Source organism: Balaenoptera musculus, chromosome 3 (genome assembly GCF_009873245.2).
Source record: "Balaenoptera musculus isolate JJ_BM4_2016_0621 chromosome 3, mBalMus1.pri.v3, whole genome shotgun sequence".
Taxonomy (NCBI): Eukaryota; Metazoa; Chordata; class Mammalia; order Artiodactyla; family Balaenopteridae; genus Balaenoptera; species Balaenoptera musculus.
In genome coordinates this window covers 28,915,161-29,059,339 of record NC_045787.1, presented here as the reverse complement: position 1 = coordinate 29,059,339, position 144,179 = coordinate 28,915,161, and the positions used below count along the sequence as shown (strand labels likewise).

The window sequence follows — 144,179 nt, the reverse complement described above, 5'->3', positions numbered from 1 at the left end:
CGGAAATGAGACCTCTGACACTCTTGGCATAGAAACATTAAATTAGGACTCTATCCATGAAGACTTCTCTGAATTTAATTAAGTGACCATCTCCAGGGATTGAGCAGTATGTAGAGTAATAAACCCATCACACAGAACAGCTGAAGATGTGGATTTTAGTGCAAATTTGTTACCATCGTAATAAGATTCTAGTGTTATATGAAAACATTCAGAAATGAATTTTTTTAAATCTTAACATGAAATAAAAGTGCATGTATTTGCATAAATAAAGCTGGACTCTGCATTCTTACCAAATAAATATGGCATAAGGATGACTCAGAGACACCCTGAGTCATGAAAGCTTTGTAAAGCTCCATGTAGAAATGAATATTTTTGAAGAAATATTTGATAGCATTTTTTGTCTTGATATTGTGACTCTGAGCTAGGCAAACAGGAATTAAAATGTGTTTCCTGAGTTCAAGTGAAGGTAGCAAATTAACACGAACATTTTGGGTTTATCTTACTATTGGGGGAGAGGCTGCTGAAGAGAAAGGACTCTTTCTGGTTCGTGATGGGAACCTTCTGGGACAAATTCTACACTGTGTTCTGTGACTACGTTGGAGATATTCAACAAAGCATATCAGCTTCTAAGAAGCTTCTAAGCTTCTAAGCTTATCAGCAAAGCTCTCTGATACTTTGGGGCAGAAAGAGCTTATGGAGGGTAGGGGAGTTATAACGCATCCTACAAATCTTGGAAGTTAACTTCACACTGTTCAGTCCATACAGACCTGCCCACTGCCTTACAGAGAGGAATCTCCATTAATGGTAGGGTAGTGAAGGGGTGTGTGTGTGTGTATGTGTGTGTGTGTCTGTGTCTGTGTGTGTAACTGGCATATTTTCAAGAGACGTCATACAATTCCATTTTACATTTTGTGGATCTGATTACAATAAACAATGGAGGTTTATTTTGTTTTGATGTTGTGCTGTCTTCTTCAAGGGTCCTGCATCCTTTCTGTGACAGGTATATTTATTTAGTGACAGCTTGGAAAATTTTAAAGATTTGCCAGGTTTTTTTTTTTGGAAAGAACTGCCTTAATACCTTCCCTCCCTAAGAGGGAGGGAATTCCTTTATAAGAGAGGAACTTCTGAGCTCATTTTGTAGATGATGAAACCTAATTAACTGAGGCACTAAGTTAGCTCACCCACTAGTGACATCAGTGGCAGAAAGAGCTCAGCTTGGGGGCTCTAGGGTGAGATCTGGATCCAAGTGCTGGCTTTGCCCCTTCCTACCTGTCACCTTGGGCAGGTCTTCCAGGTTTCTGAGCCTCAGTTACCTCGTGTGTGAAATGGGGAAATAATAGATGAGAGAATGTATGTCAGAGCCTAGAACCATATCTCGCACCTAACTGGTGCTCAGTAAATATTAGTGGCCATTTGCATCATTATTATTAATAACAAGCCTGCTCCAAATTCCCATGCTTGGATGGCACCTTGCTGCCGGTGTTGACTGCGCCTGCCTCTGGCCAGGACAGGGATGCTTGGCTGCTGACTTGGGCGACGGGCTTCAAATTCTAACCTCAGTCCTTCCCCTCTTAGTCCATTCTCCTTCGAGCTCCATGCACTTTCCTTTCTCTTTGCCTGCCCTTGGATCAGAGTAACCTGTACTGATGTGCTTGGACTTCAAGGGCAATTGCTGCTTTTTAGACAAGAACCTCATTCGGAGGATTGTATAATCAAGAGCCAGAAAGCAGTACAGGCTGTGGAGCCATATAGACTGGGTCTGAAGCCTAGTTTCACATCCTGCGATCTGAGGATGTCTAGCCCAGGGAGCTAGCATAGCACAGTGATTTCAGGCTTGTGTGCTGGGGTAAAACTGTCTATGTTGAAATCCTTATTCCCTAGATACATTTCTTTAATCTCGCCCAGACTCAGTTCCCTCATCTGTATAATGGGGATACTGATTCCCACCTCACAAGGTTGTTGTGAGGATTGAAATGACAAAAGACATGGAGCAATGTACCTACCATAAATATTAACTGTTACAGTAAGTCCCCTAAAACAAACCTTCAAGTTGTGAACTTTCAAAGATGCCAACGTGGAGCTTACTAATGAAGACCTGATGGAATTGGAGGCCCAGAGAAAGGACGAAGAGAGACAAGAGGGAGAAGTAATTGAAGAACCGAAGAGATTCACGATGCAGGAAATGGCAAGGGGGTTTTCTTTATTTGAGGAGGCGCTGTTAGGTTTTGAGGCCCAGGACCCGAACGTAGAACGGTACACGAAGGTTGCAGCAGCCGTTCAGAAAGCAATCCAGTGCTACCGTGTCATCTATGATGAGAAAAAAAGAGCTACTACCCAGATATCACTGGGTCATTTTTTTCAAGAAGGTAGATAGAATTGAATCCAGCAAGGAACCAGAACGTGTGTCATCAACGTCAGGTGTGAGTGAACTTGCAGCTTGTCCCCCACCCCCGTCTCCTATTGCTGATGATCCTTCAGCTCTACCATCTCCCACCTCCTCTCCCTCCTCCAGTCAGTAACTCTTCTTGCCTGTTTACTCGATAACAGCCCCTGTATGCCAGCTGTTGTACTGTACTACTGTATTTTTCAAGGTACTGTAAGATTAAAAATGTTTTCTTTATTTTTTGTGCTTGTGTTTGTTTCTTTTTTATGTATTATTTGTGTGAAAAGTATTATAAACCTATTACAGTATAGTAGTACTATATAGCTGATCGTATTAGTACCTAGGTACTAATAGGCTAACTTTGGACTTACTTATGAATGCGCTCTCGGAATGGAACTCATTCGTATGTAGGGGACTTACTCTGTTATCATCATAGGAACCCTGGCTCTGCCACATAGTACCTGTTTGTGATCTTGGGCAAGTTACTTAACCTCCCCAAGCCTCGGTTTTCTCATCTGGAGAATGGGGTTAATAATAATCTTTACTTCATAGGATTAGTATGAGGACTAGATAGTATTACGTAAAGTGCTCAGCTCAGAATTAATACGTACCCAATAAATATTTGCTATTATTATTGCTATCACAGTATGACCATGAGTAAGCTATCTAATCACTCAGAGGCTCACCTGTACAATTGGAATAGTTATATCTGTTTCATAAAGATGGGAGGAACAGATGTAATAATGTACCTAAAGGACATGATACATAGTAGATTCTCATGAAGGGAGCTATTTCATCACTTCCCCAAATTAGCCTTCATGCTGGAGAACCTTCACTGGCTGAGGGCCTTCCGTGGCCAGCTTCACGCCTTTCACTCGCTGCCCAAGTTGAACCACATTCCCCACAGAATTGACAGGTTTCCAGAGTGGATTCTCTTCCAGGTATCACCATGCAATCCAATCCCCGCCTGAATGGGGCCTACGTAACTGCTTCGCACACAGACATCCCTCCCAGGGCCCCAGTGGCAGCCTGGCCTGTGAGGCCACTGTATTTGATTTTTGTAGGTCAACAAACAAACATCTGAAATTAAATAAGCCTGTTAGTCATGGCAGGTTCAGGTTGCCGTAATTAGCTTCTGTCTGGCCTGCTGTAGCAGCAGTAGGCCTGTGCTTCTCACTGCCTGTGTAGCAAGAAAACACAGGTCCCAGAGCTCTGCGGGTGCTGCGGCTGAAAGCACTTGATGCTGATGCTTCAGGACAGATGCTGGCAAACGCCTCTTCCTGTGGCGGCAGTGCTGGTGAGTATGGGGCCTTTAATTTTTCAGGCTGTAGAGGGTCACTGAGCGAGCTATTAGGTGTAGCACTGGGAATGCAAAGATGACCTAGACACATTCTCTGATGGCAGGGAACTGTGACGGCGGTAGTGACAAGGATGGACACACAGAGGCCCGGAAGCAAACAAGGATTGCATCTTTCTCACTGGCCCCAGGGCTGAAGCCCCTTCAGGTTCAGGCTGTTCTTTGGGTCTGGCTGGGGAGGTGGGGCTCATCCAGCTGTGCGGAAGGTGTGGTCCTGGGCCAGCTTACCCGTCAGTGTCTAAGTGCTCCCCTTGTGTTCCCTCCCCCTGCACGGGCCTAGCTCCTCTCCCTGCTCAGAAACTCTGAACCAGCTGAACCCCAGGTTGGCCTTTCTTTCTTTCTATTTCCTGGAAATTTAGCACCTTTTAGACTGAATTATAGTCTCTGCATATCATTACCCTGCAATCTGCCAAACTGGTGATGCATTTTATCATAAGGATAGCGATAATATTAATAATGATAAAAACACATTGCTGTGGTAAAGTTCTTTTGATTTTTCAGAGCAAATTGTATTTTTATCTCAGTTTCTCCCCCCGAGAAGTTACTACATATACATAATTCATCACCTCCACCAGGCATTTATTGAGTATCAATCGTTTATCAGCTTTGATGCCAAGAAGCATAGTATACAGTGCCCACCTACCCACCCTCCACCCTCTAAGGGTGGAAAGTAAAAACATGAGCTTTGTAAACTTCCCTACTACTTAGTAGCTCTGTGACCTTTGGCATGTTATATAACCTCAGTTTTCATGCATGTAATATATGAATAATAATAGAACTTCATTCTTAGGATCTTTTTATGCATGAATCCTACATACAATCCTAGTAAATTTCAGTATTAAGTAGGCACCCAAAATGTGCTAAGGATTTTATAAGCATGGTCTCATACACCTTACTACAGCTTGGCAGGCTAATTATTACTGCTCCCATCTTACAGGTGAGGAAACTGAGGCCTAGAGACTTTGTTAACGTCACAAAGTTATTATGTGGAAAAGCTGGGATTCAAACCCACATCTTGTCTAGATACCCATTCTTTGCAATACAGCCTCACTGGAGCTTATTAGACATTAAACTCAAGAAGTGGTACAGGGACTTCCCTGGTGGCGCAGTGGTTAAGACTCCATGCTCCCAATGCAGGGGGCCCGGGTTCGATCCCTGGTCAGGGAACTAGATCCCACATGCATACCGCAACTAAGAGTTCGCATACCGCAACTAAGAGTTCTCATGCCACAACTAAGGAGCCCGCCTGCTGCAACTAAGGAGCCTGTGAGCCACAACTAAGACCCAGCACAACCAAATAAATAAATATTTTAAAAAAAAGTCCTCATAAAAAAAAAGTCATACAAATGCTGAAAACTAGAGGATCACAGAGAAGCAGGCCCAAGATGAGTACCTAGTTATTTTGAACACGTTCTTGGTTCTGTCATATTTTTAATTTTATGCGTGTCTACTTTTAATAAGAAAAAACACCAGTGTACTATTCCTGAATAGTTTGTGTTTATATCAGTGTTTGAATGTAGTTAGACATTTTGCTTTCAGTTAGTGCTAGTGTGAGGTATTTTTGTTCAAAGTTTTGCTCAATTATAAGGGGGCATTTTGTTTAAGTGGGAGTATTTCGGTGATAGCAAGGCCAAATATACTGTATGTGACTTTGTGACTCAATTTGGCATCAGTGCCCTCTGGTGGTAATTCTTGGAAATCATTCGCTTCTTACAGAGGCTAAGAACCAAAGAAAAAAATCTTGGATTTACCAAAGATCTTTCTGACATCTCTTGCTAAAACATTAACCAGTCAACCTTGAAATCCCTATTTTTTTATAAAAATATTTTTGTAAAGGTCCAAAACTGTAAGAAAGAGGTGACTCTTTACACAAACATTGGCTGCATTTGCGTTTAATGGTTTTTGGTGGTAAATATTTAAAAATCAACGATTTTGTGTTATATGAGTTAATGTCAAAGAAAGTGAATACAGCCTAAAGATTTTTACTTACTGCCTTTTCCACAGAGTCATTTTAGAGGATGTTGTATTGGAATAAACTTTTCATTTATTTATGTATTTTTCTCTGTAAAATACACTGAGAAAAAAAAGAAAAGACATCGAAGTCAGATTTCACTTGGGTTTGTTTGGAGTCATTGTTCCAAAGCCCTTGGCTGAAGGGTGGATATTCACTTTCCCTCAGATTCACAGGAATCTAAGGGCAGAGTTGAAAGTAAATTGTGTGTTTTTGAGGAGAGTCTTATTGAAATTTCCATATTTTCTCTCAGGTTCTCAAATGTGGCATCTAATTCTGCCATCCACCGGACATCCTGAATGGTGTTCTTCTAAAAGAGGTTATATGAGCAGGTGCTACGGGCCAGCCATCGTGTCAGGTGTTTAACATCCTGTTTAATCTTCACAACAATCCTTTGAGGTCTGGATATACCCTCGTTTTCTATAAGAAAGACTCTCAGAGAACTGAAGTAACTTGCTACCCAGCTGTTAAGTGGCAGACCTGGGGTTCAACCTTAAGTCTCTGACCTCTCACTTTATGGATTTGCCTTCTTCCTGTGCAGGACTCCAAATGCTGGATGTGTTTACATGCAGCTCAAACCCCAAACTGCAACTGTGTGCTTGGCTGTGTGCTATGTTCCCTCAGGGGAGAGTAGCAGCGAGGCTAATGTGTTTGTGTAAACAGTCTTGGCTGACACGTGGCAGTATCACCTCTACAGAGCCATAGGGAACAGAAAGCTCTGCTTTGCCCGTTACCAATAAGTTAAGAGCAAAACAACCCCAACGACCTGCACTCATGACAGTGAGATTTGCACAAAGCCATACCTGTGCAGCCTGGGACAGCTCCTTTACATGCAGTAGCCGCCTCTAGGCACAAGTTAGAATCTCTGAAATGGACACCGCCCTCAAGCAACACACATCTCACCCAGTCCCTCTCCTGGCCCCTGACTTTGCCATTCATTTGCTCATCATGGGCTAACCCTGTCCCTGAGATGTGATACACTCTGTACTTTCTTAATTAATGACGTTAGCTCCCAATGCCTTTCTGCCTCCCTTACTTGGAAAAAGTACTTTGTAAAAATATTTACAATCCTAATCTTCTCACTCACTGATACACTGTTGGCAGGAGGGTAGATCGACTCTTTGGAGGGCAATTTGGCAGTGGCTATTTTGCAATTTCACTTCCAGGAATAATTTATTCTATATAACTACTCATGCACATGTTCAAAGATACATTTATAGGAATATTCATTGCAGCATTGTTTGTAAAAACAAAAACCAACCAAACAAAAAAAAAAACCCTACAACTAAAACAAAAACAAGAAAGGGGCTGTAGCGGCAGGTGGCTTGAGAGGTGGGGAATTTTGCCGCTTCTGGTTTCCAGTCACCCCAGCTTCTTGAAAAACTGAGTTGAGTCTGGGCGTTGGGCGGGGGTGGGTAGGACCGGAATGGCTTAATGAACAATTGAAGCTGCCACATCACTACCATCAGGACCACTCTTCCTCAAGACAGCCTCATGCCTCACTCTCTCATCTCCTAGTCTGCTCAGAAGTCACCTTCTCAGGGAGGCCTCACCTGACCATCCTGTTTTAAATTGCACTCCAAATTTCCCTTACTTTGCTCTTCCCCGCCCCCCCCCAATAGCAATCACTACAAAATTTACTTAATTTTTTGTGCTTATTTCCTACCTCCCTGCAAAGCCTCCTTCTTGCATCCTAGAATGTAAATTCTATGAGCAAGCACAGTGTTTTTGGCTTTGTCTGTTCACTGAGAAACACCCAGTGCCTAACACAAGGAGTATTCTATAAGGATCGGTTGAATGAATGAACTGTAAGTGGTAAGGGACTTGGGATCCTTTGGTCATGGACTGTTGCCCAGATACGCAGAAACCATTTCTGAAGCATTTCCAAAGATTTACTCTGTTTCTCCTCCTTACACTCCCAAATCCCTATGATTTAGATCTTGGCATTCAGCCCAGGAGATATGATTGCTGAAAAAAGTTGAGTGAAGCAGTAAAGAACATGGGTTTGGAGTCACATAGACCCACGTTGGAATCTAAGCCTTTCCCAATACCAGTTGTGTGACTCTGGGGAAATTATCTTCTCTAACACTGAGAATGACATGTATGTGTGAATGCATGAAGCCTGAGATATCGTTGCCATTAATAAGCGGTAGCTCATACCATCAGTGATGGAGACGGATGAAAGAAATGGAGCAATGAATCTTAAAAAGGTAGTTTCCCTCTTCAAAGTCATTTAAGCTGCCTTCGATAAAAATATCTAGTTAATTTTAAAATATCAAGAGATTTTAGTAGATTCCAGGTTTGTCCTTCAATAAGATAAAAAAAAACTTTTAAGCCCAAATAAGCACAGGGTCTTGGAGTCAGGCAATGTCTTTGAGCCTCGGATCTCCCTCCCAGGAAGGTAGGTAGAAACCACGGGGGCATCTCATGCCTGGGAAGCAGCACGAGGAGCCAAGCAGAGAATTCGCACAGATCTAACATCTGGAGCCAGGTTACCAGCGCTGGTGGTGAAGAGCAAAATGCAAAACCTGTGGGTTCAGCTGAGGCAACCAAGGCAGAAAGAGTCTGAGAAAGCGGGTGACAAGCGAGCCAGAACAAAAGCCCAGGCAGGTGGCTGTGGTAGCTTTTTATGTAGAGCCCATGACCCCAGGCGGAGACAGGAGATGGGAGACGGGAGCTTAGGGCTACCTGCGCCGACCTTCCAGTACTAACCGCACCTCCTCAACAGCCCAGACTGGGGCTCCGGGGTTGCCTCCCCCTCCTCCTGATTCGATGCCTGCTCCATTGCTTGGTTTCTTCCCTATCCTTCTTCCCCCCTCTCCCTTACTGCTTTCTTCTGGGAGCATTTCCTTTAAAAAGCACTTGCACCTGAATCATCAACTCAGGATCTGCTTCTGGGAGAACTCAACCCAAGACAGAAGGCTTTTCGCTCCAGTTTTCAACAACTCAGGAGAGGATTCTGATTGGCCAGCTAAGGTCATATGCCCGCCCCAGGCCTTCGATTGGCAGCTCTGCCTTCACTCCTGCTCCTTCCGCGACAGTCCTGTGATCTGATGTAGAAGGCCCCATAGATCCAGGCCCTTATGTGACAGGCATTGAACCAGGCGCTAAGGCTGCAAACCGTCCCCATTCTCCTAGGTTTACAGGCAAGCGGGAGAGAACCACTAGTCAAAGAGTTTCACAATCACACGTTTACAAGCTGCGGTCAGTGTTAGGAAGGAAAAGCACCGGGGGCAGTAAGTGGGAGGGGGCGCGGTAGAGGAAGTGTCCTGCCCGCGGGCTGCCGGGGGGAGAGTGGGTAGTAAAGAGGTGGAGAGAGTGGAAGCCGTGGCAGGGGAGCAGGTGAGAGGTGATGGTGGCTTGATTAGAGTGGTGGCCCTGGAGTTGGGGCGAAGTGGAAAAAAACTCAGGAACCCTCTAAGGATCTAACCTATCGCCATGGAACATGGATCTCATCCTCACCAAGCCCCTGTCATTGCCCTAAGGTGAATGAAAAAACAGAAGCTACACTGCACTTGGCTAACGTTCAGAAACTTTAGGAGAAGCAAAAGAAAACGGAGTAGTGCCTTCTAGTCTAAAGAGTCATCTTATTTGATTACACCCCGCCTCCCCCGCTCCCTTATTTTCAACAAATGCATTCATCTCCTGTTTGGAACTTTTAATAGAGAAGAATTTTTTGGCTTTTGAAAAATATTGCCTAAATAAATGTCACACCTTGGCATTTCCCCATATTTTCATTATTTGTCTTCCTTTGGGGTGGGAGTGGGGAGGGCCTCTAAAGGATAATCTGATCTGTGAATCTGATCTCTGTTCCTGACTCTGTAGGTGACAGAAGCTGTTTTCACTTGTATTTTTCATGAAATTACTCACATATGAGGAAAAAATAGCTCAGAAATATGAGCCCACAAGGTAGTGTGGAGGGATGGTGACTACTGGTGTTGACACAGTCCCTTGGGGTGATGAAATCACTACCCCACAGCGTATTTGGGGCTGCCAAGCCCTCCTCCACCCACGCAGGCCCAGAGTGAAAGTGTAGGAGTCGCCTGGGGTACGGGAGGGGACGGGGAGTCAGAGGCCCTGCTCCTCTGCTGCCACCCTTGGGGGCAAACCCAGGGATGGGTTTGTCTGGAAATGTAAGCACATTGAACCAGCCTTGTTTCCAAGCAGTAGAAGGAGCTAGAGCATCGGGGGAACTCCTAAGTAACTAGCCCACTGGAGCAGGAAGAGGACTCTGAGGCTTCAAGAATCCAACTGGCTGGTGCACAGTTTTTCTATTTTGCCAGATTATTCTTCCATATAGTGTGTCACTAAGCTTATTAACAGATATTCACAAACGACCTTGCTTAGAATACAGAGGGGTGTCCGTGCTGTCTTGTGTATTGTGTGTGTGTGTTGTCTATTTTAAGTCTTCAGAGCCCATCAGGAACTCAAGCCCCTTGGAAGTTCTCATTTTCTTTCCAGACATGCCTCTATTCCCCAGTACCCAGTTCCTTTCATCTCTACTCTTTTTGTTTTTTGTTTTCTTTTTCGTTTAAAGTCATCTCTCTCCTCTCCCTTGACTCCCATTCCACCTGTATTGTTCTTTTTTCGTCTGTTATGCTGTGTACTTGCCCTTCTTCCTTCTCCTTTCCCATTCTGTGCTCACCTGCTACATCTCATGAACTCAGAGATTATCCTCTAAATACCATGGCCATCACCACCTATTTAGTGGCAAACGTTACTCCCACTCTGGCTTGGAAGATGACATTTTCCAGAGTATTCCCCATAGAGGCTGACAGGTCTGACCCAGATAATGCTACCAGTTAAAAGAACCCTGGCTCAGGACCCATGGGACTCACCAGTCATTATCCTGTATTGGAAAGTAAAACTGATTTGGCAGCTTCATTAGATTACAATCAGCTCAAATCTTCCCTTCTGGCTTCTCAGAGCATAACATCTGTCCCCAGCAGTGGCAGAAGGGAGAAAACCACTTCTCCTCCCCAGCTTTCTGTACTTCTTCTAGGCTCTTGGCTCAAATTAAATATTTATTCTGTTAGAGCAGAGAATGGCTCATTGGCCACCATGTCGATCACCTGAAGTGGGTTTCTAATTTGTTTTGGAAGCTGGTTGAGGGGCTCCAGGAGAGCATCTACCATCTTAAGAGTACAGCTCCAGGGTACAGCTTGTATAGGCCAATGCATGCTGGGTCAAGGAGCTTGGACCACATTCTATAACAATAGTAATAATAGCTGTCACTTACTGGATGCTTATTAAATACCAGACCCTGTTCTATATGAATTCATTTACCCCTCACATTAATCCTATGAAGTACAATATGTGCTATATTATCCCTACTTCAGCAGGAGGACACTGAGACATAGAGAGGCTAAGTAACTTGCCCAAAGTAACAGAGTTAATAAGTGGCAGAATCAGGGTTGGAGCCCAGATAGACCAGCTCCAGAATCCATGCTCTTAATATTTTCCTGTACCACAGTCTGTAGGCAGTAGGAAGATACAGAAGGTTGGTAAGTAAGCATGACAGGAAGATAGTGGTGCTCAGGAAGAGACATTTGGAAGCAGAGACATAGAGTGATGGATGGATGAATGAAGGAATCCAGTAAGAGCCTCTGGTAATAAATCCTGGTATGCAAATTAAAGTCTGAATTAGAGCGGTAGCAGTGAATATGGAAAGCTATAGATGTGAGAGATGGTGTGAAAGACTTAAGACGCAGAGGGAAGAGCATGACCAGAAATGTTCGGCCCTGAGAGAATGGTGAGGCCATGGTCCGAAGTAGAGGTGGCAGGGAGGGCCTTTGACTCATGTGTGGCCCTGAGATATTGGGTTGATAAGGTTGTTTCCAAGATGCAGAGATGAAGCTTCCTCCCACCTCCCCATACTCTATCCCCAAAAGGAGGGATGCTGCTGTGGGTTAGTTACACTCAAGAGGACCAGCTTGCTAGAGGGTGGGGCTCTCGCTGGGAGAAGCAAAGGGATGATAAACAGAACCACCCTGCATCCCTTGTCTTCCCTAGGATGATGGGAAGTCAGGTACCAGGAACCTCTGGGCCTGGGCATGACCCCAACCCCCTTGGATGTCCTTGTGGGTGGGACCAGGGAAAAGAAGCATGAAGGGCTAGTTCAGGGGAAGGTCATGGTAATTATGAGAGTCAAGAACATGGTGAGGGCTAGAGAGAAATGAGCCAAGTAACAGGCTATTCAGCCTGCCCTTGTTCTAGGTCTGGCACTATGGGGCCAAAAAAAAAAAAAACGGTGGTGGGGGTGGTCTTCAAAGCTCAGCTCCACAGGGCAGGGCTAGGAGATTGAGGCAAAGCTCCAGGCTGTATTGAAGACTATGCATTTGCCCTTGAGCTGTGTCCTCGTTGTAATCCAGAGAAGAGTCAGGAGGGAAGAAGGAGGGGAGAAGTGGGATACAGAAATCTGTCAGTAGAATCATCAAAATAAGGGAGAGAAAGCATAGAAACAGGGAAGTGGAGTCAAGGTCAGAATTATGCAGGAGCTGAGGAATGCACCAGATTGGACCTCTCAAATTTTTGATCTTGGGACCCCTTTACACTCTTGAAAATTATTGAGAATATCAAAGAGCTTTTATTTATGCTGCTTATATCCATTGATATTTACCATCTTAAATATTAAATGGAGAAATTTCCAAAGTACTTATTAATTCATTTAAAAATAACGATAAGCTCATTACATGTTAACATAATGTATTTATGAAAAATAACTATATTTTCCAAAAATAAAAAACTTAGCAAGAAGAGTATCATTGTTTTACATTTCTGCAAATCTCCTTAAAGTCTGGCTTATTAGAAGACCACTAGATTCTCATATTCCTTTCTGCATTCAACCTGTTTCTATATCATACCTTATGAAACCTCTGTACACCAATAAGAGAATAGAGAGTTCAAAAGGCAAAAAAAAAAAAAAAAAAGAAGTCCAGAGAAGAAGTCATGATGGGGTGGGATTTAAGGATTCAGAGTCAGCCTTTATCAACCGTGATAATGATGTTTCTTTTGTCTAATCAGACTTAAAGTCCCCTACAGGTTCTTTAATGTCTAACCTGCCTATGTCTTCCCATTTTGATAAGATACTTAGTGGTGATAAATATCCTTGAAATATTTGGTGCAAAGAGCTAAAAGGAGATATAAAATTAAGACACCGCCTCCCACCCTCCAGAGTATCATGGTACCTTATAAAATGATGATATTTGAAGCTCTGATTTAAAAAATCTTAATAAACACATGAACACTGAGGACTATGTGAATGTTAATAATTTAGAAATGTAGATAGAGGTATTGGTATTCCTGAATAACACATGTTCACACTTCATCATTTTAATTAACGAAGTTCTTTTTCTTGTAATTTCAGCAGGAAATATCCCAGGGTAAGAGAACAAGATTTGGATTTATGTGAATAGGATTTATTTCATCACTGACTCCAAATTGTGTTTTCTAGCATGAAAACAGATGGCAGAGACTTTATTTGTGGTCAAAGGCATTATGCGTGAGAGTAAACCTTTCTTCGACAGGCAGATTTGAATAAATTCAGGAAGTGATTTAAGACATGATATGTCTCCTAGAACCTGATCCATGGCAGGTGCTTCTGTTAACAAAACTTATACACTCAAGTCCAGTGAATCAGAGGAGCTAATTTTCATTCTGGCAAATCATAATATTTTTTTTTTTTGGCCATTAACTACATACCTGGAGATTAGGGTTGTCTTGGAAAACTCAGTCTGTGAGTCAGAGTTTGCATGTTTCTTATATCATAGCTGAAGAATGTCTTCTGATCTGGTTCCAAGACCTCATTGTGTTTGAAAGAAATTATTTGGGGAGATAATCAAATCCTGGTTTGTTGTTAACCTCAGTCTATAAATTGTAATTTGATATCTCCAACAATGCAGAGTTTAAATGAGATATTGTCCTGAAAGACTGTTTGAAACCATAAATTACTTTTCAAATGTAAGGTGGTAGTGTTATTATTACAACACATGGCTTTGACATAAAGCCAAATTTCTCCTACATTCCCAATGAAAATTAGGTTATTAGGTTAACTCTTCCCTGCTTCCAAGGTATTCTTGGATAACTATGGTTTTGGAACCAAAATTGGATTCCAATTTCGACCGAGGGCCATACACAGACGTGGGAAATAACTGAAGTACATATGTTGTTAGAGTGACTTGCTTGTCATGGTCTACTCTTGGGTCAATTTCCTCCTCAGCTCATTGGTGTACTTCTTGGATTGTAATTCTTTGCTTTTTCTTCTCTTCTTGGTTTCTTTTCACTACCACCAATACATAGAATGGTGCATAGAATGAAAGAGTTATTAGGTGACACAGTGTCAGAACTGGGCTGAGAGCTCTGAGCTGGAAAAGGCAGAGGTGACGTGCACCAATGAAATTTTTGCTTGGCACTTAGGACTATGCAGGTCTCCACACACAGGGGATCTTAAACTTTAGTGTGACAAGAATCTCCTTGTTAACAGTTACCTTGTAAAAAACAAAAAACTCAAATTCTGATTCATTAAGTCTGGGATGGAGCCCAGGAATCTATATTCTGAACAATTATTCTAGCGAATTCTGATGCTGCTGGTTGAAGGACCACAGTTTGAGAGACATTGCATAGAGAGTCCTAATTCCATGGCACCCAAGTGCTCAAGAAAATCGATTACGGTTATTAAAGTGCCTACTTCTCCTGTGTAGAAATAATGTTGTTGTATCTCATTAATATATCATTAAGTACAAATAAATGAATGTGGCATTGCTGACTCTAGGGGTTTTAGTGCTTCTGATTCCTTCTTCACCAAGGCTGGGAGACGCAAGGCGAGAGCAGATATTCCCAGAGATGTGACAGGGTCACCGTGGCCAAAGAAGCAGTGTGGGGATATAGACCCGAGTTTTCAATACACTGCACTTGAATCACTTTTTCTGGGTTGACTTGGAAATCAATAAGAAACAACCAGAGTCAGCCAATTAGTAAATAAACACAAAGTCAGGAAAAGCACAGAGGAAGACATAAGGCAGTGGGGAGCTAGTTAATCCTGTAGAAACGATATAAAGGGTGACAGCTCAAAAGCCTGTGAGTTATAAAGCTCCAGAAGCTATGTGAGCGCAAGAGAGGCGGGTGGGAGATTTTCAGTCTCAGAATGCTACTGTGTGGCTTTAATAAATGTCTTTATTTAGATCCTTATTATTCTGGGGGCTCATGTGTAGAAGAAGGTACAAGTGGGCACATGTGGATGACACAGACATGTGTTAGGTGGCCCACAGTGGTTTACCTTCAACAGGTGCTTGGAGGAAAATGGAGCTTTGGCTCTGACAGCTTATAGGTAATTTGGCAAATGTTTCTTGTGTACCTACTGTGTGCTCAGCATTGAGCCCCAGGCCATGATAGGCCTGACTCATGTTCTGTGTTCATTACCAGCCAGACAGCTGTCTTACATTTCTAGAGCCAAACTGAGGCTGGTGTTCAATCCCTGGGTGTAGCACACAGACGTGAGCAGCTTTCTAGAATTCTGAGCGTTCACTGTTGCTTAAAGGGCCACCTCCATCCCTCAACCTGAAGAGATTAAAATGCCAACCAGTTGCTGCAGATCACTGATTTCTATTTCCAAACCTGAAAACAAGAATTAATGAAGAGCACTGATACACTTGAGAGAAAGGCACCTAACCCCATGCATAAAATAGTGTGTGGGAGAAAACATCAGGTAAATGGGCAAGCTATGGATTTGGGGGGCCCTGGACTTGAACTCAAATCCTGATTCTGTCACTTCCTGGTCTCTTTGAGCCACAGTTTCCTCATCTCTAAATGAGGGATGAGTCTACCTACCTCATTAGATTTATGTAACGGTAATATACAAATATGTATAGCACATAATAGGAACATAATAGGAACTTCAGAAGTATAAAATCCTGCCCCTGCTCCTTTTCCTCATATTCTGGGCCTTTATGAAATACATCTCAGTTTTAGCAAAACCTCAAATCAAGCAGACCCTGTATTTTGGTTTGAACTGTCCTGACATGAGTGTGCTTAGGGGCGGAGCCCTGTGTCAGAGTTCTTTGCCAACTGAGCATAAAATATTCGAATTCCAGAATCAGAAATCATCTTTCTCAGAGCTTGTCTTAGCCAGGATTCATTCCAGAAAGTAGAGCCAGAGACAAGGGCTTGTATGCAGGTAGTTTGGGAAGTGACCTCAGGGAATGGGACTAGGGGATTGGAAAGAGGGGAAACAGAGAAAGAAGGGGAGACAATTCATAGGAAGTTCACAGTCAAGTTTGGTCCTGGCTGTGGGAAACTGGGGCCTGATCTTTCTGCGACCATCTGAGAGCCATGAGGAATGCATCTCAGAATTGTGCACTCAGGGGACACAAGTGGGACCCACAAGCTCCCATCCCTAACCGGCCAAGGATCGGCCCCAGATGTTAACTCCCTCACACTGCCAGGTTTGCACAAGTGCTGAGTTATTCTTGTAGGTGTCCTAGGCCAGGTGTCTGAGAAGCCCAGGCAAGCACGTAGCAGAAGTCACATGTGCTCAGGAAAATGGGAGTAAAAAGCTCCAGAGTATGTGAAGTGAACACAACCAGGCCCCATGCTGGGATCAAAGGAAATGCCAGTCAACAGGAAAAGGAGCAAGTCCGTTTCTCCCCTCAAACCTCAGATATTTTCACTGTTTATGAACATATCCACTGGAATATTCTTCAATGACCTCCCTGTGGCGTTTGTAGCCTCACTGGTCTCTTGGTTTCCTGAACTCTAATTGCATGGACAGAGTCAGTAACTTAGCACTTGATGATATATTCTCTTCCTTGTCCTCCAATTTCTTTGTCTCTTTGAATTGTGCCCCTCTTCCCCTCAGTCTCCTTGGGAAGCTTGGGATGGAGTCTTCTAATTCTTTTTTATCCAATCAGCACCTAACTGTGCTCATTAAAAACCCGTCGACTTGAACTCACTTGACAGATGATAAATCCTTTCTCTAGAAGCACAGTTATCGTTTCAGGGGCCTGTGGAGTCCATTTCCTAACTATATTGAGACCCTCGCCAATTAATGGGTCTGGAAAGCAACATCTTTAACGAGGGGCAGGGAGCTGGGAGCACGATGCTGGTGCCTTGGGGTGTTGTAAGGTTTTCATGAGCAATTCATTTTGCACTCCTTGTGTTTGGTTTCATTCCAATTGCTTCACAGCCAGTGGCACTCAGAAAGGACATCTATTTTGACTAGACCTCAAGCCTCTCGTTGAAGCTTTCTGTATGTAACAAAACACAAATGCACTGGTTCTTTCTCTGCCTATCCTTTCCCCTCTGCTTCAGCCCTTCCTAACTGTCGATACCCAGTAGATATGAACAGTGGCTGGGACCTGGGGTGGGTCAGCAGGGAACTGGTATTTGCTGGATCCTTTTAGATAGCAAAAAGGGAACATATCCAAGTTACCTTTAATATTATATTTCTTGGGCTTCCCTGGTGGCGCAGTGGTTGAGAGTCTGCCTGCCAATGCAGGGGACACGGGTTCGAGCCCTGGTCTGGGGAGATCCCACATGCCGCCGAGCGGCTGGGCCTGTGAGCCGCAATTGCTGAGCCTGCGCGTCTGGAGCCTGTGCTCCGCAGCAAGAGAGACCGCGATAGTGAGAGGCCCGCGCACCGCGATGAAGAGTGGCCCCCGCTTGCCACAACTAGAGAAAGCCCTCGCACAGAAATGAAGACCTAACACAGCCATAAATAAATAAATAAATTAAAAAAAATTATATTTCTTAGTGTGAACTTGGAGCCACTTGTATGAGAATTAAGGATAGCGGCCATGTTTAGCTGGGCAGGTTGTGCACTGCACAACTCGCAGGAGGCACACACATCATAGTCAGTATGAATGTGTCCCCAGAGGAGTGCAAGGAATAACCCGTGTGGCCACAAATAGCGGCCCTATCTGAGGCCCCACTCCAGTCCTACTGAACCAGAATCTCTGGGGAGAGGGCCCAGATTCTACATTTTAACACATTTCGCTGGTTCTTATTAACACTAAAGTTTGAAAATCACTGCTTAGGAGATAGGTTTTAAGACAACCATACACCAAAAGGAAAAATATGTGGGAAATTATGTCAGCACATATGCCATCCTTGGATCCTCTGCTTCCCAGGCTTAAATGTTCAGCTGGCTTCACGGATAACTTAGTGAGTCATTGCCATTCAGAATATGGTCGCCCCATTAGTGATCTGGTCATCTTTTCAACTGCTTCCAAATAGACCCCTATTGCTTTCTTTCCTGTGTGCTTTTATATCCCTAGTTTCGGAGAGAGAAGTTCTGATCAGGCTGGGTTGTCACCACCCAATATGGAGTACTGCATGTAGGGATCATCTCGTCAGGTTATCTCCTGGGCAGCAGGTCTTACTCATGTTCACCTTACATACACATGTATTGCCTTTGGCCTGGGCACTCATTTTTGACTCAGTAACCATTAGCTATAGTATCTCTCTTTTTTATGGTCGTGCCACGTGGCTTGTGGGATCTTAGTTCCCCGACCAGGGATGAACCCGAGCCCTCGACAGTGAAAGCATGGAATCCTAACCACTGGACCTCCAGGGAATTCCCTAGCTGTGGTACATTCATGCAGAAAGAACTGCTCATGACAACTTTCCTCTGAAGGGGGATGTAGGTATGGCCAGAATCCAGTGCTTCATTGTTTGTTAGGACAGGAAGGGGATACACTTACTTAATACACTATTCAGATGCCATGTCCCATAACGATAAGAGCTAATATGTATTGAGTACCACCTTAGGCCAGACATTTTTCCTAAGCACTTGATTAACATTCATAATTGAACCTTCAAAACCAATTTTTTCTGGTAAATGCTATTATTATCCTTATGGATTAAGAAATTGAAGCATAGAACTTCCTCAGCAGTTTTTATATTGTGGAGCCACAATGGAATTGACACAATTTAGCTCTGAAGTCATTTCTCTTTATGACTATTTGGGGGTCATGACAAAGGATCCTTCTGTGTGTGTGTGTGTGTGTGTGTGTGTGCGCGTGTGTGTGCTTGGGGTGAGACAGTTTTAAGAGAGAATGAATGCAAGGCACAAATTAGGTCAGGAAAGCAAGAATGTGCAGAAACCTCCATTGGTGTGTGTTAGGGGAAGTATTTGAAAGACATGACAGACAGATGTCACAAAGCAACAAGACACAGCTGGGCTTGCCTTGAGAGCCAGAAAGGATTCTAGCACAAGACCCTGAGCAGTTTCTCTTACTCACTTCTTCCCTTTTTAAGAATAAAAAGGAGTAGAAATGGCATCTAAATGTCCATGATTCCTTTTAAAAATAATAACATATTAAATACCTTCCTTTGGAGCCATAAACCTCCATCCTAGCCAATAGTCCCTGGGTCCTGATGCTACTTGATACACAAGATTCGAGAATTTTGGGTTAGACAGGAAAGTTTGGATTTGAGTGTATTTAAGGAGAGAAAGTGGAGGGTGGTTATATGTACATTGCCCAGGAACATGAAGTTTGCAGTAGGAATGTGGAGATGGGAGACTCCTCCACCATGAAGAAGTCTCTTAAGGTCCAAGCCAGAGCAGCTACTAAGCAATAATTTAGTTTCCACTAAAGACTGAGGCAATTATTCCAGTGATTTAGGAGGAAGGGGAGCTATTGAATTACTAGAATAATTACCTCCATTTCCTTTCTTTTTTGTTCACGGAGAGAGATCTGGTCTGCTCGTGTCAATGTGTGCCACCTTGCTGGGTGAGGGCGGCCTCCTAAATCCTTCACTTTTTAGTAAAACACAGTAATCATTGAAATATTTTCTTGGGCCTTTATGGGCCTTGGCGAGGTCTCCTGGGTGCTTCAGAGACAAAACTTTTCCACCTTTCATTAGTTACGTTTCTCTTTCAATCAGTAGCTTAGGAAGTAAGAGGGGATACTTGACTTGAGAAGAAAATGGCTATTTAGTATCTCATATCATTTCCGAGTCAACAGTGGGGTTCTTGTAGGTCGGGAGTGATTTTGCAAAGTTCTGACTGAAGGCAGGGGAAGGATGGGGGTGATCCTTGCTCTCCCAAATTCTGAGCAGGCTGGTGGGCTGTGCGAGGTGTGGGTTCTGGCCAGTACTTGGCACACTGTGTGACATGGGGATTTATACATCCAAATCAGTAGGTCTTGGTGCTGAGAGCAGTATTTGAAGGACGGTCAGTTGTTCCTCTGAGAAACACTCACAAAGATGTTCTCTGTTTCAGGCACAATGATTACTCCAGAGACTTGAGGAGTTTCAAGACAACTGAATGCAAGATAAGAAAGGAGATAGCTTGGGGAAGATAGGCTGCTTATCCCTACTGGGACTCTTCTGGAAGGCACATTATTGACTTCAAGGCAAGAGGCTATGAAAGTGTGCCTTTCCTTAAGACAGTAAGCTCTCTGTTTTCTGAAGCGAATGGAAAAAAAGGGGCGTTTTGGTTCCCTATATCAGTTTCCAGAAATGAGTGTATTGTACAATGTACTTGAATCTACAATGTTACCGAATATAACTTACTGTTACTCAGATGATTCAGAAGACCCTCTGGGATCTTATTAAGACAAACAGCAAATATTTTGTGCTGCAGCTGTATGGACAAGCCATTTCCCAGTGACTTCTAGCAATGAGTCAGAAAAATAAAAATAAATGCCTTTCTCTATTGTCACATACTCTAAGCCAATCATTCAATCAATTGGAATTTATAGTTTACCTCTTAACTGTCAGGGATTATACAGGTATGTGGGGAATATAAAGAAATGTCAGTGGAGGACTCATTGGTTGCAAATAGAGTTATATCTACGTAGGTTCTTTGTCAGAGCTTAAGACTAGAACTCAGTATCGGGGTTTTGTGATGGGTTTGGTAGATCCACCCCCAGTGTCCACCCCACCTGCCTTCTGCCACTTCCTGCACTGTAGTGGCTGGAGAGCCAAACACCCCATTTCCCAGACTCCCCTGACCTCAGGATGTGCTCTGGATGTGATTTAAGTCCAGCCATTACTTTGCACTAGTGTAAGGTTTGGAAGGCAGAAATGAGCAGAGGCCATGCCTTTGCTGCTTCTGCTTTTTCTTTTAAAAGTCTGGTTGTAGAGGCATTTGCATTTCCTGCGGCAGCATTAGCAGAAGTTTGTGGGTGCCAAGAGCCAGGTCTCAGGGACCCCATCCTGCAGGTGAGGATTAAAGCATGTCTGGTTTGGTGGGGAGCCAGCTTCCTGTCCCTGAGGGCCTTCACATTGCGGTGGCTTCCTGGCTTTGGCTGTCATACTGTGTAGAAGGTGGCAGGTTCCTAATCTTGGGATAACCAAGAGCTCCCTTGGTGACCCAGTTTGACTACATGGTCTGGGGGAGTCATTTCTGAAATCTCAACCTCAGTCTGTTTCGCCACCTCTCCCAATGACTCAGTGAGCTTTTTAATGCCCTATGATAAACCTTTCCATGCTTCAGTTTGCTAGGATGGCTTATGTTCTCTGCAATTAAACCCTGCCCATGACTGTGATTGGCAGAGGAGAGTTACAGGCAACAGACTCTAAAGGAATTGGAAATCTGGATTTGTTTTTTCTGACTTGATTAGGTTTGAGAGGAGCAACAATGACATTAGCATTAGAATATGGAATACTGGCAGTGCATGACATGGAGTGGTGAAATCGTTACTTAAAATACGGGTCACCTGGAATGAAGTGTACGGTGCAGGCAAGGCTTTGGTGCACTGGGTGCCTGCTGACCACTATGGTGAGAATGAGGCATACAAGCACTGTGGAGCCGGGTGGCTGTTTTCACTTACCTTAGAGAACTTAAAGAAAAAATGATCTGCTTAGGATTTTAAAGTTACTGTCGTAAGGCATGATCAGAGGACAAGAAGTGCCTATGAATTTCTAGAAGAATCATTTATTTCATGTAGCTGCAGAGCTGATACATTCTAACATCAAATGCCGTCTGATCCTGTGGGTTGATGATTAAAAGATAATCTGAACTCACAGAATCACTAGGTCTCTTATGCAAAAGTTTGAGTATTGATTGGGAGAGAGTGAGACCATATGAACTGGGACCATTTGGGTGGGTTCAGCTGCACCTGAGTACAAAGATCCCCAAAACTCCATTGAACCTCTGTTGCCAGTAGAAGCATCTCCTCTTCCTCTGTTTGATGAGGCTGGTCCAGCCTTTCTTAGAGACTCTGTAATGACCTTGCTGAGGGAGTTCCCTTGCAAGGGGATGCCAGTTTTCCTCTTACCCCAATTCCTATCACTCATTGGTCTAGATCTATTACTAGAGTCAAACGTCATCATGAACTCAGAAGAACAAGTACAATGTCTATCTTAGGAGGCAAAAGTTTACACACCTAGGGAATGGCAAGATTTTCTCACTTATATCAGCAAAAACCTAGGGAATATATGTAGGAATAGATTATGAGAATCTAGGCTAGAAAATAAGAAACATAATTTTAAATCTGGCTTACTTTATTGGTGTGGTTGCATTTTCTGGAGATTCTGGATTGTTCTAGTTGGAGCAGCTGGGAATGGTTGTAACTCTTGGCCTGACTGATTGACTGGAATTGGGACTCAGTGGTGGCCTAGTCGAAGGAAATTGAGGTATCAGAAACCTGTATATAACATAGGGGGAGGAATCCAAACACTTAGGAGAAAGGACTATCGGGGTAGGTATTTCACATATAATCCAGTAACCCAGTAAGAGGGCCAAGGGACTAACTTTTCACCAGAGCATTGAGAAACTATGAGAAGTACATCCTTGAGAAGTGTTGCAGTGAAGTCATCTGTAAGTCAGGAAGGTGAGAGATGCTGCTTTTGAAATGGACATTTTGATTGCAATGGGTCTGCTGAGAACCTGGAGAAGCAGAGAACAAGTAGCGATACTTAAATGTTAGAAGCAAGGTGGAAACATCTTCTGGCAGCACAGCCAGAGCAGCAGTCTGATCCTTGCTGGTAGTTAATTGATCATCTGCCTTCTAGGAATGAAGAGATGGCCGTTCTATCAGAATCCACCTGTTGATATATATAATCAAAAATACTGTGCATCTGGAAAGTCATAGGCCTTCACAATTTCCAGACCAGTTTATAAACCTAAAGCCATTTAATGAAGGGGAAACCAGAACCCTGAGATCCTATCAAGAAAATGTACCATAAATATTTCTCCTATTCTTCCTCAAAGAAACCTGTAACTATTTAATAACTTAACTCTGCACTGGGAAAAGAGAACCACCAAAACTGATGAGGGCTGATTGGATTCTAGCTTTCATTAACATGAATCCCCTAAGACTCCAAATACTACTGTGGTCCTTTAGAGGTGATAAATGAAATTTGGGCCTGAGCTTGTCTCTCAGTGGTCCCACTGAATTTGTGAAGCCCTCTCGTAATTATTTCCCTTACTCTTAAATGTGTAGTTGGAGTATACATTTCAGCAACTGAAGAGTAGCCACGTTGGTTTTGTGGAGTAAAAGCTATTAACTATGAAGTGTCCAGTGGAAGCCGGAGTAACCCCTACCCATCAAAATAGTAAACCAAACCAACCCCCTCCCCCCCAGAAAAACTACTGCAATCTTGAGGAAATCACAGAGATTAGTGTCATCGTAGAAGGCTGAAAATAGTGCAGGGATGATGATTCTTCTCATATCTACGTTTAACTCATAGTAGATGATATACAAGAAAACTATGGGTCTTGGAGAATGACAGTGGATTACCGTAAACTTAATCAGTTGGTGATTCCAATTGTACTTGCTGTTCGACATGTCAAATTAACATAATTTCTAGCACCTGGAAGGGACCTATACATTTAGCAAATAGTATTTTTTCCTTCTAGTTGGTAGAGAACACTAGACTCAGTTATATTTTACCTCACAGAGATAGTAGTATACTTTCCCTGTTTATCTCTGGGCTGGGTCATGTATCAGATGCTCAGACATATTTTAGTTTTCAGGGAAGTTGATCATCACACCATGCTATGGAACATCATACAGGTCCACTATGTTGATGACATCATTCAACTGAGCCTGGTGAAAAAGAAGTAGCATGTGTTCTTGGTAAGATGCATACATGACAGAATATTTAAAAGATCATAAAAATACAAGGGTCTGTCACTTCAGCAAAATTTATGGAAGACCAATAGTCTGGAGCATTTTGAGATATCCCATCCAAAGTGAAAGACTAACTGTTGTACCTTCTGCTAAGAAAGAGGCTCAAGCTTGGAAGCTTTCTTTTGGCTTTTGGAGACAGCACATACCACATCTGCATGTGCTACCTGGACTCATTTACTGAGTAACCTTAAGCTGCCAGCTTTATGGGGGGCCCAGAGCATTAGAAGGAATAGAAGCAGGCTACCACTTGGCCTAATAATCCAGCCAATCTAGTGGTGACTTGTAAAGGAAAAAAATCAGCTTTTTTCTAACTGCTTAGGGAAAAACCCAGTTCTTCCTGACTGTGCGTTTCTTCCCTGAGAGTTTCCTTTTCTTTTACATAGACACTTCAATTCTGACACTTCTCATCGCCAAATGTGTGGAAGTTTCCCCCACAGCAATCAATTCTCTGCAACACCAGCTGTGTATCCTACAATTTAACTCAATTCTTACACTATCTCAGTTCCATAAGACCACCCTTCCCTTCAGATGCCAGTTATCACCTGTGCTTCTGACCAACTGGCTATAGATCAGAGGCTCCAAAAACCTCCCTTGGGTTTGATTAATTTGCTAGAGCATCTCACAGAACTCAGGAAAACACTTAATGACTACTAGTTTATTAAAGGATATGATAAAGGATACAGATGAACACCCAGATGAAGAGATACACAGGAGGAGGTCTGGGAGGGTCCTCAGGAGAAGACCTCGGGGACATAAGCTCTGGCGCTGGAATTGGGGTGCGTCACCCTTCCAGTGCGTGTGTGTGTGTGTGTGTGTGTGTGTGTTCATCAACCTGGGAGCTCTCTGAACCTTGTACTATTGGGATTTTTGGAGGCTTCCTCACATAGGCACAATCAATTGTTAACTCCATTTCCAGCCCCTCTCCCCATTTTGGAGAAGTGTTGGAGTGGGAGAGGTGCTGAAAATTCCAAGCTTCTAATCATGACTTGGTCTTTGTGGTGACTGGCCCCCATCCAAGAGTCATCAGAAGCCCACCCAGAGTTGCCTCATTAGAACAGAAGATACTCCTAGTGCTCTTACCACTTAGGAATTGACAAGGCTTTAGGAGCCCTGTGTCAGGGACTGGCTCAGATATAAATACTGGAACACGAGATGATCCTAGTGTTCTTATCACTTAGGAAGTTACAAGGGTTTTAGGAGCTCTGTGCCAGGAACCCAGGGCAGAGACCAATATATATATTTTCAACTATCTCACGTGACTGGAGTGTCTTTATCAGATGAGGATGGTGCATGGAACCTACAGGAGTATGGAGCCTCTACAGGAGCGATACAGTACACATCCCTAGAGTCTGGAGCAAAGTTATCCTCTATTTGTCAATTGATTACTCTCTCTTTGAGAAATAGGCCTGGTTTGCTTCTCACGGTCAAGTGACCACGTGACCTGAGCTGTCCGTCATGGGCTGGGTGTTATCTGATTAACCAAGCTATAGGAATGGGTCTGCTCATTCTTCATTCTCCAACACTTTATGATTAAGTGGTCTTGAAGGATGAGTACATTGCATGAACAGAGGGGTCACACTGCCAGGGCATCACCCACTGCTGCATTGCCCTCTCCCCCAATCAATACCTGTAGATCCTTGGGATGAGCCCAATGAAGAAGTTACCCTAGAAAGAAAAATAGTCAAGCCTGGTTTATGAATGCATCCATATGATGTGCTTGCATCAGCTGAAAATCAGCTTCTGTAACATTACAGCCCCACTCAGCAGTGACCTTGAAAAACAGTAGGGAAAGAAAATCTCTCTGGGGGAAGAACTTGTCAATGTTGCTTGAAAATAAAGCTGTTCAGATGTCCAGGTCAACACAGATTCATTGGTAATGGCTAATGGGCTCTGGATTAGCTGGATGGCCAGAGATTTGGAAGGAAAAAGATTGGAGGACTGGTATCAGAGGTGTGCAAATGGAACTCTTAGGATGGGTACAAAGTAGGAAGATATTTGTGACTCACATGTTTGTTCAAAATAGGGCATATTTTGAGGAGAAGTTGCTGAAAAATAAATTGGACCTGTTTTGTGTTTTGTGGATGTCTGTAAGCCTCTTTCCTTGGTCTGATGGATTGTTTCCTCATGATTAGATTCAGGTTATGCATTTTCAGCAGGAATACTACGTAACTAATGTTGTATCCTTCTCAGTCAAAATATCAGGAAGCACGTTATATCAATTTCTTCTGTTAAATTGGAACTTGAGATTGCTATTCACCATTTTGGCCACCACGTGCAAATGAACCAACAGGCAAAAGAGGAGTCAGTATTATGTCAAAGGAGTGTTTCAGCCCAGTTATCAAGAGGAAATAGTGTTGCTGCTTTACTATGGGAGCAGGGAGAGGTATTTTTGGAATCTGGAAGATCCTCTGGGACATTTCATAGAAGTGCCATGCCCAGTGGTAAAAGTTAAATTAAATTATATATTCAATATGTATTTTAATTTAATTTATATATTTAACAATAACTTTTAGTGGAAGACTACAGAAATCTAGTATAGTCAGGATCCCTGAGGATTTAGATCCACTAAGAATGAAGATCCGGGTCACTCTACCAGCTAAATAACTTGGCCCAGCTGTTATACTGGCTGAGGACAAAAGTAACTTATAACAGGCTGTGGAGGAAATAAGTTGTAAATACCAACTGTAGACTTCCAGCTACCTCTGGAACTATCATGACCACAAATGATTTCTTCCTTGTTCTGTTATGTGTTTTTATATACATTAACCATTTTCCCTCCTCCCTTTCCATTTTTCTCAAAACTTTATAAATGGTCTACTGATGGTGGTTAATTTTACAAGTTAATTTATATAGCATGGAATATCATGATGGAATTGTTACTGAACTAGAGAAGGAATAAATATCGCCCAAAGATAGATACAGAGACTTATGGAACTTTGGGTGTTCCCTTTTGAGGGGAGGTGAGTACATTTGTTTTTTGTTCTTTTTTGGTACAGGGACAATTATGTTATTGTTTGGAAATTTAAATATGGAGAGAAGGTAAGTATGGATGTTGAATAGCCAGAGGAAGGGTCTATGGCATTTATGGTGGATTGGTGCTCAATAGCCATTCAAGTTTTCTTCTGTGAACTTTCCCAATCTGCAGAACTTAGAAAGTTTAAAAAAAAAAAAAATCTGTTGTTTTTTTTTTTAACCTGGACTCTCTTGCAGCTAAGGTTTTGGAATTTGTTAGGCTGGGCCAATCAAATACACTTGTGCAAGATTTGGAAGGCAGAGTGGAATGGAGGCTGTATTTCTGCTGTACTTGCTGTTTTTTCTAAAAAGTACAGGCATGGAGGGATTTTTTTCCCCCCTGAGGCAGCATTAACATAGATACCAGTGTCTAGGAACTCAGTTGGTTTGAGTACTAAAAGGCAGAGTATGAGGCCTCCCTGCTGGTGCGTATCAGAGCAGGGATGGTGCAACTTCCTGATGTGGCAGGTTCCTCATTGTAGCAGCTTCCTGCCACAATTCTGGAGCCAGCTTCTTCCTGACCACAGAAGAGGCAGAAGCTCCTTTGGTGACCCATTTCTGCACTGAGACTTTCTGTTCTTGAAAGCTTGTCGTGGAAGCTATTTCTTCAGCTTTCCCAATGATTCAGTAAGCCTTTACAGTAAGCTTGTAATAAGTATTTTTCCTGCTTAAACCAGCTACAATGGATTCTGTTTTTTGCAAGTAAACCCTGATCAATATAGGGGCTTAGGAGTCCACTGTCCTGTGCCAATAGTTTACATGAGGAGCAAGCAAGGTTCAGGTGTAGCTTCTCCACTACTGCTTGTTATGCTTCTATTCTGGAGAGAAATCTATCACACCCTCTACGACAGCAATTCTTAAACTCAGCACATTAGAATTATCTGGGGAGTTTGAAAAATTCCTGGTTCATGAACTGTCCCCAGACTAATAAAATCAGAAATCTCTATGTGTGGGACCCAGCATTCAGTGCTTTTTATTTTTAAAAGGTTTAATTTTATTTATTTTTGGCTGCGTTGGGTCTTCGTTGCTGCGCGTGGGCTTTCTCTGGTTGTGGCGAGCAGGGGCTACTCTTCATTGCGGTGCACAGGCTTCTCATTGCGGTGGCTTCTCTTGTTGTGGAGCATGGGCTCTAGGCACACAGGCTTCAGTAGTTGTGTCTTGCGGGCTCTAGAGCACGGGCTCAGTAGTTGTGGTGCACGGGCTTAGTTGCTCCGTGGCATGTGGGATCTTCCCGGACCAGGGCTCGAACCCGTGTCCCCTGCCTTGGCAGGTGGATTCTTATCCACTGTGCCACCAGGGAAGTTCAGCATTCAGTATTTTAAAAGCTTCCCAGGTGATTCCAATGTGTGTCCAAGTTTGGAGAACCACCGCAGTCTGGAAGAGAGGGAGGTGAATTCTCAGGTTATGTATGAGTTGCAGTGGAGGAGAAATAAAACACTAGTAAAGTAGCAAATTTACCATCTCACAGTCACAATACTGAAATAGGTCTCACTGGGCTAAAATCAAGGTGTCTGCAGGGTTTGTTCCTTTCTGAGTACTCTAGGGGAGAATCTGTTTCCTTGCCTTTTCCAGCTTCTAGAGGTTGCCTGCATCCCTTGTTTTTTGGCCCCCTTCCATCTTCAAAGCCAGCAAAGGCTGGCTGAGTCTTTTTCACAATGATGTCTCCCTGGTTTTGAATTTTCTGCCATCCTCTTCTGCTTTTAAGGCCCCTGTGATGACACTGGGCCCACTGAGACAATCCAGGTTAAACTTCCCATCTCAAGGTTAGTTGATTAGCAGCTTAATTCCACCTTCAATCTTAATTCCATCTTGCTATGTAACTTAACATAGTCACAGGATCTGGGGGTTAGGATCTGGATATCTTTGAGGGGGCATTATCCTGCCTTTCCTAAGGAAATAAGGGACAAGATCACTGGGGAAGAGACACCCCAGGGATTCCTTCCCCACACTTTTTGAATCAGAAGAGGCAACTGGAGAGGCCAAGGAATTCAAAAGCTATTATACTATTAATTTCGACATAAGTGGGAGCCTGGTACACTGTATATTCATACTTCTGTAAGAAGCATTGTTAATCAGAATGGACTGCTAAGATGTTAGATTATAATTTGAGATTGTTTAGTCTTGCCACTTTTCTCCTATTTGCAAAATTATATTTCAATGATTTGAAGCTTCTTTGCAATCCCCTGGTTGCCCAGCTATAGATAATGGGAAAATACAAGCAGGTAAGCCTTACAGTTTGCTGACCTCTGGTTAGGAACCAAGAGGCTTACCACAAACAGGTGGTCCTGCTAGCTAATTGTTTTCCCCTCTTTAAGAGCCATTCTACAGTAACCATTCTAAAATAAAAATTATGCTTTTGGCAGATGTCCTTCAAAATTATTGCTTCATATCTGGCAACCGCTGCTGCAGGCGAATTCATCTAGTTCCTCCAGCGGCACGCTGTGCAGCTAATTCATCCAGGCAGGTTCGCTGGGAAGCTGACAGTATTTCTGATACGGTTTTTCTTTTTTTGACCTTGCTGAATGATTGGTCACACTTTTTTAAGCGTAGTCCATGCCAAGAGCATTGGAGCCACGATCCGTAGTATAGAATGCCACAACCTTAGCCTTTACTTGTTGCCGTGCTAGAGTAGACCCTGGTTCTCAGGAAAATTCCTGGCTTGGTCCTTGGTACCCTGCAGATGCTGCCTTAACCACTTGCTCGTCTGATCTCAAAAGCACCTGGATCTACTTTTAACCAGCATCTTGAATTATCTGCACACTGGGTCCTTGACTGAAAACTCATAATCTGTGCTTCCCTGGGGCCACACTAAACAGGAATGGGCGTGGAGTGAGGTTGCAAAAATGCAAACAAAGTTGGGCATCTCTGGCTCACTGGTTGCCCCCCCGTCCAGACTGGCAGGCCCGACAGACTCACCCTTGCCTACAATTCTCTTTGTAATTCCAGCGGCCCCTGCCATTCTCTCCTCTCTGGGCCTAAGGTTGGCCTCATGGGCCCCGGCTCCTAGGTTGCTGCTCTGGCTGCCTGGAAACTTCTCTCTCAAGCTAAATTTGAGGCACAATTATAGGCCCTATATAAGCTGTCATGGGCTTTCCTCAGTCTCGACTTTCTATTTTTATTTATATTGTCTCTGCTGCTGATTCTTTATTCTAACTTTTATTACATCACAATGTTATTGTACGGGTTTTGGTGAAAAGCTCTTCAAATCCTCCACGGACTAATACAGAATACAAATTAGTATACAGAATAGTAACACTGATGTCCCTGTCCCCATCGAGAGACTGGGGATGGTGTCAGCCGTGTATTTGATGTCTCTACATTGAAAGGGCAGAGGGGATGGTGCCAATGCCGCCTATTCCACTATGTGGATCAAGGAGGTCTTGGTTGCCTGGGTCAGAAAAGGGGAGCTTTACCCAATCAGGCACTTTTTCCAGATATTCCAGATAGACAATGATCAATGAAACTATAACCCACCAGAATTTAATCTCGGGACTGAGTAGGTAGGAAAAATGATCACCTGGGTTTTTCATTTTTGTGAAACAAACACACAAACCACCCTCCCCCCTCAACAAAAACAAAAACAAAAACCACCTAAATATAGCTAACTGAATTTTCAATCTTGGGAAAATGTTTTTCATAAATAAAAAGCATAAAAATTTGGCTCAATTGGCAGCATCTAATAATCAAATTTAGGAAAAGGTCATTTTGGATGGTGCATCTAGGGTAGAAGCTATCCTGAGGAAAACTTGGAAAACTTGTCTGTCTGACTCTTGGTCTCTCCTGGTCTCTCCCCTTTCTCTCCCTCCCCACCTCTTACTGCACGTTCCTCCTCACTTCTCCTCCCTTTGCCTGACGCTGGATGGAGTTTCCATGCGGGCCCCACTGTGGTGCTAATAATAGCGATAGCTGCTGTTTATCAAGCCTTTACCACTTGCCAGGCGCTCTGCGAAGCGCCCTAGATACATTACCTCACTCATTCCTCCCGCAGTCCTCCCAGAGGATGGGCATACTTGTGTAATGAGCCCGGACAGACATGGTGCCTAATAGCTCCATTATAGCCTTTGTCAGCACTCCAAATAACAAAGTTATTGGTATTCTTGACTTTTTCATGCTTGGTTTCAAATATATTGGTAAATATCATGCTGGCTACAGAAAGGAACTAGCAGGCGGGCTATAGGAAATTGGGGTTAGGCTTTACATATTTTTTAATCCTTTCTCTGAGCAGTAATTACTGGTGGTAGATGAGAGTACTGGGAGCTGTTGTTTCATATTGAAATTTAACTGCTTCTTTCCCTGCAGTAAAAAAAAAAAAAAAAAAATACTGGTACAGATGATTAAGAGCCTAAGATGTAGGAAAGTGCTAAGTTTTGAACTCAACCCCTCCTGACAGGCTCAGTATTAACCATTATTTTCAATGCCTCATCATATGAGAACAAAAAGTACCAGGTCTCCGTGCTGTATATTTTGCAGGCAAGATGTTCCAGGCTGTCTCTGGAGGGTCTGACCTTTTGGATTGGAGCAAATGAGTCTGGAGAGGATGGTAGGTCAGTAGAGGCTGAGATTTCTGTTTTTGTTTTTTCCTCCTCCTGGACCGTATATCACCTTCCTACCTTCCTCACTGTCCTAGTGATCCCACCAGAGTACAGAGTTTTCCAGAGTTCCTCTGCTTCACAGGTAGAGCCCTACAGATTGCTTTTAAAGTCAGAATCTTTGTGACTTCAGGGACTGGCAAATGTTCCCCAGTCAGGCAGCCCTGTTCTCACACAGGGGCACAGAGCCAACTTGTTGGGGCATGAGGACACCAAGGGAGCATAGTCTTGCATCAGATGCTGAAGATCTTTCATCATATTGCTCTCACAGTGAGGCTAGAAAACCACAGTTGAAAACTGATGCAACGGGATAGAAGGGGCTGGAAGCACGGGGAGTTAAGTTACCCTTGCTAAAGGGAAGACAGAAAGGAAAATTAAAAACAATATCTTGAGGCACTGAATTTAAATGACCAGCTGCATATTACCTGAGACCATTCCACATCTTTTAGGATGACCTAAGGGAATATAATTATGTCACTTAGAGGGAAAGTGATGAGTTATGTTAGAGAGTCATCAGAATGTCAGTTTTATTAACATGAATAAGGTGTAGACAGCAGTTTTGTTCTTGTACTTGTCATTAATTTGTGAGTGAAAACTTCAATTAAAAAAATAAATTACTGTAGTGGGCTGAATAATAGCTCCCAAAGATATCATGTCCTAGTCCCGGGAACATGTAAATGTTTCCCTATTTCGAAAAATTCTTCGCAGGTGTGACTGAGTTAAGAAACTTGAAATGGAGGAATTATCCTGAATTATCCAATGGGCCCTACGTAATCACAGTGTAATCCTTTTAAGAGGGAAATAAAGGGAGACTTGACATATAAGGAAGAAGAGGAGAAGGCAATGTGACCACGGAGGCAGAGATTGGAGGGATGTGGTCACAAGCCAAGGAATGCTGACAGCCACCGGAAGCTAGAAGAGGCAAGGAACAGAATCTCCCCTAGAGCCTCTGCTGACTCCTTGATATTGACTCAGTGATGCTGATTTGGATATCTCACCTCCAGAACTGTGAGAAAATAAATCTCATTGTTATAAGCCCTCAAGCTTGTGGTAATTTCTTACACCTGTCGTAGGAAACTGATACACTTAACTTGAACCTAGGGAGTTAGATTCTTAAGTCATGAACATAGGTCTCTCTACTGAAAAATATGTCTGTACCTGTATGTGCTTGTAGAGAAGGAGACACAAGAAATTGGCAGCAATGTTTGCTTCTTGGAAGGGGAACCAAGAGAGTAAGTGTCTAAAGTAAGAGGCAGACTTACTGTTCATTTTATATACTCTGATTCTATTTGAATTTTTTCAAATGCATATGCTTCTTTTTTAAAAAAATAAACTTTTAATTTTAGGATAGTCTTAGATTTACAGAAAAATTGCCAATATCGTACAGAGAGTTCCCATATACCTAAACCCAGTTTCCCCTATGATTAGCATCTTACATTAGTACGTTTCATTTTTCACAATTTGTCACAGTGAATCCATATTGATACATTATTATTAAGTAAACTCCATACTTTACTCAAATTTCCTTAGTTTTTACCTACTGTCCTTTTTCTGTTCCAAGATGCCACACAGAACACCACATTACATTTAATTGTCATGTCTCCTTGGGCTCATCTTGGCTGAAACAGTTTCTCAGACTTGCTTTTGATGACCTTTCAAGAGTACTGGTCAGTACTGGCTACTAGTCAGTAGAATGTCTCTTAATTGGAATTTGTCTGATGTTTTTGTCATGATTAGACTGGGGCATGTATTTCTTTTCTTTTTCAATTAAAAACTAGTTAATAAAAAAGGAAATATATTATTAGCACACTAAAAATACTTATGTAGATTACTGTGAGGATTAAAATAGTATGTGTGTGCATGTATCTTATGTAGGATAATATATACAAATATATATATTTTGGGTAGGATAATGTTGTAAAGTCAGAAGGATCAAGGTTACACTCTTAGCCCTGCCACTTCCTAGTTCTGTGATCTGGGGCAAATAACCTCTCTGAGCCTCAGTTTTGAAATCTGTAAAATGGTGATAATAATATATGCTTAATAGAGTGGTGATACATATTTAAAAATATGTGTAAAACTCAAATGCAGCTATAGTAAATTTTGTATTGTTCTTAAGTATAATATTGGAAGATAAACTATATGCAAGGAATTGTGACTAATTTGCTTGTAATACAGGGAGTGTATAAATAAAGCAGCCAAGTTATTGCTTTAAGTTAGCTGTATGTAGCTGTATAAACATCTGTGCCTTTCTCTGTTAGCTGTATAAACATCTCTGCCTTTCTAATTGTGATGTTTTATCCATGAAATACTTATTTAGTGTCTACTAGAGGTGAAATTTTGTGCAACACAGAATTATACAAGACACAGTGCTTGCTTACAATCTAACCAGGGCAGGAACAAAATGACCCATGAGTGCAGAAGGAGAAAGGGCACTCCTGTCAACTGGGACAACTTTGTCTTGAAATATAGGTGGCTAGAATTCTATACTGTATCTTCTCTTGATTATCAACATATTGGATGTGCACTGCAGAAAATTTGGAAGAGTATAGAGAAGTAGAAGAAAAATATCCAAACATAATTCTATATTGGCATAGTTCCTTCCAGTATTTTTAACCATGAGTTTTTTAAAAAAATTGCTGAGATAATATCATATATATATATATATATATAATTTAATGTCCAGTTTTTTTCCACCTAATATATGATAAACATTCTTTTGTGACATTCAAACTGCTTCTTAAAGCATCATTTTAAATAGTTGCATACTATTTCTTTCTGCTAATAGGAAGTAGTTTGGCTGCTGTGAAAGAGACATGGAACAATAGTGGCTTAAACAAGGTAGAAATGTGTTTCTCTGTTGTGGCACTCTGAGCTGATGTGAAGCCCTGTGAAGTTGTCAGAGGCTCAGACTCTTTTATTGAATTGCTCTGCTATCCCGAGGTATAGCCCTTGTCTGCATGGTCCAAGATGTCTCACCACCATGTTTATGTGAAAATCAAAAAGGGGAGGAAAAAAGGGGGGGAAGCATGCCTCTAGTCTTTAAGGACACAACCCAGAAAGTATGCCCATCACTTCTGCTCATATTCCATTGGCCAGATCTAGTCATATGGCTATAACCAGTTTCAAGGAAGGCTGGGAATCATAGTATTTATTCTAGGTGATCATATGCCCAACTAAAATCCAGGGTTTCTACTACTTTAGAAGAAGACAGATATTGAGGGTCAACTAGCAGTTTCTGCCACACTTTGCCTGGCTGTCCTCTGCTTATATAAACCACATACTATTGCTAGAGATTTTTGATATCTCCATTTTCTTTTGCTTTAATGATAAATCTTTATATTTTTGTGCTTACCAAGTTTCAAATGTTTGACATATCAGTTCATTTAAGCCTCACAATAATCTTATATATAAATACTATTATCCCTATTTTAAATTGAAGAGAGTAAAGTTAAGGAATTTGCTCAAGGTAATGTAATTAGTTAGTGGAGTGGCCAGGATTTGAACTGAGAGTCCATATTCTATAACTACCACTATGCTTCTCATTTTTTACCACGTACTGATGATCTCCTTAGAGAAGACTTCTAGAAGAGGCATTAGTGGGTCAAAGGGTATGGACTTGTTTTTTTTCGGGCTGTGTTGAGTGGCTTGTGGGATTCTAGTTCCCTGACCAGGGATTCCCTGAACCTGGACCCTCAGCATTGAGAGCGCAGAATCCTAACTACTGGGCCACCAGGGAATTCCCAAAGGGCATGGACATTTTAAAGGCTTGTGATATATTTTCCCCAATTATTTTATACTAACTGGCCATTCCCTCCAATGAGAAGAAAAGATGTCCTCCCACTGGTCCAAAATAAATCTTCCTACTTGGTCACATAAGTCATCCTCCTAGCATTTTCCTAGAACTGGCCCCATGAATCAACTCTTCTCTGCACTTTTGCTTCAAATGTGGTAGTGGTGCTCGTAAATGGGCAGTGGTTATTTTACACACACTTATACACCCACAGTGTCCAGCCAAATGTGAAGGAGCTCATTGCATGCTTATTGAGTGGACACGGGTGACACATACTCCTGTGGAAGGTAAGCCCAGTGCCTGGCCATGGTAGGTGTTCCAAAGTACTCCTTACATGAATTTACAGCCTCTTCCCATGTTGAAACGAATCTTTCCTTTTGCCCCCAGTACTTCTGTAAGCTATTACCTCCTCACAACATTTCTTTCACAGCTAAATTTCACAAAACCACAACAGTACAGCTTTCAGTCTTCCTTCCCATCTACCCTCCAACTTCCTGACATCTAGCTTCCATCCCAGTGCCCCCTCCCAAATGCCCTTTCGAAACAGAGTTCCTGGAATCCCGATGTTAATAGCAAGAGAAGGCAGTACTGTAGGTTTAATCCACCTCTATATTCCCCTAGCCCAGAGTAGATCCCCAGTAATTGTTTATTAGATGAATGAATATATCTAATGGCCCCTTCCTAATTATAAAATCATGAAATCTTTGATCTAGAAGGAATCCAGCAACCCAAAACATGGTACAGGCATAAAATATAAATTGCTTCAGGGAAACACACAAACAGTTATTTGTGCTGTCAGTGGGGTGGGAAGTGAGATAAGGAGGTGAAGGCAACTTCAGTGGTTTACTCTGTATGTTTCCCTGTCATTCAAGTCTTTTACAAGGGAATGAATTTATGTTCTATTTTTAAAAACATAAATGTAAGGAAAAGAATTTAATATATCTCTTAAAATAATTTAGAACAAGTAATGGCTGCAGAGCCTTAAAGGTTTTCTAGTGTATTTGTAGAATACAGTCTTGATTATTTGAGATTGGCACAAAGAAGGACAGGAGTCTTCCATTAGGCTGTAATGAACAGTGTGAGTCTTACCCAGTATGGCCATTTTATTGTCAAATATATGTTTATTTCAGATTTCTAACACAAACACAAGCTCCTCCCTTTTTCCTTCTTCCCCCTCTCCCTTCCTTCTGCAACAAGTGCAGGATTGTGCTAGGTACCATGTGAGATGTGAAAAACATATACTTGGCTCCTGCTTTCAAGAACATTATGTATTGGCTTGGGAGATAAGATAAATGTAAAGGAAACAGATGATCTGTTATGGAAGAGATAACACCACAAGCCCAACATGTATGTGATTAAGTTCTAAAAGTGTAAACCCATAGGAAATGTTATGAGGTATCACTGCTGATGCGGATTAAAACAGAGCTGACCATACAAGTGTAAACAAAATATAACCCTGCTTAACTCTTTTCACTCACTAATTGCTCTGAGTGGTCGCTTCAGTATTGGTTACCTCCATTCTCAAATTGTTACTGTGATGTTAACTAGCAAGTGTTTATCCTCAACATCAGAAGTGTGAATGGAGTCCTACCAAGTGATTTTGCCAATAGTTCCCTTTTCTGCTAAAAAAGTGGTATACTCAGACTTAAGCTGTCACGTGTACACACTCACCTGTCACTTGGGAAGGCCTCTCTCAGAATGCCATGTGCCCAATATCACACAGCCAATAAGAGGCAGAATCAGGAGTTGAACCAAGAGGTCTGCCTCTAAAGCCTGTAGGCTTAGCCGTTGTCTTCGGGAAAGGGAAGGGAAACCTAACCCCTGTTGAGTATCTACCATGTGCCAGGTGCTCTGTTAAGCACTTTCACTTACACTATTTCACTGAATCCTCATGAAAATACTTAGAAATAGCAGTTATAATCCACAGTTCTGTAGATGAGGAAGAAGACAGAGGCTCAGAGAAGTTAGGTAAGTTGTTTAAGGTTAGGTAAGTTGTATATAGTCACACAGCTGGTAAGTAGTAGAGCTGGGATTCAAGCCCAAGTCCTTCTGACTCCAAAGCACATGCATGTTCTATCATTTCAGGTAATAATGATAAACATCTTTCAAAACATAGTAGTGGGAGACTAATAAAAAATGGTGTTTGGTGATGTTGGGAATCTATACCCTCTGCTAGTCTGGCTCCATATTGGGCTTGTGTTTGTTAGCAATTCCACTCTGACATTTCTCTCCAATCCCTATAATCTCCCTCTGGCATCCTCTCCTACCCTGTGGTTTCCTGTTTCTTCCACCCGTCAGCCACTTGATTATTCTCATCTTTAATTTCCATTAATACCTGTCTGAGCATGCCCATAGCTCTCTCGTGATATGTTCCTTTGGCATTATAACTTGTATAAGAGTAGTTTTGTAATGTGTGTTTGTTGTTTTTGTCCTACCCTGAATATCCTGAGGGCAGGAACTACATCTCATTTATTCATCTCTGTTTCTCTCAGCTTTGGTGCTCACAGAGTAGGCAATCAGCGATTATTTTTTGACTTGAATCTCCCTCTGGTTGCCCATAGACGTCTACTTCAATTCCTTTTCCCCGACTGTAGTACTCATGTACCACCTCTCCCAGTTCCCACCCTTCACTATCAACCTGCAGTGTCCTGAGCGCAGAGATGACTCAATAAATGAGATCTTCTGCCATGATGGCCATGTCCAGTATCTGTGTTGTCCAACATGGCAGCCACTAGCCACATGGACCACTGAGCACCTGGAATGTGGTTAGTGCAACTGAAGAACTGAATTTTACATTTTATTTCATTTTAAATAAAATTGACTAATTAATTTAAATAATTGACTTATTTTATTTAAATTAATTTAAATAACCACCACCATATTAAATAGCACAGCTCTTCAAATATGGAAGACACAAGCTCCTCAGTCCAAAGCTCAGATTAGAGAACAGGCTTCTGCAAGAATTCTGTGGAAAGGTGTTCTGGAAATACAGAAATGAGGGCTGTATAATTCATTTCCAGACAGGTAGTTGCTCATGTTTGTTCTCAAGTTGTCTTGAACAAATCATCATGCAGTCAATCTGTGGACTAAATGTGTAGATACTACCTATTGTCTATAGAGTGGCAGCTCCATTAAAATAACATTCACGTATATAGGGTAAAATGGGGGAGACATCTAAGTGGTCTGTTACTGAATGGTCCTAAAATCCCTTCAAAGGCACTGAGGTGCTAACTGGAAAAAAAATTCCCTCTTTCTCCCGCTTCTCCGTTTCTGTCAAATTTAATTTTCTTGTTTTCTTTTCCTGGAACTCTAGTGGCTGTCTAGAATGTATTGCTGGGAGACAAGTTTGTCATTTTATCTTTGGCAGTTGAAGAACTTTAATTTTTCTTTCTAGGGGTAAATGCATCTCCACTTAGAGGATAGCTAAGTGAAAACGCACTCCTGAAACAAGATTTGTTCTGCTGGCTTCCTTCAATTTGTCAAAAAGACAAAAATCTCACCAGCCTCACTTTGTAATAATGCCCTGAAATTACCTGGAATCATCTTCCACCTACTTTTCTTGTCGCTATTACCTAATACGTGTGGCAGGGAAGACGAAAAGGAACACATTTACAATTTAATGTTCTGCTTATATGTGCATTGTCAATGCTAATTGTTTTAGGCAAGGTGTCTTATCTTCGATTAAAGTGATCAGTGCCTCTGAGTATAAAAGAAATAATAGTAGAGATTCACAAATCTTTTTCATAACAGAGTCCCATACTTAACCCTTTTCTATGCTGACACCAATAACTAAGACACAAGCCCTGACTTAAGCAATGATTATCCTTCAAATAGACAAATATATGGCACGTTCATTAATGAAATTCTTTGAGGTTCCTCTGTGCTCTACCCAGTTAGAAAGAGAGGCATTAAAAAAAAAATTGTCTCATTTGCAGAGAGGGAAGCTGAGACCACCAATCAATTAAGGATTTTTGCTTTCCCAATTTAACCGGGTATCAGTGTTGAATATTCAGCATAGCTTTCAAGTCTCAAAATCTCAGCACCATCTTCAAAGCGCATAAGGCATCTCTTGAAGCTAGCCTTTTGTTCTCGACACAGACCCGCTCCTTGCCCTGGCAACATGACCAACATTTTCTTCTTTCTAGATTCCTCCTCCCTCTTCACGCTTCATCTCTGTCGTGAGCAGACTCAACACGACAATGCTATTGATGGACAGCTCAAGTTCACTGTCTCCCAAGAGGGTCTCAAGAGAGCCTACTAAGCACCTGGTCCTTTCCAGAGCTGATCTTCAATCCTCACGTCAACCCTGAGAGCAGGTGTCGTTTCCATTTCACAGACAAGGAAACTGAAGCTTAGTCAAGTGCAGTGAATGGTCTGTGATCTACCTGATAAAAGGAAACGAGAGCTCAGAAGTCCTGCTATCCTTTGGCTCTAAAGTACCACACCATGCTGTTTTATTGTTGAGAGTAAAAGTTCACTTCATGCATGTGGAGCCCAGGCCTTGTAGAGCTTCCAAGTACCGCCTTGTTAGAGAAGCAGGGCCCTAACCCGCAAAACTCCTCGTGGGAGGAAACCTGACCTGGGCTTGTGTGGTAGGCTGAAGTGTGGTCACCCAACGATGTCCATGCCCAGTCCCTGGAACCTGTAAAGATGTTACCAAACATGGTAAAATGGACTTTGCTAACAGTCTTGAGATGGGGAAATTATGCTGCATTATCTGGTGGACCCGATATAACCACAAGGGTCCTTATGAGAGGGAGGATTAAAGTTAGTAGTAGGAGATGTGACATCAGAAGCAAGAGGTTGGAGTGATCTAGAAACTGTAAAAGGCAAGGAAATAGATTCTCTCCAAAACTCCCAGAAGGAATGCAGCCAGGTCAGCATCTTGATTTGAGACTTCTGACCTCCAGAACTGTAGGAGAATAAAAACTACAAGAGAATAAATTTGTGTTGTTTTAAGCTAGTAAGTTTGTAATAATCTGTTGTAGCAGCAATAGGAAACTAATACAGCTTATTAACAAAAAGAAAACAGTCACCCAAAGATTGGGTTGGCTGATTGCAGTCCCCATGTGTTGGCCCCAGTGATTCCTGCCTTTTCTTTCTTTTTTTTTTTTTTTTCACAACAGCCCAGGAGGGCCTTTTATATCAAAAGTGTCATGAAGTCCTCAATTTTTAAAAAGTTGCTAAATTGTTCTCGTGTTAAATATACCACCTGGTGAGGGAGCGTCTTCTGCGGGCAAACTGCTTTGCCTTCGAGATCACAGGCTAGTTTGGGAGACTGAAACCACTTGAAAGTCTAAAGGAGAAGAGCGGTTACGAAAGACCTAAGTCTCTAGAATCAAACTTAGTTGGAATTCCAACTTTAGCGTTTGTTAGCTTTGTGACCTCAGGCAAGTTATTTAACCTCAGCTTTCTCATCTGTAGAATGGGGATAATGAAAAAAACTATCTTATAGGGTTTTAATAGAGATTAGGTGAGACAAGGTATTAAATGGGGGGTGATAATAGTTTCTATTTCAGAGGGCTAAAGTGACTTGATTTTAACCACGTAAATCTCTTAGATTTCTCTTAGAAAGCTCCTGGCCCATAGTAAGCTCTCCAGAAATCTATGTTTTTATTTGAATTGAGTAAGGCAAGCAAGCCATGATGGGAAAGAGGTAGGACTCTAGACTGTGAAAGACAACTAGTGAGTGCCTTACCTAAAATGACAGAGGGGGAAGAAAACCAGTATTTTTGAATGCTTAGTAAGTATCTGGAACTTAACATCAAAGGAGATATTTTGAGGCTTAAATAAAATAAGATACCCCCATGCCCAGCGTAGCTTGTAATTTTCTTACCCTGATTTTGCACCTGAGTCTTGCAGAGTTTAAGCAGTTTACCCAGGATCCCATGACCCTGGTATGTTGGAAGTCCCTGTCCTTTCCCTCCACCTTGCTGCGTCTAGCTGCAGGGAGAAGGGAGGCGAGTCAAGATGGGTGTGGGGACACAAGGAATCAATTCAGCTGCAGTCAGGCTTGGTACCTGGTCCCTGCTCTGGTCCCTGGCACCGAGTAAACACTACATATACGTATATATGTAAATTTATGTATATTTATATATATACATGATGAATTTCAAATGGCCGAGGTACTGGGTTGCCAGCCTCTTGACAGCCACCAGATGTCAGTGCTAACAAGGCATTCCTCCCCTTGGATCTGTTTCCAGAGCTAAGTGTCAGAGTGTACTTATGTCTTCATTTGGGAAGCAGCACTGGAGGATGCGGCTGTCTAAGAGAAGCTTAACCTGGTCGTGGAGCCCATCTTCAAGTTCACCGGAGAGTGGAATGATTTTGGAGGACTGGGTCATATATTTTAGCAGAGCCCAGAACTGAATTTGGAAAATATATGGTGGCAGAACACTTGGGTCTTTAAGATAAAAGTCCAAATCATCACATCCTAAGGAACTATTTGCACTTTTTTCTTTTTTTTGGCGGCGCCGCGCTTGGCATGCGGGATTCCCCTGCAGTGGAAGCACGGAGTCCTAACCACTGGACTGCCAGGGAGTTCCCGAGCTATTTGTACTTGGAAGATGAACTTTCCTTGAGGGTAGGCAGTTGTGGAAACCAAAAGGCACTCAAACCCTTAAATTCACGAGGTGAAAAAGTTATTGACTGGTGACTGGTTATTGATCAGCAAAAGCTTGGAACTGTAGCTTTAACCTTTGAAACCATGAAATGTAATTTACTCATGATGCAAACCTATACACATACTTATACAATTAAAATAAAAATTTCCCCAAACAATATTCTACTACATGTGGGGCACTCTGATATTTTCTCTTCTATTCTTTCATTAAAAAATGCTGGTTGGGACCCACCAAACTGATGACCCACAGTTTGAAAAACACTGACCTAGGAGATTACGCCATAGTATGTTTTAGATGAGGTCCTGGGTTTGCAGTGCTTCGTCAGAATTAAATTCCAGGGTTAGAGTAGTCTAGGGGGGAAACCCATGCTTTGGGTATGGATCTGGACTCAAATTGCAACCTTGCCTTGGGTAAGTTACTTATTCCCTGAACCTCTACTTTCCTGTATGTAAAATGGATATAATAATGCCTCCTCACAGGACTGTTGTGAGGTGCCTGATATATAACAGGTTTTCAACATATGCCTTGCCCTTCTGTACTTGAAGGGTTTTATATTATATGTGGTTAGAGAAATTACAATTTAAATAAACCAGGGCATTCTAAAGTGGAAGGGAGGTTAGATCCTAAAACCAGTTCCTGGAAATCCTTAAGAATGGAATAATCCGGGAGTTCCCTGGTGGCCTAATGGTTAGGACTCGGTGCTTTCACTGCTGTGGCCTGGGTTCAATCCCTGGTCCGGGAACTGAGATCCTGCAAGCAACGTGGTGCAGCCAAAAAAAAAAAAAAAAAAAAAAAAAAAAAAAATTAAAAGTCCATTTTACAGGTGAGAGGACTGAGGCTCAGAGAGGGTGTAAAGCTTCCCCAAGGTCACACAGTTAGCAAACAGCAGAATGAGTATTCAAACTCACCCCTCTAATGCCAGAGTTGGGGCTCATAATAAATATGTGTTGACCTCGTACACTGCTGGTGGGAATGTAAGTTGGTGCAGCGCTGGGGAAAACAGTATGGAGGTTTCTCAAAGAACTTAAAATAGAACTACCATACGACCCAACAATTCCACTCCTGGGCATATATCTGAAAAAACAAAAATACTAGTTCAAAAAGACACATGCACCCCAATGTTCGTAGCAGCATTATTTACAGTAGCCAAGATATGGAAGCAACTTAAGTGTCCATCAGCAGATGAATGGATAAAGAAGACGTGGTGTATATATATATATATATATATATATATATATATATATATATATATATATATATACACACACACACACACACACACACACACACGCACGGAATACTACTCATCCATAAAAAGAATGAAATTTTGCCATTATGCTAAGTGAAATAAGTCAGACAGAGAAGGATATATACTGTATGATATCACTTATATGTGGAATCTAAAGAATACAACAAACTAGTGAAGGTAACAAAAAAGAAGCAGACTCACAGATGTAGAGAACAAACTCGTGGTTACCAGTGGGGAGAGGTAAGGGGGAAGGGGCAAGATAGGGGTAGGGGATTAAGAGGTACAAACTATTATGCATAAAATAAGCTACAAGGATATATTGTACAACATGGGGAATATAGCCACGATTTTATAAGAAATACAAATGTGGTATTATTACCTGTAAAAATTGTGAATCACTATATTGTACACCTGTAACGTATAATATTGCACATCAACTATGCTTCAATAAAAACAAACAAATAAGTAAAATATGTGTTGATGGTTGATGGGCTGATAGACCCAGGACTCCGAGGTCTGATTCCCTGCAGACAAGCCGGAGCCTGTATTGCGGTGTCCAGGTTGGAACTGAGTGTTCCAGGATCCTGGACCCGGTTAGTGGGGCATGCTTCAGAGCACAGAGCCAGGGGAGTGGTGATGCAAAAGATAATGCCTTAGGGGGAATAGAAATGAAAAACTAGCAAGCTGAGTCCTTGGTCTGAGGGCCAGGGAGAGAGAGAATGAGAAAGAGAGAGTGATTACGTGCAATCAAGGGAGAATAGAGGGGTAAAGAGAGGGGAAGCAGGGAGGGGGACAAGTCCTCTGAACCTCAGAACAGCCCCAGACTCTCTAAACAACGCCTGAAGATTCCCGCCTGGATGGGAAGGAACAGAGAAGGATGTGCCTTGTGTTCCGGCAACTGGTTTGTGTTACAATTCAGTCCTCTCTGGCCTTAGTCAATTCCAGCTAGAGATCATTTTCATAGACTCATGAAACTTTCGAGCTGGGAAGGACTTTGAAGATCATCTGCTGCCATCCTGTGGTAAGATCTCTCTCTCTCTCCAGATAAAGCCACCAGGGACACACAGTGTGAAAACAAGAAGAATAATAACATTAATGATAACAATAGCCGGAGGTGATAGTGAACATACATTACAATTGCTGAAGCATGGATGCCGACCAATCAGAAAGGACACAGCAGCAAATATCTGGTGTGGCTGGACCGGCCACTGATTTTCAGCTGTATTTCAGCCCTGGCACGTGTATGTGCTGGGCATGAGCTAAGCATTGCTTAATTAAATCACCAGAAAACCCCACGAGCCCAATGATACGTCACCAGAGGAGGAAACGTTAGGTTTAGAGAAGTGACATTAGTGTCTCAGGATACAAGTGAGTCAGTGGAGGTGTCTGATTTGAGCTAGGAGCTCCTGGCTGCAAGGCCCATGCTAGGCTTAACAACTCTGGGGTGACGCCTGTCTCAGAAGCGCATAGCTGGGACAAGGCGGGAACAGGGAAGCATCTGCTTGGAGTTTGAGAGTTTGAGACATGTGGGTGAGGGAGTTTTTTCCATTCTGCTTAGAGAGGGTTCTTGATTTTGTCCAACAAGGGCCCCCGAGAGTGTTATAGACATTCTGTTCTCTGATTCCCTTTAGGGCAGGAAATGAATAGAAAATGCTGACCTCTTTCCTATGTCAAGGCTTTCCTTGGCCTTTTGGGGAGTGGATTGGGAAAGCATGTCCATTATTTTTACTTCAAGCCTCCTTTCCACTTCAAGAGGGCTCTTACCTGAGAAAAATGGCTGGGCTTGGTTTAGGCGTGGCCCTGCACTGGAAAAATCCCTTGAATGAAAGAACCTCAGTGAAATTTCCCTGCCACTAGGCCTCATCTTTCTATAATAATGACTAGTATTATAATAATTACATAATATTTTGGCGGGAAAAGTTGGCATGATTTTTCTCTTTTGCTTTTCTGAATATACTTTCTGCCGAGCCCAGCCAAGGGCACTCATCTGCCTCAAGAAATTAGGATAATTACAGCAGAAAGAAATCAATAGTATTCAGGTCTGATTCTCAAAACAAGATCTTATTTCAAGGCAATAGACTTGAGAGCAGGTATTGTGAAGAGAGGAGATTTTCTCAATTCACTCATGTCCTTCCTTAGCTTATCAAAACCCAGCCCTGGTGAACCAGCCCATAGGGTTTTTGTTGTGAGACATGCAGGAAGAGTGGTGGGTGGCAGAACCCCATCCCTTCCAGTCATGGGGGTGGCTGGAAAAAGAAGGGAGGCCAGGAGAGAACTATTTTCTTCAAGAGGCAGGCGTTACATAGGCTGAGGAGAACCCCGTGGGCAGAGACCTCCAACTCCCCCCCTTTACTGTGCTGGGCTGCCCTGTGCCAGCAGAGGGTACGGTTTGCTCATCTGAGACCTCTCTCATTTCCTGTACAGTGTGGATATCAGGCTGAGAGCCAGCAGGTCTAAACCGGGACCCTGGCTTGGTGTGAGTGAGTTCCAGGGCTGGATGAAGAATGTGGAGAAGGAGACTTTCCTGGTGGTCCAATGGGTAAGACGCTGTGCTCCCAATGCAGGGGGCCTGGGTTCAATCCCTGGTTGGGGGACTAGATCTTGCATGCATGCCGCAACTAAGAGTTCACATGCCGCAACTAAAAGATCCCGCATCCTGCAACTGAGAAGGCCACATGTTGCAACTGAGTCCGCATGCTGCAACTAAGAGTGTGCATGTTGCAACTAAGAAGTCCACATACTGCCACTAAAGATCCCGCATGCCACAACAAAAAGCCCGCGTGCTGCAATGAAGACCCAGCACGGCCAAAATAAATAAATAATTAAATATAAAAAAAGAAAAAAAGAATGTGGAGAAGAGGGGAGGGAGCAGAAAGTCTAGGGAATCGCACTAAGTTGCTGAGTTACCCAAAGGAGACTATTTAGATGGGCAAAGACTGGGATTGCCAACCTGGAGGATGAACAGAGAAGTTAGAGATAAAATAGAGGATCCCTTGCCTCTCTACCCCCAGTGGCATCCTCTCACACCCAGACCAAAATCCACAATCCTCCACATGGTAGGCAAGACCCCACCAGGCCAGCACTCCTTTGACCCCTCTCTGACCCCTTTGTCTTTTTCCAACCACCTTGGCCTCCTGGCTCTGGCTCTCACACAGCTCATAACTGCACCTGGTGAGGGGTGGTGTGGCATGGGGGATGGGCTGGGGGGGTTGCACTGGTTCTTTCTTCCCTTTGAAGCCACAGGCTTGATCTTTCATTCCATTTAGGTATCTCCTCACACAGAGCCTCGTCAGGAAGACTTCCCTGACCAGCCTATTTAAACAGTGCTCCAACCCCTCTCCAGGCTCTTACCCGGCTTTATTATTCCTCATAACAATGCTTACAACTTGAGCCTACATTTTAACAAAACACCACATAACAAAATACCACAGACTAGGTGGCTTAAACAGCAGAGATTTTATTTTTTCATAGCCTGGAGGCTGGAAGTCCAAGATCAGGGTGTCAGCATGGTAGGGTTCTGGTGAGGGCTCTTCTCCTGGCTTGAAGAAGGCAGCCTTCTTGCTGTGTGCTCACATGGCCTTTCCTTGTGTGTGTGTGTGTGTGTGTGTGTGTGTGCACATGCAGAGAGAAGGCCACCAATCCTGTCAAATTAGGTCCCTATCCTTATGACCTTATTTAGCCTTAATTACCTCCTAAAAGCCGTATCTCCAAATATAATTACATTGGAGGTTAGGGCTTCAACATATGAATTTTGGAGGGGACACTATTCAGTCCATGGTGCCCTTATAAGTACACATTTATTAGAAAGTATTTACTAGAATAGTCTGTACATTGTTATACCTAAATTGCCCATTACTGTGCCTGGCACATAGTAGGCACTCTATAAATATCTGTGCAATAAATAGATGAAGGGGCAGCATCTTCTCTGCTTATTCTAGTGGTAGTGTAAACAAGTTTATGACTCCATTATGATAACATCTCAAATAAGCACCATTAATCAAGCATATACATATGCCAGTGAATTTACCTTAGTTTCTGATCTAATCCTCAACAAAATCCTAGAAAATAAGAATGATTATTACTGTGATAGGGATGAGTCAATAGAGGCATGGCGAGGTTAAGTAAATGGCCCAAAGTCACACAACTAATAGGCAAGGCCAAGATTAGGACCCTAGTCTGTCAACTCCAAAGTCCATTTCTTTTTAGACTCTAGACCAGTGGTTCTCAAACTCTGGTGTACTTCACAACCACCTGGAGGACTTGTTAAAACAGACTGCTGGGCTCTACCCTCTGAGTTTCTGATTCTATAGGTCAAGGGTTGGATCTGAGAATTTGCTTTTCCCAGGGGATACTGATAGCGCTGGTCCGGGGACCACACTTTGAGAATCACTGCTGTAGACGTACAATACTTCAAGTTCCTTTTTCTTTCAGACTTCTGAGCTATTTTCTGTCACTATAACCTTTGCTTGAGTCCATCAGAAATGAGTGTGCAGTAAACACACGCCTGGTGTTTCCGCCTTGTCTGGAGTGGCCATCCGGAGCCTGGAGAAGGACCTTTGCCACAGGGTGGCAGCAGCACCCCAGGCACAGAGAGTTTGGCTTGGAGCTGGGGACAGCTCATTAGCACACCAGCCCCTGGTTCCCACAGAGTGTGGGCCTGATTGCCTCTCCCTTTCCCCTTGGCAGGGAGGAGACAGCAGGAGGGGGCCTGGCAGAAGGGGAGGTCATTGGCACACAGAGTGGTGGTTTTGTTCTCTGGGAGACCGGGAGAAAGCTGGGTGGTCCCCTCAGAGTGTCGAATTGTGCCCTTGACAAAACCGTCATGCAACGCTGGAGAGCCGGGCCTGACAAAGGCCGGGAGGAGACTGGCAGGGGTTGCCTGTGCCCAGGGCGCGCGCAGAGGCCTGGGCCCCTCCGGCCTGGCAGTTTCTCAGGATGCCCGTTTCTAGGGGTGATTGACCCCACAAAGCCTCCCTCGGAGGAGAGGTTGGTCTGTGGCCTCCTCGGTGAGTTCCTTCCTGCTCTGGTGGGCCCAGATGGAGCTGGGAACCACTCTCCCCTCCTCCAGCATCATCCCTAGGCCTCTTCTTTTTTCATTGAGACGATTTTGTTCTAAACATCTTAAGAATCTTCCTAAGTGCCAGGAGCTGTGCTGAGAATTTTATATTATCATTTATTTAATTCTCATTACACCTCATGGTCTTATTATACCTGTTGATGATGAGGGAGTTGAAGTCTGATCCATCACGTGCCAAGCTTAGTTAACCACAGAGCCCCATTCAACCTCCTCCAATATATGGAAACCTGATATGAAAAATGGTTTGGAGACTTCAGGTTTCAGCCAAACTTCTCATGTACAGATGAGGACATACAGGGAGACTGAAGGATTAGGTCAAGGTACCACAGTCGGTTAAAAGCAAGTCAGGCACTTGAACTCACATTTTCTCATCCAGGTAACTACCATCACCACGAATCCAATAGATTATGTTCCAGAGTTAACCAAGACAGTCCAGGGACCTTGATGAAACTGCTCAAGAATTTAGGGTTAATAGGTTTGGATTCAACCACCACTCTGAAGCTGAAGGCCTTTAAGTTTTAGGAAGCATGAAGGTACTTTTAGTCTAGCTGTGTTAGTTTTCTAACACACGTGTAGACATTCTGCTTCTTTGGTTAGTGGCTCATCATCAGCTTACATGAAACAATATCACTGAGGCCCTGTAATGCCAAGGCCATGGAATTTGGTGACAGTTTTCAGACTTGTGTTGCTGACAGAACTTTTGAATGCTAAGTTCTCCCCAGGGCACACCGATCATCATTTCCTTTTGGGGCTGAGATGACCCTTGGATGGTCTTTATTTTCTCCTGCTATGTCTGCAAGTTCCCGGCTGGCTGCCTTCAAGCTTTTTTTTTTTTTTCTTTAATGATCCCCTGGACCTACAGACTTGGAAAGGAAATCCAAAAGTTGTCATCTGACACCCGTCTTCTGTGAGACACACTGTTGTCTTTAACCTGGCTGCACATATGTGATTATTGGGAAAGAATTTATGATTTTAAGGGGCATATTTTGTGCTCCTTCTGCAGTACTGATTGGGCCCCGCTTTTTTATATCCTTCAGCCTCAGCTGAAAGAAGGGGCTTTTGTGGGAATGATGCCCATTCACGGAGGCTAGAGTCCCCTCAAAAGACTTTGAAAAATGCTTCCTTCCGAACTTTACAATGACTGGAAAATGATGGTCTTTGAGTAGCACAATGTGAAAAGAATATGGGTGCGTTTCTAGAAAGAGCACCCCAAATGAAAAAAATATGTTCACATTGGAAAACAATATGTGAATGCCAAATTGTTCAGCCCTGTAACGGATTACAGAAAATATTTTATGTTTGGAGTTGGTGGGGGGTGGGGGGCAGGGGAGAACAGGAGGAAGGAGTGAGAGAAGGAAAGGGGAAAAAAAAGAGAAGAAAAGAAAAACAGATGTGAGTCTTAAAATATTTCAAGCATGGATAACTGAAACATTGTTTAATCTATTTAAGATCGTTCTGTGAAGTCTTAAAGGTGATTGATCAGGCGTTTTAAATGCAGCAACAAGATTTACAAGCACATAATGAGTGATAACGTCCCCAAAACAAATAAATAGTAAGAAGAGTCCCAGATCTGGACTGCCTTTTAAAGCATGTTTTTGTCTGCAAAGAGGAATTAAAAATTAGGATGATTATTTTTAATAATCACACAAACTCTTTCACCTATAATATTCTCTTCATCGAAGCAAACATAAATTGTCTTGAATTTTTCATTTTGCTTGTACGTAGGGTTGCCAAATTAACCAAAAAAATACAGTATTTTGGAACATACACTAAAACATTATTTGTTACTATTCATATTTAACTGGTGTCTTGTATTTTATCTAACAATCCTACTTGTATGTGTACGTTCGGTAAAATGAGACTGTTTCCAAATTGAAGGCTGAGACACCAGTTTTGTGGGCACGATGAGGGAAGACCAGCTAAAAAAATGTTACCGAGCCACTTACTGAGAACCTGTTCTGTGCTTAGGAAACATAAGTGATAGGATGGGAAGATAATAATCTAGAGCAGGCTGGCATCAAAAAAGGAGGTGGGAGGGGAGAGAGGCAGGGCACAGGGGAGAGGAAACAGAGAATACCCGGAAAGGAAGGGGCTCCTGGGAGAGAGGACTGGAGAAGCAGGATGACCAGAGGGAAAGGAGAAATGGGGCGGGGAAGAATTTGAAACCCTTTGATGGCTTTCACATACTGATCTTCCCTCTGCACGGCCGACCTTGGAATTTCATACTGAGCTCATCCAAGCGAGTTCTCTAAGAGGAAGTTCAGTTCCTTCCTGCGGAGAGTTCCGGGCTCCCCCCGGTGGCTATTGTGGGTATCGCTCCTCCAGACCCTGCCTCATTTACCCCCGAGATTTCTCATCTCTCACTTTCCCTCTTAGAACTCGGCCCATCGGCTTCCTCCGCTCTTCCTTCCCTGCTTTTTCTGATGGCTTATTCATTCGGAGCCTGCTTTCGGCATGGCATGACACCTCCCAACTGCTCTGGCCCCCGGAACAGGCCACACAGAGCTGGTCGTTGTTGCCCCAGTTCTGGGACCACCCGAGCGGGAGAAGGGGCAGCGCGCCGCCGCGGAGGCCGGATGACTGACAGCAGCCTCAGGTCAAGTGCCCGGCGGGCCACCCGGAAGGAGGGCGTGTGCTCCCCTCCCCCTCCCCCCGCCCCTTCCAGCGGGAAATGAACCCTTCCTTCAGACGCACGTAATTAACGGCACCAAAACCTCTATTTTCAACACTCTGTATATGAATAAAGGCTTACCAAAAAAAAAAAAAAAAAAAAAAGAAAGCATTTTACCGGGAAAGGGAATCCTACTTGGGGTGAGACAGGGCTGCTGAAGGGATAAATATGGGAAGCACACAGACCCCCAACTTCTCACAGTGTAGGATTTTAAAAAAATTGTTAGCGTTATTTACTCATCAGAAACGTTAAAAAAAAAAGCGTTAATCTGAAAATTTTCCAAAGTTCCATTTGTGAACAGATCTGTGAGCTACCACACAGAGGGATCTCTGCTGGCTTCCCCATCATCTTAGTCACACCCTGACAGGGCTGCCACGTCCCTCCGCCCTAATGGCATCTCCAGCTCTTCCACAGGCTGATGACCAGCTTCGCAGGCGTGACTGTGGGCAGAGGGAGGGTGGAGGCAAAATGCAGCTCAGGCTGCGACTGGAAGGAAACTGGTGATTGCAGGAAGAAGCACTTCCTAGGGGTGGACTCATTTTTTGGTGGCATCTCCCTGATTGCTTCTGTATCCAGAAAGTCCCATAGATGGGGATTCCCTCAGGGTGGCGAGAGCTGGTTTGATGCCCTCAGGCTGTGAGCATTTCCCCAATCAGCCATTCCAATACCATAGATGCCTTGTAAAAAGTTAGATTAATCAAACAGTGATTTGTAAATGTTTTGGTCAAAAGATCCTTTAGAGAAATTGATGGAAATTAAGGATTTCTCCCCCAGAAAAAGGCAAATGCACAAAACTCTCCCCACGCTTTCAAGGGCTATTAGAACTCACTTAAGTCTTCACATGGATGATCTAGGGGTTTGTGGACCATACTTAAGAGCCCCTCCTCTAGATGGATGCCACCTGCTAGTAGAGGGTCAGATTAAAATGTCTCTAGACACAACTTCGGTCTGGGCATTCCATGATATTGCCTCCCAGTCCTCTGTTAAAAAGCATGACAGAAAAAAAAAAAAGCAGTTGTCGTAACTCGTGCTTTATGAATAGAACGGTTCACTAGCACATTGGCTGTTTCTGAAATATCCCTTGAGAACTTATTCAGCTCTTTTCACAAATGGCAGCAGTAATCACATAGATAAATCTACCTACCTAATTTGAAGGTCAGACAGGAAATTACTTTTTTTGGAAGAACCAATGGTGGCATTACACTTTTCTAATTAATCCCAACATGGAAATGATTCAATTTATTGGAGAAATCTGAATCTGAGGTGAACAAGTAAATGCATGCTGTTACAGCAAAGTGCTTCCCTCACCTCCTCCTGTTTCCAGTTCTAGGAGTTGGGCAGGGAGAGTGTGTCCTTATTTATTTTCCTGTGGTTGGCTTCCCCAGTTGGGCCTTCCAAAATTTTACCTAGTAAAATCTAAAAAAAAAAAAAATCTGCGTGGCATCCTTCCCAGCATTGTCCTGAACTCATTGCAATACTTCCATGAATGAAAATTTTATTTTCCTTCAGGGAGAAGAATAACAACATGCAAAAGTATAATGTAAAACTAATTTTTTTCTTTATTGAAAATACATCTACAAGGTAATGCTTCTCAGTCCACACTGGGTGCATGTAATATGCAGAGCCTGTGATGGGCTGGCAAGAGGATCATCCCAGAGGACCTGCTTTCCATAAGAGATGGTTAGTATAAAAAAGATCACATTGTGTAACAGAGTTAATTTGACATGATTAATTTTTACTCTACTGGTGTCATGACAGCCATGTACATTAACTTTTGTAGTGTATTTCCCAAATAGAGCCTTGACATTAAATGGTTACTCCACCACAGCCTAATGTTAACTTTTGTACACATGTACGTAATGCTCGCGATCTATATAAAAATATCTCTAATTGTATATCAGAGGATGTATGTCTAGATTTTCAATCTGTTAGCATAATTAAGTCCATTCCTCACCATTTTCAGTCAGAAACTCAAACACAGCTGGTATTGTCTGACAGCTCCCACTTCACATCTTTGACTGGATATTCCTTAGAGGGTAAAAAAATTAATCTCCTCTAAACTTGGTAGCTGCCTTGCCTGAAACTAATACCCCTAGTGTTTTGTTTTGTTTTTTTTTTCTTGGAACCACACTGACATGACTTCATACTGTTTCATCTTCTACGGTTTCTCTCAGGGACGCAAACAAAACCAAACCAAACCCCACTTCAGCTGAAGGTTTTAAATGATTTGGTGAATGGAGTTCCAACACAAAGAAATATCTTGTTTTTCTCATTCTAAGAACTTTTGATAATAGTCAAAAACCTTTTCAAATAAGAGACCACCCACCCGGTTCATGGACCTCTAGTGGAGAGAGAGCTCATTCATTTGACTTCTTTAAAACATATAAGAAGTGACCTTATATTTTGATCTGCAGACTTCCTTAAGGAATGATTTTTGAACTGAAAAGAAAAAGTGTTTCAGGTTAAAAAAAAAAAAAAAGAACCTCTCCTTTTAAAAAAAACCTTCCTTAAAGATGACTTATAATCTTGGTGTTTTCAAATCCTCTCTTTATAATGTCAACCATGATCCGTTCTTTCCTGGCCATCTTTAGTGTTCCATAGTAAGACCGTGAGCACCCTTGCTAGTTGCTAGTCTTACGTTTTATTTTCTAAAAGTCTATGGTCAGTTGAGGAGTGGTGGGAGATATCCTTCCCAGAGTAGTCCCTTTAGTTTGTGAAGAGTAGGAAAGAAGGGAATACTTCCCCTGTTGGGAAGAACTAAGCAGAGTTTCGTGAACAATTCCACTCCTGGAATGGCCTCCAGCCAGGTGACTTGTGTAACTGACATTTTGGACACAGGACCTGGTAAACCACACAGCCATCCTGCCTCCACTTAGAAATGTTCATTCCCAATCAATGTCTATTCTGAAAGTCCCATGCTCCATGGAATGATACTTGCTACAGGATGTTCTTTGGGGAAATGGAGGGCAGGCTCTTTTATGGTGCCACAGGATGTTTGGGTGAGAATCGACCATAAAGGCATCTAAGGAACTCGCTCATTTTACAGATGGGAACACTGAGGCCTAGAGATGAGACGTAACTTGCCCATGGCCACATGGAATTTTCACTTTCTGCGCCTCCTCACAGCTGTGCTGGGTGTGTATTCGTATTGTCCTGCTACTAATAAAATAAGGACACAAATCATAAGAGAAAGGGAAAAAAAAACCCTTGTAATGTCCAACCGATAACCCATTGCTGATCAAGTTGTTTTGTTTTGATACTAAAACTGAATTGTATTCTGAAGGATTTTTAAATTCTGAAAGTTGATTTAAAACCATGTTTTTAGCCTAGTATTTGTTTTGACTCTTTAATTTGTAAGAACTATCACATTTACAGGATTGTGTGCCACATAAACTTGTAAGATCTGATCAAGACTATTTTTGATCTCAGTACCTTATTAGATAAGACTAACATGAAATGACTTAAAAATTTCAAACATGGGATGAAAACTATACATTTTGGCCACTGCAAAATCCCCCCTTGTTTTTGGATGAATATTTCCCAATCCTATCAGGGCAGGGAGGAAAAGGGAGGTAAGGGGCTGACTGGAGAGAATGAGTTGAAATGAGATGGAAACATTGTATAATGGTTTTCAAACACCTGGTGCTCAAGGAAGCATTTCTTTGTGTTAGTCTACATCTTGGTCTCACTATCAATGGATTTCTCAATTTCGCTTTCCTGGGCAATCAGCTGATACGGTTTCTTCATTTCATTCTCTTCAATCACTGAGTTACCCATTTCGACATCCCGGTTCTTCAGTTCATGTCGTGACAAGTGTTCAACAATGCCAGCTCCCAGGGAGTCTCCCAGCACGTTGGTGGTGGTACGAAGACGGTCCCTGGGGAAGGGAGGGGTGGAAGGAAAAGCGAGGCTCCTGTGAACATCACGGGATTTCAGCTCATATTTTGAACCAGCTGGCTAAGTCACTGGGGGCATCTCTTAAAATTCTGCTTGGTATAGCCACCCACTGCATCATTCCATAATAGACACATAACATTCAAAATCGTAGTTACTAATATATATCCTTATAATAAATAACTTATATTAATAATTATATTATTATTAATAATTATATTATTATCCTTATAATTAATAACTTATATTAATAATTATATTATTAATAATAATATTATCCTTATAATTAATAACTTAATTAATATATTATTATTAATTAATAACTTATAACGAAGGATATATATTAGTATTAATTTTCAGTTACTAATTAGAGTACCAACAGTAGGAATGACCCTCCCCTTTCTCCTTTTAAATAAATTTTTCTTTGGTTCTCTTTCCTACCACTCACTTTCCTTTTACCAGAAGGTCTCAGAAGTGTGATCTAGAGACCCCTGGGGGTCCCTGAGGCAAAAACAATTTTCATAATAATGCTAAGATGTTATTTGCCCTTTTCCCTCTCATTTTCTCATGAATGTCTGTCTAGTGGAGTTTTTCGAACAAACAACACAACACCAAAGATAACACAACAGATTGAATGCAGAAGCAGTTAGTCTTGTATTAAGCTAGACACTAAGGAGATTTGCAAAAATATAAAATGGTATCATTCTTTTCCCTAAATTTTTGGTTTGGAAAATGATATTTTTCCATAAAAATGTTATATATGTGAACATGTAATGAATGGATTATTGTAACCTTTAAATGAATTTAACATTTAAAAAATGCCTAAGTTTTTCTAACATGATAAATATTGATAGATATGACCCACACAGATAAAAGCTTTGGGGGTCATCAATTTTTAAGTGTAAAGGGGTTGTGACACTAAAAACTTTGAGAACCACAGCTTTATACTACAAAAGTCTTCACATGAGTCAAGTAGTGACTGGGGGCCAGACAGTGAGCTGAATGCTTTCCATGTGTCAATGCATTTAATCCTCACAGCACCACCGGGAGGTAGACGACATTATTGTCTTCATTCTGCAGAGAAGGAAACTAGGGTGGCTGCGTAACCTGGCCAGTGTCACACAGGCGCAGGACACAAACCCAGATCCAAGTGACCGTGGAACTCACGCTCTCAATTAATTATCTTCCCCCCACTTATTGTGCCTTGAGAACACTGAAGTTTTTGTGGTCATTAGATCTACCTCATGGAGTCTGTGTAGACTCCAACACCTACTGTGTCCTTCTAGGCTGTCACCTTTGGCATCCTGGGGAGCAATTGTAAATGCAAGGAAAAGAAAAGAGGCAGAGAATGTTAGCTGGAAGGGTGAGGGGAAACGGGCAGAGGGGTGGGCCCTAGAGGTTAGTGTCTGAGGGTGCTTTTCTTGAAACTTTCCCCAGAGCCAAAAATTAATTCCACTTAATGACGCCAGCTCTCTTCCCACTGTCTGCACAGCTGCCCCACTCGCTGTTGGGGTCAGATGGGAACATCTGCACTGTATTACGCCATTGGAATGGGAAGCGCAAGAAGAAAGCCTGAGCCAGCCTGGGAGGCCCGCTGTTCGGTCCCAGCCACCATGGGGATGTGTTGTGCAATTCAGAAATGGCTTTGTTGATTTATGTTGGCTTTGTAGACAACGGGTTTCCCAATCCCCGAATGGTTTTATAGAGTGAGAAGCATAGCAGCCAGATGTGCCCTGCAGGCTGATAAGGGAGAGTGTGCATGGCGCCTGGGGCTTGGTGGCCAGATAACGGCAGGGATCAGGCAGGGAGGACAATTTAATTACAGGCCAAGCCTCCCCTCTTCATGGAGCCCTTTGGCAGGGGTGCCAGGCTGCCTGGTGCCCTAGGATGACAGAGGAGAGCCCCACGACAGTAAGCCGAATGCAGTCTCAGCGTACTCACAGGAACCAGTCCACTGCGATGATGAGCGTGATGTCGTCGGTGGGCAGGCCCACAGATGTCAGCACGATGACCATGGTGACCAGGCCCGCCTGAGGAATCCCAGCTGCCCCGATACTGGCAGCCGTGGCTGTGATACTGTTAGAGGAAGTCCCCAAACAGAAAACATTTGTTTAAATCTCCCCAGATAGAGAGCAGACCCTGTAAAACATGCACAGGGGCGATGTCTGACTTGCCAAGTTAACATAAGAGGATGTGCTTTAGAAAACTGTAAGTGAGATTGTGTAAAACCCATTGAGCTAATAATCATATTAACTAATATTTATCAAATGCCTATTACGTGCCTCCTGATTTGTTAAGCATGGCTTACCTCATTTATTTCTCACAACAACCCTTAGGAAGTTGGTCCTGTTCTTACAGCTGTTTCTAAATGAGGAAACTTGTGCCTATATACTTTTTCATGTACCTGGAAGTATTTTGTAAGGTCTAAAATACTGCACAGTTACAATAACAATTTGTTTCTAATAATTCCCTTATCCAAGCAGAGGATTGTAAAGATACTGAACTTGTATGGTTACTGGGGTCAGAAAAAAAATCAAATTTATTAATTCAAAAACAAAATGATTTATGAACAAGGTTCTGTAGCACTAGCAATATTTTTTATGGAGGCAGTGTGAACCTCATTTGTAGGGCACATAAACTGTCTGGGACTCAGTTTGTTAAATATCTATTTGATAGGCTTATGTGAGAATGTGAAAATGTTTTTTGAACAATAAAGTATTACCTAGATATAAAGTGATATTCATAAAGTAATAAGTCTGTGGAAGAGACTCTTCATGGTTCCCCCGCATTGTTCCCCTTGTACAGTACTAGAATGTTTAGCTGGTGTATGGCCGCCCACAATGAAACTATATTTCCCAGCCCTGCTTGGAGCTTAAACTAAGTTCTGGCCAATAAGACATAGGTGAGGGGCGTCCCTGGTGGTGCACTGGTTAAGAATCTGCCTGCCAATGCAAGGGACACAGGTTCGAGCCCTGGCCGGGGAAGATCCCACATGCCACGGAGCAACTAAGCCCCTGTGCCACTACTACTGAGCTTGTGCTCTAGAGCCCGCAAGCCACAACTACTGAGCCCACGTGCTACAACTACTGAAGCCTGCACGCCTAGAGCCTGTGCTCTGCAACAAGAGAAGCCATGATAATGAGAAGCCTGCGCACTGCAACGAAGAGTAGACCCCGCTCACTGCAACTAGAGAAAACCCACGCACAGTAACGAAGACCCAACACAGCCAAAAATAAAAAATAATAATAATAATTAAAAAAAAAAAAAAGACATAGGTGAAAGTGATCAAGCAAATTGCAGGTTGTGCCATTCCTCCTCCTCCTCCCACTGGCTAAAATTTGGAGGTGATGTTGAGCCATCCTGGACCACCTGGATGAGGGTGATACCCCGGGGATGATGGAACCACAAGTTTTGGTCCCTTACACTGTAGAACACCTACCAGCCTGGAGGGCTTTGTGGGGCGGAGCTGCTCCACATGAGAGAGAAGTACAGTTCTATCTTGTTGAAGTCACTGTAATTGTTATTATTATTTTTAACTCTGACACACACACCCGAAACTTTTTCATAACGCTGGGCTTTCCAACCAGTATGTCAAGGTATGCCCAAGAATAGGTTATAGTGAACTGAAATATTGAGCTCCCAGCCCCAGTTTAGCTAGACTGGGCCTGGGGCTCCCAGAACCTCCAGGTCCATCACCTCTGGCCATGATCAGCCCCATCTTTTTTTTATCCCAACGCATCCTACAACTATTATCATTTCCCGATAGTACAAAATATGTATACAGAGTCTGACATAAATTATTTCTAAATCAACATAGATAGACATATACACACAAATGTGAGGGAACTGATAGAGATTTAAAAAGACTAAAGTGGGGCTTCCCTGGTGGCGCAGTGGTTGAGAATCTGCCTGGCGATGCAGGGGATGCAGGTTCGAGCCCTGGTCTGGGAGGATCCCACATGCCGCGGAGCGGCTGGGCCCGTGAGCCACAATTGCTGAGCCTGCGCTCCGCAACAAGAGGGGCCGCGATGGTGGGAGGCCTGCGCACCGCGATGAAGAGTGGCCCCCGCTTGCCGCGGCTGGAGAGAGCCCTGGCACAGAAACGAAGACCCAACAAAGCCATAAATAAAATAAATAAATAAAATTTAAAAAAAAGAAAAAAGAAAATGCTCCCTATTTCACTTACAAAATTAATTAAAAAAATAAAATAAAAATAAAAAATAAAAAGACTAAAGTGACATAAAAACCAAATACAAGCCATAAACCTGGATTTGATCCTAGTCTGGGGGAAAAGCTATACAAGATATTTTGAAACAACTGGGGAAATTTGAATATAAGCTGGATATTCCAGAAGTTTTTTTAAGAATCTTACTATTGTGGTTATGTAGAAAACTATCCTTATTCTTAGGTGATGCATGCTGAACTATGTACAATGAAGTGTCATGAAGGCGGGGGGGAGGTGGGAAAGAAGCAAAAATGGCAAAATGTTAACAATTGTTGGTTCTAGGTAGAAGATGTGTGTTGTAATATTCTTTCAACTTTCCTATGTGTAAGACAATGTAAGACAATTTATAATCAAAATGTTGTGAAAAAACTGATTTATTTTGATTTCCAAATTAAATTGTTAATAATAATTAAAACACACACACACACACACACAAACACACACACACACACTGAAGAGCAGGGTCTGATCTGGATTGTGAGATTTTGTCTCCATTATACTCATTGGTCTGTTGTGCACGATGACTTTCATTAAGCAAAAAGAAGGGACGATATTCACATGTGCACATGGATATGCCTGAACTGTCTCCAGAAGGATACAAAAGAAACTAGCAAGCAACAGTGGTTGCCTCTGGAGAAGGAAACTAAGAGATTAGCGGAAGGTAGGAGAGGGAAAATTACCTTTCACTAGACAGCTCAAATAATAGTTAAAAAATAGTCCACAAAAGGAAAATTCTCAACCTGTTTGTCAGTGTGCTCTGTCATATATACTGTCTAAAAATTAACCCAAGAGAAAATGTTAATCCAGTTTTTCAAATGTATTTTTATTTTCGAATTTTTTCAATAAAAGCTAATGAATAATAAAAGCTAAAATTTCAAGGCCTTTTATTGAAGTTTAACATTTTTTAAAAAGAGAAATATCCATACTATGTATTCTACAGATTTTAAAAAGAAAGAGCTGGATATGTTTATAGATGGTATACGGATGAGTAAATCAATCAAGTGGCAAGCAGTATGTATGGTATGATTCCATTAATTAAAAAAAAAAAAATGTGTGTATGTCTGTGCATTGGAAAAGGTCTTTGTATACCAAACAGTAACCCTGGTCACCTATAGAAAGATGAGGAGTGATGGTGGCAGACAAGTTTCACTTTTTACTTTATACATTTCTGTATTATTAGAAATTCATTACTAATAAATATGCACATCTGTAGTTTAAAAAAAATAAAAATCTCTCAATATCAAAAATAACACTATTCCTATGAAGAGTGCCCTCTCCCAGTTTCTTCACTCAAGCCCTGATCACCGCTCATCATTTAAAGTCGTTCTTAAGAAAAGGTCGTATAGAATGTCCCTTGTACCTGATTGTAATAATCTGTCCAAAGTTCAGGTCGAAGTTGTTAACTTGAGCAATGAAAATGGCAGCCAAAGCCTCATAGAGCGCAGTCCCATCCATGTTAATGGTGGCCCCTACTGGGAGCACGAATCTGGTGACACGTTTGTCCACGCCATTGTTCTCTTCCAGGCACTTGAAGGTGATGGGTAGGGTGGCAGAGCTGAGCACAGTAAAACAGGACATGTCAGCTGACCATCCTCACAGCTCAGACTGTGCCTGTCCGTTTTGGTATTTTGGACAGAGAGTTCCTTCCTTCCCCACATCCTAAGTGAAAGGGAACTAAGTCAGCACTAGTATAAATAGGGGAGCAGGGCTAGGGACAGTGGGTCCCCTCACTGGGTCATTTGGCAGCTCCCCTGCTTCTGGGTTCCTCTGTGAGGCATCACTTGTGATTACTCCCCACCCCCCAACAAGAGCCTGTGCCAAGGCTCGGCCATGTCTCCCTTAGGCAAATGGCAACTGGATGAGGAAGATGAGAACGGGCAGGAAAGGATAGCTGATTTCCATTTTGTCCCCTGAAAGGGTATATAGCCAGCTAGTCTTTGAATCCCAACTAGGTCTGACTAGCATTGGAGTCAAAAAGCCAATTCCTACGTCTGGACATTTAAAACCTGGAAAAACACACTCCTGCCCCTCAATCTGAAGGTTCTGGTTCAAAGTAAAGTTTGAGATACATTTTCTGATAGAAATAAGCCACGGATATATGCGTACCTGGAGGAGGTTCCCAGAGCCGTGATGAGCGCTTGCAGCAACCCGCCGATGAAAACCCAGGGGTTTTTCCGCGTTACCAAGAAGTAGAGGAGGGGCAGGACAATGACGGCATGGATGAGTAAGCCCACGATGACTGTCACTGTGTACATGGCAAGCTGCCCGCCAATGACTCCCATGTCTTCCATCTCAACAATTTTCCCTGCAATCAGGAAGAGGATGCCCAGAGGGGCGTACCTATGTAGAAGCAACACACGCACAGTTGGAAGTCTGATTTCCAACAAGCTATTCCACAGAAATTACCAAGTGATAAGAAAAAGTCAGAGAGTTGACTTCCAAACTTTTCTGCGCAGAATACTATGAGGACTTGCAGAAACTGTGAACGTCTTTCTTTTCTTTTTTAAAATATAAATTTAAATATAACTAGTGCATAATTAGGCTTTCCTCTCACTCAGAATTTCTCTAGGTCACAATTCTTTTTTTCTCCTAAACCAGGAAAAAAAGGCAGGTTCAGAGGTTTTGTTACTCACCTCTTTTTTTCCTAAATAACTGTCATTTCACCACACCTGGGTCACTTTGGGGGTCCTCAGATGCCATCCACCCCCCCCACCCCACATCCCATCCTGCTGTCTCCTGCTCCCCTGCTAAGTACTCTGAACAGTCAGAATCAAGTGAACCAATATCCAGACTTCTGGGAGCATTTCCTACCTTGGAGCTTGACTCCCAAGCTAAAGCAAGATGCACACGATGGCATTTCAGTGTTTTAGATTTGCAGACAGCTCTCTTAATCAAGGACAACTTTCATTAGTTTTTCCCATATTACACACTACTTACAATATTACTTAGTATTAATCTTTTTAAATTTAAATAAATGTATGATAAGAGGAAATTGTATGTTACAATGCAAATGAAAAACTAGCATCATTTGCCATAAGTAGAAGGCAATCATAAAATAAATTCAGAGCTATCAAATTTAATAACATGCATGTTTGTACTACCACAATCAGGTTATGGGTGTTCTAGTTAAGCAATTATTACCCACAGGCTGCTACTGCCATTTGTGATCTTTCGCCTGTAGACTCGAAAGAATGAACAACGGAGACATGAAATGTCTTGTACACATTGAATCAAGGCCCCACTCTCTTTGTCCGACGTGTGCTGTAAACTACAACCCAACTCACATTACCCAAAACAGAGAAGCTGATCATCCTTCAGGAGAAGGGTCTGCTGGGAACTATGGAGGACTTATTTCATATTGAAAAATACAATGATTCTTTTAAAACTCCTTTAAAAACACAGGCCAGGAAATTATAAGAGCACCTGTTTTCAGAAATGTAATAACTCAATGTTGAATGTGCAGGCAGACGTACAGCTAGAAAAGCTACATGTGAAGTTCATTCAGCAGCCTTGAATAGGCTTCTTTCATAAAAGAGGTGAAAGGTGGAGGCATTTTAATAATATGAAGATAAATGTCCACTTTCAGCTCTGCCAAGATTTCCAAGGAGGGCCCCCAGCATTTCAATGGTGACTCCTGGGGAGATGACATTCTGATCATCTTTGTGCCCCCAAGTTCATATCCATCTTGAACAAACTCCTGAAAAATGGATTTCTCTGGGCTTTGGGGGCAATAAAGACAAAAGATATTTTTAATCATGATGGTGAGGGCTTTTCTTAGAAATGGATGTCTTCCTGCCTCAGGTGCCAAGAGGGAGTCTGGATCTAAAACAAAGGAAAAAGGGAAAGCAACCCTCACAGGAGGCTTAAACCAATCACAGGGTTCTCTCCCTGCTGGGGAGAGTTTACTTTCCAAGGCCAGTGTTCCTCTGTGGATTTAGTCTTTTCCTTTGTCTCCTGCTCTCAACTTTCTTTGAAGGAAGTTGTGTTATAAATTGTGGCTTGGCCTTCTATAATACTTCCCATGAGTCCTTCAGGCTGGATGCAGAATGGCCATTTACACTTCTTTCTTAGGACTGAAATGGAGGTGAGGAGAGCTCGGTTTTTCTGATGGTCTAGGGGCTTTTCCCTCTCCTGGGAATGCTCTTCTCTCAGTACTTTGCATGGCTAGCTTCTGCTGATCACCCACCTCCTCAGAGGCCTTTCCGTCCCATCCAAGGCAAATTTTAAGCCTCTGCCCCATTCACTTTTTATCACATCACATCATATTACGTGAAAGAAAACCTCATGTTTTATTTTATTATTATTTTTTTCCATAGCACTTGTGACTAAAGCACATGGATGATTTGTTTGTTTGTTTAAGAATGTAAGATCCACACAAGGTCTTACTGTATAGCACAGGGAACTATATTCAATATCTTGTCATAAACTGTAATGGAAAAGATTAAAAAAAAAAGAGAATGTAAGATCCAGGACATCCTTGTCTGTTTTCTTCATTGCTATACCCATAGTACCTGGCATTAAATGCTTGGTATATAGGAGACAATCAATAAATAGTATTGAATGAATAACTAATTAGTTATCAAATGGAGGAATGAGGAGTGGGATCCCATCAGTGCTGGAGTAAGGGAGTTGACACCTTTCAAAAACAAGGAAGCAAACTTATGCAGACAGGCTTGCAGATATGTTCAAGGCCACTACCAGCCCAGAAAGTTACTGATTTTCTTGTGCTTACCCGAATGAGATCATTGCAATTGGCCATCCTGCCTGGTGGCATCTTCCTCAGTACAGAACACAAGTTGATGGCAATAAGCATCTTCTAGATAGCATACATAGCAAATGGAAATACATACCACATTATCACTGCTACCAATCTCATGATGGCTTCATTAAGAGAATCAAAGAACTCTCTCAGGGCCTGGCCCTGCTCCTTCATGTTTCCAATCACAAATCCGAAGCACATGGAGAAGACAACTAGTCCCAGGGCATTGACCCCATTCACAGACCCTGGCACTGGGACTAACTCCTCTGTGATCCTCGTCAGAGTCTCCATGGCCTCTGACACATTATTTATCACGGCACCCACAAGTGTTTCATTGGACTGGATGGGCACTTTAAAGCTTCTCTTCTCATAGTTGGTTTTAAACTTAAAAAGAAAAGGCACAACAGGGATTAAAAGTAATTTTTGTTTTCTTCTTTTGTACTTTTTGCTCGGATTTTCTATAATGATATACATTACCCCAAATTCAGAGAAAAGCGTTATACAAAGTATCTATCTACCCTGTCTGTCTATCATCTATCTATTTATCTTCTATCTATTTACTTATCATCTACCTAATCTGTGACAAACCTCTACTACTTCCTCAGCACAGACAAACACACACACACACTCAAATACACAACAAACCATAATAGGAAAGAGGTTGAAGATGGAGTAAACAGATACATGTGCTTCTGCTTTTTTCTGAAACCCTAATAAAATGACTATAAATTCAAATATTCACAATAATCCCTTTACCTTCTATGGGTTCATGTTAGGGGATCATGGACAAATCACCTAACATCCCTTTGTTCATATTCCACAGCTGTGAAACAGGGATAACTGTGCTGGTTCTACCTCACAGTGTTGTTGTAATGATCAAATTAAACAGAATATATGAGAACATCTGGTAAATTTTAAAGCACTATACTAATGTTGGCTGGTGGTGCTCAATAACAAAGCCCTTCAGGGACTAGACTTAGTTGGAGACCAGTGAATATTAAACAATTTAAAGTCCCCAAAACAACATTCTTCAAAGTATTCCTGAGAGTATTAGTTCTTAAGAATAGTTGCATGAATAATACTTGAGGATGACAACCCAGTTCTCAAGTCTATAGAAGAGTCTCCTCTTTCCCCATAGCTTCTGCATAGATGCCCCAGACAGAAGATGCTGAGTGTATTACTGTGGCCATTTGAAACAATTAAGCCCATCTCTCTATGATTTTAACAAGAGCAGAATTTCTGGCCTTCACATTGATGGGAGTAAAGCACCAGAGAGAATAATAATCTATGGATGTTGACTGGATCTAGAGTCTAGGTGAAGAAAGCACAGATGTACATGAGTGTTGGGCCATTTCTCTACCAAGAGTAAATGGGAGACTTTTTTGTCCAGTGGGAAAGCACTATTCCCAAACAAGGACATGGCCAGCTGTTAATACTGTAGACATATTCCCTAAACAATCAGTGGCACTGCTCATAATTTTAACAAAGAAAGTGACACCTTTTTGTCAGTCAGCTCTCAAATCTCTATTCTACTGGGGTGCTTATGCATTTTACGGATTGTCTAGGGTGAATTTTCAATCCCAATTAGCCTTTCCTACACCTCCAACTCTTTCCCCTTAGACACAGTTTGCAGCCTACACAGAAATTGCAACCTCATTTGCATTCTGATCTAAGACAAATAGATCTGGGATGATTCATTTGCTTCCCTTTCAAAATCCTGTAAATGCAATCCAAAACCAAATACAATAAATCTTCATGAGTCAGCACTTTTCCCAGCGTTGCTAGACATCAGCATTTTTGATGTCACCTAGTGCCAGCTGACTAACTGGAATAGTCAACTCCATGGTGCTGGGGTTGGCTGGTTGGGTTGAAAGGGGTTTATTATTTATGATTACAGTTGTTTTGAATAAAGAGAGTTAGATTTTGCCCTCGCAGGCTTTTTTTTTTTTTAAATAAAGAAGGAATTCTGTTTGAATTTTGCAGTGTGCTCATGCATTACCTATTAAAAATGGTCAATACAAATTTTTAAAAGGGAAAAAAGCAAAGAGTGTAAAACTTGGTCCTCCATGAGTTTGGGGTTTGATTTTGTTTGTTTTACAGATCCCAAGCACAAGGGTTAGGGAATTACAACAAGGGTGAAGTGACACCATCTGGAGAAATGTTTGGGAGCTATAATTTAACAACTAGAATGTCTAATTGTTTCCCTTTTAGTATCTTGGGCAACAAAGCTTTTTTGTTCAGGTGAGGTTAGAATGAACTTTACTAATTTTATCCCCTAATAGTAAAATGTATTTGTGTCTTCAACACAGAGAGCCAAGAGTTGCTTGGATTTGGGGCTAAAGGGAACTGGATTTCACTATGGCCTCCTGCTAGGGGTCTCATCAGCCTGGATACCCCTTCCTGGGAAGCAGAACAGAATGTAGAAGCAGAAAGAGGATGGAATTTGAAATCAACACAATGGATTTGAATTCGGGTCTGCCATTTACTACTTGTGAAATCTTACACCTACTTCATAACCTCTCTGAATTATCATAGATAAGTTGTCTCATCAATGAAATGAAGACAATGATACCCATCATATCTATGTGAAGAGTAAATATAACATTAGTGCTTGGTACAGAGCGGACATTCAGTACATGATGGTGGCAGTGCTTTCTGATGTGGTTCCTCCTTTAGAATCTATAAGGCCCTTAGTAGACTTTGAAAAAAACAACCCATTGATTTTTAAAATCAAACCCAGAAACTTGAATAATCTCCCTAATCTTTAAAGCAAGTTGTAAATATATCTTATACTGGAGTTTGCTTGCTTGGTGAGCTTTTGTGTATGGGCTATGGAGGAGAGGAGAGAGAGTCTCCTGATTAGCCTTCTTAATAATTAACAGAGACTTAATGAGTCATTTGTATGCAAGACATATAGTGTCTGGCAACTAATAAAGCCTTCAGTACAGGGAAGACCACCCCCCCCCTCCTAATTCCCCAGAAAACTCTAGTGCTTTCCATCTGCTTGGCAAGAGTAGTGTTTCTTACTACAGAGAAATGGGAAAAAATTAAATTAAATTAAAAAGAGAACCCTACTCTGTTTGGTACACCAAAGAGGAATTTTAAAGGTGAATTAGTGGCTGTGTTTACCTGTTTAAAGCAAGCTTCCACCAGATTTGGAGGGAACATATTCCTGTAAAGAAAATAATGGTCACTTGAAAAATTCCCAAATAATAAATCAGTTCCTTAAATACTTTTTCATTGTGTCTAAGGTAAAGATTGCACTGAAATAAGCAGCAAATGGAAAAAGAGAAAGATTTTGGTGGATCTTATGAAATGGGACATAGGTCATCCCTCAGCGTGGCCCATGTAGTTCATATTTTTCAAGGAAGTCCCAAATTCAACTCATCTGTCCTTTTGTCAGACAATGGAATTTTTTTATTCCAACATCAAACCCTGCTCCTAGGAAAAACCCAAGCGAGAATGGAAATGCCTTTTATCATAAGCATTCTGGTTAACTGAGGTATTATTCAGTAATGGCCATTTTGGTATCATGCCATGTGTTTAAGGACCAAGTGTTCGGAATCAAATGTCATGGTCAGACTGTTCTCCACAGAGTCCTCCCAAAGGCCCTCTGGGGGATGAGATATTGACTCTGAATTGCTAGAGCTTCTGAGGCTCTTTGGTGACCAACAGGGAGATGGCCCACAAAATTTGAACTTGAGGCCCATGTGGCAGGGTTTGTTACTGCCTCAGTGCAGCGCTTGTGTTCATGGTGGGGAAGAAGTAAGAGGCAACACTCTCGCTGGGGGATCTCTAGCCATCTATATGACCTTGGCTAATTCATGGCACCCATGTAGGTCTCAGCTGACTCATCTGTTAAAGAGGAGATTGGATTAAACTATCACTAGGGCTCCAAGACTAAAGGCTGCGGGAGAAGGAGACATGACCCAGGCAGCTGGAGAGTCTGAGATTCCAGCAGGTGTATGTCATCAATCAGATTTTAAGGTTATAAACTCTTGTCTCTTCCTACTGCCTAGACCAGGGGTCCCCAGCCACCGGGCTGTGGGGCAGGAGGTGAGCGGCAGGCTAGCCAGCAAAGCTTCACCTGCCACTCCCCATCGCTCGCATTACTGCCTGAACTATCCCCACTCCCCAGCCCCCATCTGTGGAAAAACTGTCTTCCACGAAACTGGTCCCTGGTGCCAAAAAGTTGGGGATCGCTGGCCTAGACCATCCAGTTTCTTTGTCCTTCCCATCTATGCTCTATGGGTCTGTTTCTACAAACCCTGAGAGAAAAGTGAGTTTAGGAGATTCCAAGATAAACGCTCGAACCAGGTGTCTGGGTGGGGACAGGTTAGTCTTACACTTGTCACTGGGGCAAGGAGGGGCAGAAACACACCAGATAGAGAATGACAAGATCCCAATTCTTTAAACAAGGAGTAGAAATTATACAGAAAGAAAGTATAATAAAATACCCCTAATCCAAACTCCCTCAGGGTAAACTTCCTGAAAAGAAAATGGTGAAAAGCCTTAATTAATTGTACGAACTAAATAAAATCATTATCATTGGGTGCCAACTTGGTATGAAATAATACAGAGTGGCTTGTTACCTTCGGATAATTGCGATTAACTCCCTGAAAAGGGCTTTCAGGGAGGCACCATGGGGCTGCCTTGTGCTTACATACAGATGACACAAAGTCACTCATGGTCGGAATTGAGAGGTGCTGCTGAAGAGACCCTTTGTTGTCCAAATCACTCTTGAATCTACCGGCCACAGACCCATTCCTTGAGATGGCACGTGAACTCAAGTCCCTAGGAGGAGTTTCTCTCAGATGGTCGGTGGGGAATCCTTTAGAGTAAGCATCTAGGATTGGTAAGCCAGTCACTCTGCAAGTACATTGTAGAGAAGGGAGGAAAGGGCTAGGTTTGGGGAGGACAGCCTGGGTGGGCTACTTGCTGGAGGAATGCTAAGCAGGTGGGGCATTGAGAGGTCCGTGCTGGGATATCTTCCATTTGCCTTTCTCCATCCACTCTCCAACCTGCTCTGTGCCTGGGAGGCTGACCCCTCACCTTCTGGCTTCCTGTTGGGTTTGTCCAGTGGGAGGCGCTGACAGATCACAGGGCAGTGGGAGGAGAGAAGTGGATGTATATATTCTTCCGGCTCTCCCTCTGGCAGGTTGGGCAACAGCTCCCTCCCTCCAAATTAGAGCTGTAGCCCCTATCCTGAGGGCCCTTTCCCTCAGGACACAGCCTGTCCAGACTTCCAGTATCGGCTCCCTTCTGTCCTCAGAGCCACAGGTGGTAACAAAACAGCTTCCTATTGCTGTTAGTCCTCTAGTGTCTCACCATCACTTGTAGGTTCCCTTTACCCTGCCCACACCTTTGCAAACCCCGTTCAGTGATCCTTTTGGGCTTGCAATACGCTTCCTGCCAGCAACTGACTGATGCAAAGGCAAGTGTGGAGAGAGAGCAGGCAGGGACATGCCAGGCTCAAACTTGGGCTTACTTCTCAGTTCTGTGTCCAACATATTCTATCCTCAAGTCTGTTTCAAGTATTAGATAAGCTAATTTGTAATCAGTGTACGGTCTGTGTATAAAACAATGCTAAAGAAGCCATCCTTTAATCTTTTATTATTGATCTGCCAAATCCTTTCTTCATAAATAGTACAAAAGGAAAACCTTGGGACAGGTATGATCAGATGATCTCTAAAGTCCCTTTTGGAAATAAATTGTCGTGTACAATGGATGATGATACAGATCACAAGTTCCAAATTAAAAGAGTCCAATGAACAGGCTATACTTGAAAAAAAAACAAAAAGTAGCCTTAAAGAGCAAGACTTGAGAAAAGTAGGTCAAGAATTATTGAAAGGCATTATGCTAAGTGAGATAAATCAGACAGAGACAAGTACTATATGATTATCACTTATATGTGGAATCTAAAAAATACAACTAATTAGTGATTATAACAAAAAAAGAAGCAGATGTATATAGATATAGAGAACAGATATAGAGAGCAAACTAGTGGTTACCAGTGGGGAGAGGGAAGGAGGGGGCAATATAGGGGTAGGGGAGTAAGAGGTACAAACTATTAGGTATAAAATAAGCCACAAGGATATATTGTACAACACAGGGAATAAAGCCAATATTTTATAATAACTATAAATGGAGGATAACCTGTAAAAGTTGTGAATCACTATATTGTACACCTGTAACATATGTAATTGTACAGCAATATACTTCAGTAAAAAAATCACACACACAAAAGAACTATTAATATTGCAAGGTGAGCTGCACAGCTGAGAGGATGACTGAGTGCTCAGATTCTGAATCCTAAAAGCAAGGCTCTTAAATCCTTATCTTCTCCTTGCTCTTCTCACCTCTTTCACATGAGATCAGAAAACGGACCCTTACTTCCATTTCTGTTAGAAAGAGGTAAAGATGTGACCTTCATTTCAAGCCCAGCGGGACTGGTTCAGTCAGATACCTCTTCTAGGGTTTGGTCAGCTCCCCCAAGAAGAGGGGTTGGGTGGTCAAAATATACCCAAAAGGATGGGCTTGCAAGGACGTACCTGATCAAGTCCAGGAAGGCGTCTGCAGCTGTCACTTGTACAATTTTGCCTTCTCTGTGCATGTTTTCCTTTGTGCCCTTCCCAGGATGAATTATGATGACAACAATTATGCCAATCACCACGGCAATGATGGTCGTCGTCATGTAATAGACCACAGCTCGCATCCCCATCTTCCCTGACGCCTTACTATCTAGGGCCGCCATTCCTGGGGAAGGCAAACAGAAGGAGATTTTCAGCAAATCAGTTCAGGGAATTCTCCAGTGGAAGGTCACAGGAAGAGCATTTCCTTCACCACTCCCCTACCCTCTCCCACCCAGCAATGGGATTTTATACATGTTATGAGAACTTGGCACCAAATTTAATCAGGCCATCAACAAAAGGTGAAGGGAAAAAGCCATGGAACGTCTAGGCATCAGCTGTGTCAGCAAACTCGTGATCACCTATTTTCTGCCCCAAGAATTGATATCATGCGGCTCTCTGATGGTTTGAAGGGACAATCGAATTCTTTCCTAGGTTGCTACTAGTTGGGGAAGTTATGAGTGTTAATTAGTGAGGTGTGTGTGTGCGTGTGTGTGTGTGTGTGTGTGTGAAGAGATACCTTAAAAGATTTCTGGCAGAATAATCTAAGCATATCTCAGGTTTTGAGCACTGTGCAGACTCACACAGATTAACTGCCATTAAGTTCTTTTATAAGAATTATTATTTTATGTATGTACTTGGGAGTCCTTTTTTTGGATATTTTTACGTAAAATTTCAGCTATTATTTTAATCACCTACTGATTTATCTTCAATTTACATTTAAAGTAGGCCAAAGTTCTCGAATAGCTTCTCTGTTGTTTCATTTTATCTCATCTCATCACAATTTTTTAAAAAGAATAATTTTGGTGGGGTTCTTCTCATTTTTGCACTCTGCCTTCCTCCACCTTGTCCCATAGGCCTGGAGTATCTTATCTCATGTGAAACATTCTTTCCCTCATTTTTAGGACATCTTCAAAATCTACCTCAGGCAAGGCATTATCCCCTGTGAGAGAGGAGGTATGACTTTGAAGGTTTCCCTAACTGCTCTAGCCAATGGAACACATCTCCATGCCTCTTGGGATGGAAAAAAATTGGAAATGACCCAAAACTCTCAAGAGATTAAGTCATCTTAATAATAATATGGGCTCTTCTGTTTCATTAACCATTTCCTCACTTCTCTTCCTTCTTTCTCCTCCCCAAACCAGCTAAAACACTAAAATCCAATTATAGCATCATCCAATTATAGTTAATCAAACTTTTTTCTTTACTATTTAAAATCATGATTCTATAAACGTATTAAAAGTTTATATTGTATTTCAATGATCAGTATCAGATTCTAATAGTGGTTCAACATGTAGGTAGTGACCCTGTTCATACTAATGTATTGATATTTAGAGTAAGGTAAAGTATTGAAAAAAATAGTGTCCATGATTGCCAGATACCTCGCTGGGTTTGCTCCAAAATCTTGATACAATGGTAATGAGCTCTATGGGAACTGAAGCCATGACCTTCAACTTATAATTTCATGTGTAATGTGTATTTGAATCATATCATTCATAATTTTCATAATAAGCACTTAGTACCTGCTACGTTCTTATTTTTAACAATTTATAAGGCAGATTAAAAAACAAACAAGTAACTTTCTAAGGTCTTAGTTAACACCAAATAAGGGGGAACTTGAACCCAGATCTTGTGTAACTGAATTTAACGTACTTTCTCCCCCTGAGAAAACCAACTACAGTTCCCACAAACAAGGAGGCCAATTTTGACTTTAATGCATGAACGTAGCTTCTTTTATCCTTGCCCTGGGTTTCTTGAAACCCAGGATTAATACCCACTTAAGGGGATGGTGCCACTTCAACACTTCACCATCATTAAAAATGGGCTAATCTGTTCTCAGTCCAAGTGGTCCCATCCCCCCAGGTTCATTCTCAGGTCTCCATCATATCTCAAAACATCTTGGCTTTCCTGTGCTTGAAATCATTTCTCCCAGAAGGGGCCCACTCTCTTTCCCATCATTGCCTGAGCTTGTCACCACTGAAGCCTGCAATTCTTCGGTGAGCGAGTGGTGTGGGCACAAAAGGCCGGATATCTCTGCTAGGGGTACCAGGCGGCAGTATTTTCTTCCTCCGAGATGCTTTCTTTCCCTCTCGCCTTCTATTGTGTGGTGCTGTTCCGTTCTCTCGCCAACTCTTCTCTGCCGCTCCTGCCCACTATTCTCGACCTATAGCTATTCAGAGAGAGCGCTAAGTGGTCAAGGCAGAGCACTGGAAACCAACGTGGCAGACAAAGGAGGAGGCTTAAATCTCCCTCCCTCCCACCATGGGGGAGGGATGGGGAAAATTATACCAGAATCCACAGCTACAGGGCCATCGGCTCTAGGAAACAAAGTCTATAGGTGTTTTTTTTTTTTAAAGAAATAAAGTTTAAAAAAAGTGAAAACCAATAAGAAAGTATTTTCTCCATATGCTCTAATTCTGAAATAGATGAAGACAAACATTGAGGCATTTTTTAGCAATGAGCCCAGAAGGAGAATCAACAGTCAAATGAGAGGCCTCACCAACCTCTGCATATTGACCTTGTTCCTCTGAAAGAGAGTAAAGCAGCAGCTCCGATTGTTTCAGCGGAAGAAGGAATGTGTGGGAGTATCTTCATTAACCGATTCTCCATGTAGGTCCTTCCCCTAAAAGGGTTCTGGTGTCCCACAGGGGGGCTGCTTGCCCACTTCTGCCCAGGGTACCCCAGCATCCCCTCTCCTCCTTCCAATTCTAACCACTCCCTTTTTCTCTGAGGCAGGCTTGTAAAACTAAAGGGACCACTAGAAGCAAAGCCACACACTGTCATCAGGGCAACAGCAGGATGGATGTGGACGATCTGTCACAACACTGGGCCTGAAAGAGAATAGCCTTGATGCTGGTGGAGCCAAGAAAATGGAGGAAGAGCTCTGGAAGGCGAAACCCCACATAAGCCAGCTGTCATTCTTCCTGTCTCTTACCCAGACTCTGTGACCATCTTCTTCCCCCAGCCTCCTGAAATTCCAGACAAAGCTCTACACTAGAGATAACACGCGTCTGGGCACAAGGGTAAAGTACTAAATCACTTTGTAGAAAAGAGAACTCTGGTAGGAAGTGCCCTAAATGTTTGAGAAGGGAAAAGTTTGCATTGAGCCTTGTCACTTTAAAATATATGGAAGAAAAGGGCACTGTGGTGAGGGGGAAAGAGGTCCCTTGGGTATGTAGGTACTTGCGGGAGTATGTTATGACAACTATGTGTTCATCTAAATATGTATTTGAGAAACACATTCCAGAGCAAGTAGTAAAGATAATGATCTTGACTGGTCCCTTTTGCTTCATTTGATCTGGGCTTAGCTAAACCAGCCCCATTCAAGATATCCTGACATCTTTATTATGAAAACAATCTGTCATCAGAATTAAGATCCTCTTGAAACCCAAAGAAATACTACATTGTCTTACATGTTTGTAAGTTTATATGTTTTGTAAATATTCAGTTAACTTTTGTGCTGGTTCACTAACTCACCAAATTTGCCCTCTGATCAATGGCACATATTCATCTAATTTCATGACAACTGTATGTTGTAGATATTGTTGACACCATTTTAAAGGTAAAGAGACGAGGCCAGAGATGTTAAGTAACTTGCCCAGTGTTGCACAGCTAGTAAACAGCAGTGGCAGGATTCGTACCCACAATCTCAAGGGAGTACCCTTTCCACTATACCTCAATTCTAATGGACAAGCTAGGAGTCACCCACATTTCATTTGCTTGTTATCCATGCTAACTTTCTTGCTTTTGAGATCAATATTGAAATGAGCCACCTGACTGGAAGAAAATTTCACGAAGGGAGGTAACTGTGGAAAAACTCTGACATTCCCCACCTTGAGGGGAAGTGAGTAACACTGGTCACCAGAAGGACCAGCCAGAGAGCTGATCAATCAGTTCAAATTCCTCTCTATGCCTAGAAAAACAGCCCAGAGCATGTTCTAATGGAGGGTGGAGGGTCATGGATATTTGCTGACTGTGGGCACATGGGTCTTACTTTCTTTTCTAAAAATCAACCTGTCAATAACTGGTCATCAAGAAACTAATCAATCATTCATTCCTGCAAACCTATTATAAGTTTACCAATGAGTTTGGCATCTAAGAAAGATTGAAGAAGACATTTTCTAGAATGTAAAAGATTTAGACTTTGCTTCAAAACACCTGGGTATTTTAGGCAGCAGTCACTTTGAAGAGAGAGGAAAGGAAGAGAAGAGAGTTTCTTGATACAAATGGGTCAATATGCATTTACCTCTTTATTTATGAAGACAGTCTTTAGGTAATCAGTTCAGCACAACAGATATGCGCCAAATTCACGTTTTTGGGGTGGGGTTGGGGAGGGAGTGTTTCCTAAATATGTGTATGGAACTCTGTAAATCTATTGTAAATTAGATTTCTTCTGGTATAATATTTGGTATGACTTCTCAGAGAAATGAAATATGTATTCAGTCAAGTATTAGAGGGTAACATAAATAATGTCAAGTTCCCAAGGCTCTATTATTTGCATGGATTTTATTCTCCCATCAGCTAAAAATCTGTCTTATACATTAATGTGCCTCAGTCTATTCCCCCAATAACTCCTATTTCTGGTTTGAAATGTGAAATCTAAAGAAGAAGCCGTCTGTTATGAATTGTCTTTCTACTCGTCCTCGTGGTGTTTCATTGTTCTTCCAGGGCCACTGGATCAGCCCAGAAAGAACGGAAAAGGGGGGATGGCAACGGTGGACTCAAGAATATTGTTCTGTTTCAGTTGTTATTTTATTTTACATATACTCCTTCTCCACCATGGGCTTCTCCAACACTCATCTAATGAAAGCCGCCTGTTCTCAACCCTCCTAGAATTTCAAGATGGGCAAACTTACAACAAGGAAATCAAGGATGAGCTCTAGTATGTACTGTATTCATTTGAATAAAAGGTAATGATTTTTAATAAGAAAGTTAAGCTCTAGAAATACAATATACTTCATATTTACAGACTGAAAAATGAGCTCTTGTGTCCTAAAGCAGCTGCGCATTGCTGGAGCAAGGGCACACTGGAACCCTCAGCAATGGACAGTGAATAGGAGAGCCACAAAGCTCCGAGGAAAGGCGGCGAGGGGGAGGGAGGGAGTGTGAAACAAATCACTTTAAATCTCTGTCTAAAACTATGCGAAGGTTTTTTTCATTGAAATATTGTCTTCTGGCTTCTTTATAGACTAGATTGGAAAAAAAAAAAGTTCTATGATTGTAGGGGTTCTGGAACAGAAGGCAAATCTTTAAAAGTTAAGTTAGAAACTGTATCATAGGGGGCTACCCTGGTGGCGCAGTGGTTAAGAATCCACCTGCCAATGCAGGGGACACGAGTTCGAGCGCTGGTCCAGGAAGATCCCACATGCCGCGGAGCAACTAAGCCCGTGCACCACAACTACTGAGCCTGTGCTCTAGAGCTCATGAGCCACAACTACCGAGCCCCCGTGTGCTGCAACTATTGAAGCCCGTGTGCCTAGAGCCCGTGCTCCGCAACAAGAGAAGCCACTGCAATGAGAAGCCCGTGCACCACAACGAAGAGTAGCCCACGCTCACCGCAACTAGAGAACCGCAATTAGAGAACTGCAACTAGAGAAAGCCCGTGCGCAGCAACGAAAACCCAATGCACCCAAAAATAAAATAAATTAAATAAATAAATTTTTAAAAAACACGAAAAAAAAGAATTCTTAAAAAAAACTGTATCATAATTTTGCATCACAATGAATACGCTGGTTATAGCCTCAGAATTTCATCGAAGAGACAATATTTCAAACTACTTGAGGCCAACCTCAGGCATTTTTAGAAGCACATTCTTCCTAAAAAATGGCGGCACAGTGATTAAGAGTTCCGGCCGTGAGGTTAGAATACCTGGATTCCACTTCGAGCTCTGGTACCATGTGACCTCTGTAAGCCTCAGTTTCCTCATCTATAGAATGGGAATAAGGAAAGCTCTCTCACAGGGTTTTCATGGCATTAAAGGGACTTCTATACAGAAAGCACTTAGCATAGTGCTTGGCACATAGTAAGCATTCAAGAAACATTAGTTGTTATTATTATTAATTAATCAGATAAATAATAAGCTACTCTCTGTTATTTGACCTCTCTGAGCCTCCATTTCACCTAGACAAGAAGATAATAATACCTATATTGCAAGTGTAGGGAAAACTTATATAAAGAATCTGTACAAAATAGGCCCTTGATAAATGTTAGTTATGATTATTATATGACTCCCTCTACTAGAATTTTAGTGCCAAGAGAGCAGAACCATATGTCTTATTCATTGATGTAGCCTCCTTGCCCAAAACAGTGTCTGCACAGGAAGGCGCCCAATAAATGTTTGTTGAATAGTCATTCTTACCACCACTGCGGCTGTTATGCCCAAAGGAGGCCACACACTTTTTAAAAAAGCGTTTAGATTAGGCTCCTGTTCAAATGACGAGCACTAAAGTTGCTTTTGCTTAAAGCACTCTGAAATGCGGACTCACCAATTTTGATTGCTCTTCCCGCCAATTAATCCAAAATAGTGAGGTTCCTTCTATCTTGAAGAAGGAGAGACAGACCTTGTGGGGAGTGACCTGGTATCACCTGGAGCTTTATCTCCAGAGCTGGGAGGTCATCAGAGCAGGGCAGGAGGGGCAGGAGGTTGGCACACCTCCATGCAGAGAAGGGAATGGAAGAGGGGGTGGGGTCTAACATGTGCTTAAGTGGGTCATGGCTAGTATTTTTATCCATTAATGAAAGAGGATAGAAAACCATAGAGTGCATACATGGGGTAAAGGTATTGTTTTGTGAAACTTTTTTCAGCTGTGTGTGTGTATGTCTGTGTGTATCCAGGTCACAGTGTAAAATACATCTGTATCCTCTTTGTAGGTTCTGGTAAAAAAAAAAGAAAAAAAACGTTTGCAAACACTGGTATCTACCTCCTTTCAGTTAATAGTAGAGGCTTTAACAAGGAGCCACGAGCTATGGGCTTCCCTTCCTCTCACCTTGCTTCTGATGCCCTCGGGCTGCCCACCCACCATACCCAAGACCTCATCCCATCTCGCTAGCAGAGACCAAGGACATGACGACCAAGGACATGACGGTGCTGATTTCTGGAATCTGGGCAACTCATTTGAACAGAAATTCTACAGACATTGTAACGAGGGAAAAAGTTTTAGAAAAGGTTTGTTTTGTGGAATATTGAGCCAAGGAAATTCTTTTACTTTAATCAGTGATTTTTTTACTTTAATCAGTGATTCTTTTACTTTAATCAGTGATTCTTAGTGAAGAGAGTTAAACCATCTCCACAAAGAGCTGAGAATGATTTTGTGGAATTCATAGTCAATTAAATCACAAGTATTCTCACATGGGTTTTCACCCTGGCCAACTTTTCCTTCCCGTTATGGCTGTTCACAGTCTCACAAAACTTGGCATTTCATTCACCTATAACACCACTTAGTTTTATGAAGTTATATTGCATGAGAATGACAAGGAAGCTTCCTTACAAATTTACCACTTGTGATGGCATTTGTCAGGCAAGTTGATTTTTTAACTTGACCCTTACAACTTGTCAACGAGTCTTTTTTGAGCTCTAGTGTGCATTAGTAGAACGCAGTGTGGAAAGGTAAAAGGGAAACTTTCTCTTTCAAAAGATTGTTAAATAGAAAAACTAGCAGAGCAGACACTAGTACCATTGGCAGAAAAAGTCCTATCATAAATCACCTTTTATTCTCAGTCTGGTAGGACTGAGCAAACGATCCCTTTTCCTTGGCCATAGACATCCTTGAAAATGAACTTTCACAGAAGGAAGCAGTGAGGGGAAGCAGAGGCCCAGCTTCAATAGCTGCTACCTCTCATGTCCAAGAGCTTCTGGGTCCTTCCCCTTAACCTTTGGCGGGGGCTAGGCAGGGAGGGGGACTGCTTCTCCGGGGTACCAGCTGGTGAAGCCCTCTGAGTGGTCAAGCTTTGCTCTTCTCTACACTGGTCTTAACCATCCAATAGCCTCATCACAGCCTGACACGGCCCTGCCATGAATGGTTCCAGTAACGCGGAAACCCACCACGCCGACTCTCTCTCTCTCTCAGCAAGGTCCCAGGAAACTCTCAGAAGGGCCAGCTCTGAGTTTCACGTCTCACAGGCCATCGCTGCCGGCGCGAGCCCCACGGAGAGGTGACCGTTCACCCCACACACTAGCCCATCCTTCGCTCACGGTATTGGAATGTGCCACACAATATGCTTTTCTTGAAGAGGAACCAGGGAGTCGTTCATCTTCTTTATGTGTGCTAAGCAGAGCAAGAGGGAGAGGCGAGTGAGACCCACGATGAGCTGGGGAGTAGTGATTAGTAACAGCTGACAGCCTCAGACCGAGACCCTTTCTTTGGTTACCTCATTGTGTAGCAGCGGAGCACAAAGGAATGACTGTCTTCTCGCCAAGACTTAGAAACCCAGGACCACAGAAAATAGCAGCTAAAAGAAAAAGTGTGGGTTGGGTGGTCAGAGCAAGGGCCGATCAGATGACTCTTGGTTATACCTGTGAAGCCTGGCTTTGAAAAGAGACCCCTATGATGTGGAAAGTCACACCCACAGGCGGTGGACCTTCAACCAGCCCCCACCAGGAGCACTGATGTGAGTGGGGAAAGTAGGTGACTTCACTCCGGACAGAAAGAGCACGCAGAGAGCAGCAAATTGCTCTGGTTTAATGAGAGGAAGTTCTTTGAGGGCCAGAGCTCCAGCCCCCTCTGCCTTTGCAAAAGAATCACGATTTACAACCAACCACCGGATAAGTTGCTCGCAATTTCCGTAACAGCCCTCTTTACTCCAGGTTGTCTAACTTGCCACAGAAAAGACCTTTATGTTCTGGGCCTCGTGCAACTTTCTTAAGAAGATGGTGATCAGAAGAGCACATTTTCTAAAATAGCTAGTGGGAAGCAGCCGCATAGCACAGGGAGATCAACCCTAGAGGGGTGGGATAGGGAGGATGGGAGGGAGACGGCAAGAGGGAGGGGATATGGGGATATATGTATACATATAGCTGATTTACTTTGTTATACAGCAAAAACTAACACACCATTGTAATGCAATTATACTCCAATAAAGATGTTAAAAAAAAAAAGCACATTTTCTAGCTGGCAGGATGCTGAATGGGACTGAGTTCTACCACTGGGCCAGACTTGTCCCAAGTTAATCAAAGGGCGTCGCGAGTTGACTGCAGAACATGTCAGACTCAAGGGGTGCTCTTTCTTCCCATGGAAGTCCTGTCCCTCGCAGGAAAAAAAGGAATTGAAAGCCTCATAGAAACCGAAAGCGACATATGGACATTAAAACCCAAATCCATCTGGCCCAGATTCCCAGAACAGTTGAAGCAGGAGTGTGACTCCAGGCCTTGAGGAGGCTGGGAAGCAGCAGAGATTCCTGGGGCCAAAAGTGTCATACAAACTATGTGACCCAAGGTCCACCCCACCCCTCCAATTCCTTGCCATCAGAAGATTCTGGAACCATAACCCAACCTGAAAACTCTGAAATGAACTGAGATTAAGTTCTGTTGCCTGAAACTGAAATTAAGATATTTTTAAAAGGTACATTTCTTAAAAAAAAAAAAAGAAAGAAATAGTTGAGAGTAAAACATGTTCACCTCAGCTATTTTCTGAATTAAATCCAGAATATAGAATCTTATATACTACATAAAAGAATAAATTTTTAAAACTTCAAGTGCACATAGTATGAGTGTGTTTCGTGTTTGGTAATTGCAATCATTGTTGCTTTTGTTGTGGTCATCCATTTACAGTGCTTGGTGTCAGTTTATTTATCTCTTGTAAAAATAAAATACAGTGTGTGTGAGTGGAAAAAAAAAAATTCAAGTCCATATTTTGACCAGTTAAGAGAGTGTACAAAATTAAGTCTTTGGGGATAGAGTTGGGGTTGAGGAGAAGAGGAAGCTAGTGAGAGTTGAGGAATGACAGATAAGAAAGGGGAGAGAGAAAAGAGAAGAAAGAAAGGGAGACTTAAAGCAGAGAAGTATGGGATGGGGAAACAGTTCAGAAGGTGCTTTTATCTCAGTCAGCATGTTTCTTGGGCTATGGCCAACACACCTTTCAGTTCTGATTAGTTTTCTCACCATTTAAAAGTTCATCAATTGTTCTTATCTAATCTATAAAGGAATAGTTGCACCCAGGGAGTGGGAGATTATGCTCCCAACTACCTGACCCTAACAATAAAGCAGTATCACTTCGCAGAGTGAAAAAGACTGTAAACTCTAGAATTGGTTGGCTTCCCTCATCTCTGCCTTACACATAAGTCAGAGAACATTCCCTCCTTGGAACAGGAAAAGCTGCATTTTTGCCCCCAGGGCTAAGGGCAACAATGGAATTGAATTATTCCTGATATATTCCACTAGAAGTGGTGCAACACTTTACAGCTTTTTTCCTTCTACACAAGGGAGTTAGTTTTGCAGCATCAGTTTCATATTTTGATGTTTTTTTCCACGGGGTATTTAGGAATTCCAAAAAATTCTCTAAAGAAAATTACAGGCAGCCCCTTACATTGACTTTCACTTATCCTGAGTAGACTTCAAGGAGCTGGAGGATGTCAAAGAAAAGATGTGGAAATGACATTTGGTTGATTTTGAGACTGATGGTGCATGCGTGGGATTGGTAATAATATTCTTTAACTTGGAATTTAGGGAGAGGGTGGGTAACGATACAGTCACCAGTGTCTGGAAAAAAACACAACTAGTGGATGGGCACATTGGAGTAAAATTTGGTAACACAAAATGGCAAAGAGAGAGGGGGAGGGAGAGAGAGAGAGAATATGAACTGGGGACATTGTCTTTAACAAGGAATATGGGATAAAAGATTTACAAATAAGGTAAAGAAAAGCAGGTACAAAACACTGATTTCAAATGACTAATTCAAATGACTATGACTGCCCCATCACAAATAATGGAAAGCGGCAGTAAGAAAGTGAAGTTATATTAAGGGTAACTTACTTCTTTTGAAAGTGGCTATACTGATTGCTTTCATAATTAAAAATTTCTCACTTATGTGTCCACTCACATTTCATTAAGGACCTTCTCAATGCGCTGGCCAAAGACATGATCATTAAGGCCCTCATGTATTTAGTAAGAAGTAAGACTTAAAAATATATTATTGTGAAACAGCCCTGAACAAATGAAATGCATAAAATTATCCAGCAGAATGATTTGAGATGGAATTGGGAGGAAAATAGGGAAATTCGTTGGCATATACTGGACGGAAATGATTGTAATAAACTGAAGGGTTTGCTTGATTTGAATCCTGGCTCCCTTACTTATTAGCTTGTGACTGGTCAAGATATGCAAGCTCTCTGTGTCTCAGTAAATGAGGGATAATAATAGTATTTACTTCATAGGATTGTTCTGAGAATTAAATAAATTCCGCATGTGATGCCTTAGGACAATATCTGGCACATATCTTAGCCATGATGATGGTCATTTTTTTTTGTTTGTTTTTTAAAAATATTTTAGGTCTGAAAGACTCCTTGGAACACTACTGTAAAATGCGAGATCTCAGTAAGTAAAATTAGACCTTATATTTCTAGGCACATGCTAAGTGCTTTATCTGATTTAATCCTCTCAAATGACCTGCGTGGTTGGGACTTAACAATGGTCAATAACCATTTACAGATTAGGAAACAGGGAGGTGACACCACGTGCTCAGATCACACAGCTAGTAAGTGGCTATTGTTGGCATCTGAACTCAAATCTTTCTACCCCCAGAACTGCCTTGGAGATTCTTTGTAAAATAAAGTCTTCTTTGCACCAGACTTGTATCAATTGTTGATTTGCATTTGATTCGTCTAATGGGGAATTCTGACAAAAATCTGTTAAATTCGTACTTGAAAGTATGCCTTATATCATAGTAAAAAAGTCTTGGTGCATGTGATGAAAAGGAAAGCGGTGATAATGAGTGGCTACTGTCAAAGCAGTGGGCAGCCTGCACTAGAATTAGTCCAATACCTTGTTGAACTGGAGAGTCATAACATGCCAGCTTTATTCAGAAGTTGACATAGTAACAGATATCCTAAATCAAAGAGAAAAAAGAAACCTCAACCATGGGTAACTGCACATTGCAAAGGCCTTTGGGTAATTCCTGGAACTCCCAGGTCTCTTGGTGAAGCTGCAGTATTCCCTCCACCCCATACCCTTCAGAGCGGCAGTTATCAAACTTTCTCTGACCCCATCCGTGATGGCACTCACCACCTCCTAGGCTAACTCTTCATTGTTGGGCAGCTTTGATTTTTAAAAACCGGTGCTTAAAAAGAACTGAAATCTGGTTCTTTATATTGCCCCTGAGATACATTTTTGCTTCTGGAGGAACACAGAGCAAGTCCAGTCCACATTTACCAGAGAGACCTCGGTCTTCTTTTCTCCAGACTAAATGCACATCATTTCTCCAACTGATCCTCATGTATCACTGTTTTCAGAGGTTCATCAACCTGTAATCCTTCCCACTGCCTACCAGTCGGGGCCCTCATGCTCTGCTCCAAACCTTCTTTTCTCAGCTTCATTTCCTACGAGGGCCGATTCTACCGTATTCTTCTGGGCAACCTAGACTACTCAGTATTCCCTAGACACGCCTTGAGTTTTCCTGTCTCTGCATCTTTGCTTTTAAGGCTTCTTCTGCTCTTGTCCTCATTTCCTGTGGAAATCCTCCCGCCGGTCCAGCTCCTGAATTCCCAGAGCACTCTTTCTGTGCTTCTTGGCTTCAGAGGCGGCTTTGTTTTACAGTCATGTCTGTACCTGTTGGGCTCTCCATTAATATTTTCAACTCCTTGAGGCTAGAGACAGGTAATGTCTCTTCACATCTTTATTCTGCACACCGGTTAGCACATCACCTGCCCCAAATAGATGTCCAATAAATGTGTCTTGGATTGGATTCAACACCCTCTCAGTAGATACCCTGCTTTGTCAAAGGTACTCTTGAATGTGCTTGGCACTAAACAAATATTCCCAAGGCATTGTGACCACTGCAGAGTACAGTGAACTATTCATAACTCTACCGAGGAAGCACACGACTATATTCATTCATTTTTAGCCACCACATCCTACTGTTGGTTCACATTAAGCTTTTAGTCACATTAATGGCTGCCAAGCTCAGTTGCTCCCCATCCTGTGATTGAATCTTTTGAATCTAAAAGCAGAAATGTGCATTTATCCTCTGCTCAACTTCATTTTGTTGGTTTCCATGCAGCACTGCAGCCCACTGAAGTCATTTTGACTCGTGCTCCAGAGGCATATGTGGTTGAAGCCATTCTTTGGGGGCTTATATCATCTCAAAACACAGTGTAGGTGCCTTCTAGGTCTTTAAGTTGTTGATAAAAAAAAAAAAAAGGAACAGGACAGGGTTTTTTTAATAAGTGCACTAGGGTACTTTACCAGGTATCTTTCCAGGTTGCCATGGAGCCTTAAACACTCTTTAGATCTAAATGTTCAGTCAGTTTCAAGTCCACACCACCGTTTCATTAGGTTCTATTTTATTGTCAAAGGTATTATAGAAGACTCTAAAATTTCAGAATAACCAAAATAAATTGTATCAGGAATTCCACAGCCAAATGTTATTATAGGAAGGGAGTATTTTTAAAACATAAAAAGATTCCTTGTACTACAGGGAACTGTCACAAGATGTTTTGTGAGAATACAGCAAGCCTGACTTTGTAACTTTAGGAAATAACTCTCTTTTTCTAAAAGAAACAGTAGTATCAATCTAGAAAATTATACACTGATAAATATTTTTCTCTATTAAATGGGAATATAATATCACTGGGTAGATACCTAAATATGTCAAGGATTAATACAAACATAAGTTTTTCAGGACTTCCCTGGTGGTGTAGTGGTTAAAAATCTGCATGCCAGTGCAGGGGACACGGGTTCGAGCCCTGGTCCAGGAGGATCCCACATGCCGTGGAGCAACTGAGCCCACGCACCACAACTACTGAGCCCACGTGCTGCAACTGCTGAGCCCAAGTGCTGCAACTACTGAAGCCCGTGCACCTAGAGCCCATGCTCTGCAACAAAAGAAGCCACCACAATGAGAAACCCGCGCACCGCAACAAAGAGTAGTGCCCACTCGCTGCAACTAGAGAGGAAGCCCGAGCATAGCAACGAAGACCCAACGCAGCCAAAAATAAATAAAATTTAAAAACAAAACAAAAAAATGTAAGTTATTCATATGAGGAAGAAATAGCATAATAATTATTTTAGGCTTCAGGAAAGTTCACTGGATAACTCATTGGCAAACAACTCTGAATGTGTTACGTTGATCATTAAAAAGTCCATTATTTAAGTGTATGCCTTTAATTCATCTTTACTTTTACTCCTTCCACCAGTAACATATCAGCTTGTGGTTTTTCAGGTTGTAGACCTTCAGTTCTAAACATATCTGATGGTCTGTATTTATTGCTATATGTCCAGTGGCTATCACAGTAGGGACCCAATAGATATTTTGTTGAACGAATGATGAGTGACAAAGCCTGCAAATTCAGCAGGTAGGAATAACTAAGCAACTGTACTCAATCCACAAATCAATGAGTTATTTATGTAATATCTACTATAACTCGTCACTGTAACTAGGGCTGAGATGCAAATGTCCAAACAGTAGTTCCTATTCTCAAGGAGTTCTTTCGTTGAGTAGACAAGTCATATTCTCACCAAATAATCAAATGACATAAAAAGTTAAGTGCACAAGTATGGGAAAATTGTGGAGAATATTTAGCTCATGTGGAGAAAAGACTTTATCAGAGGCAGTAAAATTAAGGCAACAAATGCACTTTAGCATTATAAATCGATACAGTATAAATCTAGCGGCCACACCGCATGACACTACAGAGGGGTGGCTTTTGTGACAAATAGATCTGAGTTTGAACACAGGTTTGGCCACTTGCTGCCAGGGACACCTTGGGAAGTTTCCTCATCTGAAAATGGGGATAATAATAATGATCTTGCAGAAGGAATAACAAGTATGTGTGTTCAATGCCCAGCATGTCTTTTATACTAGTAACTGCTAGCAATTAATATGCAGGTGAAATTTTAAAAGTCACTGACCAATCAAAGAATAAATCTGCAGTCAAGATCATCACGTCACCATTTTAAGGTAGAAGAGGGTAAACATGATCTGAATGGCAATACCAGTGTTCTCATATATTTTCAGCTTCAGATGTAAATCACACATTATTTAGCCAAGTTTTGAGGAATTACCATGTGCCAGGCTCTGTCCCAGACTAAGTAAACCATGTAGCACTGTCTCTAATTTGCACACATCTTAATGCTATGGAAACTTGATTGTAGAGAACATAATCCCACGGGAGAATCTGCAAACACCCTTGGAAACCAAGTCTGTTATCAAAAAGCTAAAATTAATTGCTTAAAACTGGGGCTAGGTCATGGCTAAGGAAAGTGAGTCCAAGAAACCAAGAGGCTCAATAATATACAAAATGACACCACTAGTTAGCGGTGAGGCTAGGACAGAACAAAAGCTTCACCACGAACTTTGCAAAGTAGTTTAAAGCTTTGTTAGCGCACCAATTTGAAACCGGTTAAGTTTACAACAAATAAAGTTTTCCCAATCCTGGAAGGTCAAGAACTTTTTTGGCAAATGGGTTTTTTATTCTAACATAGAAAGTAAAGTGACTTTAATTGTTTACTCAGGGTCATCTACAAGCAGTCTCCTTGCTCAGAAACATTGACAAGCTGCAGCGAGCATGTCTCAGGAAGTAGCAAATCAGCTGAAAGGAGGTGGAGTAACACACAACACGATCTCTGAAACTGGCTTCCAATTAGTGACAGCCCAGGCATGGTCACCGATGAGACCCGCGCCAAGGCTGAGGAAATGATCCTCTCTGAGCAGACGCGAGATGCACAAGCAAGGAAGGGCCTTTCACCGAATACTCTCCAGCAAGGAAGCCAAAGGGCCTTTGAACTTGATGTTTACAGTATCAAAGCAGAATCTGAAAGTGGCTGTAATCACTAATATTAGTCCCGTGCCTGCAATTCACACAGAGTACCCTCACAGCCACGATCTCAGCTGGGCTCACCTCAGGGTCCCCCCACGTGGCATGGACAACAAATATTTCTATTACTATCACTACCGTTATTTCCACTCCATTGATAAGCCTTGAATGCCAAAGCAAAGACTTCCCCCATAGCTAACCAGTGCTGAAAACCTAGTCTGGTATGAAAACTAGTCTGAGAGTTCCAAAGTTTGTGTTCTTAAGAACCAAACAGGGATTACCACGGATACATACAGCTGGAGGGAGCCGCCTCTTCTTTGATCCTATACCCTGCACTGCTCAGTTGGTCCCTCTTCAAGCTTTCAGAATTAAACATCTCATCTCTCCACAGAGGAAGGACATCCAGAGCCCGGAGTCCCTGTTTAACAGCTCTGTGACTTCCTTCTTCAGCACCTAACACAGCTGACTGGAGGAGCTCAATACTGAATGAATTAACAGCCTCACCTAGACAGTAGCCATGGTGCATGACTCAGAGCACAAAAGCAGTGAGGACACGGAAGGGAATGAAGCATGAAAACATATGGCAGATGCTGTCAGGACTATTTACCGAGTATCCGGTGAGAGCACAGAGTTAGACGAGGTTTGACAGGGAACATAAAGGAAGTAGTACAGCCCGTGCTCCCTGAGAAGTGTATCGACAGTCTTGCTGAGCCCGCAGCACATGAAAATGCCTCACGAGGGCTTGTGGAATAACTTCCAAATGAGTAGAGATGTAAAATATTTCAAGTAGGGAGATAAATGTGTAAAGAAGGTGAACAGAATAACCATTCACTGGGAATCAGCACGCAGGATACACAAACATGCTCCTTAATCCACCACTGAGTGTTTGGAAGCATGAGAACATTTCCACTGGCTTATCCAATGCACTGAGGGTTTTCTGTCTGCACAAAGTTTTCTTTACGCTCCTGGAGGGGCATAGGAACCGCTTCCGAGGAAGATTCTGACATTGAAGCTGATTAAGAAGGAAACAGGAACATTTTGCTTTTTTCTTGGCGAACCATCCTTGGCTCATTTGAAAGAAATTTATTGAGCACTTATTGTATGCCAGGCCCAGAGCTACAGACAGAGCTACAACCCAGGGCTGGTCTTAATGCTCACGGGCTGGCAGGCAGAGCAGTGCTGGGGAGCCACGTTCTGGCAGAAGAAAAGAGGAGCACCCGGGAAGGGAAGCTGGGGCACTGTGATAACCTGTAAGCTGGGGTCCTGGCAACGCTTGACTTTGCTGTCAGGACAACTGGAAAAGCACATTTAGAAAGAAGGAGCAATTTTAGTGCCAAATCAGATCTGCCTGTGCATGTTTACCAGATTGGACTCTGACAGCCAAGGATTTAGCAGTGATGTCGTCAGAACTAATAAAATAGGTTAAGAGAACTCATGAGGGCTAAGTGCGGAGTCAGGTTAGGTATTTCTGTGAACGCTGAAGCACATCAAAGGCATAAAGGCTGTTGAAATTCTAATTCGGAGACATGAAATAACCCAAAATTTGAAAACTAGTACCCCTCCCTATGCTGCCAAACACCTAGCATCTGTTCAAATCTATTATAAACCATTTCCTCGGGGAGGAAGTGAAAGAACTGCATGCAGCTGCCGAGAAGTGTGCTAGCGGGGGATGCCGCTTCCACGCTGTAAATTTATGTGTGAACTTGTTCATTAAGTAATGCCATTACTGGCCACGGACATGCTGCAAAATGGACGAGGAGTTCAGTCACAGAGCACATGTGAGGTCAATGCCCCTAAGACATCATAAAACAACTTAGGAAATACATCTTAGAAAATGCATTAAAAAGCAAACTAGCAAATTAATCTCACATCTCACATTTGGTTTGTGAAGTTGTAGCTATGCTCTCCAGTGGAAGCATTTCAATTTTCAGCACCCTCTCCCTAACCATTTCAAAGCCTGCAATTTTACAGTAGCCGAGTCAGTTGTTCTAATCTGACTTTTCAAGGTTTTAACTTTATATGGTTTACTGGTACCTAAAAATTGTTCTTGGTGAAATTTTCTTCCACTGGGCATTTACCTCCTAGAGTCACTATGGGAGGAGAATAATAAAGTCATGTGATACGGCAGCGTTAGTAACACACAGCTGTATTGAGTTACTTTCATTTTACTAAACATTTTTAGGCCAGTTCTTGCTCCCTGGATAACTCTGGGAATTCTCCAGAGGCACGCAGAAGACGTGAATCTAGCTCTTTGTGTCTGTAACTGTACACCTGATATTGATGCAAAGGATGAAAAGAAAAACACCCAAAACACATTGTTCTATTTTTAAGCTGTTGTACTCAGTTCCTGGGGAAGGAAAGATGCCCTTTCTCCCCTTGAAAATTACTGAGAGCCAGCTACTCTGCTGTAGTGTAAATTCAATTTCCAAACGTTGAAGACAGATGATCTTAAGCACTGAGGGAGAAAGTATGGTGTGTGTGTGTATGTGTGTGTGTGTATATTTGTGTGTAGATGTGTGCGCATACCAGTTGGAGCTGGGGATGCCAAAATAAATCTTTCCTCAAATCCGGAAATGCCTATCAGGGAAGCAAAGTAGCTGGCAATCAGAAACTCCCATGTAATGTTCACTGTTTTAAACGGCACACACTCTCATGTCCTAGGGCAGAATTGCATGCCACGGCTTTAGAAGGCACTCCACCAAATATTAACTGAAAGATTGAATCAGTGAATCTTTCCAGGAAAAGCATGTTAAAGCTCTCTTTGCCTGTTTAAAAAAAAAAAACAAACACGCCAACTGCATAAATTGGCAGTAGGGTGCAATATTTCTCTAAGTCAGGAGTCCAAATGTTGGTTGTTCTGGTCTGATGCTACTCAAGGACACAGTGGAATAGTTTCAGGAGGAGCTGGGTCACCTTGGAACTTTGATGCTTCTTCCCTCCTGTATTAACCTCTCTGAAAAATGGTATGCAGGGTATAACACTTTTTTACATCCAAAAGGAGACTTTCATGACTTTTTCTAAAATAACTGAAGACCCTCTGGGATCTCAAAAAATGATTGCTAGGGATGGAGTGCCAAACAAAATGGTCCCTCACTTTCCTGAAACTTACAGTTGGCTGGAGGAGGTGGAAAATGACAATGGGACCACCTGGTGACACAGCACGGGTAGGAAAGGTTTCCTGGAGGAAGTGACATTAAAGTAAGAACTGAAGGGAAAGGCGGGGTTTCAGGTAAAGAGTCAAGGCAGACATGGGGGGAAGACGGTGAGAAATGAGATGGAAAGAGAAAAGCAGGAGCCATGCTCAGAGTTCTGACCTTTATTTCAAAAGCAAAGTGGGGAATTTTAGCAAGATCATACAGTCTTCATGTAAAAAAGCAGGTCAGAAAACGGCAAGTTCCCATGGGGAGTGGGGGGAAGGCGGGGAGACTAGCGATGGTGTTGCGGCTGCAGATTAGGTTTGAGACGGTGCTGTCTGGACTTGGTGGAGGGGTGGCCACAGTCAGAAGTCAGAGTTAAGGAGGTAGAATCAACAAGCCTGGGGGTGGGGAGGAGTGGGAGAAGGGTCGAAGTTTCTGATTTAGCCCCTCCTTTCTGCATTTCCTTTGATTGAAAAACAACAACAAATTTTCAATAGGTTCATACTGTTCCTAAATCTAAAATAGCTGAATTCTCCTCCACGTTTACGTCCTTTCACCAGGAATAAATTTATTCTACGTGCACTCACCATCTTCATAATAATGAACCAGCTCTGTAAAATCTTAGTAACTTGAAAGGCACCAGTGGGTCCCTTTCAGGCGGGGAAGCAGGCTCAGAATGATGAAGGCTTTACTGTGTCTTTAAGTTTATTTTGCAGATAATTCTAGTTTGCATACACCTGGGAACACATCCAATAGCTCTCTCCCATCTTGAAACAAAAGAAGAATTTTTGAATCTAAAGAAGTAGCAATCACATTGTCAAAGCTGGCCTAACTCAGGAGCCTTTGGCCAGCTGAGTTTTACCAGCTTCTGAAAGCTGTGGATCCTAAGGCTCTTCAAGGCCTCTTTCCAATACAGACTTCTACTGCTTGTATCTATCTGTGACTCTCTTGACCAAAAAACCATGGTCTGAGGGACAGAGGAAGATGTTAAGCAACACTAGGGAGATGTAATCAGATGTATCAGATTCTGTAATGTACAGAATCACATTCTGTAATCCAGAATGTGGAAAACTAATTTTACGTGACGAACAATCTGGTCTCTTCAATAAACTGCAAAAGAAAAGGATGGGAAAGAGAGAGAGAGACAGAGAAATAGAGACAGAGACAGAGAGACAGAGAAAGGACCTATAGATTACAAGATTTAAGGGATATGCAAAACAAATTCAATTTATGAATGTGGCTTGATTCAAACTGACACACTGTAAAAAGAGGGGGAGAAAAGAAATGGGGAGTTTTGAAACCGATTGGATGATATTAAGAGGTCATTGTTAATTTTTAAACAAATGATCATGGACATTATGGTTATGTTTAGGGAAAATAATTTTTCTCTTTTTAGACATAAATGACTCCTACAGAAACCACACTTTCCCTCAGACTATAGAAAGCCCCTAGCCTGTATCCAGGAAAGATGATTTTCACTTTCATCCCAGAGCTAGAGGTCAGGGTAGAAACAGTGGACAAGTTTCCCCAACGGTGAATCTACTTTCCCCACCTGCTTCTACACTAAGAGTTGGATACTCCAGATAAAAACGGTAAGGTAGACTGACATTCCCAAACTCTACTTTCACATCTGCCTAGCAATTTAATCCTGAAAGTGAACTGAAAGTGAAATCAATGTTCCTAAAAGCTTGAGTCAGATTTTAAATATACTAAAATAATCCACGGTGAGTCATTTTATAATTTATTATTTTTGGAAAACACACACTTATTCTCAATAGAGAAGGCACATCTCCCTCAGGGGTTGGGGAGTGGGGAAAAATGAGTATCAGAGCATATATCTTTAGAGCCCTTTTAAACAATACTTACAAGACTCCTTCTGTTCCTCCCCATACCAATAAAAACAAAAACAAGAAATTATATTAGCTACTATTAATCACTAGGAGGAGTGATTTTTCTCTCTCAAGTAAGTTGGGACTGGAAAAATTTTGAGAACCATTGATCTGGACTTCCCTTTTGGGTATTTTCTCAAAGTGAAGTCTACCTTGATCTTTCAACACAGTCAGGAATTGTTCTAGAACGAATCTGTTGGAATGAAGTTCCTGAAAGAGATAGGAATACCTTTCTTTTTAACAGACAAATAAGCTGCAGAAAGGCCAGAGCATTGTTCTTTATGCCACTTTTCCATCGTGTCAACCAACAGAAGTTAGGATTGTGTTTTTATTTTGGGAAGCCTAAAAATAGGAATTTAAACCAACTGTCCATTCTTCATGATAGAGAAAACGAAATCCTCAGAGAACCTTTTACCCCTGAGCCAATCAGATAAATGTATTCAGCTAGGATAGACTGTGACTTTCATAATTCAACATACATAAGGAATATAATAACTGTACTGTACTATTAGGACTGCTCATCATACTGATATGTAGCACCAAAGAAAGTGTATCTGTGGTGTTTTCTTAAAACAGTTTTTGTTTTCATATTGTTTTCTTTTATTGAAACCTTAGCAACTCTTGGACCATAGGTCATCAATGCAGTTAGAGTCAAGAGAGATCAAATCCTACTCTTTTCTCCACTGAGTCTTTTCACAATGTCTGTGGTTAGAAAGAAAAACAGAGCGATTCACTGTCTCTAAAGACCAGTCACACAGGGGGTCTGCTCATGTTTAAGAAGTCCTTTCCAAGCCTCTCTCCTGGTGAGGCTGCACTTTTTGAAAGTGGATTTTGACTGTACATGTGGGAAGTTGGGATCAGTAGCTCAGTGTCACAAGAAAGCCAAGGGGTTTTATCTACAAGAACACTGTGATTGTGAACAAAGCCCATTAAAGCCATAAATACCTTCCAAGGGCAATCGAAGGTTGTAAGAGCCAAACTCTCAAACTACACAGAGGAGACAGCATGAAGTGTGGTACAGACTGCATTTGGAGGTTGTCCAAAGAGCCAATGAACTATGGGGGCAAAAACGGTAGATTTAATTTAAGAACTGTGTTCCAACTTACATTAGTCATCAGTAAGAAAAGGTTTATTGACACAAATCTCAAATTTCCTTGAGAAGTTCCCAAGTTAAAATTTTGAAACCTAAGTTTGTTGCTCAGAGTGGCACAGTCCTGGCTGTAGATAAAATAATCGAACATACAAACCTTAAAAATTTCCTTTTGACGTTCAGACAGTGCAATCATTTTAAAAAATTTAATAATGGAAAGGTATTTGGCAGAATAAAATACAATTTCTTGCACACTTATGTGGCTGGTCCTCAAAAAAAAAAAAAACAAAAAAAAAAAAAAAGAAAAAGAGCCAAATGGTAAGTTTAATGCTGATTAATGCTTTAATTAAAAGAAAATTCTAAGTGATCACATAGAAATGCAGAGAATGCTCACTACAAACTCACAGCACCCAGAGCCCATTTTAGCCTCCTCCACATAAGGGTTGGGATAAATTAAAAACAAGGAATAAAAAAGCCATGAAGTTACTCTGATAAATTTCAATAAAAGAAACTGATCTTTTTTAAAGAATAATAATTGTTGCAATGGCTACCTTTTCTCAAAAAATGATTTCAGTTGTAAAAATAAAATAAAATGGATGATCAGAGTCTGCATATTTAAGGAAATAGCCTTGCAGTCAGAATTTCACCAAAATCCGACTTTTTCTAGTGTTGATAAAAATCTCTTTCCATGAAAGAATCACGGATTCTATCTTAACTTATATATGTACTCTTTGGTGTAAGTAAACCAATGAGTAGATTGGCAGGAATGTGCCAAGTGAAACTGATTAAATTTCCTTAATACATCTGCTCTCTCTCTCTCTTTCTCTTTCTCTTTTCTGAGCAGAGTTTGGAATCATTTTGAATGCCAAAGGAAATACTCTACTTAACAAAAGATATATTTGAATTTGAGTGTATCTTGATTGAATGTCACAAATGAACACTTATTTGGAAGGATCGAGTATGCTTTGCTCCAGAGAAATTCATGGCAGCTAATTTTGCCTTTTGTATATTGAAAATAATTAAATTATTTCATTCAAGTCCTTGTAATAAATTGCATTATGAGCGGCATGTGGCTGAGAGTAGAAATTGGTTAACAGTGAGTGTTAGTTGAGTACCACAGGACTCATAAAGTATTTTAAGCGGCAAATGGTCAAATTAGATTCTTACTTGAAACTGCAAAAGAAGAACTACGTATTTCCAATAGGGTAATTAATGAAAACCTAAAACTTAGTTATGCAGAATCATGCAACTTTCTCTGCACTGCCTGTGTGTATGAGGTGGGCAGAGTCTAATTCCATTGCAACTCTCACAAATACGTATTTTATAATGATATGGTGTCATATGGAACCTATATTTTATTAGAATAGACGCATTTTGGCTAGTAACACCAGGGCCGTGGACAGAAATGATTTCAACAACAAACATCCCAAGGGACCAATTCTGCCTCTGACCCTTACATCCCAATACTGTAGCACAATAAACACGGGTGGATGTAACGTACTTTTAAATTCCTGCCCACGCCTCTGCCTCCCTCATATAACACTATTTGTACTCCACCGAAGCAGGAACTTTTGTACTTGCAAAACTTCAAGAAATCTTTTTTTTTTTCTCAAAAATACCCCTTTGAGCATTATTTGGGAGGACTCTTGAAATACCGAAATAGAAAGTTTTCCAAGACTTAGCAACCACTTAGAATTTTCTCCTTTAAGAGACCACAAATATGAGACCACAAATTGTTTTCCTACTAATATCCAAATCCCATTTCCCAGCCGGGAGGTTAAATTGTCATTGTCAACGTGTACACACAGTTGCACAGCACCGCGCCAGTGTGGCGCCTTTGGGGGAGCTTGGTTGCAAAGCTTAATCAGAACGGAGACACGCTGTCTGCCTTCATGCAGCTTGCACTTGGAGAGGACACTGGCCCAGAGCCACTGACAGCAGATCACAGGGCTGGAGGATAAAGCCGACCCACATACCACAGTGTGGTTTGTCCAACGATGGAGGGGGCAGACATAACTGAACAATGTCTAATATTTAGACTTACAAAAAGCTTGGGATATTTTGTTTATTTTTTGAGGGTTTTAAGCTCATGCCCCTTGTGTGGATTTCAACACAGAAAGGATAATCTGAAACAGCAGCATAAACAGAGGAAACCAACTGTTAGTGAAAAAAAGCCAGCCCTTGCTATCAAGGATAGTGCTTGTAATACTCTATCAGTGTTCTTTAAAATTCCAGACTTCCCTTGGTCAGACCAATAATCCATCCTGTCTCTGGCAGCAGCACCAATGCTGCCCTCCGTGACATCAACTTCAAAAGACCCAACCACCTTTAGCTTTCCCTTAGCGATATAGCTTTGTCTCTTTAAAGAGTGGTCAGTGGCTTACATTTTGCTTACACCAAAGGGTCTTTGGGATTTTCTTTAATAAACACAAATGAATGATTTATAATTAGCTTGTACATTACTTATACATTTGTAAGAGGATATCACCATCAATGCAAGAGGTTGCTTGGGCTATAGTCCTCTTCAGGCATACAAATGAGCAATAATCAGTACCACAATAAACTAGCTCATCAAGCAGAGGTACAACTCACAGCTGGCAATTCAAGAAATGAGATGGAAGCTGAATGAAACAACCCCCAAATTACTGAGAATGGTCAGTTGGCAAGCTTCATTTTGGCTTACTGATGGTCAAAAGGCAGTAGAAGCCATTCTACAAAGACACAGTCCAAGATTTGGATTGGAGGTCTTACGAGTGCTTTAAAAAGTGGAGGGTCCTAAAAGAACGGAACTTCAGGGGCTCTTCTGGAATTACCCAAGTGCAGACACCTAAGGAAGCAAACCCTTTCCTTCTGAGTTGAAAATAACTGACCTGGAATTATAGCTCATAATGCAGAGAATTATAATGAATATATAATTCAGTAGTATTGTAAAAGATCTGAACAGAACTTTCAGCAACGGGGAACATTCTGTAAATTAAGATGCACCAGGCCACTGAAGCAGCTCATAAAGGCCACTTCATACCAGTGAGATTTGTACCAGCACTCCAGTCTTAGCATCCACATTCCTTGGAGGAAACTCGAGTACGTAATCCAGAGGTCCTCTTGCTTCGGTCTGTCTCTTCCCATACCCCTACCCTGACCCCCAACCACTCCTCAGGGAAACCACAGGGGCCTCTGAGGAATGTCTCAATTTGGAGAGATTATCCGATCACTGCCCTCAAGACTTAACATTCTGGATACCTCAAGCATCTATACTATACATTTCCAAAAGTGAATTCCCGGCACAGGGAGAAAGCTATCTGATTTAAGCAGTGTATGATGTCCTTTGAAAGCTATGTGTAAAAACTCTAGCTGTGGTAGGTTAGATTAATAAGCAAACAAGCGTTTAGAATGCCCCTTTCAAAAGAACTGACATTGAAATATTACATCTACCTTATTTTTGAAAATGTCTAATTGTGTTAAAGATCATATAACATAAAATTTACCAACTTAACCATTTTTAAAGGTACAGTTCAGTGGTATTAAGTATATTCACATTGTTGTGTCACCTGTCATTTTTTAAATTAAGCTGATTTTTATTCACTATAGCTGAATAAGGTAACACATTATATTCTAACATAACAAAAAGTTATAATTGATGAGTCTACCTACATTTCAAAGGATTTCAACAATTATTTTTGTATAACCAAAGATGTAACATTTGAATTTTATCTTTTTTGAAAGGTAAAATGCACAGTTATAGTACCCAGACTACATATCTTATGACTTCAAAAGTTTTAGCTAAAGCATACATCTTTTGCAGGTAAAAGCAAAGCAAAAAAAAAAGACATGATAAGTGTTGGCAAGAATGTGGAAAAATTAGAACCCTCATATGCTGCCGGTGGGGATGAAAATTACAATTACAAGTGCAATTACAAAACAGTCTGGCAGTTCTTCAAAAGGTTAAGCAGAGTTACCATATGACCCAGAAATTCCACTCCAAGGTATATACCCAAGAGAAATGAAAACATAGGCCCATGAAAGTCCACAGCAGCATTATTCATAAGAGCTCCCTGCCTGCAATGTAAAAAATCCCCCAAGTCCACCAACAGATGAATGGATAAATAAAATATGGGATGGCCAAACAATGAAATATTATTTGGCCATAAAAGGGAATGAAATACTAACACATGCCACAACAGGGATGAACCTTGAAAACATGAACCTTGAAAGAGACCAGTAACAAAGGACCATGTATTGTATGATTCCATTTATATGAAATGTCCAGGATAGACAGGTCTGTAAAGAAAGGAAGAAGACTGATGTTTGCCTAGGGCTAGAGGAATGGGGTAATTCGGGGGTGATGGCTAGGAAGTGTGTGGTTTTTTGGGGGTTAGTAATAATGTTCTAAAATTTATTGTGATGATGGATGCACAACTCCGTGAATACACTAAAAGCCATCGAATTATACACTTAATATGGGTAAACTGTATGCACGTGAATTATATTTCAATAAAACTGTTAAAAAAATAAAAACCATCTTGAAAATAAGATAAACCTAAGTCTACCAATACCAAGAAATAATTTTAGGGACTTCATATAAATAAAAGCCCCTCTCTTTCTATTGTAAAATAGATTTCTATCATTCCAAGGAACAAGGAACAAGGGGAAGTTAGTGGTAGAGGGCAAAGTCTGGCAACAAGGATGTCTCTAGCAGTTGAAAGTCTGATACACACTGCTATATATCCAAATATGCTTATGTGATTTATACAGCACTTTTCACGCCCTTGACCTCACTTTGTAGGTGTTAGTTAGTGTTCAGGTGTTTATTTAATGGGAAATTATATACTGACATTAGCCATCTTTCCATAGAATATCTGTTTTCTGCTAAAATCAAATAATGATGCCATGTGTCCAATTCAGAGGGAAAAAAATGAATAAAGTCAATAGATTGAATTCTTTCAATTTTAAGATTTTTCCCTATAAATTTTTCATAAGTGTTTCTTGCCTCTACTCATATGAATACTGGCAAAAAAGGGGCTAAAAATTATGAAATATAATGCCTAAGTGATATTAGAAATTTTGAAATTGTCAATCATGCTTAGATTTAATAGCTTATACTATTCATGGAAATATGCTTATAGTTTTGTTCTTATACTAAGTCATATTCTCTCACAGTAAATGTGTTCCTACATCATTTAAAATGTAAACATTTTGTATGTACCCATGAGTGTTATTGTTATGAATTTCCAGTTTATTATTTTTAAATATGTTTAAGAACTACTACATTAATGTCTGGCTCTAAGCCTAAGCATGCCAAAGGAATGCTTTCAGATATGTCATTAAGCACAGGTCCCAAGATAAGACTGCCAAATTATATTCTAAGATTTAAAAATACAGCAAGATTCCAGTATAGAAGCTACTAATGTTTCCATCTTTTTTAAAAAAATAAATACTTAGCGTGTAGGTAGGGTATGCTGATATTAAGGATTTTATGGTATGTATCAATTTAGGAAAATTTTGCAATATTCTTTAGCAAAGTTAGTTTTAAAATAATGAAACTTCAGCTCTTAGCACAAACTCCTTTGAGAACAGTGCATTCAAATTACAGGTTAAGGAGACATGATCTAGTTGAGAAACCTTAAAGCACAGAAAGAAATTCTGGAAAAGTTGCAAATTAAAGAGAGTAGAGGCAACAGTCAGACTGTAGTACTTTTCAGAGTCAGAAGAACTTTGGAAAAAACAAGCATGCAAAGCTATGTGAGCACATACACATACTCATGTTGTGCTATAATGAAAAATTGTGTTCCCAAATTTCATAGCATCCACATTTTACTGCATTATCTCCTACTAGATAGAGATGCACCAGGCTCTCTGCAAGCATTGGTAATTAATGTAAAGCACTGGTAGAGAAGTTTATACCACAAACAGAAAGAAAGTAAAGAGCTTGGCTGGCAACACTTTCTTTAAGTGACTGACAGCTCTTGGTGTGTGTGTGTGGGGGGGGGGGGGTGTGTAGAACATTAAAGAAACATGAAACAAGTTAAAATCATCTTAAAATATTATTCCTGTCTTACGTGTTCTTTGCTTTTAGAAACATAATGAAGTATGTCGTATTTGCTTCAAAATAATCCAGTGGTGGGAAGGAGTATAGGTGGGGGACAGGGTCCGGGGGTATTATAGATGAGACAAGATTGTGTGTGTGTGTGTGTGTGTGTGTTTATTTCCCCCCCCCCCCCAACAGCACTGACAGGTCCTGGTAATATAAATGTCATCTCAACAGGCTGGATCTAGGAGGCCTACAATCATCTTGCCATCATGCTCTTCTTACAGAACTCTTTCTAAATGATTAGCCAGGAGCTTCTTCTGACTTGTTTACTTGTCCCCAGCACCACAGAGCTCAGACACTGGCCTCCCTTCATCCAGTGGCCTGTGAGAGGAAACCCCCTTGGTAATTTAGGGGAAGTTTCTTCCCTCTGAGGAAAACTCAGATGGAAACTCAAGTAATTGTTTAAAAAATTAAATAGAAAGACAGCAAAACCTATTTCCCCATACGAGGGAGTCCAGGAAATGGACATTTGAAAGCAGTACTAACTGATAATGTAGATGTTGCTGGGTTAGCAAAACAAGTGCAGTTACGGGTAGTGCACTGGCCTCCAGCCTGGGGGATCCGGGGTTATTATAAAGATCTCCATGAAGAAGCTAAAAAGAAGATTATCTTGCCTAGAGAAATAAATCTGCACAAACATAAGGCTTGAGAACCTAGATTCTACCCAGACTCAAAATCGGCTGGATCATTCCAGCAGATCAATCCTTCAGCAGAGAATACCGTCACCCCAAAGCCTTCTTTCTGCTTATCATGAAATACCCACTACACACGGAACAGAGGGAAGATGGCGTACTGTCCCCTGCAGACACACAACCCATGGCATTGCCACAGAAAGCCTTGTCTGGCTACAGAACCTTCTCTCTTTCTCTCTATCTCTATGTCTGTCTCTTTCTGCTGGTAGAAACTCCAGCATCTTTTTACTTGGCTTTATGGGACACACAGAAGTCTTTTGTAATGGAATGCAGGTTCCTAGTCATTCCCAAGGTGAGCATTTCTCCTAGCAGAAGTCCATTCAAATCAAAGTCAATAGACTGGGTGTCTGTGTGTGTCCTTAAGCACACATCTCCAGTCAGAATTCATCAGGATTCATCATTGCTCTACTGAAAACCATTATCATATGAGCAGAAGAAAAGCATCTCTTTCCAACACAGCCCACAGACCTGTAGTTCCACAGTAGTTTGAAAGAAATCACCAAATTGGTAATATAAGGGGAAAAAAGTCTTATTTTTCTTAGAGAATAATTTAATTTTAAAAGAAGTTTTAAATTTTTCTTTCTTGCTAATTTTATTAAAGAAACTTTCAAAAATGTCTTACAAACCAGAACCGATCAAAACCACAGGCTACCTTGAAGCTGCTGAAATTCACAGATAAAAATTCCCAGGAATTCCCTGACAGTCCAGTGGTTAAGACTCCGTGCTTTCACTGCTGAGGGCCTGGGTTCAATCCCTGGTTGGGTAACTAAGATCCCACAGCCGTGTGGCCAAAAAAAAAAAAAAAAAAAAATCCCAACTTGGGCTTCCCTGGTGGCGCAGTGGTTGAGAATCTGCCTGCCAATGCAGGGCACACGAGTTCAAGTCCTGGTCTGGGAGGATCCCACATGTCGCGGAGCAACTAGGCCCGTGAGCCACAACTACTGAGCCTGCGCGTCTGGAGCCTGTGCTCCGCAACAAGAGAGGCCGCGATAGTGAGAGGCCCGCGCACCGTGATGAAGAGTGGCGCCCTCGCGCCGCAACTGGAGAAAGCCCTCGCACAGAAACGAAGGCCCAACACAGACATAAATAAATAAATAAATAAATAAATAAATAAATAAATAAATAAAGGAGTTCTTAAAAAAAAAAAAAAGTACCCCTTTATTAAAAAAAAAAAAAAAAAAAAATCCCAACTCATAGAACCCCAAGCCTTCTGGAAAGTCAAACCTCACACAAAGCCTTGAGCCTGGGGCTTCTGATCTTTCAATTCAAGAACTGTTCCATTTTTACCACAAAAGTTTTTCCATAAACATTCAGTTCTGAGGGGTTAGGTTACCACAGGCTGAACCCCTCTGAGCCAGTGGTTTGTTGCAGCTGATAGGACAGCTGACCCAACCCCAGCTGGTATTAGCAGAGGATTGGTTCCTGGTGACTCTCCCTACCCAGTCACGTGACACCTGGAGCTCTGGGTTCAATTCTGGGAAAACAGTGGGATTCGGGGGAGGGCAGCCCAGTTGGTAAGGGGCCTAGAAGGAGTGGGCACATGAGAAGAATTGGGAGAGAAATTCCAGGCTGTGCTCAGATGCCCTCCTGAAACTGGCTGAAGAACTGTTCTCCATGGGGCACAATTAGCACCACTAGGTGGGCCTCACAGGAGACAAGTGCAGCTCAAGTTCGGACCACGTAAGCATGAAACTTTCGGGAGGCAGCTGGCGGCCACCTTCCGGGGTGCTGGAGAGGGGACCCCCGTTCCGGGCGCCGGGATGCACAGCATCACCTCGCTCTGCCTTCCAGCTTGGACAGCCTCAGTCTCCTGTCCCTCCTCCTGAAAGCTGAGCGGCTCTGCTCTGAAAGGGAAACTTTCTGTGGCTGAAACCCTGTCAGGTGCCTCTTCCCTCTGACTTCCCATCTGTGAGGCTATGTTTCCCGGGGTTACTTTTGCTGGGAATGTCACGGGGCCCCCCCTCTGGCTCTTACCGCGTTTAATGGTGAGCCAGGTGTGAGGAAAGCAACAACAAGCTGCTGACTGGGGAGCCTGAAAACTGGAGACTCAGGAAGAGGGATGGCCTGATACTCAGTCCCTGCTTTGTCCTCCACTGGGCTCTTCTTCCCTGGGTCACTGTTCCCGTGACACTGCCATCATGAGTCTATCTCCCAACCAGACTCTGAGCTCCTTGAGGTCAGGGGCCTTGTCTTCCTCATTTGGGATCCTCAGGTCCTAGAAGAGTGGCTGGTACGTAAAAAAACTCAACAAGTGCTAGGTGAATGAAATTGTCTGCGACAGAAAGGTAGACATTTTCTGGGACACCTAGACTTAAATAGATTTGTCTACGCTTTACCAAAACCCAAATCCACTAAAAATAAATAAAAAGCATTTAATTTCCCAGATTTCCTTTCTATAGGATGCAAAAAAGTCAGGTGATCTCTTTAGCCCTCAGATGGGTCTTCCCATTAGATCTTACAACCTCTCCCTCTAGATGGATGTTATTTAGCCTCCCTTCCCATGTTTGTAAACAGATGGAGATAGAAAATAAAGCGGGGCCAACGGTTGGCTTCAAATGAGCTGGACTGAAGCTGCTTTCTCTGTGCCTTGTTTCCAGGCTGCCATGAAGTGTGTTCGAGTGTTGAGACAGACTCAGTTTGTCTAAGTTTTGATTAGCCGGGAAGGCTCCGCTTTCGGCATGTAAGCAGCACATGGAATTTGCTGCCCTGTGGATTCCAGGATGCCACACACTGGGGCTAAGTTTCTCAGGAAAGACTGGGCAGTTGTATAACCAATGATAATATTTAGAATTATGCAGCTGTGATAAGGTCATCCCATCCCTCACTGCAGGGCAAAAACCAATCCCTTCCAATGGAGAGAAAGGAATTTTCCCGTGTTGTTACTCCATTACTCATGGTTTCTTTAATTTACCTTTAATAGGAAACTGATCGCTGTAAAGATCACAGACATATGAGACGTGAGGAATGTGGAGGCTCAGTTACATGCCCCTGAATTGAAGCTCTCTTCTTCTTCTAGAATTTTCACTTATACAATGTGGACCAGGACAGCTCTCACTGCTGCTACTCTGACTGCCAATAGCTACCATTAATTGAGCACATACTGTGTGCCAGGCATAAATACTCAGAACAGACCCATGACATAGGTACCAGTAACACCTTCGTTTTACAGAGAATGAAAAGGAGGCTCAAAGAAACTCCTCCCCACCTGAGATGGATACTTTTTTCCCCTTCTTCAATGAAATATATGTGTGGGGGAAGAAAGGAAAGAAATCTGCAGTCCCTTTTCTTGTACATAAGTGCCTGGGGTATTTCACAAAGGCCTCAGCTATATCCCTGAGCCATGACAATGAATAGTTTAAAATATTAAATTTTTCTTGTGTGATTTTGGCTTTCATTTTTGCAAGGCCTTCACAAACCTTTCACATGTCCAAATACTAAGAATTGTCTAGCTCATTTTTTTGCCATCTTGTGTTAAAGAAAATGACAAAATTTTAGATTATCTTTATTGTAACTGTCATTTCTCTGACACTAAGGGTCATACTTTGAGGTACGCCATTTGTTGTCTGTACTTTTATTTTCTCAGGTAAGAGAGCCTTTTGCTGAGTGTAGCTTGTTGGCTTCAACTACAGTTAAGTCCCACATTCCACTGAATTCATTGGTCTATAGATTTGGAAGATGTTTGTCAAAAGGGATGCATCCCCCTTCCAGAAAACTGGAGACACTGGAAGATTCCTTTCGAGGTAAGTGATTGAGAAGGAATGCACACTTAGAATGAGAAAAGAAGAAAGCACTAGTTTTCTGAAAAAATTCCAAAGTAAGGAGCAGGTGACAGTTACGTCTACACAGAGCAACCTGAAATGGAGTTTAATTATTATCTAGTGAAGTTAATCAGGGTTAAGTCAGCCGAGCCAACTCATAATTCTGGCATGACATATCTAGTCCGGCTGCCTATCTTGACCAAATCAATACAAATTGGTGCCAACCCCCTATTTTATTGTGCGGTACGTTGGCATACAAGTATTCTTCTTGTTCAAAAAAATAGGTACTTGAGTACAAATCTAGCCATTAGGCTTTCTCCAGCTTCTCTCTGGCAGCTTCTGGAATGCTAATACACACCAAGGATGTTTGGAAGAATTGAAATTTCAAATTCAGAAAAAGGAGAACATGGCTTACAGGGGGTCTAGTGCCACAATTCACCAACAGGGATGTTCCAACTATGAAAACCTAACTTAAATGTCTCAGAGTTTAAATGTGACTGAATGTACAGAAACTTCTAAAACAAAATGCCAAATGGAAGTAATGCAATAAGGGTTTCATGCACTTCAGCTTCTGTCTGTACAGACCCTGGGACTTTTGAACTTAAGAGTGCTGAGTTCTTGTGTTCCTGTCGGGTGCAGAAAAGGCCAACATGGCTAGGACACAACATGGTAATACCCAGAAGGTGGAGGAGAAGTTTTCCAACAGTTATTTGTTTAGTAGACAATAAATGTGGTGTTCAGTAGCTGATTCCATGTTGAGTTAAGCTTTGATATGGAACTGTCAACAGTGGAATGAGGCAACATATGAAACCCAGCGATAGCTTGATGGGTGCACAAATCTATCAGTGCATTTCTTATAATTAATAGCACTGACACTGAAACCTGAGTTCCAATATTGGTAGCCCAAGATTTGGATTGAGCCTGCAGATGTGCTTCGTTTGGCTGGCTCTGTTTTTGTTCTGTTGATTATGTCAATGTTTGAAAATCTAGGTTCTTATCAATTTTTGGATTTCTGGATTCTTTTGAAAAATTGGAAGATTTGGCCCTTGTTGACACATGGCAACAATTGGCTGGAGCTGATAGTTTTCAGGTCACAATCTCCTCCTTGCCTCCCTTTGTCTACACTATTCTGCAGCGGGTCAGTTTCCATTTATCATCACACTCATCCCTGTTACCTCTCCTGTCAAAGAGAAATATTTCTCTGTATCCATGACTCTATTAAGTAGGAAAACAAAAAGTAGCCTGAAAGGGCAGCTTCATATATATACATCACCTGCTTGGCCATTGGAGGCATCTGAGTTTGCTTTTCCATTCTAAAATAGTGGACCCTGATTTTGTTCTCTCCCAGCACATTCTCCAATAATGCTTCCCAACACACACAGGGATCCTCTGGGTGTGTGTACTTTGCAAAAGTCCCCCCACCTCCTCATTCACACTGAGTCACACCCTGCTTTGGTTTAGAATCCCTGTACTTAAAACCATGAAAGAAATTCTTATTGACTCTGTCACTCACTCCAGTTGATCATGAATATCTAAATTACCATGTAGCTTGGAAATTATTCCTTTGAGACCAACACCTTAAAAAGATCTTTGGCAAGCTAAATTAAGCCCTTTCTCTTAACAGTCCTGGAAAAGAGCTGACACTCTTTTAATGGTCCCTAGTGGCAGCTTTCCCAACTTGCAGTTAGGTTACATTTTAAAAGTTCATTTTATACTGGTTGTTTGCAGCTTATAATTCCTTTCTCTTTAACACCAATATTATAAATGTTGATAATTTCTCCAAGGTTTACGCACAGTTTCTTTTTAACCATGCAGAGGGATTGCATCATAGTGGTTTCTTTTTTTTTCCCAGAAAAATTACTCAACGAAAGCTCTTATTCCTTCAACAAAGTTGATGTATTAAGTATTAGAAAATACCAGGAAATTCCACTTCAAATAACTGTTAACTAGGATTGCTACTAAAGGGAGCTAATATTTTCTCTAGTTGTACCAAACGAGGGCTTTCCTCTTATAAAACCCACTGTAGCACAATTACCAGAAAGCAGAAACTTCTAAACACTGTTCTCACCCTTGAAGAGACAGTATAAAGGAACCCCAAACCCCACAGGTTGCATCCAGGAAAACTGCAGGTACTCAATTCAGACTCCAGCCAGTAGGGACGGTGAGAAGGGACTCCCTGTACCATTAAATAAAATAGTGGATGTGAGTTCTGTCCCCTAAGTGCTTCTGCAAGAACTTGTTTCCCAGGAAAATGGCAGCACACGGATAATGAGGATGTGCCGTCACATCAGCACGAATTTAGCTTCTGTGATAAGAATCATGGCCGCTATGATTACCTCTGGTCAGCAATGGGCCAGGCCAGTTTCAAAAACAAGTGCCCCAAATCATCCTGTCTACTTGATTGTTTTATGGGCAATTCATCCTCCAATGGAAGCTTTATGTACATGCAATCACTTGTTTGAAGACCTGAACAAGTAGAAGCCAGCAGAGATCTGCAAGGCGCTGAAAAAAAAAACAAACTGACATAGTTTCTGTCCAAGTAATGGCCAGCCCTCCAAGGCACAGAGTAGTCAGAATCTTGCCCTAAGACTTTTGAGTTGTTCTATGCTGTTCTTATTACACAGAGATCTTGAAAGGAGATTATGAATATCCTTGAGAACTCCCTGGGAGGGGAAAAGATGCTCAGAGCCAGCTCATAGAATGATCTGCCTAAGGGTGGGCAGTAAGCCAAGGACGGAAGAGAAAACAGGGCCAGTAATACCTGAGTTCTGGGTTTTAGCTACAAACTCAGAAACCATCCTGCTGGGGCAGTGTCTATGGACATTCCTTCTCCAAGTCAGAGATGTGCTGTGGGGAAAGAGAAGAGTGGGCAAGGAGGAATGTACAGCAACATTTTTCTAAAACTTCTTGGTTCTGTTTGTATTCTCCGATCACAGGTACCAGTGACTCTTCAACCGTTTCCCATGCAGGCGTAAATCGTTATTTCGCATTCATAGAAAATAAGAATCCTATCCTGCAAAGCTTCCATGCCTTGAAAATCCAAGTGTCAACTGACAAAATATCTGGATGGGGAAAATCTCCCACCCCCTCCCCATTCTCCCACCAGCGTAAAAGGCAACGGGGGTGGGGGACAATGGAGAAGGGAACGAAATCATGCGGGTTCACCAGGAAAAGATACAGTGTTGGTGGCAGCAGAGTTGCTGAGTGTGTTGTGGGCATTACCTCTTGATGAGGCTTCCAAGAAGGCTCCCGCTCAAGTCGTGGTGGCTCTGAGAACAAGCATTCTTGCATCAATAGCTAATAGGCTGTCCAACCAGATGTTATCTGGGTGGGATAAGAGGGTGAGAAAACAGACCTGTTGTACGCTGTTGTCAACTACATCGCTGTGGGCAGAGAAGGCTGGTTGTGTAGTGTTTAGCAGTGCGCCTCTTTTGTAGTGAGGCAGACCAGATTACGTGGCGGTTCAAATCCGTTTCCTCTTGTGATTGGTAAAATACGAGAGTTATAATCATTCATGCATTACTAAAGCCTCCTTTCCATCATTTTGAAGGGACTTTTATTTTCTAGAACAGAGCATGCATCCAGCAGAAACCTAAAGCGTTTGTTTTTCTAAGCGATCTTTTGCAATAAGCACACATGAAAAAAACAAAACAAAACAAAACTGCATAGGGTACCTGTGACAAGACTGGAGATGATTAGTGGTAACACCAGCATCTGTAACATCCTCATCAGAAGTTCCCCGGGAAAGGAGAAGTATTTGACTTCCCGGTAGCTCATTTTGTATGGTCGGAGGGTAAATCCAAGGATTGTACCTGCAGGAGAAAAAACAAACAAACAAACAAAAAACAAAGAAGAAAAGTTGAGTCTTTTTTGAAACTGTAACAATCATAGAAAAATAAGCAAGCATTTGGCTGATTATCACTCCTGTCTAACGAGAGTCGATTTATTTAAGCAGCAAATATTTGTGCTGCTTTGGAGCAAGGGATATGCCTATCTTTTCAATCATAGTCTGGAAGGGTCTGGCTGAATTCAGGGCTTCAAGTAGAACTTAGAGAAAAAATGTTCCTGGTCTTAGCAAATGAAACATTTCTTTGTCTAACTTGCATGTAGGGGAACCAATTTTGACATGGCCCAGGACACAGTCATAAAGATTGGGGCATGCCTAGGAAACAAATCATGTACCCACACACAAGGCAGTATAGGAAAAAAAAAAAGGCTTATTATAATGAAGTTCTTTTGTAACAACAGATGTTAGAACTGCTGGCATAACCACTTATAAAGGGTAGTGTAATTTTATTTTTTACAATTAAAAAAAACTCCTCTTGTTCACACTGTTAATCCATTTTCATCATCTCCCTGTCTGCACACCACACTTTCTGTCTACATGGTCCTGATATTGCCTTGGCAACTATATTGTACAGACTTGCTAGTTGCTGGCAAAAGAAGACTATAAAATTAGCAGAGACTTTTTCCAAAAGTTTTCCCTGAAAACTTAGGGGATAATAAGGGAAAGAGAAAGCAATTTTCCCCTTAATTTGATTCTGCTCCTGGAACTTTAAAAAATATTTAAATGATAACTCTATACGTAAATCAAATTATGCATGGTACCTTTGGAAATGTTCAGAAATTAACAAATGTACTGAATAATTTACTCCTTCTTCCCTTTCCCTAATAAATTTTCTTTGCCCCCCCCCAAATTTGCTTATTCCATTATTGTAAATATTTTCAAAAATTTTACTAAAACATGTGAGTTATAGAGAAGTACTGAGTAGTCTGGAGGCTAGAGGTTGGGGGGAGGAGAGAGAACACTGTGTAGACACAAGTTTTTCCAAAGGAAGCAAGCAGTCCTTTAAGGAAACTGAACCATCCTAACTTCTTATGAAATGAGACACAAAGTTCATTTCAATTGTTACTGCAACTCCAATTTCAATTCTTGGATTCCAACAACATGAAGTATCCATTCTTTGATTACATACCGTGATATCCCAATTACGAGTTGAATCTACATGACTAGAAAATCCAGCTGACCCTGTTTTCAAGACCTTCAGAAAAATATTTATCGCTTTTTCCCAATGTAACAGTAATATGTTCGGGAGAGAAAAGTTGATCTGGAAAATGTAGAAAAGAGGAAGCAAAAGCCTGCCTTTATTGGTTCTACCATTTAAATAGCAAAAAGCTAATACTGACTGAGAGCTCTTTCTATTTGCCAGGCATTGTTGTTAGTGCTTTACCTGTATTAGTATCAATATATTTAATCCTCACAAAACTCCCAGGACATAGGTACTAATTTACCACCAATTTACTGATGGAGAAATCTAATCATAGTGAAGTTAAAACATGCCCAATTTCAACAGCTCTTCCATATCAAAGTCAAATAGCCGTCCATTCAAGTGGCAGAGCTGGGATTTAAACCCAGGCAGTTTGGACTCAGATTTCACATTCTTGACTACTTTTCATACTTCCTGTCTCTTCAGTAGAGCAAAGACAACTACTGTTAGTTCTTCCCTGAGCTTCTTTCCAGAATGTTCTCTTACAGAGTTAAATACACGGAGATCACTCAGACTATACTTTTCCATATATAGTCACCATAAACATCACTTTTAAGCCTCATGAGAGCAGATCCAGTGACTGTATCAAAATTTACTTACTACCCTTTTTGTTGTTGAACACTTGGTTGTTTCACAGGTTGTTTACTTTTATGAAAAACACCATTATGAATATATGAAGGCTGGTTTTTACCTAGGAATATTTTGTTTAGTGTAGTTCAGGGAAAGGGAACCAGTGCATTAGAGAATCTGGTTACCAGCTCGGGGGAGGAGAGAAATAGGTGAGGGAGATTAAGAGGTATAAACTTGCAGTTACAGAATAAATGAGTCATGGGTATGAAATGTACAGTGTGGGGAATATAGTCAATAATTATGTAATACCTTTGTAGAATGACAAATGGTAACTATACTTATCATGAAGATCATTTGGAAATGTATAGAAACATGGAATCACTATGTCGTACACCAGGAACTAAAATAGTGTTGTAGGTCAATTATACTTCAAAAACAAACAAACAAACTCATAGAGATCAGAATTGTGGTTACAAGAGGGGGTGTGTGTGGGGAAAGGAATTGGATAAGGCAGTCAAAAAGTATAAACTTCCAGTTATAAGACAAATAAGTACTAGGGATGTAATGGACAACATGACAAATTAACACCGCTGTATGTTGTATATGAAAGTTGTTGGGAATTCCCTGGTGGTCCAGCGGTTAGGACTCCGTGTTTCCACTGCAGGGGGCATGGGTTCAATCCCTGGTCGATGGACTTTCACTAAACTTTTTGTGATAATCATTTCATGATGTATGCAAGTCAAATCATTATGCTGTACATCTTTGTGTGTGTGTGTGTGTGTGTGTGTGTGTGGTTTTTTTTTTTTTTTTGGCCGAGCTGCAAGACTTGCGGGATCTTTGTTCCCAGACCAGGGATTGAACCCTGGCCCTCAGCAGTGAAAGCTCAGAGTCCTAACCACTGGGATGCCAGGGAATTCCCATGCCGTACATCTTAAACTTATACAGTGCTGTATGTCAATTACACCTCAGTAAAACTGGAAGAAAAAAAAATAAAGCATATGACTACCTCAACTCATGCTATCGAATTGCTTTCCCAATGGATTGGCCCAGCAGTTTAATAACCCATTAGTGAATGAGAAGGCTTTATTTCCCATACCTCTAGGAACAGAATATTATCATAAAAACTTTTTAAAAGAAGCAGAATTTTTGAATGAGTAAATAGTCTGTATATTTGTTTTCTTTTGAATTTACTTAATATCTAATGATGTTGACCATTCCTCCTAATTGTATTTTCACCAGTCATTTACTAAATCCTGATAGTTTAAGAGTTTACGTATGTGTGTATATATTTGGTATAGATTCTTTATATAATAGAGATAATTACCCTTTGCCTACGTTTAAAATAATATTTGTTATAGTTTTTTTCTAATTTGCTTGCCATATATTATTACTTAAAATATACAGGTGTTCTACAAATAATGTCTACACATCTTTTTTATTAAGCGATTTCTTCAAGAGTTATAAACTTTAATTTCCCTCACCCTCCTAAGTTTGAGAAACCTTTAAAACACTTTTCCTTTTTTGATAGTTTGCTTGGTTTTAAAATCTTAAATCTTTAATCTCCCTGGAACTCGGTTTGGGGTAAGGTATTTAATTTCAATATTCAGTGTGCATTATTCAATACAACAGTATTAACAGCACATAGGAATTATAAAAAGCTCTGGTTATATCTGGTTCTTTCCTACTTGTTCATATAAAGGTCAAGTTACTAAAATCTGTGCTTTATCTTATAATAAGTATGCAAGTAATAAAATAAATATTATAAAGTTTACTTCCAATCAAATGTATTTTCACTGGTATTGGTTATGTTTTGTGACTTTTATTTACATGCATTTAAACGTTTGTCACTCAATTATAACAAAAAATATGCACAGTAAGCCCAAGAAACTCATTTTGGTCTTCTGAAATTTGACCATACCAAGCTAGTAGGAATTTTAGATATCCTTCAAATAACAATTTAAGAACAAGCTTGGTTTTACAAGACCCTTTCTAAATACATTTTTAGAAATGTATTTACCCATGTACAACAATATTTTCAAGGGTGGGTAGGATCCTGCCTAGTCCAGAAATACCCATTTAAATGATAATTCAGAAAAAATTGGTAAAATAGCTGCTCTACTAATGATACAGGTTCTAGGGGCAAGAGACAAGCCAGTGTAGATGAAAGAAGGGACTATTCTTTCTAAACACTAGGTGCATTTGATCCCTTTTCCCAGAGTCCAGGCTTTGCCAACATTGACTCTACTCCCCTGTCTACAAGCACACCAGCTGTCTGCAGCCTCTTTCTCTCCCTGAATGCTCCTCGCACCTTCCCTTCCCTTCCCCCATCAAACCCCACATTCACTTCGTGCAACCAATTTTCATCTAGATGTTAGGAGGGAAAGCAAGCCAGCTCAGTGAATGAATTCTGGGCAATACATGAATGACAAAGTCTCTTAACTCTCCAATATGCCAAAAAGATGTCTAACAGAGCAACAGAAGGACAGTCAAGGAGGCAAAGTCTCAAGAGGTGGTGAAATTTTTCATCTGTCTCCTTCCAGTCAAGCTGGTCTTGCTTGGAAGTGTAGTCCTGGCATCTACCCTAGAATGTCTGTGTTTCTTTACCGTCTCCAATACGGAAACCACACTTTCTAAAAGCTCTTCTTTATAGTAGGAACTGTGGAAAGATGACATCATTTATTTATAAGGGATAGTTTTAAGTCAAGTGCTTTGAAGAGAGGAGTTGTTTAGAGTGATGGCACATTGCAAATGCACTTTGAATCAGTTTTGTCCCTGACTGTGCTTTGGTCTACTTACTGTCTCTGAGTTTATCAAGTGAGCCATTTCTACTCTTAGGAAAGATTATGTGGGGAAGGGCAATTTTTATTGAGCTCTTACTATGTGTTAATGGTGGTGTGATCTTCATCACAACTTTATGAGATAGGTATTATCATATCTGTTTTAAAGATGAACATGCTGATGCTAAGAAGTTAGTTAACTTGTTCAAGGTTACAGAGCTAGTAAGTGGTTGACCCGGGGGCTTCCAAACAAAAGCCAGCGCTCCTTCTACTAGCTTGCTTGAAGACAGTTCTCAAAGGCACCTGGCCTCTGGGTCTTCAGCATCTCTAACCCCCAGAATTGTAGAAGCACTTGAGTACTAACCTTGGATCTGCTACAGATGTCCCAGAGGCACCTTCGGAACCTTCCACAGGTCCTCTTACTTTTTGAGGATCCCACAATATGGTTATTAGTATCAAGTCACTGTTTAAAATGGTTACACCAAGTCCCTTTGCATGGAATGATTTAACTAAATGTATATAAAATTTATTAATTAAAGTAGCCTGCCTTTTCCCTCCAGTGCACACATTTTCATCGTTGGAAACCATCAGTAGCAAAGGTGGGAAAGACATTAAATGAAAACATGCTTCAGGTTCTCATGCTTAATGACAACAGCTAACAGTCTTCAGCACATGCAAGATGCCAAGTTCTCACAAGCACAGATGCCATGGAGGCCAGGAATAGTACTACCCGTATCTCACAGATGGAGAACCAGTCACTGACAGAGGGTAAACTGCCAAAACCACAAACCTGTAGAGGTCGGAGCCATAGTCAGCGTAGAGAGGGGTCAAGCTCTTCTCAAGGTCAGCTGAGTGGCTGAGGTGGACTTCATACCCAGCTCCAGGGCCCAGACCCTCACCCACTATGCGGTACTCACGGCCTTTCAGTAGACATGGTACTAATTTAAAGAGCCTAAGTTAGTACAAAATATTTTATCTACATTTTCATTCTATTTTGAATTAGGTTAACTAAATATAGAGCTTAAGTTGAGGAAAGATTTTGTTGATTTTACTTAATGAAGTCCACATCTAGCTTTTTTTCAGTTCATTTTTAAATGAATAAACAAAAGCCATTTTTTTCTTCAGCTTTCTGCTGGGACAGGCAGCGTTAGAGGTGAAGTCAGCGTGCTGAGGTCAGCCAGCTATCAGCATCAAGTCAAGAGGAGATGCCCTGCATATGCAAAGATGGCTTTTCTGGGTAAGCAATTCAGGTTTCTGATTACAGAGCCCAGCAACGAAGAGTCTTCCCTGAAAACAAGTTCTCACAGCCTGATACATAGACTTCTCAGAGCCCTCTCCACTCTGCCCTTCCGACCAGTTAGAGGGAGAGGGGATGGGGGAAGCCTGCTTCCCTTCAGTAAAGCAACTCACTGCCTCTGCAGAGCTGAGTTCCATTAGTGGGCACTTATTTAAGCACATTGATTGATATTCCCAGAACTAATAAAAACTTTTATGGCTACCAGATCTTTAGTGCAAGAGAACAGATCCTTTATTATTGATTACTCTGCAAAAATAACCACAAAAACCAGAAGAACTTCCTAACAGGATTTGTTACATCCGAAGCAAACTTTGCAAAGTTGGCATCTTGGTGACATTATGTAATACATAGATGTCACGAGCAATATCAAAATTGCTCATTCTCAGCCAACGATCTCATAGTATTCTTATTTTGGTATTTTCACAAGATTTCTAGAATCTAGGAAATATCTTAACAAAAATGTTTACGGTGATCAAAATTAACTGTGCTTGTTGAATGCTGCAAACAAAGATGCATTTTTTAAAAATACTTTTTCTCCCCTAATGTGGAAAGCTCAAGAAAAGAGTCCTTCAGAGGTTCACTGTTTCTCCCTGGGGAGTCTATACAACAAACACTTCTTTGGAAGATTAAATATCACTTCACTTTCTAAACTAAGACACGACGTGCACTCTGGAGCCTCAGAAAGAACACATACCTGGCTCACTTTTGAAGGCCAGACACTCACAAGTTAAAGCTAAAGACCTGTTTTAAGAATTTGGTTCATATCTAATCTGAAAAAAATTATTGAAAATATTAAGTAGCCAGAAAATATTTAAGAGTAAAAGAATGAAGCACAATCTGAAGTAAGCTTTAGACCAAATCACCCACTTTAACTTTTGGTGGATGTTGGCGTTTGAAATAATAAAGTTTTACTAACGTTCCCTCCCTATCTCCAAACTCTGTCATGAACAGATCGGCAGACCAAAGCCTTCTAGAATTATTATTCACAATGCAAAATTCTCCAGAAAAAGAGACGATGCCCCCCAAAGAGCTCAGATGTCAAAAGAGAATCTAAAAGTGATAGTGGCATTGATCTTGAGAGGAAGACCTCACATTCTGAGGCCAGCTGTAAGAAAACTACCAAAGGCCCACCCAAGGTGAGCTAACTAGCTCTTCTAGCATTTACATTGCAAACCAGTCAAAGCCCATTCAAACTCCTACCGGGAAAAAGTTTGGCCTGTAGATCTTCAGCCAGAAAGGAGGCCATGCTGTCTGCTTGAATGCAAGATGGCTCAAGGATATAATAGTATCAAATATTTTTGTTGATAGCGCACCATTGGTTTTATGTGACAAAATACTATTCTTTCCCAGCTAGGGTCTTTTCATTTTTGTAGTAAAAAACCAAACACACAAACAAAAAACTAGCACTACTTTGCCTCAAGTTTACAACAATCTAATGTATGATGTAATAAAATCACAGGAGTGGCATCCATTGCCTTTGCCATGTTCTATTGGTTAAAAGCAAGGTCACAGTTTCCACCACACCAACAAGTGAGCTGCACAGGATGATAAGGGCTTTGTCTGACCTGCACAGTCTCTAGGCCTGGCCCCCAGCTGCTGTTGAACAGTTTCCCGAGCAGAGGAATCGCTTAGCTGCACCGTGAATCCGATTCCCTACTGCGTTCCGTGAGTGTAGGAGCCTACCCTTAGGGACCTCCCTTCTCTACCAAACTGTGATTTCTCTCATGATTTGGGAAACTGGTTCTTGACTGAACTATGATTTCTCATATGCTTAGGTTTCTAGATTCACAAACTAGGAGTGACAGCTCTCGATTCCTAATTCTCTCACTAGGCAGGTTTTTTTTGAGTATGAAAGACAGCAGGTGTGATGCTGTAGAAAGATCATAGTCTGGGAGTCAGAGATGAGGGTTCTGGGTCTGATGCTGCCAGTAAATTACGCTAGTAGATACTTCACTTAAATGACTGAATCTTCATAGCAAACCTACAGGACTTAATATCACCATCTTATAGATGAAGAGACTGAGCCCTAGAGAAAATAAGCCATCTGTCCAGGATTACATGGCCAGTAACTGATGTTGGCAAAATGGGGTTTCAAACTTAGATCTGCCTATTTCCACAGCTAATATCTTCAAGTCACATAATCTCTTTGCCCTCCCTGCCCCCTTCTTAATCTGAATAATGGGAGAAATAGATCAGAAAGGCAGTATCTACGATCTTCTTGAACTTTAATATTCTCTGCTACATATTCTGAGCATTATCTTAGCTGCTTTATATGCATTCATCTTGTTTCTTCTAATGAATTCTAAAGTCCTTGATAATGCGTACGAAAGCTTGTAGTAAGTCATAAAATGCTTTACCAATTTGGCCATTACGGTTATTATGGCAGGTACTCAATAATTATTTGAGAGATCAAATAAAAGTTTCTATTTCAGAACTTGGCTAGATTGTGGCCCAATCTGGAGAAGTTAAAAGCCTGTCTCATGCCAGCCTGATGAAGCTGCTGGACGTAAAGTTCCATTAACTCATTTTTATAAAGAAGCCAAGGGCAAAATGGAGAATTTACCTGCCCAAGAGGTCTGCTGGTCCCTGGCCTTTTGTTTCAGCCCAAACTTCCAGGCATTTCCTGATGAGAAGCTACTCTGTGTTTGAGTCAACCTTTCCACCCTCCCCCACTCCTCTGTTCCCACATCCTTCAGAGATCTGGGCCCTGGCTTGGCTCATTCTTTTGTCCTTTGGTATTTCCTGTTGCTGGAGGTGGGAAATACCTGTTCCAGCCTTGTTCCACCAGTGGTGCCCAGATAACCAGCCGTGGGTGACTGATGACCAGGCAGGGTACAGATGCAGACTCAAATCCGCACGGCGTGCAACACTGAGAGACAACTGAATCGGAAGAACCTTGGAGTTCTGAAAAGCCTGGTGCTTTTCTTCTTAAAACTGCGCTAACATAGACTATGTGAAATGGTAATATAATTTATAAGTAATCCTACAGGTCTTTAAATGTCCAATCCACTGTCATTTAAAAAAATCTATTTTAGAAATAGTAACTGAAATCACCAGAATCTGTTGCCTTCCTTTCTGGTTAATATATATAGTTGTGAGTAGAAACTGGAAATGAAATATATTTAAAAATGTCCAAGTTCTCCCTGTGCCTTGGCTTGTGTGTCATATGCTTGCCAACCCACACAAACTTCAAAGTCCACTCATCTCTACCTGTGGCAGCAGCCGCATTGGGGCAAACTCTTTTAAATCTCACAATTTGGAAGAGTAAATGACTACAACCTCTATGGGGTATAAATTAGCTATACAAAATCACAAATGGGTATACCCTTAGTCTCAGCAATTTCACTTTTAGGGATGTATCCCACAGGTATACTTTACCAGGGTGAAATAACTTTTATCCAAGATTATTCATTATACCATTTGAAAAATGATGTCAAAGGGCTGGAAACAACCTAAGTGTCCCATCAATTGGGAATTGCTTAAATAAAGTGTGGTTCACCCATACCATGCAGCCTTGAGAGAATAAGGAGGTTCTTTTTGTGCTAGTAAGGAATGACATCCAAGGAATATTGTAAAGTGAAAAAAGCAAAGTATGAAGTGAGCTATATATACTATGGTACAATTTGCAAAAGGCAAAAAAAAAAAAAATTAAATAAATATGAATTTATTTTCATGCTTATAAAATAACTCTAAAGTCACAGAAGAAACTGATAACAAAGCAAATTGGACCCCTGGGGGATCTGGGTGAGTGTGACACTTTCATTTCATTTTACTTTTGTTCTTTTTGATTTGGGGCAATGTAGATTTATTTATTTCATAAGTAAAATAACAAAATAAATGCACACACAAAAATGGCCTACAATTAAAAAAAAAATCTGACTGAATTCTATTTTACATCTTTTCTGCTAAATGCCTGAATCTTTCTAAAAACTCACTCTGGGTCTGGGTTGGTTGGTCCCCCATCTGCTTTAATTTGCTTTAACAATGAGTTTCCTTAATTTGGGTCATGGAGAGGGGGGACACTAGTGTGCTCAGATTTATAGTTGAGTGGATCACTTTCTGACCAAAAGGCTTTTTTTCTGGAGACAAGGAAGTGAATCTGAAAAAAACTTTGAACTCAGTCGTTACAGGCTCATGTGCTGCTTCACCCAATTAGCCAGAGTTACAAGTATACCAGAGCTGAAAACTCACATTGTAAACCACTCAGCAAAGGTATGCTCTTTCCTCATCTGTCATGTTGCATAAAGCATCCCGATGCCAGAACTTACAAAGCCCTGGCAAGTTTATTGAGTCGCAGCTTTATGTACAGGACTACTTCATTTGCCTTAAAAAAGCAAATCTGTGTGTATGTGTGGAAAAAAAAACAAAAACAAACAAACAAAAAAAAAGCAAATCTAAGACAAAAGTAAATAAATAAGAAAAAAAAAAAAGAAAACAACTTGGGTCATAGGCAGTCTCTTCAAAGACGCATAATTTCCTTCTTGATGCCTTTACTGTCACATTCATCAACACGCTGAAGACAGCAGCAAGCACATGGATCCCTGGGGTTTTGCCTTCCTTGCTTTAAAAATGGAATTTCCAGTGATGCAATGTGTCTAAAAGAAGAGGCCATCTTTTCAGGGTGAGAAGGGCAGTAATTGTCCATCTCTACTCTCATTAGGGACAAATGAGCTTCATCTTACAAGATTTTGAATAGAAAGTCTCTCACTAATAGCCCACTGTTTTCTCTCTGGGAAGCAAGAGCAGTTTGTGGCCTGGAATCATTGCTGGAGAACTGGAGAAATCTCTCTGGGGACAAGAAGAATGAAGTTGTCCTCTCAGGAGACAGGGACTCAGTCTTGAAATTCAAAACTTAAGTGTACCTTTCAACTCGCTGCTCCTAAATTTACCTTCAACTCTTTGATAAGATACACAGAGGAAAAAAAGGAGTGCCTTTCCCCGACATTGACTTAATTCAGCCAGGGTATATCTTCCTTTATCTAGCCTTGGGGGTTTTATTCTTCTCTTTCTGGTTTCAAAACCACTTGAGTGCATTTTTTTTTTTTTTTTTTTTTTTTTTTGGTTGCGTTGGGTCTTCGTTGCTGTGCGCCGGCTTTTCTCTAGTTGCGGCGAGCGGGGGCTACTCTTTGTTGCAGTGCACGGGCTTCTCACTGTGGTGGCTTCTCTTGTTGCAGAGCATGGGCTCTAGGCGCGCGGGCTTCAGTAGTTGTGGCACATGGACTCAGTGGTTGTGGCTCGCCGGCTCTAGAGCGCAGGCTCAGTAGTCGTGGCTCATGGGCTTAGTTGCTCCACGGCATGTGGGATCTTCCCGGACCAGGGCTCAAACCCGTGTCCCCTGCATTGGCAGGTGGATTCTTAACCACTGCGCCACCAGGGAAGCCCTTGAGTGCATTTTTGATTGGGTCTAGTGCTGGGAATATTCTTGGTCTAGGGAATAAGCTCTGGGCCATTTTGATAGCACTGAAGCTTGACATAAAACTCATAATTTTTATCCTGGGTGAGCACAATGACTAAACTGTGTGCCCTGAAGTGCTCTGTGTGTTTCCACATCTCACAGCAATGATATAGCTCACCTCGCTGTCAGACCAAATACTTGGTGAATGATGGCACCCCAGCATTCCATAAATATCAAGAACTCTTAACACCTGGAATGTATAGCTTGGAAAAGACGGTGCTTAAATTCCAGTTGCCTCTTCCAAATAGCGTAGGCTCTTCACAACCTTGTTTACTCTATAGCAAAAACAAAGGCCTGCAATTTTCATTCCCTGATTTATAAGAGGTGGGCAGAAAATGGAAGGGCAGGAGTGGCTCTGCAGAGGTGTGCCTCAGTTGTGTCCTCAAACATTGCTTAGGAAACATTGGTCACCACTCCCAGAGTCAAGAACTTGAAAGTCAAGAATTCAAAGCAAGAGAAGGCAGCTGCTTCATAGATTTGAGAGACTGGCTAGAATGAGTTGGGAGATCATGAGTTCAGGAAAAAGGTCCTTACAATGGTACAGCATCATGGGCTGAAAAGAAAACCCTCATGTATCTTATTCCGTATTTTCGGCTTTAGAGGAAGACAAATTAGACTTCAAATGATAGAATTTTGGAGTTGGAGGCAGACATTAGTCTAAATGTATTTTGTTGATGAGGAAATATGAGGTCCAGAGATTTGTCTTAAATCATAAAGGGAGCTGACGGCAGAGCTGTGTCTGTAAGCAGGACCTTTAGACTCTCAGCGCTTTCTCAGCTGTGTTCCAGACATTCACAGATACTAATCAGAAGGGGGGATGAACTGGCCATGGACTTACATTGCTATAGAGGGCAATGGGAAAGCACTCTGTAAACTGTAACACAGCAACAATGGAAGGTATTATTATTGCAGGTAATTGTCCTGAACACACATACTTATTTGATTACCTACTTGAAAAAGAAACAAATTTGAAATTGCCTGCTCAGTTTTCTCATTATGTGAATTAACAGGAAGAAAATAGAGCAAAATAAAACCCAGAGACACTCTTAGAACAACATTAAGCCTTCTACCCCCTACTTCAAAATAACCTTTACCAACGCTGTTAGAAATCAGCAACATTTTCTCCAAGTTTCCAGAACCCCTCATCTTGCTTGGCTCCACTCTGATGGGGGTGACAGTTAATGAACAGTAGACACCAAAATGCTGGAGAAAAGGAGAAACCAGGGAGGTGGTGAACTCTGATGGGTCCTGAGTGGTATGAACAAAAATGCACTATTGAGTATGTTACAACATTTATTGAAACCATTTTCTCAGCAACTTCCCATTTTCCTGAGACATCACTCCCTCCCTTGAGCAGTCTGTGTTGTGATAACAGCTGCCTGGGGATTACTTTCTGCTTGGCTCAAGAGGCCAGGTAGGTAAGGGACAGATAATGACGGTGTCACTTACACTGAGGCTTTCATCTCTGCCTCTCAAAGCCCTTTACAACTATTAAGTCCCTTCCTACGACTCTCTTGGCTCCCTCCTCTAGCCAAGGAAACAGAAGACACTTCCAGACCTAAACCAGGTGACCATCTTCTCCCCTCCCCTCACCCGATCCTCCCTCATCCTTGGCTCTCAGTCCTCTGGCCGAGCAGCATCATGAAACCCGCGTGTATCTTCACTTGACGCCCTAGCACAGATGGAAGCCAAAGACGAAGGGTTGACAGTTTCTTCGGACACTTTGCCTGCCAAGCATTTAAGGAAATTATTTAAGGTTACATGGTCGTAAGTGGCAGAACTGGGATAGAATCTTGGCAGGGAGGTGTTATAATTATTCCATTTTACACATGAAGAAACAGAGGCTCAGTTCCAGAAATGGGACATAAACCTAAGCATCTGACTCCAGAATCCGTGGCTCTGATCTACTCCCCTATTCCGTCCTGGACTCTATCCCCAGGACAGGAGGCAGCTCTCTGGAATGCTTTTGGAGAAGATGGGAGGGAGGGCAGGGATCTAATGCAAGTCAGCTATTTGCTATGGCTGTCCCCAACAATTTTTCTGTAGTTCTGCTCCCTGGGGAAGACAATGAAGCAGAGGAAAAAAAAAAATAAAAAATAAAAAAAAGACTCTAGTCCTTACACCCTATCCCTATGTCACTTCTCCAGAGCAGGGCATTATGAATCCACTGCTTCTTAGCTCGCCCTCCAGCCCAGCCCTCTGCCCAGGGAGTCTCTGTGAGTGACAGTCACTAGCTGGGCTCTGGTAACACCAGGGGAGGGCCTGCCTCAGGAGCCATCCTCCCCCGAGCTTCTGGAAGCTCCTTCTCTTCTTCTCTTTTCCAGGAAGTGTTGAAGAAACTGGAAATCTGAACCCAGAAATCTGTTCACCATTCTTTGGATTCTTGTTGTTCAATCTGGGTGGAGATGCCGTTCTCTTAGTAAGCTGAAAGGTGTCAGCATGGGGGCCACTAACTCAAGCAGTTGGCTAGTTTGGTCCAGGCAGCAGCTGATAGTTCACTACATTGATGAACCTGCTTGGCTGAACTAACTGACTCGGCTGGATATTGTATTACATGTCCAAGGCTCAGAATACCACGACAGCATTTCTGGGAGATTATTGCTTCTAGTTATAAAGACGGGCCCTAGAGTTAATACTGCTCTCCGAATAGACTCACTTACAGAGTAGCTTATGCAGCAGGATAACCCGATTCATTGATCGTTATTCGTTTACCTTCAAAGACAGAACCTGTCTTCGTTCAGTCTGGAGATGGTAAGGCTACCTTCCAAATCTTTATTTATGGTGAGCCTCTTGCACTGTATCTCCACTGCAGTGGCAGCCCACATCTCAAACTCAACATGTCCGAAACTGAAATTATTACTTCCCCCGTCTTCCTGTGTTCCACCATGACTGACGGTACCAACGCCACTCGGTCACCCAAGCCAGAAATCAGACCATCGACCTGCAATCCACCTTCTCTGTCAACTCACATGCAATCAGCCACCAGGACTCAGGAGTGACCCTTGTTCTGAATTCTCAATTCAATCTCTCCTTTCCACCCCTCCTGTTGATGTGTCAGTGCACATCCTTAGCTAATTGGGGTAATAAAACAAGAATGAACATTTCCTGAGAGGAGGGACCAAGCATCCAGAACACTGTGGTGGGTAAGAGCATGAACTTGGAGCCAGAATAATGGATTTGAATCCCGGTCAAAATGCATCAACTGTGGGATAAGTATCTGAGCTTCGGTCTCCTCATCTATAAAATGAGAATAAAAATACCTCCCTCCCTGGCTTGTTGTGAGGATTAAATAAAGCTAACATACTAACAACACTTACAACACTGCTTGGCACCACATAAGTGTCCACAATATATATTATACATGTAACGATAGATGAGGAAAACTGAGACTTCAGAACAGGTAAACACCTTCTTTAGGATCACACGGTGATTAAGTACGGCCGGCATATGAATCCAGATCTATCCTTCATCAAAAGCCACCCTTTAAAAATGTTACCACATGGCACATCTATGGTTCCACATGTGGTTGTTAATAACAAAGTAGAACGTCTAAAGTACCAACACAGAAAGACATCATATACGATATAGAACTGTATATACAATATGATCTCATTTCAAAAAATGTTACGAATTTCTCTATTACTACTTCTGAACCCCATATATTCCTTTGTCATCTCATTTTTCATCCATCTCTCCTACTAAACAACCTGAGGGCAGAGATGCCACATTGTGTAGCATAGAGTCAGATACACAACATCCAATATTTGTTAAATTGCTGAATAGCGTTGAATCTTTAAAAAAAAAAAAGTATTTATTTAGCAGATAATAGATGAGTGACATTCTGTGACTTGAACATGACAAAGGATTTTTCTTTCTTTCAGGGAGATGTCTGAGGTCCCTCTGACACAACTGACCACAGTATGAAGTAGAAAGTGCTTCCCAGAGGAAGAAAGTCAGTGACCACTCAGTGTGTTTTTTGTCTGACAGCTGTCTGCAATAGCCCTGGAAGACACTTCATCTAATGCTTTAATGATGAACTGTCTTAGGGACTTAGCACTTGCCACTGCCTTCTCTCAAGTTGCTAGTCTGCTCCCGTTACATGGGCTTTGCAGCCTGGCACTTTCAGACTTTGACATGGCTTAGAAATGACATTAGAAATATCATTGCATAGAAATGACATCACATTGCACATGTGGTTCTATGCCTGTGTTTGTAGAGGAATTGGTAGTGCAATATCTACAATTCCCTACTTTTTTTGAATATATGGATTCACATGTCTCTACTCCTCTGTATTGCTAGTTTCTATTCCCACACACTAAATGCACATTTATTTTATTTCAAAAAGATGAAAGAAAACAGACTGAACCAAAAATTCACCCCACTATGTAGATTTTCCCAGTCTTTTTTAGTAAAAGTGATCAAAACCTAAGAATTTGAAAACTAAGTAATTGGGACTTCCTTGGCGGTCCAGTGGTTAAGACTTCACCTTTCAGTGCAGGGGACATGGGTTTGATCCCTGGTCGGGGAACTAAGATCCCACATGCCGCAGGGCAACTAAGCCTGCGTTTTCTAGAGTCCACGCACCACAACTAGAAAGAAGCCCGTGCACCACAACGAAGATCATGCATGCCACAACTAAGATCCAGTGCAGCCTAAATAAATAGATAAATAAATAAATAAATAATTTTAAAAATAAATAAATAAAAATGAAATTAAAAAAAGAAAACTAAGTAATAGCTATAGTTCTTTCTTGTCATTTCATCTTTGGAGAAAATAACTATTTTCTCCTTCCTTCCTAGCGTCTTTCCAGTTTTTCCTTGTGCTGCAGCAAACAAATTTGAGAGCTGATGTCCCAGACATGTCCTTTTCCTATTATTTCTTTAAGGGTTGATATAGACATGGTACCCAGTGGCAAGCTAAATGAGCCTTTGTTTTCACTGGGCCCTCAGTGCAAGAGGCACCAAGAGATAGCTGAAGGCTTCTTCCTTCTCTCCTAAATCTGTTTGCTACTAAGTTGTGATTCCAAGTCTTTGGTGTAGACTCAGTGGTCTGACTGTCAATGAGATCTCTTTATTTGTTTCTTTGTTAGTGCCTTCTTCTTGTTACTTCTACCTCCTCAGTTTCCATTAGTAAAGCCAACCCTGAGGGCATCCTGCCAAGTTATCTACCCCAGCGCAGCCAACTCATCACAGTTCTCACAAATCTTAGGAAAAGTCCTCATTGGGCTAGGAAATGATCCCAGAACTCAGAGAGAAAATGGACTCTTAAATCCTGGCACTATCTTCCTTCTATCAGAGATGTTATTTCTTTGTAATCACTTAAGAACTTCCTTCTCCATTGATCTGCTTTCCATGTTCAGGTTTTATCACTTTCCATTTCTGTGTTCTTCACCTGAAAACATTTCTGTCCTAGAAATGGAACTCTTGTGTTTAGAACACCATTTTGAATCAGTGTTTCTGCATCTTTTCCAAACATACTCCAGTATCACTGAGTTCTATTTTTATACGTATCAGGTTGCAAAATAAATGGGCATTTGTTAAATGAATGAGAGGAATGCAGCTTAATCATTTGTAGGAGAATTATACGTTTTCTGCTGAGTTTAACTGAGTAAATCATAGAGCAAAATGACAAAGCTATGTGAATGCATGTAGCATTGCTTGGTAATTGGCCTCTACCAAGACATGGCAGCATTTTTCTTCCTGGCAACTCTCACAAGATGTCAGCTAGTCAGGAGAGCACTGAGGCGGGATGGCAGAGTGGTTAAGAGAATGGCCTCTGGCACTAGACAGCCTGAGTTTGACTTTCACCTCTAGCATTCACTAGCTGCGTGACTTTGGGCAAGTTGCTTGATCTTTCCGTGCTCAGTCTCCTTAGCTATGAAATGAGGATCAGAGTAATCATACCTACCCACTGCTTTCATAAGCTTTTTTAAGGATTAAGTGAGCTAATATAAGCAAAACACCTAGAAAGTAGCTGGAATAGTGCTGTATAATCGCTCACAATTATTATTACACAGCCATTACTTGGCTTGACAACGACTGTAATTCAAAGAAAAAAACCGAGATGAGAATACTGTATTTTACATCAACTTCCAAGACAATGATACAGCACTGAAATACTTCTTCCGGGAAGGTATTCAAACCTGGAGACCTAAAGAAAGCCATTACTTCTCTGAGTCAATCAGGAAACTTTCTTTTTGAACATCTCTGGAATTAATTGAACAGTCATTAATCACCAACAATTACTAAAAGGAGCCAAAGATGTTGAAATGGAATATATCTAAAGCCTTGTGACAAACTACTCTTCTGCTATATTCCTATTTGTCTGCAATCTAAGAATCCTATTTTTGGAGATAGTTATAATTATATTTACATGCTACAGAATTTTCTTAGTTTTTGTTGTCATTATCTCTTATATTTGATGGTGATCTTGGCAAACTCCAAGGTAGAGATTAAAGCCTTTTTTTTGGTGGCAGATTAGTAGAAATTTAAGTTATAGCATTTTTTACAGCATGACATTGGCTTATCTGTTTACCAGCCTAAGGATTTCTATATTGGTTCAAAAATTCCAAGTAAGTAGATTTTTCAGCTATATTTTAAAGGAAGATTAACGCTACCTACAAGTAGCAGATATAATTGCTAATTATAATGAACTATAATTTCAGATACCAATAAATCAAACAAAACAATAATGTTTTATTTGTACAGATTGCTGTCAACAATGCTAAATTAGTAAGAGACTGAAAAGTTTCAAAAAAGGTTTAGCTATTTATGGCAGACACTTAGAGGCAATGAATGAGGGATCTGTGTTTACATTTCCCCTAATTTGCCTTTCCCAGTCACTGGACGAGACAGTGTACAAACAGAAAAGATTCGGCCACTATGTCTGTGTTGATATTCAGCTGTAAGTCAGCACCAGTTAGAATATAATCATTATTAGGGATCTGTGTCTCGTTCTGGGTGTACCAATAGTGTACATTAGTTTTAAGTGAAAGTGACATTGCATAATGATCACATTTTGGCCAAATCTAGAGTACTTGCTTGTTTCTATTGTTACTTAACTGCTCAGGTCTTAAGATTAAATTATCCTCTTTTATCCTTACATGAGATGGAGAAACATTTGATTTATTTCCCTTCTCCACACAATCAATCGATTTGCATAATGCCTAATGAGATTTTTTCAGATTCCCACGTGTTTACCACATGTTGTTCCAAATGTGCCAACAGACTGTCATTTAAAGGAAAAAAAAGAATCTTCAAATTCAGAGGAAAGCCTGGACGATCCTTCTGAATACCTACAATCAGTTCATCTGATAATATTCCCAGGCAGTCAGATGCCCCCGAGAAACAAGATCCAGTTGTTTTTTTTGTTTTTTGTTTTTTTTGCTTGTTATCAAATGACTTACCCACAATGACTGCGGTGACAGTGAGCAGCACAAAAGCATTCCGAAACAGGTAACTTTTAACATCTTCCTTTGTGATGTTCTGCACTTTCTTCTTGGCCAAGAGTGTGCGTTTACGGACCCCTTGCTGGAATCTCTCCATCCTGCCTCCCATCCTGGCCTCTTCTCCATTGCTTTTAGTCATGTTTTACTTCTGCAGAGCGTCTCTTCTCTGAACTTCAATGTCACGGAATCAGCCCCAGAAAGCCAGTCCTCTTTGGTGTTCAAGAACACAACTAGACGAGAGAGAAAGAGACAAGAATTACAGCCTCCAGGGGTGAGAAATCAGGGCTGCCCGACACCAGGGGAAGCTGTTGGCAAACTGCATAATCTCAGTAGGAATCAAGGGCTGGAGAGTGGCAATGCCAGATCTCAAGGCTAGAATGTGCATATTTTACTGGACCACGTGTGAGACATGTGCATAAATCCAGAATATATGAGCAGGTACTTGTGTTACATTTTTAAACATTTGTCCTTCCCTCTCCAGTGAAGCTATAAAAGGGCTCATCAGAGCTGCGTGTGACTGAGCACCCTTACTCCCACCCGATCCCCCAGAACCTAGCCAAGTACTTTGCACAATGTTCACCCTCAATAAATGTCCAATTGAATTAAACGCACAGGAAACGCTCAGTAATTATACTTAATGGCTCATGTTGTATACATGGCAAAGGCATAACCAGGTCAATGAAATGAATTAAGATACTGAGATTTCACAGTCAGAGGTTGCTGTTATATATAATAAAGTAACTATTTTCTGCATTAAGAAAAAAACCATGATAATATCAACTAGTAAATATGCTTATGAAAAGAACACAAGTACCCACAGGCCCTGGGAAATACATTTGACTCTTTCACGTGGTAACTTTTTTTTTTTTCATAAAATAAGCTAAGTGCGCTGGGCACATTTATAAATTATCTGAAATCATAATTCATCTTCATTTTGGTCCCAAGTAGAAGTACAAAGTAGCATTTGTCTTTGTGGCAAACATGCTGGAGTCTTCTGAGGAAACTATCACCCACTTCTCAGTATTTTAAAATTTAGGATCTCTAGAATAGGTGAGATGAATTCAATTTTCATTCCAAACGTTACAGCGTGTGGTTTCTAGTTTCTTTAAAGTGCTCCTAGGTTATTCAAATATATCTAAGTAAATCTCTCCTTGGTGGAAATCAGCTGTTTTGAAAGATCAAGGGATTCCTTCTGCTGTTTTACAAGATTTCTAATCCGTAACCTTTCCCATGATAAATCCAAGTAAAAAATCAAGTCGCGCCTGTGGACGTGTGTATCTGGCAACGCGAAAAGCCAGTGTGTGCGTCCGTGGAGGAGGTAACTAGAAAGCAAGAAGCTTTTGGCAAATCCAAGTGCGGAAAAAAAGACTAGTCTTAACAGTTTTGACTTTTAAATAAAATTGCAGGCTGGGGTCAGTGATAATAAGACGTACAGCTCGTTCAAGACTTCACAGCAGATTAAAAGTTTAGGGAGAAGTAAAGAAGAGGAGACGCGAGAGACCAAATTTTTTCCCCTCCTACTAATCTCTGATTCCCTTTCCCAGTCACTTTAAAACAGACCAGCTCAGCCTTGATTCTTTTCTAGAGCTCCAACCACAGTCTGCCCCCAATCCACCCTGAATGACTCAACTCCAGATTAAGAGAGGACACGGCGTAAATAGACACCACACGCTCAATGCATTAAATTACTAACATGGACTTTATCTACCAAAATGGCTAGCTTTTACTCTCGCTACTCCTCTGCTCGGGAAACAAAATACACTGGCAGAGAAATGGAACGAGAAATGTAGCCCAGCAGGAATACAGGACGTCAGACTTACCTTTTCTGATTTTGTAACGGGTGGAAGATACCCCAGGCAATGACAAGGTGAATTCCCAGCAGGTACAGCGGAGCAACAAAACGCAGCGAGCAAGGCGTGCATGTGCTCTGAAACTGCAAATTACTATCGGGGCAACTTAAGAAAAGGGGCGGAGTCTGTGCCCGGGAAAGGGGGAGTGGGGAAAAATGAAAACACCACAGGGAAGGAGGGGGGAAACCCGAGGTTTCTGGAATATTGATTAATCTTGGCGCAGCAGAAGCATGCTTGCTGGCTTTGTTTTGCTCCTTAGACCACTTTTCCAGCTTTGTCAGTTCACCTTCATTAGAAATGCAAAACCGGGACCAGGAAGAATTGAAGAATAAAGCGCACACAACACTCAGAAAGCTTGAAGTCTTGATTAGAACGTTTCAAAGAAGACTTTTCTGAGGCTAAAGTTAATTATCTCACATTATGGCAGGTTTCCTCCCCTTAAGGAAACACGAGAGTGTGCTCTTTTGCCTGATTGTACAACTGTTATGAAAGAGTCCCTGTTTTTAGAATTGGGGAAATAACTGACATTTCTTGGGAAGACCCGGAAAGCAATCAAGTATAGAGAAAAAAAATACTTACTATAATTCTCTAACCTTGCCTAAACTTACTCAAGACACAAGCTGAGACATGCCTCTATTTTAGCAGTTTAAACTCTATTATAGCAAATCTAATTTAGCTCACCGTCTGAGTTGCAAAGATTCAAAAAGGTAAGAAGCACAAAGATGCCAGGATCTTTGCTAAACTACTAAAGTAAAAAGCATTTTAAGACCAAGAGTATAAATGCACACTTGAAGTTTGGTAATTTCAAAAGATAAGTTGCTGTGCAGACAGATGCCTCAATTTTAAAGGAGGCTAAATGTCCCCCACACCCCCTCCTGCCCCATCATTTTTAGCAACTAGAAAATTCTCATTGCCTTGAGCATATAACTTGCACTTCTATTCCACCTTTCTTAAGAAGGAAATAGATTGTGAAATCGATTTTTAAAAATTAAAAAGAAAATTTTTTGAGCCTGACTCAACTCCAAAACTTAGAACTTTAGTATGAAGAAAAATGTTTAATAGAAACAAAACTCATACCAAAAATTACAGCCAGAGTTCTGTATTCCTGTTTATTAAATCTCATATTCCCCATGCAAAATCTGCTTAATTCTTGTGTCTGTTTTCCAACAAGAAAGTATGTCTTTTTCCCTTATTAGCAAATCCAGGGAGATTCTAAAGGTATGTGTCCTGCCAAGCTTCAACTGTTGCATGTATATACTCTTTTGAACAGCTCCTGGTTGGAAAGCAACGGTGAATCATGTAAATGCTAAAATTATAAATTAGCAGCAATTATAACAAGTTTTAAACTTGCATCATTTTAAGAGTTTATTGAGAATATCTACTCCTTACATCCCACCCCTCAGCAATCTTTCTCTTCCTCTTATCTCCTAGGTCACTTAACATCCATATCACATAGTTTAACACAGAGTTACACTGTCTCCTACTGCCCCTTTCTTTTAAAAAATCCTGTTAAATTTTGGCTTCTCAACTAAATTGTAAGTTCTTTGAGGGCAAGAATGGGTCTTATACCTGATACATAGTAAACATTAAATTCCACTCCTATGAATGAATGACATAATATAAGAGTATTAAACAAACCACTTTGCAACCTTCTGTGTTAAAACAAAATCACTTATTTTTATGTTCGCGCTTCTGGCCTAGGTGCATGGAGCAGATGTCATTTCTCAATGCCATGACTACATTTTAAAGCATTTATTTACTACACTAAGTCCTCTCTGAGCCATGGGTTTAAGACTAATTTGTTCACATTTCTTGTGGAAGTGACCTGTATTTCAAGAGAACTTAAAAAAGAAATCTTTATATGATTTTCAATGGAGTTTCAAGCCAAGTGGCATTTTTGTTTTTAATTCTGTTTTTTTTAAAGGCAAGAAAAAGCACTAGAAAAACCACACTTTGGTTAGCATAGAGATGAGAAGTCCCTAGTGCCCCTTCTTTTTTCCTTTTTTCTAATCCCCAGAGCTTGGTTAAAAACCATTTCATTATTTTAGTTTGCACAGACATTATGGGAGTCCGGTGAACCCCGGAGAAGGGAAATAATTCACCACTGAAAATTTTGTTGGCTGTAATAAAAACCCAATGAGAAGATGAGATGCAAAGAGTTTCAGTTCAGAGTTCATCTGAATTACAAGGTTTTAGTCTGGGGGAAATATTGGGAACTACTTCTTTTAATTACCACTTTCTCTTTTGGAAAGCTATAACAATAATGCCCTCAGGACAACTTGGGTTTACTCAACACATATTTCTTCCTTTTCCTCTATTTTATAAGTAAGACCCATGAGCATTCAAACATTTTTTCCTTCTTAGAAATACTAAATAAGTGAAACAGCAAGAAATTATGAACATGTCTCTATATGTCTCTATATGTATTTCATTTAAAGCTACTCTGGGTAGGAGACACAGAGCTAGGAAATCATATTAATTTCGGTATTCCAGAGTTTAAAAAAAAAAAAAAAGATGTGGCAAATGCTCCTTTTGAAAAATTTTCCGAGAATTTTCTTTGAACATGCTATTATAAAGTATGCTGTAGGTAAATTCATTTGGGGGGTGGGGGATGTCACCATAACAGGAAACAACCAAATCCAACCTATCCTTGAACTCCATTAGTTTGAAGTATGAGGGATCATGATTAACAAGTAAGTGTTGTAACATAGTACAGAACAATCACATTTCAGCAGTCAAGATAAGGGAATTCTGGAATTTGAGGAAGAATATGATTAGAAATCCTTTTAACATTTATTGAATATTTTCCACTTTTATTTGTAATTTCATGGGAGATTTTGTCCTTCCTTGCTCAAATAGTTTACATTTTAGGATCACCATAAGGAATGTCAATTTTCCTTCTACAATTTGGAAATTGTAGAATGTTAAGACAATGAAGGGGACTTGATTTAACCCCAGGGGAAGTACTAGAGGTAACAGGAGTAGACACAGTACTTGTGGTAGTTGGTCTTTCATTTTGTCTTAAATTTTTTCCTTCTTATGAATGTAAAAACAAAACAGCAAAAAATCGATGGTGAATTCTGGTTAGGTTTTTAATGATTTGGGTTTATCTTAAACCTATGTGAAGCCTGAAAAACCCAACTATAGAGGTGAACTATAATTAACCTTTATCCTACTCACTCATTCAACAAACCTTGAGCAAGTCCTGAGCTCCAAATACCAGCCCCTTTTCTCTAGAAGCCCACAGACACATCTGTAATTATTACACAGTGGGCAGTAGGAGGGACCCACAGAAAGTTATGGGAACTCTGTGCTGGAGCCTATTTACCAGGTCTCCCTACGAGGACCCAGAGCTCCTTGGAGAACCTGTGCCTGGCTCAACCTTGTACGTACAGAGGACCCAAAACAGCAGATGAAAAAACCTTGAACTCTATTCCTAGGCAAGAGGGAGTCACAGGATTTAAGCACTGGAGTGATTTTAGTTTTAGGCTGATGCAAACCCTTTGAGGGAACAAGACTTGAGTTAGGAAGCCAAAGGGGCAGAGGAGCATTTACAAACTGGGATAGTTCACGCTCACATTAAAAAAAAAAAAAAAAAAAGATTCCATTGAACAGTACAGACAACCTCATGGTATTGAGGCCCGAGGGATAGGCTGGCATTGAGTTGAGACCACCTCCGCTAGAGGTGCTACCTCTCCAGGTCACCTGACCCACCCACTTCACTTGTTTTAGTCCCCAGCGTGTTCCTCTAGCACATTCTAATGTTGTGACCTCTGAATGGGTTTAAGAAGTGGTCTGAGTAAGGGTAGAGGCCTAGGAAACCCCAACATAAGAGGTAAGAAGAATAACAGGACCCCCCTCAATAGATCTGCAGGTGGTGAGAAATTATACCAACCATTTTATCCCAAGTTAGCTAAGAGTTGGACATAATGGCGGTTTAAAGCAATGTAACACATTTTCTTCATACTAAAACTAAAGAAGGTCTGCTTTTTAATGAATATTTCACAAATGCTATTGCTATTAATTATGACTCATATTGTGAAATGGCTCTTTTCCCAGTTCTTCAAAACGAGCCAAACCTCCGCAGGACCAGAATCTTAGTGTAGCTGGGAAAGATCGGGTAGGTTAGTGGGAATGAAAGGTTTTGGCACAGTGTGACCAGTAATGATGGTCAACATTTTTATAGGGCTTTATAGTTTCAGAAACACTTTTACACACACTATCTAATTTGATCTTTGTGACAATGCTTTGAGGAACATGCTATTATCACTAGCCCTGTATATCCAGATGTTGACATGGAGTTCCAAGGGATTGAGCAATGTGCCCAGCATTACAGTCAGTGAGTGACAAGAGTTCCTAACAGTTCACGGAACTTTGGTTTCTCATCTTTTTCCAAAAGAAGTCCCCAGTAGCTTTTATTAAGACAAAGAGAAAAAAAAGTAAAGAACATTAAAAGGAAGGCCTACCATCTGTTATTTCTTCTGGAAAGTCAACCCTAAACTTCTCCTGTCCCCTCTCCTCCTCCAATCCCTGACAGGGTTGATTGCCCTTCCTATGTGCTCCCAAGACTCCCTGGATTTAAATTTCCAGAGTGATTACCACCCTGTTCTGTAACTCTCTCTTTCTAGACTGTGGGCCCTTTGAGAGCAGAGCCTGTCTTTATAACTACTGCATACCCAGTCACCAGTACAGAAGGTTGCTTGGTTAAGTAAGAGTTGCTGCATGAATAAATGGACACATCACAGCCACAAATATGAGAAATTGTATCAGTCCATCTCCAATCCTAAAACTTGGAGAAAGGACATCAGTAAACATCAAACTTAAAAAAGGGGAGAAAAACTAATGGATTCCTTTTTCAATCATTACAATATAAAAGAGATCCAAGTGGAGCTGCTCTAATGGAATGGGTGGGAGGTGGCGGTCAGAAGCTATCTCAGTGTCCCCCTCTTCTCTCCCTCAGGGGGCCCCCCATCAATCCATGGATTCCACCCATCATCCTTGAGAACAAAGATGTGTTTTGTTTTGTTTTTTTGGCTGCGCGGCATGTGGGATCTTAGTTCCCCCACCAGGGATTGAACCTGTGCCCCCCTGCAGTGGAAGCGTGGAGTCTCAACGACTGGACCACCAGGGAAGTCCCAGAGCAAGGATGAATGAGGAAGTCATGTCAGCTTGTGCCAGGATTCCTTAGTACTAGGTCCAGGTTTAGAACTTAGGTCTCCCCATTCCTGCCCCCATCATGTTTTCAATCACTAAACCACAAGTTCCTCCTCTCCCAAATTTGAATGTCATCTGTAAAATGAGGTTAGGCTACGTTATTTTGCTCAAGTCGCTTTCTCTTTCAACAGTCTATGATTCTAAATCATGTCATGCCAATAACAGGCTTGCCCCATCCACTTCGGTATATTTAGTTAGTGTCACAAATTTTTATATGCACTCAGTGATTAATGGCTTCTCATTAGATTCCTCTGCCACAAATTAAACACAGACATATAAACAGTCACCAGAGGAAGCTTATTGAAGGGCAAGGGTTTTATGAAGCACAGCGATGACATGAATCTTTTATACGTGTTTACTGGTATAGAATCATAATTACAGCAATCAAAACAGATATACATCTTTTGTAAGGAAAAAAAGTGATTATAATTTAAAAGCGCACAGCTCAAAGTTGCCATCACAAAAACGACTATTATAGCAACTATTTCGCCTTTGGACATTTTTTTGGCAGGAGCTCTGGGCATTGTTTATTGTGAGTCAGAAACAGGCACTGAGAAAATATGCAAATTTTTTAAGCAAGAGAAAATGCAGCTTTGAGTTGAGAAAACAGGGTGAATGGTGCAAACTGTCTGGGTCTTGCACACAATCAATCTTAGAGGCTGAAATAATTTTTGGTCATCGGATGCTGTGAGAGTAATTTGGGGTAAGGTCAGAATAAAGTTATTTTATGCTTTAAAATGTACATTCAAGATTTGTGCTGTACTCTGGAATCAAAGTCCATCTTCTGCTAATGCCACATCTATAGCTTGATTCTAAATTGAAAGACCAAGGAAAAAACCTCCGGAATGCTAACCGATCCCATTTTCCTTGGCTGGGCAGAGGAATGGCTCTGGCCTCGTGAGGCAGCTCACCTCCGGGTCACAGAAGTGGCAAAGCCAAGTGTCCTCCCTCAGCCTGCTGCCTCCTCACACAGGATCACACCTGAAGAAATGAAATTCACTAGGGGTGACCAGTTCACTCCTGTCGCTAGACCTCAGTTGTAAATGGGGGTTTCTATCAGAGTTGCATGAGTCAAGTACCAAAATCTCTTAATATCAACAGATGAAACTAGGGGAGATAATATAGCCTTGGAGAAAAATACACTGAGGCTGGGGTCTGGTGGTGGAAGCTTGGGTAAATATTGGGAGCCTCCCGCCACTCCAAACAAAAGGTGAGACAAGAACTAAGTTTCAAACTTTTTTTAACCTGATAAAGTTAATTCGTATATGGGCCGATGTCACAAATCGAAACCTCAGATAGCCTGCACTGTCAAGGAAACCTAACACACTAACTCCAGTCCTCCCACTCTGCTTTAGCTAGCTTACCTTACCCTAGAAAATAGGACCTGCCAGCCTTATAAGGACCTCTAGCCAATCATGCCCTGTTTCAGCGTGGCCTCTTCTAAAGCTCTACAAAGTCAATCTGGTCCCAAATCCCTCGGGACGGGTGCTCTACTGCCTGTGAGGGACTGTGCTTCCCCAGTCCATGGGTTGTTTTCACTGAATAAAAGACATCAAACTCATTTCAAAATTGTATTATTTTTGTTGTTAGATAAACCCTTTGTTCAAATAAAATCTCATGATGAAACAAATGGTAATACAGCACATCAGGGATAAGCCTAATGTCCGGGTGGGATGCCCAGAGCCACTAGATTTATCCTTCCTCTGGTGTCCCCTCCCTTCTCCCCACCACCAGCATCTGGACCCTGAGTGGGTTCCCAGGGCAAGATATGGAAATGACTGGATCAGGTAACTTGAAGTACTCAGATTCTGAGAATAACGTTCTCATGATCTGGAATAATCTCAGAGGAAAAGACAACAGGCTTAAAGTAAAGTCTAAGGACCCCACAGTGCTAGTGATGCTTCAGTGAATAAATCTTATAGAGGCATGGTTTGCTTTAGTAAATTCAACCACAGGTAAGATGTATGGGAGTATGTTTTTCAGGTCTCACGCCCAGGCCTGGGGTGGGCGGAGGGGATGGTGGGTGGTGATGAGACGGACTGAACTGAGCAATGGGTCATAATTTTTATGTCCTTGTGACCTAGCTAAGCTCCAGGATAGATGCAGGAAATGCAACCCAGCCAAATTAATGGTTTGCCCGAAGTCAACTAAGTGAATGTCAAAGTCAGCACCAGAACCCGGTGTTCACACTCCCAGCCCTGATCATTTTCAGACAAACATACAGTGAAAGCCTGGTAAGACGTGATTCACTTATGAAGCAGATATTTTCAACTCTAATGTTATAAAGCTGTTGGTGCCCAATATGGTAGCCATTAGCCGCATGTATTGGAGTGCTTGAATGTGGCTAGTGCAAGTTGAGATGGGCTGTGTGAAGTATATATTGGATTTTGAAAACTTGATCCACAAAAATGTTAAGTATCCCATTAATAATTATTCATATTGATTACATGCTTGTAATGATAATATTTTAGATATTGGGTTAAGTAAAATATATTAAAACTATGTTAAAGACAGTTTCACCTGTTTCTTTTAAGCTTCTTTTAACGTGGCTAATAGAAAACTTAAAATCACATATGTGACTCGCATTGTTTTTCTGTTGGAAAGACAGCACCGTTATAAAGTGATTACTCTTTATAGAGGCGTTCTTGGACTTGGTAGAGCTGGCAAGACCCCCTCTCCAGTCCATTCTCTCCCAATTTATTTAAATAGATTAGCATGTGGTGAGAATATTTTGGTCTCTGCCAGAGGTTTAATGCTAATGGTCATAGTAATAATAATAAAACAGCTACTATTTATTAAATCTTTTCTATCGGCCAGGCACTGTGGCAAGTGCTTTACATTTGCCTCCTTTACTTGTCACAGCAAACCTGTTGTTACTAAATTTCATCATTCCCACTTTACCAGTGAAGGAATTGAGGTTCTGAGAGGATTAGCAACCAGCCAAGGTCACAGGCTGGTTAAATGGCTGGACTGAGATTCCACCGCAGGCCGCTTGCTTTCAAAGCTCAGGCACTTGAATGCCACACAGCTCTGCTCTGCGAACAAACACTCCCAAGGAAAATACTGTCCTCCGAATTGCACAAATTCCCACTAGGTTTGAAGGCACTGGAGGGAAGGTGGGATACCCAGAGAAGGGCAAAACGGTTGCGGTCCTCAAGGATCTTCCGGTGCTGTAGGGAAAACATATGCACAATGAGATAGATGACCAAATAAGACCTGATGAAATTGAAAAATAAAACTCTGTAGACAGTTTGCAGGGAAAAGGGAGGGTTGCACGGAAGAAGCAGCATTTCAGAAGGAGCTCTGCGGGTGAAGTTTTTTGCACGCTTAGGAATAGCTAGGGAGAGTCTTCCAGGTGGAAGAACCCAGGAGCAAAGACACAGCACGGACTCAAGGGCAGCTATTAAAACAAGGCGCAGTCGAAAGAAAAGACCGAAGTGGTTGAGCACACCGTGCTTTAGACAAGTAGAGAGCAAGAAGGTAGAAACAGCTTGGATACCTTGCTTTCTTCTTTTTTTTTAAATTGAAGTGTAGCTGATTTACAATATTGTGTTGGTTTCAGGTGCACAGCAAAGTGATTTGGCTACACATACGTGTGTGTGTGTATTCTTTTTTTGGATTCTTTTCCATTGTAGGTTATTACAAGATATTGACTATAGTTCCCTGTGCTATACAGTAAATCCTTGTAGTTTATATGTTTTATATATGGTAGTGTATATCTGTTAATCCTAAACTCTTAATTTATCCCTCCCCCACTTTTGCTTTCTTGACAAGCATTTCTTGGGTTGAAAAAAAGTCTTTGGGTGTGACTTTCAGAATCAAAGATAGCTTTGTATTAATGCAGTGTGTAAAATGCTCAGGTCTTTTCTCTGGAATCTGGCCAAATAAGCAATCACACCTACCACCACAAAATCAGCCCCTAAAACCTTCGGAGAACTACCCAATCTTCATGAACCAAAAGGAACAGGGTATCCAAATGTAACAAAGACGCCACAGGAGTGATCCCCTGGTGGCCCATGTTCTTTCATATTCCAGGATCTTTATCAGCAGAAAGAAATGCCTTCTCATCCACACCCCTGCCTCAGCCCCACCCCAAATCCACACTCGGGTCAAAATCCTCGTTTTCTTCAACTCCATTATGGGAAGGTAAGTCTCGGAGGCAGTAGATCCACAAAAGGATAATAATGGCTAACATTTATGAGGCAGACAGAGAAGACTAGAAAAAGCAGCTTTCACCAGCATGTAGAAGAGAGTGAATAATTTTATTAGATAATCTATTGGGATCCCTCTTTAGATGTCTGTTAAATTTTTCAAATGTAATTTTTTTTTTTTTAATTCTATTGTGTTTGAGCTGTTTTATTATTTTGGGTTTGTTTGTTTTTGCAGCTAGTGTTAACCTAACTAATACAGCAATTGAGAGGGGAATTCTCTGGAGAATTTGAATTTTTTTTTTTTTTTTTTATGGCTGTGTTGGGTCTTCGTTTCTGTGCGAGGGCTTTCTCTAGTTGTGGCAAGCGGGGGCCACTCTTCATCGCAGTGCGCGGGCCTCTCACTGTCGCGGCCTCTGTTATTGCGGAGCACAGGCTCCAGACGCGCAGGCTCAGTAATTGTGGCTCACGGGCCTAGTTGCTCCGCGGCATGTGGGATCTTCCCAGACCAGGGCTCGAACCCGTGTCCCCTGCATTGGCAGGTAGATTCTCAACCACTGCACCACCAGGGAAGCCCCTTCAAATGTAATTTTTAAGACAGAACTCACTCCTCACATCCTTGGCAAGGTAACCTTCCTCTGCTTATATTTTTTTTCACAAAATCCAGTGTGACTCAGAACTACCGGTCCAGCTTTCAGATTCTTCCAGGAAACTGGAGCCACCAGGTGAGGCCTATTGTTATGGAACAGTTTAGTGATTAAAATGTAGTCCCAATCTAATTTCAGCCCAGGGTTTGTCTCCAGGTTAAAATGTGTGGGGTGGAATTAGGGAAAGGAGACCTGCCAAAGGGTTAATTTACCCCTGGTTAACTACCCTTTGCACCAGTCTTTTACTACAAATTCAGTACCAGAGCCAGGACCGAGCAAATCCTACTCCAGGAATACAGTCAGTATATATATATATATGTCAATCCTGGAGCTACCGCCTCTGGCATTCCTTTTACCCACCTGGCATGTCTGGTCTTCTCAACTTCTTATCACAGAGAATTCATTGCTTCCTCGCTGGCCTTTTAGAACTCTTCTCTTGGGTCTGCTGGATGAGATTGCAATCTTTATTTGATACTGGGGCTTTATGGAAGAAGGTCCATCCTTCAGGCTAGTCTTGAGTTGCTGAGAGCTGCCTGGAGATTTAGAAATGCACATTGGACTGTATGAATTAAAACTGGTGTGGTCAGGGTTAAGAAAAAGGAAAAGAACAAACAAGAAAAGGGAGTGGGCAAGGGCACAAACCATCCTCAAAAGGGGAGGAAGAGGCTATGGTGCAGCTGGGATTCTGATTCCCATTAGGAAGTCAGTGTAGACTAGAGGAAAGCTCCTCTCTGACCTTTCTCTTAAGGCTGATGTGACATGTTCAGCTTCCTCAGCGTCACCAGCATGGGCCCTGAAGACTTCTCCATCTAATTCTAGTGCCCCTTCAGTGCTTATGGAGAGCTTAGATTTGTTAACATGTTTACATAAATTTCTCCCCCCTTAAAATTTTTGAGGATTTAGGTCTTCAAAATGTTTTTTCTTTACAAAAGAGTAAAAATTATAAAGTAAAATGTGTTTCCCTTCTACACTTCTTCACACCCACAACCTTTGCTCCACAGTCAGCAGTGTATTTTTACCCATTTAAAAAAAAATTGAAATATAGTTGATTTACAATGTTGTGTTAATTTCTGCTGTACAGCAAGGTGATTCAGTTACACATATTGTACACATTCTTTTTTATATTCTTTTCCATTATGATTTACCACAGGACATTGAATACAGTTCTCTGTGCTGTACCATAGGACCTTGTTGTTTATCCATTCTTTATATATTAGTTTGCATCTGCTAACCCCAAACTCCCACTCCAAGTTTATTTACACTTCATGCAACAAATTTCTGAGTCGCTACTCCGTGCTTGACACTGTTTAAGGCACTGTGAGTAGAGTGGTGAAGAAAGGAGAGGAGGCCTGGACTCTCCTGGAGAGCTTATATTCTAGTGGGGGAGACAGATCCTAAACAAAGAAATGCGCGTGGCTTCAGGAAAGGGCTCTGGATCTCACTGACTGGGATAGGAAGCCACTGCAGGGCTTAGCTTAGCGCAGAGGGGTAAAGTGGCCTTTTTAAAGAGTGAACTCTAGGAATTCCCTGGAGGTCCAGTGGTTAAGACTCTGCGCTTCCACTGTAGGGGGCACGGGTTCGATCCCTGGTTGGGTCCTGCATGCTGTGTGGCGTTGATCTCCGGGGGCCTCGGCCTGCAGCGGCTTGAAGCAGGGTTTCAGTGTCCGGTCAGTGATTGAGGTCGGGTCTCGGGGGTGAGAGCACCGAATCCCAGCCACTAGATCAGTGGTCAGCGACAAGGCCCTGGCCCTACGGCTTTGCAGAAAAAGAATTCCCACAAAGACAGAAAATAGTGAAACAAGTAAAGTATTTATTAGGAAAAAAAGAAGTACACTATGTGTGGATAGACACACGGGCGGGCTCATAGAGAGAGTCATGCCCTCGTGGCAGTTTGAATTACTTTTATGGGGCATTTCTTCCAGGTTTCCTTGGGCCAGTCATTTTGATTTGCCTGGTTTAAAGTCCGTATTTGGTGTATCTCAGGATTTTCCCATGTGTGTGCATGCACTTCTTAGCCAAGATGGATTCTACCGAAGAGGCCTGTGGGTAGTGAGCGTTAGTTGACATCAGTTAGCATCACTTCCCCGTTGACCTCCAAGGAGCCTTTCTGTGCATGTGTATTCGGGGATGTCTCCTGCCTTCGAGAATGAGGAATAGGTGGTCTCTTATCTTCTATCTGGGCAGGACCCAGCCTCCTCTCTCAGTTGTCCTGTTATTCCCATCTCGGAGTATCGGAGTATCGGTCCACATGGAACGAACTCAAACCGTTTGCCCTGAGGGCCCATCTATCTCTTGCCTCAGCATGGCCAAAAAACAAACAAACAAACAAAAATAAAAAAGTGAACTCTGGCTGCTGCATGGAGAATGGTCAGTAGGGGTGAGAGACTAGTTAAGAGGCTACTGGATAAGCCCCAAGGAGAGATGATGGTGGCTTGGATTAAGGTGACTAACCAGAGAGGTGATGAGCAGTAGTCCTATGAGAGGATGTCTTTTGAAAGAAGACCTGTCAGGATTTGGTGCTATTTGGACAAAGGGTGTGAAAGAAAGAGTAGTGAAGGCTGGAACTAAAGTTTTAGGCTTGAGGAACTAGGTAAGTAGAGTTTAACTGAAATGGGGTTGAAAGCCTAAGGTTCAGGTTAGGTGTAGGTGAATGAAGAGCGTTTGGATCCTCTCAGATCTCCAAATGGAGATGGCCAGGTGGCAAGGGCATTCAAGAGAGATGGAAAGCTGGAATTCCATATTTGGGACTTGCCACACAAAAGCTCCAGCTGCAAGGGCATGCCAAGGGAGTGCACAAGTGTGCATAGAGACAGAGCAGAAGATTCATAACTGAAATGGAATGGAGTCACTAAAAATTAAATAGTCCATTTTATTTTGCTTAATATCATACATGCTCAAACACTATTACAAAGGCTGAAATTATATCTAATGGAATGTCTATTATTCTGCCTCATAGTGTTAGCCAAATTTTTTGTAAGCATGTATTGGCTCAAAAAGGATGACACCAAGGTTTTTGGCCTGAGAAACTGGAAGACTGTGGTTGTAATTTACTGATTTGGGGAAGAGTGGGAACAGACTTGTGTGGGGTGTGGGCAGGGCAGGAAATCAAAAGATAATCAAGTGGAGATGTTGAATAGGCTGTTAGACATAAGAGAAGGAATTCAAGGGAGAGGTCTGGTTGGAGATTAGACTTGGTGTTATCAACCTCTAGACAGTGTTTAAACCTAGGGCACAGTTTAATATTAACAACACGGATTTCCTCTCCACAGGGTGTTAGTGTAGCTAGAGATATGTAATCAAGAATTGATCATCAAGGAATGGGCCGGGGGCTCTCCAATTCCTAGACATGGAAAAACTATGGAGGAATTGGAAGGGAGACCACGTGGTAAGCAAGGAAAAAGCAGAAGTGTTGTCTAATATGCCACATTATTTTAAACATTACAGGTACTTAAAATATCAAAGAGTCAGAGACTCTTTTGAAATTTAATGCAAACATAGAATACCATAGGTGTTAATTACATGGCCTCTGTATTTAATTCTAAATCTCCCCAGGATTATACATACTTGCCTGCTTAGAAAATAATTATGTTATCCAAAGGATTGGGGGGTTGCTTTCCCAAAGGAATATTTTGAAATTATGTTTCCAGCTGTACATTCCCAGCTAATCAGCATGGCACATTGACCAGAGATTTTGGCTGGGTGTGATATGTGAAGCAGCAGACAGCAGGGCATGGCTTCTCAACTCCTGACTGCCATGCTGTGAGATGCTCTTTAAGTCTCTCTGTCATGAATTTGAAGGGTAGAGAGTGGGGTGGTCACATAAGTCAACTCCCAGGGGATGAGGTTGGAGTCTTTAAGCAACCACAGGGGAGCCACATCACTTGATTGGACTTTGCATTTCTTTATTTTTTGAGGTTGTGTCAAGATCTTTCTGTGGAATTCTGAACCTGGGGTTCGAGGAGTTGTCCAAAGGGTCTTCTACAGATAGAACCCAGGCATCTGTGAACTTGGATGTGAAAAATATTGCAACTTTATTTTCATTAACTTTTCATTGAAATTCAGCAATTCTTTTACTTATGAATGTAGGCAACAAACCATATTAATATTAGCAGTATTTGGACTTTGTCACCAATAGAAAGAATAGATGTTATTATATCGCCTTACAGTTGTTTCAGATATCTCAACAGTACTTCAAAACTGCAGTAGTTATTAGACCTGACACTCTTTTTTTTTTTATTGTGTTAGTAAAGAAGCATGTATACATATAACTGTATTTCAAGATAATTGTTTCCCTTTGTAATCTTTTGCTTTATACTTACATATTTTTTATCTTATTGTGAGAAGGAACTTAATTAGATTGCCAAAGGGAACAATTGTGCAGAAAGGTGGAGAACCCCTGCTGTCTCTCAACTTGTGTCTTGAATTCTTGCCATGTACTTCCCACTTCTTGGCACCATACCACTCCTAAAGGCACTGTAATGATATTCTACTGGACATCTTGAGGCTTTGGTCAATGACATTATCATTACTTATGGTGTCTTTTCTCATCTGAGGTTTGAAATTTTAGGCAGTGAAGTCTGCTATTGTTACATTTTTCTTCACGGCTTCTGGTTTTGAGTATTTCTTGAAAAGACATTACCCACTCTAAAGTTATAAAAGTACTGTACTCTCCAATGTTTTCTTCCAGCATTTTAATAGGGCTTTTATTTTGTCTTTCATCTAGGACTTTAATCTAATTGGAATTTCTTTTTATGTCTTCTGTGATGTAAGAATCTAACTTTTTAATTTGTTCTCCTAAAATGGTAGCCAAATATTCCAACACCATTTATTGAATAGTCAATCTTTTCTTCATTTACCATGTATTTTTAACAGCTTTATTGAGAGACACAAGGTGTTAGGTTGTAAAAAGTTTTTTTATTACTCATATCTAATCCCAGGCCCAATTGTTCATTGCCCTCTCTGGAGGGCAATCAGTGTCATTAGTTTCTTTTGTATCTTTACAGAGATATTTACTTATGTGTATATTTATTATTTTATATCAATTATACCTCAGTAAAAGTACTAAAAATATGATAAATGAGGAAAAGATCGACTCTTCAAAAATAGAAATATTTATGCATATATAAGCAAATACATGTACACACACACACACACACAATAATATATAATATACATTGTTTTTCCTTATCAATATATTTTGGACATTATTCCATATCTGTATTTAAAAAGATTCTTCATTCTCTTTTACTTCAAGTTAGAATTCTATTGTATTGACATGCTCAACAAATATGTATTGAAAACATACTATGTGTGAAGTACTTTTCTTTTATTTTTAATAAATTTATTTATTTACTTTTGGCTGTGTTGGGTCTTCATTGCTGCGCACCAGCTTTCTCTAGTTGCGGCGAGTGGGATCTACTCTTCGTTGCGGTGCGCGGGTTTCTCATTGCGGTGGCTTCTCTTGTTGCAGAGCACGGGCTCTAGGCCCGTGGGCTTCAGTAGTTGTGGCACGTAGGCTCAGTAGTTGTGGCTCATGGGCTCCAGAACACAGGCTCAGCAGTTGTGGCACATGGGCTCAGTTGCTCTGCGGCATGTGGTATCATCCCAGACCAGGGATCAAACCCGTGTCCCCTGCATTGGCAGACGGATTCTTAACCACTGTGCCACCAGGGAAGCCCTGAAGTACTTTTCTAAGCTCTGACATATCAGTGAACAAAACAAACACTAATCTTTTCCCTCATAGAGCTTACCTTCTGAGATTGATCATAGTTTATTTAACCAGGTTCCCAATAACAGATATTTAATTTTCAATCTTTTGCTATTATAAACAGTGCTCTAATAAATACCTTATATATGTCATTTTGCACATATGCAAATATATTGATAGAATACAATTCTAGAAGAGGAATTTCTGGGTCAAAGGGTACGTACATTTGTAACTGATATGATCAAATTATTCTTGGTAGAGGATGAATCAATTTATACTCCCAACGATAATGTATTAACAGTGCTGGTTCCTCCATGCATTGTTCTATGCAGGTTTTTTTTTTTTTTTTTTTTTTTTTGTCGATTTAATAGGCAAAAAAAATGACAAGTCATTGTAGAGTTATCTACATGTTTCTTCTGAAGAATGTTACTGGGTGTCTTTTCATATTTTTAAGAGTCATTTTTGTTTCATATCCTTTGCCTGTTTATCTATTGAGTTGTTAGCCTTTTCTTGCGGTATAGATTGTATGTATTAGGAAATGTTGGTCTTTTTTTCTGTGACTTAAGTTTCTAATATTTTGACCAGTTTGTCATTTATTTTGATATTTGATGGGTTTTGCTATACATAAATTTTGATTTTTATGTAATTGAAATGATCAATCTTTCCTTTTGTGGTTTCTGGGAAGTTTTATGGTACTTAGGATTATAAAAAGACTCCAGTGATTTCTTCTTGAATTTATAATATTTCATTTTTTGAATTTAAATAGTTAATCTATCTGGAATTATCTTGCCATAAAGTAAGGACTCAATTTTTTCCCAGATGACAGCTCCAACACAATTTATTAAATACTTTTTCTTTTCTCTATTGGTATTAAATATCATCTTTATAACTACTAAATTTCCACTTATATCTATGTCTATGTCTTGTCTTTCTACTCTGATCCATTGATCTGTCTGCATACTCAGTGTGCCAATACCACAGTTTTAATTATTGTAGCATTATACTGTAAAGACGTTCTTTCATTACTTTTGCTTTTCACAATTGTCTTAGCTA

The 144,179-nt window shown here is 41.4% G+C and overlaps 1 protein-coding gene across 1 annotated transcript; it reads right to left on the bottom strand.

Moving 5' to 3' along the window:
• Positions 1-52,950: 52,950 nt before the first annotated feature.
• Positions 52,951-127,518, bottom strand: SLC1A3 (solute carrier family 1 member 3). The gene is made up of 10 exons (XM_036848721.1): positions 127,381-127,518; positions 125,519-125,790; positions 106,641-106,778; positions 70,272-70,476; positions 66,850-66,892; positions 63,812-64,104; positions 61,068-61,301; positions 60,322-60,516; positions 56,678-56,812; positions 52,951-54,719 (listed from the first exon to the last, which is right to left on the bottom strand). Exons 2-10 carry the CDS (start codon positions 125,697-125,699, stop codon positions 54,515-54,517), a joined length of 1,629 nt encoding a protein of 542 aa, XP_036704616.1. The 5' UTR covers positions 125,700-125,790; positions 127,381-127,518; the 3' UTR covers positions 52,951-54,514.
• Between the last annotated feature and the right edge of the window lie 16,661 nt (positions 127,519-144,179).

Bases quoted from the DNA above. Each gene is read 5' to 3' on its own strand.
- SLC1A3 (XM_036848721.1), bottom strand. From the start codon at position 125,699: ATGACTAAAAGCAATGGAGAAGAGGCCAGGATGGGAGGCAGGATGGAG. The intron at 106,779-125,518 runs GTAAGTCATTTG...TTTCTCCTGCAG, and splicing joins TGTCACCGCAGTCATTGTGG to GTACAATCCTTGGATTTACC. The intron at 66,893-70,271 runs GTACGTCCTTGC...TTTTCTTTACAG, and splicing joins GCCTTCCTGGACTTGATCAG to GAATATGTTCCCTCCAAATC.